Here is a 144,179-nt window from a genome sequence, read left to right on the forward strand (position 1 = left end):
ATTTTAATTTTAACCCTAGGCAACATAGTCCCCACAGAAGTTTGATTGTGTTTAGCAGAACAATTTCATCAATATTTTAGTTTTATAACTTTAACTCTATGGCAACATTGGCCCACCAAAAAATTGCTTTTAGCTCACTGGATGATTTCTAAAGTATATTTCACGGAACATTTTATTTTGAGGAGAATAATTTTTATTTCATTTCAAACTTTAATTTGTTGAAGAAGGGAGGAATCGAACAAAGCTTTTTCTAAACTAGTTCAATAATTTAAAGAAATGGTGGATCCGAGACCGAGCTGTAGAATTGGAATTTGGAATCAATTTGATTATTATGACAATTTTATTAGTTGTAGTATTAATTTTTATTTAATTTTGAAGATGAATATATTATTTTTTCCTAAGGAATCATAAAATCTATAGAATCCAAGATTGAAATCATATCTACGTGTAATAAAACATATCTGTTAACTCTTTCCTTACAACTAAGAATATAATAAGTTAATTAAAGCTCGGATATGATACTCTATGAATTGTGATATATGATTCGATATGGTTTATAACGCCCAAGAATATAATAACTAATTCAAAACTCACTTAAAATAATTTAAAGTAGAGATTGTGAAATATTTAAAAAAAAAACATCAATTATAATAAATATCATTTGAAGTGGTTAAAATTAAAAAAAAAAAATTAATTAAATGATAAATTTATTTTAATAGGTGGTTAATTATTAAAAAAAAATATATATAAGTTAAATATATATACATTTAAAAAATATGTAATAAGTTTCGTTTTTGTTTTTAAATAAAAATTGAGAATATGTATTTATATTGAAATCATTGAACAAAATACTCAATTGAGTACATCATACAAAAATATATTAGTAGTGGTGGCGTGCATAATCTAGTGAAACTATATATCTTCAAACATTTCCAAAAGTTAAGACACAAATTTCCCAAACAAGTTATACAACATTTCATATTGTTCCATTTATACATACACCAATATTGGTCCACCGAAAAACAAAACTTGGTGCACATGTCGAAATACTAAATCACCTCCCTATTGTCATTTTCACTATCACAACCTCATTATCATTGATCCTCTTTAATAGAATCTCCCCCAGTTGTGATATGATATAATCCAGATCATCTTCTATGCATTGATTTCTGGTCTGAAGGTGCTGCATATTCTCCAATATATCAAATAATTCTTGATGCATGGTTCTCATGTTTTGTAGATAAATCTCATAAGGTAATTTTTTGTCATGTTGTTACATGTTCAAGGAATGTCTCAGCCTCAATCGACCATTTGCAGTCCTTGTTGACCTTTTGTGTTAGTCATCCCCTTATTAGTTGTACCTCATGACGTCATCCATTCACATCACCTCTTGGTGTGTTTCATGTCGACTGATAGGGGATACTTCAAGGCCCTCCTTTGATGGATCTTCTCTTGTCGACTTCAACTCATTATCCAAGGGTTTGGTCTAGGAACTAGTAGCACCTTGGTGCTTACAGACATTAGCGGGGGGCTTCCTTGCAGTCGACAATAATCTTACCTCAGTAGCTCCTAATTGGTTGAATCCATGAGTGTTCAATGTTAACACATTTATTCCAATTTTGTGGGTTGTTTTGGGTAGCCTGGGGTCCATTTTCATTATTGGTGGGTCCCTTCGCTTCTGTTTATAATATAATACCCTAATGCTTAGCAATCAGATGATTTCTACCATCCTCAAATTCAGCTTATTTTTTCACATGCTATAGATTTGTACCATCAAGGTTGAGTAAAAGACCTCGACATAGGGATATCTCACTCTTATATGGCACCCTTCCCAAGTTATGTTGGAGATATCTATCATTTTATGTACTTTGATAGCTACTCTAGAGGACCTCTCTTCTATATGTTTGTAGCCCTGCTGATGTATACTACAACATAGATCCACATTATATGTGTTGGTGGCTATGATATTTTGATTTATTGCTTGGATCTACTATGTATGTATTATGGCCATGTACTAGCATTTCATGTCATGGATCCATAGAGTATGGTTGGTGGCCATGTTCAATTTATGTATATGCCAAACATGGGTATGCCCACCTTAGGGAAGATCACCTTATGGTTGAGAGTTGGGTATCAATATTGCTCTAATCTGATCCTTTGGTATTGACTCCTTCCTCACATTTTGTCACATATTTTTGTATCGTATTCTGGCTATTAGTTTCTCTTCTAGCCTCATGCATTAGGGAGCATCTGTTATAACCCATTTCTCCCCCTTCATGTCATCAAGAGAAACCCTAGTCCTACCTTTTGACGTGTCATCCTGAGTGCATCCTTATCCCTTCTTAACTTTTAATTTTTAGTATCCCATCACTCTTGTAGGTTTGTCATCTTGTCAGCCATTGCTCCCTTGCAGTGCGATAACCTAACACCTGGGTACCCTACTTGCCTTTGGCATGGGAGTGATGAAGGTGATTTTTCTAGAATAGGTCAATCTTGAGGAGATTAGTTCCACCCACTTGTTCATGAGTTGGTTGAGGGTAAATTATTTCAAATATTTCCTAACTTCTCATGCCCCTAGGTGTCAAGATAAATTCTCTTGAGTTCAAGAAAAAACCTATATATAGATCCCCTCTCAAGAGGGAGAGATAATATAGACATTATTGCTCATATATGTTAGTGAGTTTCTACCAAAAATTCTTTGCATGTTAGGTGAGCCTAGTTTTGTAGTGATTCAAAGGAAGGGTCATGCCAAGGATAGAGGAGTGCATCTATATGCCAAGGTATAATGTATTTCTTCCATTCTAATTAATAAAAGAATTAATGAATTCTCCCCCATACGTTTTATGTCTTTTTAGATATATCTAGATTTGATTATTGTTTGTATATGTTGACCTGCCTTCCGTGGAGGAAAAAAATATATATATATTTTGTTTGATTGTGCTTATGTGTATGGAATTGGAAATTAGAGCTAGGAGTAGGATCTTTGGGTTGAAGAAGGATCTCCAAAGTTGTCTACAATATTCAAAATTCACCAACCTGCAAGGTATTATATATGGATCTTCTATCTCATTTGATAAGATGAATAGTATGTACTTGCTTTGAATCTTGAGAGTTCATGTAAACTTTTCCATACACTATCTAATAGATCCAAGGGAAATATCCATGGAGAAATAGCTCCTTGCCTTTTGAGGTAACACCCATGCACTATATCATTTTGACAAAATGCACATTTTAAACTTCCAATTTATTTAATTCAATCCATATAACTTATTTGTTTCTTTTAAATTAGAATCCATTAAATTTGACATGGCTAAAAATGTTGAAAAATGCATCAAGAAATTCTCAATTTGATTTTTGCCTTGATTAAATTGAGAAAATTCGAATTTCCACATTAGAAGACAACTTGGATGATATTAACTTGAGTGACATGGCTTGTGTCACCCAATTTACTCAGTAAATTCGAGTTGGAGGAGTTATATTTCAGTTTAGCATGTGTGATTGCTAATTTGTAGCAATCAAGGTAAGTTATCTAAGGTTTTTTTAGTTAAACTAGTTCCAACTATTGGAAGAACTAGTGGAGGGTCAATTTGTGCAGTAGAACTTCAGTCAAAATCAGTGATCATCCAGTTAACTGATCAATCAACCCAAAGTATCTAGTGCATGGAAAGAATTCGAGTTACCTAGTTGAGATGGAGATTCCAAGGTAGTGTAACATCAGTTGTATACTAGTTCAGAGTGTACAGGTGTTACATGCAGTCAGAGGAAGGACCTAGAGGAATTACACAATTCAATTGAGGGAATTTCCTTAAAAATAGGGGCTAATTCCTCCAGTAATAGTGCAAGGAAATATGAGCTCAAGCCAAGGCAGAAATTGACTAATTCTGGGTCAGAGGCCTTTCGTGAGCAGAGATATAGGTTGTGCACATGCAGGGTAAGATCAGTTGAGCAAAGCAATTGTATTACATCTCTATTCTTATGATTAGTGCAAGAGGCATTTGGTTTTTTTATCATATTTCATTCCCCAGATAAAAATACATATTGCATGTCTGAATTTTTTGTTCTAGATTGTGAAATAATGTCCACAGAATACTAGAGTAGGTTTGTATCTTGTGATTTTGGTTAAAAATTCATGAGTCATTGCAGATATACAACATAATTTCTACATGGTATTAGATCTGGATTCACAGTAGAGTAGAATTCAAAGTTCTCTCTTAGAGGCTTGAATTTGGAGATCGGTGTTGCAGGTTTTCTTCAGAACTGAGAAGATGGCTTTCAATGGACTAAGGCTAGAGTATGCCTTGGGAGGCACCTCCAATTTTGTTTCATGGAAGGACCGCATGGAGGTAGTATTGGATGACAATGGGTTGCTGGAATACATCAAGTCAGTTGTTGCACAACCACCTAAATTTGATGGCCACAACCGTTCTCAGTGGAAGAAAGAAGTGGCCAAAGCGAGGAGAATCATATTGGATGGATTATGAGATCATATTGTCTCAAATATCCATATGGAAAAGAAATTTCGTTCACAATGTGGAAAGCACTGTCATATTTTTCAAGAATAATAGTGACCATAGGAAGTTGGCACTCAATGATAAACTTCTAAGTATCAAGATACAGAAGAATGACACAATTCTATAGTATCTGAATAGGTTCACACAATGTCGTGATGAACTTGGCGGGGTCGGTATTAATGTCCTTGAAGAATACTTGGTAAGCCTATCCCTTTTGGGAGGGAGAAATTACTAAATTGGGAGCATTTATGGTCTGATTTGGTACAGGAGGAAATAAGGTGGAATACTAGATATGTGACTTCATCCAAGGGTGAGGATGAAGAGAAATTTGCATTGGATGGAAAGGAAAATAAGGGAAAAGGGAAGAAATCCCAATCCAAACCAAAATATAGTCAAGGGGGCAAGAAGAAAAATTTATCAAAAAATAGTTTTTGATAAAAATGGGTATATGTTCGCCTCAGGGAAGATGACCTTGTGATTGAGAGTTGGGTATTAATATGAATCCAATTTGATCCTTTGGTATTGACTCTTTCCTAACATTTTAACACATAGTTTTGCATTTCATTTCAGTCATTTGTTCCTCTTCTGAAGTCATGCATTAGGGAGCATCTGTTATAACCCATTTCTCACACTTCATGTCATGTATAGAAACCCTAGTCCTACCTTTTGACGTGGCATCCTAAGTGCATCCTTATCCCTTCCTGACTTTTCACTTTTAGTATTCCATCACTCCCACAGGTTTTTCATCTTGACACCCATTGCTCCCTTTTAATGTAATAACCTAACACCTGGGTACCCTACTTGCCTTTGGCATGGGAGTGATGAAGGTGATTTTTCTAGAAGAGGTCAATCCTGAGGAGATTAGTTCCACACACTTGTTCATGAGTTGGTTGAGGGTAAATTATTTTGAACATTTCCTAACTTCTCATGGCCCTAGGTGTCAAGATACATTCTCTTGAGTTCAAGAAAAAACTTATATACAAAGACCCTCTCAAGAGGGAGAGGTAAATAGAGATATTTGCTCATATATGCTAGTGAGTTTCTACCAAAAATTCCTTTGCATGTGAGTTGAGCCTAGTCTTATAGTGATTGAAGGGAAGTGTCATGCGAAGGATAGAGGAGGAGTGCATCTATATGCCAAGGTATAATGTATTTCTTCCATTCTAATTAATAAAAGCATTTATGAATTCTCCCCATATGTTTTATGTCTTTTTAGATGTATCTAGATTTGATTATTTTTTATACATGTTGACTTGCCTTCTGTGGAGGAAAGAAATTTGATTTGTTTGGTTGCACTTGTGTGTATGGGATTGGAAATTAGAGCTAGGAGTGGGATCTTTGAGTTGAAGAAGGATATCTAATATTGTCTGCAATATCTACAAACTTCACCAACCTACAAGGGATTAGATTTGCATCTTCTATCTCATCTGATAATATGAATAAATGAATAGTATGTACTTGCTTTGAATCTTGAGAGTTCATGTACACTTTTCCATACACTATCTACTAGATCCGAGGGAAATATCCATGGAGCAATAGTTCCTTACCTTCTAAAGTAACACCCAAGCAGTTTATCATTTTGACAAAATGTGCATTTTAAACTTCCAATTTATTTAATTCAATCCATATAACTTATTTGTTTCTTTTAAATAAAAAACCATTAAATTTGACATGGCTAAAAATGTTGAAAAATGCAGCAAGAAATTCTCAATTTTATTTTTGCCTTGATTAAATTGAGAAAATTTGAATTTCCACATCAATAGATAACTTGGATGATGTTAACTTCACTGACATGGCTTTTTTCACCCATTTTACTTAGTAAATTCAAGTTGGATAAGTTAGAGTTCAATTTAGCATATGTGATTGCTAATTTGTAGCAGTCAAGGTGAGTTATGTAAGGTTGTTTTCAGTTAAACTAGTTCCAACTGTTGGAAGAACTAGTAGAGGGTCAAGTTGTGCAGTGGGACTTTAGTCAAACTCAGTGATCATCCAGTTAACTGATCAATCAACCCAAAATAAAAAAATTCATGTAGAGAATTCGAGTTATCCAGTCGAGATGGAGATTCCAAGGCAGTGTAACATCATTTGTAGACTTGTTTTGAGTGTACAGGTGTTGCATGCGGTCAGAGGAAGGACCTAGAGGAAATGAACAATTCAATTGAGCGAATTTCCTTAAAAATAGGGTATAATTCCTCCAGGAACAACACAAGGAAATAGGAGCTCAAGCCAAGGCATAAATTGATTAAGTCAGGGTCAGAGGCCTTCAATGAGTAGAGAGATAGGTTGTGCACTTGTAGGGTGAGCTCAGTTGAGAGAAGCAATTGTATTACATCTCTATTCTTCTTATTAATGCAAGAGGCATTGGGGTTTTTTATCAGATTGCTTTCCACAGATAAAAATAATTGTTACATGTCTGTGACTTCTTATTGCATGTCTGAAATTTTTGTTCTAAATTATGAAATAATGTCTGCAGAATAGTAGAGTAGGTTTGTGTCTTGTGATTTTGGTTAAAAATTCATGAGTCATTGTAAATATACAACATAATTTCTACATGGTATTAGAGCCAGATTCACAGCAGAGCGGAATTCAAAGTTGTTTCTCAAGGGCTTGAATTTCGATATCAATGTTGCAGGTTTTCTTCAAAACTGAGAAGATGGCTTTCAATGGACTAAGGCTAGAGTATGCCCTGGAAGGCACCTCCAATTTTATGATGGAAGGACTGCATGGAGGCAATATTGGATGACAAGGGGTTGCTAGAATACATCAAGTTAGTTGTTGCACAACCACTTGAATTTGATGCCCAAAACCGTTCTCAGTGGAAGAAATATGTGGCCAAAGTGAGGAGAATCATATTGGAGGGATTAGAAGATCATATTGTCTCAAATGTCCACGGAAAGGAAACTTCGTTTGGCAACATGGAAAGTACTGTCAGATTTTTTCAATAATAATAGTGACCATAGGAAGTTGGGCTCAATGATAAACTTTGAAGTATTAAGCTGCAAAAAAATGACACAATTCCACAGTATCTGAGTAGGTTCACATAGTGTCAGGATGAACCTGGCAACGTCGGTGTTAATGTCCTGGAAGAAGACTTGGTAAGACTAGCCCTTTTGGGCCTTCGTAAGAGCTGGCACAATTATCCAGATTAAGTGAATGGGAGGGAGAAACTACTAAATTGGGAGCGTTTATGGTCTAATTTGTCACAGGAGGAAATAAGGTGGAATACCAGAGATGTGACTTCATCTAAGGGGGAGGATGAACAAAAATTTACATTGGATGGAAAGTAAAAGAAGCGAAAGGGGAAGAAATCCCAATCCAAACCAGAATCTAGTCAAGGGGGCAAGAAGAAAGATTTATTAAAAAATAAATTCTTCCATTGTCGTGAATTCGTGAAGTATGCCATGAAATGTCCACACAAGAAGGAAAGAAGGGAGACCTTAGGAGGAGTAGCAGGTGAAGCCTTGACTTCACAATTTGAGCTTGAATTTACCCTCATTACATGCATGGAAAACACAATGATGGGGATCATGTGTTACTTGGATTAAGGTGCCTTGTTCCACATGACGGGGAATAGAAACTTTTTCAGTGACCTAGAAGAAAATGACTTGCAGATGCACATCGAGACGAGGGATGATAGAAGGTACATCAAGGCTAAGGTTGGTAAAGTCACCTTTAAGAGGGAGTCGAGCTCCCCTCTCAAGCTCAAGCATGTCATGTTTGTTTGAGGCCTAAAGAAAAATCTCATCTTTGTTGCAGTTTTCGAAGACTGTGGATATGATGTGATCTTCAACAAAGGAAAGGAATTCCTGAGACACATAGCCATGAGACATGTGAAGAAGATCGGGGTTGGGGTGAAAAAATTATACAAGCTAGATGTGGCATTGAGCATGAAGGCAAAGAAGGTGTAGAGCCATGATGTCATTGAACTTTGGCATAGAAGATTTGGACATTTGCATCATGACGCTTTGAAGATCATGCAACAGATAACCATAGGGCTCCCCAAAGGACAACTTGAGCAGCATGATGTATGCAAAGGATGTACTTTGGGGAAATACACAAAATCCACTTTACATGATCAGGACAACAAGGCCCATGCAGTCTTATAAAGGATCAACTATGATGTCTGTGGACCTTTCTCAACAACCTCCACTGCCAGGCACAGGTATTTTGTCATTTTCATTAGTGACTATTCACTGAAGTGTTGGATCTTTTTCATGCGGAAGAATGAGGAGACTTTCTCCAAGTTTGTAGAGTTCAAAGAACTAGTGGAGAAAGAAGAAAGCAGGAAAGTGAAGGCTCTCAGGAGTGATAATGGAGGTAAGTACACGTTGAATGAGTTTAAAAATTTCTATGCAAAAATAAGGCATTCGATGAGAGTTGACAACACCCCACAACCCAAAGCAAAATGGGGTGACTAAGAGAAAGAACCACAACATTGTGGTAGTAACCAAGGCGATGTTGCATGATCGGGGCCTATCTATGCACTTGTTGGTTGAAGCATGCAACACAATGGTCTATTTGCAGAACCGAAGTCCGGATCATATTTTGGGCATGATTACATCAGAGGAGGCTTTCTTGGCGAGGAAGCTTGATGTGTCACACTTCAGGATCTTTGGAGCCTTTGTCTACTGCCATGTCCCCAAAGATCCTGTGAAGAAGCTAGAGTCGAAAACAGAGGTGTGGATATTTGTGTATTACATTGAAACTCCCCGCAACTATCGTGTGTACTTGCCATCCCTCACAATGAAAGTTGTGCGAAGGGATGTGAAATTGGATGAAGAGAGGGCCATGAGGTGCTCTCTTGAGAGGCAGCTTTAGATCCCACAAGCAGAGGAGTTTCCAGCTCCAAAGGAGGAACCTCAAGTTGTTGTGGAGAAACGACAAATTGAGGAGTAGAGAGTGGAGACATCCACTCAAGGAGAACCATTTAGAAAAGGTAGAAAAATGACCTGGGAAGTTGAGAGACTTGTGCAGGATGTGACGAAGAATGTGGGTGCTTCTTCAAATCAGCGTAGGCAGAGAAGGTCACTAGATCGGTACATTGACTACATGGCTCTGATGACGGAGCTTGTAGAGTCTGAGCCATCCTATTTCGAGGAAGCAGTAGAGAAACCTGTATGGGTTGATCCAATAGTGGAGGAGTACGAATCCATTGCAAAGGATAGTGTTTGGGAAGTGGTCCCAAGACTAGTAGACAATTCAGTTGTGGGCTCGTAATGGATCTTCAAGGTAAAGCATGCAGCATACGGAAGCATAAAAAAGTACAAGGCCAAATTTGTGGCCAAGGGGTACCCCCAGGTTGAAGGGATTGACTATGAGGACACCTTTGCTCATGTAGTGAAGTACTCATCCATCAGATCAATTATTTCTTTGGTTGCACAGATGGGGTGGAAGATCTACCAGATGGACGTGAAAACAACATTCCTCAATGGAGTTATTGAAGAGGAGGTGTGTGTTGAGAAACCATAAGGATTTGAGACTTTTTATCAAGAGTCTCATGTGTGTAGACTCAAGTGAGTGTTGTATTCTCTCAAGCAAGCACCCCATGCTTGGTACACTAAGATCGATAACTATCTCACTAGTTTGGGATTCACCAAAAGTGAAGCGGATGAAAACCTCTATCATATTTTGGTAGAAGGTAAATTGTTTATTATTGTTTTACATGTTGATGATTTGATTTTAACTGGTGGTGAACAACTGACCATATGTTTCAAGGAGGAACTTGTAAGAGAGTTTGAGATGAAGGCCATGCGTCTCACGCACTACTTCCTCAGATTGGAATTGTGGCAAGGAGATGGGGAACCATTTGTCTCTTAGGGAAAGTATGCCAACGAGATACTTCAATGGTTCCGCATGGACATATGCAAACCCATGGAGAATCCTCTAGCAACCAACTGGAGGAAAGAGGATGCTACTTCAGGTGTGGAAGTGGATGAAACTATTTACCAAAAGTTGGTGGGTTCACTCATGTACCTTGTGAACACACAACCATATATGTGCTATTCAGTCAACCAGTTGAGCCAAGCCATGATTTACTTGACCAAATTATTTTGGAGGGCATCTAAGCATGTTATACAGTACCTTAGAGGCACTAACCAGTTTGGAATATGGTACAAACGGACATAGGGAGTGAAGTTGCATGGCTTCACAGATGTAGACTAGGCGGAAAGTCCAGCAAACCAAAAGAGTAAATCAGGTGGAATATTCAGTGTTGGGTCTGCAAGATTTTCTTGGTACAACAAGAAGAAAATATTAGTGGCACTCAACTCGGCAGAAGCATAATACATGGCTTCCATTCAAACAACTTATGAGGCTATTTGGATGGGAAGGATAATTTTTGGATTGTTTAGTCAGACCATGGATTCAACTGTGATCTACTGTGATAATCATAGTTCCATAAAACTCTTTGAGAATCCTGTCTTTCAATATCGATCCAAGCATATAGATATCTAGTATCACCATCTACAGGACTGTGTGTAGAGGCAGATAATGTTGTTGCAGTACATTCCGACAGAGGAATAAGATGCTAACATTTTAAAAAAGGCCTTGTCAAGAGGGAAGTTTGAGTTCCATAGGTGCAGGATAAGGGTGGTTGATAATCCCTTTCTTGCTGAGAGGGAGTGCTGAAAAATGCATCAAGAAATTCTCAATTTGATTTTTGCCTTGATTAAATTGAGAAAATTTGAATTTCCACATTAGCAGACAACTTGGATGATGTTAACTTGAGTGACATGGCTTGTGTCACCCAGTTTACTCAGTAAATTCTAGTTGCACAAGTTATAGTTCAATTCAGCGTGTGTGATTGCTAATTTGTTGCAATCAAGGTCAGTTATCTAAGGTTTTTTTTGTTTTTTTCTTTTTTCAGTTAAACTAGTTCCCATTGTTGGAAGAACTAGTGGAGGGTAAAGTTGTGCAATGGGACTTCAGTCAAACTCAGTGATCATCTAGTTAACTGATCAATCAACATAAATTAGCTAGTGCATGTAGAGAATTTGAGTTACCTAGTGGAGATGGAGATTTTAATGTAGTGTAACATCTGTTGTAGACTATTTCCGAGTGTACAGGTGTTGCATGCAGTGAGAGGAAGGACCTAGAGGAATTACACAATTCAATTGAGGGAATTTCCTTAAAAATAAAGGTTAATTCCTCCAATAATATCGGGAGGAAATATGAGCTCAAGCCAAGGCAGAAATTGACTAAGCCTCAGCCAAAGGCCTTCAGTGAGTAGAGAGATAGGTTGTGCACTTGCACAGTGAGCTCAGTTGAGCAAAGAAATTATATTGCATCTATATTATTTTAGTGCAAGAGGCATTGGGGTTTTTTAGCATATTGCTTTCCCGAGATAAAAATACTTCTTGCATGCGTGTGATTTTTTATTGCATGTCCGAATTTTTTTTTGTTCTAAATTGTCAAATAATGTCTTCAAAATAGTAGTATAGGTTTATGTCTTTTGATTTTGGTTAAAACTTCATGAGGAGTTTCAAATATACAACATAATTTCTACAAAAAAATTAATAATGCTACTTTATCTCCAAAATTAATTTTATTACTAATTTATCTACAAAATCAATTTTACTAACACATTACAATTTTCAAAATATTATTACAAACATATTGTTCAACACATTGAGTACATAACTTGTTATTATCTTATCTCACATATCTACACCCATATTAATCATAGCAACTCCCTCTTTCACAAACTACAACTCCTTATTAGCAAATCACTCTAACACAAATAGATCCTCTAAGTAACACTTACTTTTTCATATTAATCAATTGCTTTATTACTCAATATGAAATCTATCACCCTAAAAACTTTTGCGTACCATAACACCTCTTCCACAATGGCTCTCACATTAAGCTCTAATACTAAAACAAAATCTAGAACTACATAACTAATTGTCGATTTCATACCTTGAACTATATATATATATATATATATATAACTTCAGCTTTTAACTGATAATTTTAATAATAACAATAACTAATTTTCAAAAAATATAACTAAATATTCCACTAAAGGCTTCTTAACCCACATGTTCCACACCTTGCACTAATTGGCACTTTCTACTATGTTGCTGTGGGTGCTTCTTTTTCTGCTTTTTTGACCTTTTATTTTACTTATTTCCGAAGATGTAGAGCTTTCAGCCACCCAAGGCTTCTTACTAGTTGAACAATACGCAATTACGTCCTCATCTTCCAATGTTACTTTAGATTTATCAATACAAATCGCAATTGAAAAAACAAGATATATAGTTAAATCTTGCACTGGACGCTTCCTTCCAATTAAAGAATCAAGAAATGCAACCCCGTCTTGCACTGTTACCTTAGTTTTATCAAGGTGACTACCAGTTGAAGAATCGAGATAAACAAATGAATTTTCCATGGGTGCCTTCGCTTTATCAACGCGAATGACAGTTGAAGAATCGGGATAGACAACAGAATCTTTCACCGGTACACGTGAATATCGGTTGGAGAATTAAGATATACAACCAAATTTTCCAATGGTATCTTTGTTTCGTCAACGTGAATACGAGATGAAGAATCAAGATATATAGCCAAATATTCCACTTGTACCTTAGTTTTATCAAAACAAACACCAATACTTGTTTTATATCTATTAAAAGTGAAGTTTCCAACTAGGAATAACGCCAGATCTCGCGAGTTATTAAGCATATCTCAATGGCCATAGGCGAGAAGAGAAGCAAAACAAACACCATCCACAGCTGCTGCTGGCCCATTTCTCCCTAATGCATTTTTGTTAACCGTAAATCCTATATTGAAGTATATTGCAAATTCTTCACAATCGTTAGAAAATATATCATAGTTTCCAACCCATTTTGATGTGGGTACATTGCATGGTGAATGATTGTGTATGGGGATTTGATTGTTGAAGCATGCATGTCTTATGAAATTGAGCGATAAATACAGTTTTATTAACATTATACTTAAATTAACACAGATGAGTTCCCTTAAGAAATCAATCTAAACAAGAACATATCACTCCACTATTTCGATTTCAGAATCCATAGTTGTTATGAGAAACAAAAAAGCTAAAACAATACAGAGAGATGGCCAAATTGTCTCAATGAGAGACTTTTATTAATTCAAGCTCATACACAGAGTATATAATTAGCTTATCACTAGATAACCACAACTTCGAAGATAATGATGCCTACACAATTCCAATTCACTCTTGCATTATAAAATGACACATTCTAGAACATGACATTAAAAATATAGCAATTTAGAATCTTAATTTCTGTAATTATCTTTAACACCCCCCCTAATTAGTAAGTGAATTATTTACTGCACCTAACTTGTCTCTACATAATGTAAACTTATATTTTCCTAGAGGATCAGTAAAGATGTCTAGCACATTATTATTTGTATTACAATATATCAAATGAGTGTCCTTTGACTGAAGTTTTTCTAGTACAAAATGATGATGTGTTCCAATGTGTGTTGATATAACATGATAGATTGGGTTGTTTATGAGTTTCAAAGAGCTGTGATTATCACATTTGATGATTATTGGTCCTTCCTATTTTTCTCCCATGTATTCAATAAACCTTCTTAGTTGAATTCTTCATATGTTGTGTTGCATAAGGCCTTGTACTCAACTGTGTTGTAGCCACTACAACAACACCCAAAATTTTCACCTGTATATCATAATTTCGGCCCCCCTGTACTTTTGAAGGTCTTAATGGTTACCCATGTTGATCCTAATGGTCAAGATCCTTTAATAATAAAGCCACCACCGAAGCTACAATTGTTGTATAAGCACACTATCTAAGCTTTCCCATCTTGCTTCATCGTCAACACTAGGGTTTAGGGCATTTGCATTCATTCATTTTTCTTTAGATCTTGTAGAATTGTTCTTCCATGCCTACTTATTTATGTAGAGAGTACATTGTTTTGGTGTTTATGTGTGCTTTTGTATGTCCCAGGGTATGGACAAGACTACAACTAAATCAAAAGATGCAATTCATAGAAAGAATCATATATCAATATGTCAAGGTTTATAAGATGCAACATAAGCCATCTGTAGTTCAATGCTGGAATACCATAATAGGTGTTGACCATGCTTCATCCACACTTGAGTCCACATGCAATATTGAATTTGGAACCCCCTATACTAGGCTCTATCTACCATCCTTTACCAATGGCCTCTTAGAGTTTCACTCCCTATTTACTTATTTAGGGTTTCCTTAGAACTTAGAAAATTTTACCCTAAAATCTGAAAGATCTAAATTCTTCTCCTAGTCACTGCTCTTAGTCTCTATCAAGTCACAGATCCACAAAAAGTAAAATTAAACCATTGTTTAACTTGTGATTTACTTAGATCCCTTAGACGCATAGTCACAAAATCACGACTGGAAAATAGAGTAACCTCTATGACCTGGTCTCTTTTGTAACCTTGTGACCTCTCTCCTTTTTGTGACTTGCGACCTTCTCTCTCCCCGCAACCTAATTGTCAGACCCCTAGTCACTAAGTCGCAATCATGGGTGCAGAAACCAACAACTCCTACAACCTTTCTATTTATGAAACCTGGCATCTACCTCTTGTTGTGATTTGCGACTGACCATTCCTTAGTCGCATAGTCACAAGATTGCATCTGAGAAGGTCAACGACCTATGTGACCTACTCACCCGTGTGACCTTGCAACTTGTTTTTCTCGATGACCTCGTAATTTGTCTTCTCTTCTGACTTATCCTCTCTATGCAACTTGTGACCCAATTTCACCTTGCGATTCCACTTAAGCCACAATTTCTACCTACGACTTGACCTTCCAAATGAAAGTTGTGACTAGTCACTAGATCTGCGACTTGTGACTAGCCACTGATTTTGTGATTTGCGACCTCCCTATCCTTGTGTTTTCCAATTACGACTTGTTCCTGTGTCTCTCCATATCTCTGCCTCTTCAGCTTCCACAACCCTTTGTATTCCCTAAAACCAAACCTTATATCCATATTTCCCCTTTGTATTCTACACCTAAACTCTATCCTTCTTCATTCTTTGCATATCTCTCTTATGCCCTCACTCTCCTTTGAGATGGCATCTATGCATGTTGATGAGATTCAACATGATCCTATTAATCATCTTTCTGAATTTGTCCCTGATTATCCTCATATTATGCTCCCTCCTTCATTTGTTGACCATGATTATGAAGCAACAATCCTTCCCACGAAGCATGATACAAGAATGAGTTTGTTGTTGGTAAATCAAAATCTTGGATGATTTCGTTTAAAGTGATGCTTCTTCCAATGATTCCTTACAATCTCCTTCATTCACAACCCCAACACAAAGGTTTGTACTATATGATCGCGAGTTGTAGCAAGCGTGTTGATTCATTTCTTTCTCAAGTTGACCTCAATGTCTAGGGTTTAAGTTCTGAACTAAATCTAGATGAAGCTGAGGCCTCTTCACTTGAACCTTTTCATCCATTGTACCCACATTTGTTCCATGAATATGATACATAAACTCTTTCTCCAAAATATTTGAATCTTTCTGGGTTCGATTAAAATCATCTACCTGAGGGTGATATTTTACAATCAAAGGATGTGCATATTGAATCCCTCACTCATGATCTATTCAATCAACAATGTGTACTAGTTGAAGAACAAGACCTCACTTCTCAGAAAATTCAATATTGTCCCTTAATTAATTCATCATCATTCTTAACCTTTGAAGACTCTCATGTACCAGATGCCCAATCTCACCAAATCGGTGGCTTTGACAACTGCTATCGTATAAAAAATGTATTCTTTGACATTTCTGATGATTATTTTGCATGTTCACTTGTTGACCTCAGTAAGCCACTAATATTTGATGATGAACAGTTTGACGGTTAAAGGAATCGTCTAAAAGTTGAGGCACTTTAGTTTCCGTTGATAGTTATGTCAAGTTCTCACGATCCTGGTAAGATCCCTGAACTAGGTCAAATTAGGGATTCGTATTTCCCTGAGGTCTGTTAAAGACCTCATCCACCCCGAGCACATGAAAGGTGTTTATGTTATCCCTTTCTCCTATGGGACCCCCTATGTGGGTGAAACGAGGCACTAAATTAATCAAAGGATTCTTGAGCATGCCACTGACATCAAACATGGGAGAACTCAGTCTTCAACCCTGGTTGAACACACGGAGAATACTAAGCATCATATATATATTGAAGAGGCCCATGTTATTACTAAGATTGCTCATTTTCATCACCGAAAATTTAGGGAGGCCATTGAAATTGACAAGAGGTCAAGCAATCTCAACATAGATGATGGGTTAGAAGATTAGCAGTTGTTGGATCCCTACCCTTTCCCCCTAGTCCTCCTGTGATGACCCCGGAAAATGTAAATATTGGAATTTTAATGTAGTAAGAGATAGAGTTGAAAGACTGTTTTTAAAAAACTCTAATCATATTATTTTATTGTGAATTAAATATATATTGAAAAGAAATATATACTTCTTGAAATGATGGCAACCTCGGAAAGGAAGATTTGAAGAAGAAATCAGTTATGAAAACTGCATGAAACTACCCTCCCTAACTGGAAAGGCCTCCAGGGGAAAAAGGGGGGTAGAGACAAAAATTTTGTGCTGTAGGGACAGACAGAAGGAAAAAAGAAAAAAAGAAAAGCTGGTTAAGTCTGGTAAGGACCAGATAGCCAGGCACAAGGTGCATGTATCTTGTTGAGGGTTGTAGGCCTGTAAGATAGCTCGGGGGGAGATTCCAGTCTTGGCGATGGATCTCATGGTTGGGAGGACAAGAGCAAACATGGATTGCAGGTGAACTTTTGAGGCATATATACAAATCTGGCGAACCAGGTACATAACAGTATTTGAAGGAAATTAGTTCAACAGTGATTGTAGACAATACTGTTAGCTAAAATCACAGTAGTTGGCATTGAAGACCCATTACATTATAAAAATCCCACTTCGTTATTATGTTGCTGTAATATATTTGATTCAGGAAAATATTACTGATTTAATGCTAGATAACTGTTAAAGGGAAAACCTGATATGCTAATGGTAGCTTCAACAAAAAAAATAAAAATAAAACAATGAGTCGGGATCAGAAGTACTGTGTAGGTTATCCGAACAGTTAGTGCATTAATAGAATGATTAAGTTGTCTTTAATTGCTTGAGTTTATCCATTATTAAAAAGAAGGAATGTAAAAGGCCTCGAGCTATTTTAGACTGCCAGCCAGGGTTATCAGAACTGTAATATGAAAACCCGCTGGACAAATCATCTAAACGTACAGTGTGAACATAGTTTAGAGTTTAGAAACTATATGAGTCTGTGGTAGCAAGAAAGTTTGCTTAAAACTGTGAAACAATTACATGTAACCAAATGATACCGAAAGAGGTAAATATTACGAAACAGGTTGCTTAAACTGTGAAACAATTACATGTAACCAAAAGATACTGAAGAAGTAAATATTACGAGAATGATTAACTTAAGAAAAGATTCAAGAGGAATACGAACCAAATCTAGATTCCGTAGTATTCCATTCAAAGGACAACAAAATGCAACCGCAGAAACTACTCTAACCGTGGCCGTGGACACGACAGCGGAAGTATCTACATGTATGTACATACATTCAAACCAAGTAAACACATATACTCAGTAACGATCTTAACATTTCCATTATAAATTAAGCTCGTTAACAGTAAATACCCATATGCTGGTAAGAACAGAGTTCCGTAACAGTTAAAAGGAGCATTTAAACAAAAACGAGCAGCAAGGAAATAACAACTTTCCTACCCTTCTTGAGGACAATAGCAAAATGTTGTAGCTTGAAAACCGAAGATTACATACCATCCACAGGACAAAATTAAACAGCTAACCGATTCAGAATGGCAAGCCAATAATATCGGGCTGAGCATACTGAAACACAAGCGGCATGCTATTAAAACTATCCGAGGAAAAACCAGAATTGAACCGACAATTACAGAGCAAGTTTTTATTAAAACGATGAAACTGGAAGTGCAAATGAAATATATTCATCAAAATATAAATAAAACACCCTTTGAACAGAGGGGTCCAAATTCAGTGGCCAGTTCAACAGTGGCCCTTATCATTTACACATAAACAGTTGCATCTGGATGACTAAACATAGAAAAGCAAGTTTGCCTTCAAATAACTCAATCGTTGTAAAAGATTAAGGCTTATCCCGTGCAAGGGAACCAACTGTTCCTCATAACCCAACAGGGTAAGCCGGGAACACAAAACCTGGGAATACGCGAACACATGCAAATCATGAGGATCCTATTATGGAAATCCTCGCTTGGATTATAGAAAGTAGGAAGCCAGTAAACATAAGAGAAAGAGAAGAAGACAAGCATGTATGAATCATAGCCGACTCAGGCATATCAAGGGAAAACCCCAGACATCGCACCACGACCTTACGACCGATTTGCATACCTGGCACGCGGCGGAGAAGGTCGAAACGCTGAAGACCCGTCAATCCGCAAGCAGAGAGGTTGCATCGCTATAATCCTTACCTTCATACAACAAATAACAAGAGACAAACTATTAACAGATGCATGCAAAAATAGCAGTGAAACTCATGAGAAATGCATGCAGAACTAGTGGCGAAACCCGTAAGAAGGAAATAACATATAGCGAAAACTGTATCTAACTTCTAAAAAAAAAATGATACATTACCTGCACGGTAACTCCGAGAATTAAGCATAAATTTTTTGAGTTGTTGATGAAGCCCTGGAGGAGGCGAGAAATGGAAACGCGTCCAAAGAGCAAAGAGACAAGCGGAATCCGAAGGCCATTCCAGAACCAAATGAGCCGCGAGAGAAACTCCAAAGGTTTATGAAGAGCTCTCAAACCCTTAGACGGATCTTCGCCGTAGGAAAAGAGCGGGAACCCAAGGCGTGAAGGCCGAGGGTACGAAGAACGACGAGTCACATGGCCAAGTAGGTGAGCCAGGTCACCTGTGCTGGGCATTGAACAGCTGCCATGAAATCTTAAATGCCACCAACAACTCATCGCCGTAAAAGTTACCAGTCGTAACAATGCATACATTCCGATTGCCGAATAAATGCACATGTAAACCATGCAAATGAGCTGAACTGTGAACCGATTAACTACATAGTTTGTCAGGAAATAAAATATGTCCAAATTGTATCATTTCTGAACGGCTATACGTAATGATAAACTATGTGCAACAGTAGTTATGTTAAAGGGGTTTATGTAAGGGTATCATAATTTGCCATAAAAAAAAAAATTCTTTTATGTATTGTGGAAGGGTCGTGACAAATTGGTATCAGAGCCAAGTTACAATACTATGGCCTCTGGAACAGCATGTTTAAAAATGTACAGATAACCATCTCGTATGTCTGTAAGATGGAGAACTAATTAAACTAACTCCTTTTCTTGTTCCATTTCTAGGGGTGAGACACAGGGAAATAACAACTAATAGGCAATAGACAGAAAACAGTGAATATGCAGAGAGCTGGCAGCGCTTCGCATAGATCGATGGCAGGTCAGGAACCTGCAGTAAATCCTCGGGACAACCCAGAGCTGTGGGTACAGCTTGGCGAGGAGACACGTAGCACAAACCTTGCAATACTAGAGACTGTTCAGGAAATGAAGAATGAGATGGCATGATTACGAGAAGATAATGCATGACTGACGGTGGAACAAGAAAGAATTCTGAAGAGTTTGTCGGATAGGCAGAACCCACCACTAGCTAATCCCAGTGCGGAACAGCAGAGGATGACAGAAGAATGAAACTATCAAACTGAACATGAAAACTCAAAGGAAAAGGAGGACCATTCTGATAATGTACTCGAACAGCAGACTTCAAAACGTCGGAGAGTCGAGCTACAGGGAGAATTTCGAAAAATTAAACCCCCACATTTTGATGGGGAACAGGAAGAAGCGGCTGAAGCATGGTTAATTAACATGAACAAATATTTTCAGTTGTATGAATATGACCACAACCTGAAGGCACGATTCGCCATCTTCCAGTTACAAGGTAAAGCAACCCTCTGGTGGGAGGAAGTTAAGATCGTCAAGGTTGTAAGTGAACGGACCATAACATGGGAAAAGTTTCAGAAATACTTCAAAGAAAGATATCTGACCGAGCGCTTCTACGATGAAAAAGCAAAGGAATTCCATGATTTACGGTTGGGATAGCAGACTATGGACGCATTTATCAACCGTTTTACCTCCCTACTTCGCTATGTGCCCTATATTAAGGAAGAGAAAGCCAAGGTGCAAAGATTTTTTAGCAGCTTACCTCTATATATAAGAGAAAGGATCGAGTTTGACAATCCTAGGACGATGGATGAAGCTATCCGCAAGGCTAGAATCTGTTACCAGCAGAATAAACAGAAAGGAGATGCTCCAAATAAAAGATGGAATGAAAGAAGAGGTAACAAAACAGTTGGGAATAGTAAAGGAAGTCGCAGCAATGGAAGTAGGGGAGCTGGCAAAGGGCAGAACAACAGAACTATATCAAGAGGGTCACTCAGGGCTAGGCCAACCAGTGAGTCTAGAGTGAGTGAACAGCCTGTTAGGCCAGAGGGCGAAGGAATGGCCAGACCTCCAGTTCAATGCTGGGGCTGTGGAGGACCACACTACATCAAAAATTGCCCACAACGAAAGGGTAATGATCAAATATCTCAGATTCATAAAGCATCGATTGTTGGGGATGTGGGACGTAGCGTACTAAGGATTAACGCAGCCCCAGATGATCGTCAGGTGGAATACCAGCCGATTATGGTGGAATTTGAAGGTAAAATTTTGAATCTTTCTATAGCTGTTCTCATTGACCCAGGAGCTACTTTAAGTTATATTAGCCCAAAGATAGTAGAACAGTGTAAGTTACAATCTGAAAAATTCAAGAATCCATGGCTGGTACAGCTAGCTACGGGGGCAAAGAGACGGGTCTTAGCAAAAATTAATAATTGCTCTTTAACCGTAGCAGGACAGCCAGTAGTAGCAGATCTGAATGTACTTCCTTTGGGCTCATATGACGTTCTGATTGGGATGGATTGGCTGGAAAAACATTGGTCGCTAGTAAACTGCAAAACGAAAACCATTTACTACAAAGATGACTTTGGAGAGAAACAGGAAATGCAAGGGATCAAGCGCCCTGTGCAGATCCGGCCGATCACGGCATCCCAACTAGCTAAATGTATCAAGAAAAAATGTCAAACTTATGCCATTCAGGTAGGCTATGCAAATCTAAAGGATAAAAAAGCCACGCTGGAAAACATTCCCGTAATACAAGAATTTGCGGATGTTTTTCCAGAGGAGATACCCGGGCTGCCACCTAAAAGAGATATAGACTTTACCATCGAATTGACACTGGGGGCAGCACCAGTGTCGCGGGCACCTTATAGAATGAGCGTACCTAAATTAACAGAATTAAAAATGCAATTGCAAGAGCTGCTAGAAAAGAATTATATTCGCCCCAGTGTATCACCGTGGGGAGCCCCAGTGTTATTTGTCAAGAAAAAAGATGGAACTCTTCGAATGTGTATAGACTATCGTCAGCTGAACAAGCTCACGATCAAAAATAAATATCCTTTACCTCGGATTGATGAACTTTTCGATCAAGTGAAGGGGGTAACAGTGTTCTCTAAGATCGATCTGCAATCCGGTTATCACCAGATTAGGATTAAGGAGGAGGATATCGCTAAAACAACTTTCAGAACACGGTATGGGCACTACGAGTTTGTAGTGCTACCTTTTGGCTTGACCAATGCACCCGCCACCTTTATGTGTTTGATGAACAGTGTGTTTCATAGGTTCTTGGATAAATTTGTGCTGATATTCTGATATATTCTCGTTCTAAGGAGGAGCACAAGGAGCATCTCAAGTTAGTGCTACAAACTCTCCGAGAACACTAGTTGTATGCTAAGTTCAACAAGTGTGATTTCTTCAAGGAGGAAATACAGTACTTAGGCCATATAATCACAAAAGAGGGGATTGCAGTGGACCCTGAAAAGATAAGGACTATAATGGAATGGCCCGTACCAAAGGATGTGGCAGATATCAGGTCCTTTATGGGGCTAGCTGGTTATTATAGAAGATTTGTGGAAGGTTTTTCAAGGGTAGCATACCCTATCAACTCCTTACAGAAAAAAGGAAGGGTATTCAAATGGACCTCAGAGTGTCAGCGGAGCTTTGAGCAACTTAAACATTTACTCACCACCGCACCCATCTTGAGTATAGCTGATCCTAATAAGGATTACGTGGTATGTACTGATGCAAGTAAGGAGGGTGTGGGTGGTGTGTTGATGCAGGAAGGAAGAGTGATCGCGTACGAATAAAGAAAGCTAAAGGAGCATGAGCAGAAATATTCTGCCTACGATTTAGAATTGGCAGTTGTCATACACGCACTAAAGATGTGGCGGCATTATCTCATGGGGAGAAAATTTCTGTTGCTAGCAAATCACCACAGTTTGAAAAATTATTTCAGCCAACCTACCTTAAATACGAGGCAAGCCCATTGGGCGGATTTTCTAAGTGGATTTGATTTTGAAATTAAGCACTTGAAAGGGAAGGAGAACCGTGTAGCCGACGCATTAATTCGGAAGGTGCAATGCTTGTATGAAATTTCGTTCAGTAAATGGAAGAATTCCTTGTTTGAAATGATAAAAACAACAGCAGATCAAGATGCTGAATACCAGCAAATAAAACAGCAGGTACAACAACTTTCTAGCGGGAAAAATCAACAGGGATATGAATTAGATGATGCTGGAATGTTGTATTATAATAAGAGGCCGTATGTACCTAATAAGGATAGTCTTTAAATCTGATTTTGGATGAGTTTCACATCAGCCACTATGCAGGACATCCGGGGTAGCAAAAAATGATCACCACACTTAGAAGAGAATATTATTGGCCAGGAATGAAAAAGAATGTAGCTGAATACTTAGCACGGTGTTTGGAGTGTCAACAGATTAAAGCGGAGCATTTGCATCCAGCAGGGCTATTACAACCTTTACCCATTCCGGAGTGGAAATGGGAAACTATTTCTATGGATTTTATAACTGGTTTGCCTCGGACAAAGAAGAACAATGACTCCATTATGGTAGTGGTAGATAAACTGAGTAAGGCAACACACTTTATACCTGTGCAGTCCACTTATAGGGTTGTGCAAATTGCTCATATTTTTATGCAGAATGTGTTCAAACTGCATGGACTTCCGAAGATAATAATATCTTATCATGATGTAAAATTCACGTCAACTTTTTGGAGAGCATTGTTTACCGAACTGGGAACACAGCTGAATTTCAGCACAGCCTATCATCCCCAGACCGACGGTCAAACAGAACGAGTGAACCAAGTAGTGGAGGACATGTTAAGAGCATGTGTAATGCAGAAACCAACCCAATGGGAGGAATATTTACATTTGGTTGAATTCACATATAATAACGGATATCACACGTCAACAAAAATGAGCCCCTTTGAGGTCTTGTATGGGCGGAAATGCCGCACACCCTCAAGCTGGGGTGGACCTGAGGATAAATTAAGATTGGGGCCAGAAATGCTCAAAGAAATGGAGGACATGGTAAAAAGGGTGCATACTAATTTAAAGGTTGCTCAAGACAGACAAAAAGGCTTTGCAGATCGGAAAAGAACGTTCAAAGAATATCAGGTCGGTGACCATGTTTATGTGAGGATCCAAGCCAGAAGGAGTACCCTGCAATGGAGTGGTTGTGCCAAACTTGCTCCTCGTTATTTTGGACCTTTTCAGGTCTTGGCAAGAGTGGGGCCGGTAGCTTACCAACTCGCCCTGCCAAGTCATATTAGGATCCACAATGTCTTCCACGTTTCTATACTAAAATAATACGTTTACGATCCTAAACATGTGATCAAATGGTAGGATGTATGGGTAAGAACTAATTTGGTTGATCTAATTAAACTTTTTTATTCCAGAAGGAAGTGACTAGAATTGTTGTTGATTGCAGGTCGAACCGGAAGGCGAGGTTCTGGTCGAGCCACTAAACATCCTCGACCGGAGAGAAGTGCAGCTGCGGAAGCGAGATATTACCCAAGTTAAAGTGCAGTGGCAGCACTACGGGCCTGATGAGGCCACTTGGGAAGATGAAGAGCTCATTAAAAAGGCTTACCCAGAATTGTTTATGGAAATCAGACATCGGGACAATGTCCAATCTCAGGAGGGGGAGATGTGATGACCCCGGAAAATATAAATATTGGAATTTTACTGTAGTAAGAGATAGAGTTGAAAGACTGTTTTTAAAAAACTCTAATCATATTATTTTATTGTGAATTAAATATATATTGAAAAGAAATATATACTTCTTGAAATGCTGGCAACCTCGGAAAGGAAGATTTGAAGAAGAAATCAGTTATGAAAACTGCATGAAACTACCCTTCCTAACTGGAAAGGCCTCCAGGGGAAAAAGGGGGGTAGAGACAAAAATTCTGTGTTGTAGGGACAGACAGAAGGAAAAAAGAAAAAAAGAAAAGCTGGTTAAGTCTGGTAAGGACCAGATAGCCAGGCACAAGGTGCATGTATCCTGTTGAGGGTTGTAGGCCTACAAGATAGCTCGGGGGGAGATTCCAGTCTTGGCGATGGATCTCATGGTTGGGAGGACAAGAGAAAATATGCATTGCAGGTGAACTTCTGAAGCATATATACAAATCTGGTGAACCAGGTACGTAACAGTATTTGAAGGAAATTAGTTCAACAGTGATTGTAGACAATACTGTTAGCTAAAATCACAGTAGTTGGCAGTGAAGACCCATTACATTATAAAAATCCCACTTCGATATTATGTTGCTGTAATATATTTGATTCAGGCAAATATTACTGATTTAATGCTAGATAACTGTTAAAGGGAAAACCTGATATGCTAATGGTAGATTCAACAAAAAAAATAAAAATAAAACAATGAGTCGGGATCAGAAGTACTGTGTAGGTTATCCGAACAGTTAGTGCATTAATAGATTGATTAAGTTATCTTTAATTACTTGAGTTTATCCATTATTAAAAAGAAGGAATGTAGAAGGCCTCGAGCTATTAGAGACTGCCAGCCAGGGTTATCAGAACTGTAATACGAAAACCCGCTGGACAAGTCATCTTCACGTACAGTGTGAACATAGTTTAGAGTTTATAAACTATATGAGTCTGTGGTAGCAAGAAAGTTTGCTTAAAACTGTGAAACAATTACATGTAACCAAATGATACCGAAAGAGGTAAATATTACGAAACAGGTTGCTTAAACTGTGAAACAATTACATGTAACCAAAAGGTACTGAGAAGTAAATATTATGGGAATGATTAACTTAAAAAAGATTCAAGAGGAATACGAACCAAATCTAGATTCCGTAGTATTCCATTCAAAGGACAACAAAATGCAACCGCAGAAACTACTCTAATCGTGGCCGTGGACACGACAGCGGAAGTATCTACATGTATGTACATACATTCAAACCAATTAAACACATATACTTAGTAACGATCTTAACATTTCCATTATAAATTAAGCTCGTTAACAGTAAATACCCATATGCTGGTAAGAACAGAGTTCCGTAACAGTTAAAAGGAGCATTTAAACAAAAACGAGCAACAAGGAAATAACAACATTCCTACGCTTCTTGAGGACAATAGCAAAATGTTGTAGCTTGAAAACCGAAGATTACATACCATCCACAGGACTAAATTAAACAGCTAACCGATTCAGAATGGCAAGCCAATAATATCGGGCTAAGCATACTGAAGCACAAGCGGCATGCTATTAAAACTATCCGAGGAAAAACCAGAAACGAACCAACAATTACAGAGCAAGTTTTTATTAAAACGATGAAACTGGAAGTGCAAATGAAATATATTCATCGAAATATAAATAAAACACCCCTTGAACAGAGGGGTCCAAATTCAGCGGCCAGTTCAACAGTGGCCCTTATCATTTACACATAAACAGTTGCATCTGGATGACTAAACATAGAAAAACAAGTTTGCCTTCAAATAACTCATTCGCTGTAAAAGATTAAGGCTTATCCCGTGCAAGGGAACCGACTGTTCCTCATAACCCAATAGGGTAAACCAGGAACACAAAACCTGGGAATACGCGAACACATGCAAATCATAAGGATCCTATTGTGGAAATCCTTGCTTGGATTATAGAAAGCAGGAAGCCAGTAAACATAAGAGAAAGAGAAGAATACAAGCATGTATGAATCACAGCCGACTCAGGCATATCAAGGGAAAACCCCAGACATCGCACCAGGACATTACGGCCGATTTTCATACCTGGCACGCGGTGGAGAAGGTCGAGACGCTGAAGACCCGTCAATTCGCAAGCAGAGAGGTTGCATCACTATAATCCTTACCTTCATACAACAAATAACAAGAGACAAACTGTTAACAGATGCATGCAAAACTAGCAGTGAAACTTGTGAGAAACGCATGAAGAACTAGTAGCGAAACCCGTAAGAAGGAAATAACATATAGCGAAAGCTGTATCTAATTTCTAAAAAAAAATGATACATTACCTGCACGGTAACTCCGGGAATTAAGCATAAATTTTTTGAGCTGTTGATGAAGCCCTGGAGGAGGTGAGAAATGGAAACGCGTCCAAAGAGCAAAGAGACAAGCGGAATCCGAAGGCCATTCCAGAACCAAATGAGCCACAAGAGAAACTCCAAAGGTTTATGAAGAGCTCTCAAACCCTTAGACGGATCTTTGCCCTCAGATCTGAGTCATTAGATCTCCGCCGTAGGAAAGGAGTGGGAACCCAAGGCGTGAAGGCCGAGGGTACGAAGAATGGCGAGTTACATGGCCAAGCAGGTGAGCCAGGCCACCTATGCTGGGCATTAAACAGATGCCATGAAATCTTAAATGCCACCAACAACTCATCGCCGGAAAAGTTACCGGTCGTAACAATGCATACATTCCGATTGCTGAATAAATACACATGTAAACCATGCAAACGAGCCGAACTGTGAACCAATTAACTATATAGTTTGTTAGGAAATAAAATATGTCCCAATTGTATCATTTCCGAACGGCTATACATAATGATAAACTATGTGCAACAGTAGTTATGTTAAAGGGGTTTATGTAAGGGTATCATAATTTACCATAAAAAAAAAATTACTTTTATGTATTGTGGAAGGGTCGTGACAAATTGGTATCAGAGCCAGGTTACAATACTGTGGCCTCTGGAACAACATGTTTAAAAATGTACAAATAACCATCTCGTATGTCTCTAAGATGGAGAACTAATTAAACTAACTCCTTTTCTTGTTCCATTTCTAGGGGTGAGACACAGGGAAATAACAGCTAATAGGCAATAGACAGAAAATAGTGAATATGCAGAGAGCTGGAAGCGCTTCGCATAGATCGATGGCAGGTCAGGAACCTGCAGTAAATCCTCGGGACAACCCAGAGCTATGGGTACAGCTTGGCGAGGAGACACGTAGCACAAACCTTGCAATACTAGAGACTGTTCAGGAACTGAAGAATGAGATGGCACGATTACGAGAGGATAATGCACGACTGACGGTGGAACAAGAAAGAATTTTGAAGAGTTTGTCGGATAGGCAGAACCCACCACTAGCTAATCCCAGTGCGGAACAACAGAGGATGACAGAAGAATGAAACTATCAAACTGAACCTGAAAACTCAGAAGAAAAGCAGGACCATTCTGATAATGTACTCGAACAGCAGACTTCAAAATGTCAGAGAGTGGAGCTACAGGGAGAATTTCGAAAAATTAAACCCCCACATTTTGATGGGGAACAGGAAGAAGCGGCTGAAGCATGGTTAATTAACATGAACAAATATTTTCAGTTGTATGAATATGACCACAACCTGAAGGCACGATTGGCCATCTTCCAGTTACAAGGTAAAGCAACCCTGTGGTGGGAGGAAGTTAAGATCGTCAAGGGAGTAAGCGAATGGACCATAATATGGGAAAAGTTTCAGAAATACTTCAAAGAAATATATCTGACCGAGCGCTTCTACGATGAAAAATCAAGGGAATTCCACGATTTGCGGTTGGGACAGCAGACTATGGACGAGTTTATCAACCGTTTTACCTCCCTGCTTCGCTATGTGCCCTATATTAAGGAAGAGAAAGCCAAGGTGCAATGATTTGTTAGCAGTTTACCTCTATATATAAGAGAAAGGATCGAGTTTGACAATCCTAGGACGATGGATGAAGCTATCTGCAAGGCTAGAATCTGTTACCAGCAGAATAAACAGAAAGGAGATGCTCCAAATAAAAGATGGAATGAAAGAAGAGGTAACAAAACAGTTGGGAATAGTAAAGGAAGTCGCAGCAATGGAAGTAGGGGAGTTGGCAAAGGGCAGAACAACAGAACTATATCAAGAGGGTTACTCAGGGCTAGGCCAACCAGTGAGTCTAGAGTGAGTGAACAGCATGCTAGGCCAGAGGGCAAAGGAATGGCCAGACCTCCAGTTCAATGCTGGGGCTGTGGAGGACCACACTACGTCAAAAACTGCCCGCAGCGAAAGGGTACTGATCAAATATCTCATATTCATGAAGCATCGACCGTTGGGGATGTGGGACGTAGCATACCAAGGATTAACGCAGCCCTGGATGATCGTCAGGCGGAATACCAGCCGACTATGGTGGAATTTGAAGGTAAAATTTCGAATCTTTCTATAGCTGTTCTCATTGACCCAGGAGCTACTTTAAGTTATATTAGCCCAAAGATAGTAGAACAATGTAAGTTACAATCTGAAAAATTCAAGAATCCATGGCTGTTACGGCTAGCTACGGGGGCCAAGAGATGGGTCTTGGCAAAAATTAATAATTTCTCTTTAACCGTAGCAGGACAGCCAGTAGTAGTTGATCTGAATGTACTTCCTTTGGGCTCATATGACGTTCTGATTGGGATGGATTGGCTGGAAAAAACATTGGTCACTAGTAAACTGCAAAACGAAAACCATTTACTACAAAGATGACTTTGGAGAGAAACAGGAAATGCAAGGGATTAAGCGCCCCGTGCAGATCTGGCCGATCACGGCATCCCAACTAGCTAAATGTATCAAGAAAAAATGTCAAATTTATGCCATTCAGGTAGGCTATGCAAATCCAAAGGATAAAACAGCCACGCTGGAAAACATTCCCGTAATACAAGAATTTGCGGATTTTTTTCCAGAGGAGATACCCGGGCTGCCACCTAAAAGAGATATAGACTTTAACATCGAATTGACACTGGGGGCAGCACTAGTGTCGCGGGCACCTTATAGAATGAGCGTACCTGAATTAACAGAATTAAAAATGCAACTGCAAGAGCTGCTAGAAAAGAATTATATTCGCCCCAGTGTATCACCGTGGGGAGCCCCAGTGTTATTTGTCAAGAAAAAAGATGGAACTCTTCGAATGTGTATAGACTATCGTCAACTGAACAAGCTCACGATCAAAAATAAATATCCTTTACCTCGGATTGATGAACTTTTCGATCAAGTGAAGGGGGCAACAGTGTTCTCTAAGATCGATCTGCGATCCGGTTATCACCAGATTAGGATTAAGGAGGAGGATATCGCTAAAACAGCTTTCAGAACACGGTATGGGCACTACGAGTTTGTAGTGCTACCTTTTGGCTTGACCAATGCACCCGCCACCTTTATGTGTTTGATGAACAGTGTGTTTCATAGGTTCTTGGATAAATTTGTGCTAATATTTATCGATGATATTCTGATATATTCTCGTTCTAAGGAGGAGCACGAGGAGCATCTCAGGTTAGTGCTACAAACTCTCTGAGAACACCAGTTGTATGCTAAGTTCAGCAAGTGTGATTCATATAATTACAAAAGAGGGGATTGCAGTGGACCCTGAAAAGATAAGGACTATAATGGAATGGCCCGTACCAAAGGATGTGGCAGATATCAGGTCCTTTATGGTGCTAGCTGGTTATTATAGAAGATTCGTGGAAGGTTTTTCAAGGGTAGCATACCCTATCACCTCCTTACAGAAAAAAGGAAGGGTATTCAAATGGACCTCAGAGTGTCATCGGAGCTTTGAGAAACTTAAACATTTACTCACCACCGCACCCATCTTGAGTATAGCTGATCCTAATAAGGATTATGTGGTATGTACTGATGCAAATAAGGAGGGTGTGGGTGGTGTGTTGATGCAGGAAGGAAGAGTGATCGCGTACGAATCAAGAAAGCTAAAGGAGCATGAGCAGAAATATTCTGCCTATGATTTAGAATTGGCAGTTGTCATAAATGCACTAAAGATGTTGCGACATTATCTCATGGGGAGAAAATTTCTGTTGCTAACAGATCGCCACAGTTTGACAAATTATTTCAGCCAACCTACCTTAAATACGAGGCAAGCCCGCTGGGTGGATTTTCTAAGTGGATTTGATTTTGAAATTAAGCACTTGAAAGGGAAGGAGAACCGTGTAGCCGACGCATTAAGTCGGAAGGTGAAATGCTTGTATGAAATTTCGTTCAGTAAATGGAAGAATTCCTTGTTTGAAATGATAAAAACAGCAGCAGATCAAGATGCTGAATACCAGCAAATAAAACAACAGGTACAACAACTTTCTAGCGGGAAAAATCAGCAGGGATATGAATTAGATGATGCTGGAATGTTGTATTATAATAAGAGGCTGTATGTACCTAATAAGGATAGTCTTAAAAATCTAATTTTGGATGAGTTTCACATCAGCCACTATGCAGGACATCCGGGGTACCAAAAAATGATCACCGCACTTAGAAAAGAATATTATTGGCCAGGAATGAAAAAGAATGTAGCTGAATACTTAGCACGATGTTTGGAGTGTCAACAGATTAAAGCAGAGCATTTGCATCCAGCAGGGCTATTACAACGTTTACCCATTCCGGAGTGGAAATGGGAAACTATTTCTATGGATTTTATAACTGGTTTGCCTCGGACAAAGAAGAACAATGACTCCATTATGGTAGTGGTAGATAAACTGAGTAAGGCAACTCAATTTATACCTGTGCAGTCCACTTATAGGGCTGTGCAAATTGCTCATGTTTTTATGCAGAATGTGTTCAAACTGCATGGACTTCCAAAGATAATAATATCTTATCGTGATGTAAAATTCACGTCAACTTTTTGGAGAGCAATGTTTACCGAACTGGGAACACAGCTGAATTTCATCACAGCCTATCATCCCCAGACCGACGGTCAAACAAAACGAGTGAACCAAGTAGTGGAGGACATGTTAAGAGCATGTGTAATGCAGAAACCAACCCAATGGGAGGAATATTTACATTTGGTTGAATTCACATATAATAACGGATATCACACGTCAACACAAATGAGCCCTTTAAGGTCTTGTATGGGCGGAAATGTCGCACACCCTCAAGCTGGGGTGGACCTGAGGATAAATTAAGATTGGGGCCAGAAATGCTCAAAGAAATGGAGGACATGGTAAAAAGGGTGCATACTAATTTAAGGGCTGCTCAGGAAAGACAAAAAGGCTTTGCAGATCAGGAAAGAAGGTTCAAAGAATATCAGGTCGGTGACCATGTTTACGTGAGGATCCAAGCCAGAAGGAGTAACCTGCAATGGAGCGGTTGTGCCAAACTTGCTCCTCGTTATTTTGGACCTTTTCAGGTCTTGGAAAGAGTGGGGCCGGTAGCTTACCAACTCACCCTGCTAAGTCATATTAGGATCCACAATGTCTTCCACGTTTCTATACTAAAAAAATACGTTTACGATCCTAAACATGTGATCAAATGGCAGGATGTACGGGTAAGAACTAATCTGGTTGATCTAATTAAACTTTTTTATTCCAGAAAGGAAGTGACTGGAATTGTTGTTGATTGCAGGTCGAACCGGAAGGCGAGGTTCTGGTCGAGCCACTGAACATCCTCGACCGGAGAGAAGTGCAGCTGCGGAAGCGAGCTATTACCCAAGTTAAAGTGTAGTGGCAGCACTATGGGCCTGATGAGGCCACTTGGGAAGATGAAGAGCTCATTAAAAAGGCTTACCCGGAATTGTTTATGGAAATCAGACATCGGGACGATGTCCAATCTCAGGAGGGGGAGATGTGATGACCCCGGAAAATGTAAATATTGGAATTTTACTGTAGTAAGAGATAGAGTTGAAAGACTGTTTTTAAAAAACTCTAATCATATTATTTTATTGTGAATTAAATATATATTGAAAAGAAATATATACTTCTTGAAATGCTGGAAACCTCGGAAAGGAAGATTTGAAGAAGAAATCAGTTATAAAAACTGCATGAAACTACCCTCCCTAACTGGAAAGGCCTCCAGGGGAAAAAGGGGGGTAGAGACAAAAATTTTGTGCTGTAGGGACAGACAGAAGGAAAAAAGAAAAAAAGAAAAGTTGGTTAAGTCTGGTAAGGACCAGATAGCCAGGCACAAGGTGCATGTATCTTGTTGAGGGTTGTAGGCCTGCAAGATAGCTCGGGGGGAGATTCCAGTCTTGGCGATGGATCTCATGGTTGGGAGGAAAAGAGCAAACATGGATTGCAGGTGAACTTCTGAAGCATATATACAAATCTGGCGAACTAGGTACGTAACAGTATTTGAAGGAAATTAGTTCAACAGTGATTGTAGACAATATTGTTAGCTAAAATCACAGTAGTTCGCAGTGAACACCCATTACATTATAAAAATACCACTTCGATATTATGTTGTTGTTATATATTTGATTCAGGCAAATATTACTAATTTAATGCTAGACAACTGTTAAAGGGAAAACCTGATATGCTAATGGTAGCTTCAACAAAAAAAAAAAAAACAATGAGTCAGGATCAGAAGTACCGTGTAGGTTATCCGAACAGTTAGTGCATTAATAGAATGATTAAGTTATCTTTAATTACTTGAGTTTATCCATTATTAAAAAGAAGGAATGTAAAAGGCCTCGAGCTATTATAGACTGCCAGCCAGGGTTATCAGAACTGTAATATGAAAACCCGCTGGACAAATCATCTACACGTACAGTGTGAACATAGTTTAGAGTTTAGAAACTATATGAGTCTGTGGTAGCAAGAAAGTTTGCTTAAAACTGTGAAACAGTTACATGTAACCAAATGATACCGAAAGAGGTAAATATTACGAAACAGGTTGCTTAAATTGTGAAACAATTACATGTAACCAAAAGATACTGAAGAAGTCAATATTATGGGAATGATTAACTTAAGAAAAGATTCAAGAGGAATACGAACAAAATCTAGATTCCGTAGTATTCCATTCAAAGGACAACAAAATGCAACCACAGAAACTACTCTAACCGTGGCCGTGGACACAACAGCGGAAGTATCTACATGTATGTACATACATTCAAACCAAGTAAACACATATACTCAGTAACGATCTTAACATTTCCATTATAAATTAAGCTCGTTAACAGTAAATACCCATATGCTGGTAAGAATAGAGTTCCGTAACAGTTAAAAGGAGCATTTAAACAAAAACGAGCAGCAAGGAAATAACAACTTTCCTACCCTTCTTGAGGACAATAGCAAAATGCTGTAGCTTGAAAACCGGAGATTACATACCATCCACAGGACAAAATTAAACAGCTAACCGATTCAGAATGGTAAGCCAATAATATCGGGCTGAGCATACTGAAACACAAGCGGCATGCTATTAAAACTATCCGAGGAAAAACCAGAAATGAACCGACAATTACAGAGCAAGTTTTTATTAAAACGATGAAACTGGAAGTGCAAATGAAATATATTCATCGAAATATAAATAAAACACCCCTTGAACATAGGGGTGCAAATTCAGCGGCCAGTTCAACAGTGGCCCTTATCATTTACACATAAACAGTTGCATCTGGATGACTAAACATAGAAAAACAAGTTTGCCTTCAAATAACTCAATCGCTGTAAAAGATTAAGGCTTATCCCGCGCAAGGGAACCGATTGTTCGTCATAACCCAACAGGGTAAGTCGGGAACACAAAACCTGGGAATATGCGAACACATGCAAAATCATGAGGATCCTATTCTGGAAATCCTCACTTGGATTATAGAAAGCAGGAAGCCAGTAAACATAAGAAAAAGAGAAGAAGACAAGCATGTATGAATCACAGCCGACTCAGGCATATCAAGGGAAAATCCCAGACATCGCACCAGGACCTTACGACCGATTTGCATACCTGGCACGCGGCGGAGAAGGTCGAAACGCTGAAGACCCGTCAGTCCGCAAGCAGAGAGGTTGCATCGCTATAATCCTTACCTTCATACAACAAATAACAAAAGACAAACTGTTAACAGATGCATGCAAAACTAGCAATGAAACTCGTGAGAAACACATGTAGAACTAGTAGCGAAACCCGTAAGAAGGAAATAACATATAGCGAAAACTGTATCTAACTTCTAAAAAAAAATGATACATTGCCTGCACGGTAACTCCGGGAATTAAGCATAAATTTTTTGAGCTGTTGATGAAGCCCTCGAGGAGGCGAGAAATGGAAACGTGTCCAAAGAGCAAGAGACAAGCAGAATTCGAAGGCCATTCCAAAACCAAATGAGCCGCGAGAGAAACTACAAAGGTTTATGAAGAGCTCTCAAACCCTTAGACGGATCTCCGCCGTAGTAAAGGAGCGGGAACCCAAGGCGTGAAGGCCGAGGGTACGAAGAACGGCGAGTCACATGGCGAAGCAGGTGAGCCAGGCCACCTGTGCTGGGCATTAAATAGCTGCCATGAAATCTTAAATGCCACCAACAACTCATCGCCGGAAACGTTATCGGTCGTAACAATGCATACATTCCGATTTTCGAATAAATGCACATGTAAACCATGCAAACGAGCCGAACTGTGAACCACTTAACTATATAGTTTGTCAGGAAATAAAATATGTCCAAATTGTATCATTTCCGAACAACTATACGTAATGATAAACTATGTGCAACAATAGTTATGTTAAAGGGGTTTATGTAAGGGTATCATAATTTACCATAAAAAAAAATTACTTTTATGTATTGTGGAAGGGTCGTGACACCTCCCCTCGCCTCCCCTTCCGCTTCCCCCTTGGTTGGTTCCATTGAGGTCTTTTTTCTTTTTGTTTTTTCTCCTGTGTCCTCTAGTTTGTTACTTCCCCCATTTTACCTTTGCTAGTGTTTTCAATTTTTCTCATTAAATTTAATTAATTATTATTATTGATATTTTACTCTTAATAATTGATGGTTACTAAAGTCTCCCTCTTTTCCTTTTATTAGATTTAGTTTCCTGTAGTCTTACCTTTACCTAAGTTATATTTTTTGTGATTCTTATAAAACTTGAATATAGTCTTATTAACTAATTTAATTTATGCCATTGATCTTCATAAGATTTACCTATATTTTATTACCTACGTAGTTACATATACAGTTAAAGTAAATAAATAAATACACTTATGATCGTGCTAACTAATTAACTAACTATTGGTTAGCCTTATAATAATCCTTTAATAATACATATCTTAAGGTAGTTTTAAAGTATTAAAGAAGATATAAAAATATTTAAGTCTGAGGTTGGATGTTTAGGTTCTTTAAAACATTTAGTTTATTATAAACAAATTTGTTGGTTAAAAATAAAAATAATTATTAATTATTTTAACAAATTAAATAAAAAATTTAATTAATAAATTAAATAATTTTGACTTCTTTCCACTCAAATGTAGTTGTTGCCCGGTCCTTTGCAATTGTTTTCTTGGAAAAAAATTGTTTCCTTATCATGTTTTAAAGTTTAATATCCAAGTCATCGAAGGAACCCCATATCCCATGATCTAAGTTCATCAAATGTGAAGTATTTGGTAGTTGTCTAGCACTAATTTTTTTTCTTATTCTGCGAATAGAATTTACAAACAACCAGATTGCAATACGATTTCTTGCTGAGATTGTTGCCAACGTGTGGGTTTTGAATGCACACTTTTATGATCCACCGCTTCCATTAATTAAGGTAGATTCTAAGTTAGTTTTGTTGTTGGTTTCAACTACTTCTCTATAAACTGGAGAAATAATATCACTTAGTTGATTTTACAGTCGAAACTGCTACCTTTTGAAATCGATACTCCAACTTCTAGCAAGTCCATAAACATGGTGTCTTCTAAATGGTGATGAGCATGGTTAGCCCCTTAGAGCAGATCCTTCTCATGTTGCTTCGTGCTTGGTCAGAAAAGAAACACATAATGAGAACGCAGAATGAATTCTAACGTGGAGCTATGCCATGCTGGAGAACATAACTAGATCTCTGAGTATGTATGGAAGGGAAATGGGAGTGTATCCACTCTCCCGAAGAATGAGGGTTACGAGCTACCAGTTGATCCTATTATTGTCTCTAATTTGGGAAGGACACTAGGTTGTTCCTATTCCTACCAGGTTGAATTAAATGAAAATGCCTAAATGCAATTAACCCTAAATGAAAATGACCCTAAATGAAAAATGCTTCCTAAACAATCCTTCTATCATCACCACCACCATTGTCCTTATAAGAGGAGTGCATATTTGCAAGAGGAGTTCAAGAAAGTAAACCTGCCTACATTTGATGGAGAGATGAAGAAGTGAGAAGATGCAGAGGCATGGTTGCTTGGGATGAAGAAATTATTCAAATTGAATAATTATTCAAAGAAAATGAAAGCTAGAATAGCTCCCTTCAGTCTCATAGCGAAAGAAAATCTTCGGTGGTAAGATGTGAAGAATGTGAGAGGAATTCGAGAAGAATATTTGATTTGGGATGTGTTCAAGAGACTCTTCAAGAAGAAGTACCTATCTGAAAGATATTACGATGACGGAGATAAGGAATTTTATGGGCTACAAATGGGTTCTATAATAGATGATGAGTATACTAGAAGGTTCTTGGAGTTGTTGAGGTATGTTCCTTACCTCAGGGATGAGAAATCAAAGATTCAAAGGTTCATGAGTGGGTTTCTAGCAACATATAGAGACAAGATTGAATTTGATGAGCCTCGGTCGTTAGAGGAAGCCATCAGGAAACTTAAGTATTGTGATGAGAAATCAAAGAGTAAAGGATAGCCTAAGTGTCATTTGAAAGGGAATGAGAAAGTTAAAGGAAAGTGGCCACTGAAGTGGGGAATACCTCATGATGCAGGTGAGAAATAAAGTGTTTCTCCTTACAAGGAGTTCAATGTAGCTGAGAAGGGACATGGGTCTCATCCTAGAGAGAAGAAGAATATAGGTTATGGTAGGGGATCATTGGAGTGTTGGATTTGTGGAAAATATCATCACAAGAAGGATTTTCCATTGTACTAGGGTGGTAGGCCTAAGCTCTATAGTTATTGGGAGGCACAGACCATTGGGGACGTTGGTCATAACATTCCTCAAATTTATGCAGTTGTGGACAATAAGCAGGAAGATCACCAAGCATCCATTATTGATATGGAAGGTAATATTTTTGATCAAGTTTTTTCTATTTTTATTGATCCTAGATCTACTTATAGTTATGTTAATCCTGACCTGATGGATAAGTGTGGTTTGAGAAAAAAAGGGCATGCTAAGTATTCGTTGGTGCAATTGGATACATGTATTAAGAAAATCATTCATCTTTTCATAAGAGCTTATGCATTTGAGCTGAATGGTATGCCTACATCAGCACATCTAAGTGTGCATCCACTGGGATCATATAGTATGCTTTTGGGTATGGATTGGTTGTACCTCCACATAACCAAAATAGATTGTTACCGCAAGGCTATTGAGTGCCTAAATGATAATGGGGAAAAGAGAATCTTGTCGGGAAAGAAGAAGCCTACATCGATGAGGATGGTCACATCTATGTAAGAAAAGTGCGGTTGTAGGAAGGGTGTGTACTGATTGAAGTTCATATTTCTAGTGACAAGGATAAGGATGATGAGGATGTGGAATTCCTCGAGAGGTACCCTATCGTTATCCAACCAAATCACAAAATATAAAAAGAGATAGATCAAAGACTTCAAAAATAGCCTCTTTGAGGGGGAAAACTCCTTTACATTACACAAATGAACAATCCTTCCATGATACAAATCAAAAGGCCTCCTTTCTATATATAGGAGTCTAAGGGGTCACAATATCGTCAAAGCCTACATAACAATAATATTGTAAGGGCACAATAATAACAATAGTGGGCTTCTAAGGGGCACAATAATACAATAAGGGGGTTTCACAAATAACAATAAGAGGCTACACTAGTAATATAGGGACCTAACGTGGCACTCTCCTTCAGAAGTGTTGTCCTCAATGCTTGATTAGTTATCGATGCTTCTGTATAAAATTCTCATCCTCTCATGTTGAATCTTCAGTAGGTAAGTTCTACCATTTGATGAGATACTATGAAATTAATCGATTTCATAGCTGTTTGGTTGTTGTTTCCATGACTTCTTTAGGTTACAATATGATTTTTCCTTTCTCTTCAAGTTCCGAAAATATTGCTTGAGTTGGGAGCTTGTCACCTATAACCTTCTTTAAGCATGAAACATGGACAACCAGGTGCACTCAGGAAGATGCAGGAAGCTCTAATTTGTATCCTATAGTACCAATCTTTTGCAACACCTTGTAAGGACCATAGTACTTTGGTGATAATTTATTCTTAGGTCCCTATACTAGTAGTGCAGCCCTTTATTATTATTAGTGCAACCTCCTTATTGTATTATTGTGCCCCATCGAAGCCCACTATTGTTATTATTGTGCCCTTACAATTATATTGTTATGTAACTCTAATTATATTGTGACCCTTTAGACTCCTATATATAAAAAGGAGGTATTTTTATTTGTATCATGGAAGAATTGTTCATTTGTGTAATGTAAAGGAGGTTTCCCCCTCAAAGAGGTTATTTTTGAAGCTGTTAATCTATATCTTCTTCTATTTTGTGAATTGGTTGCATAACATTTGATATTAGAGCTTTGGATTCTAGGGTTTCACTGCTTCAAACATGTCATCGTGGAATTTTCGCTATAACTTTTCTTCCACGAAACTTCAGAATCTAAAATTAAAACACAGTTGAGCCGAAATTGTGATAAACTTTGTGTCCTAATTTTAGATCTTATTTCCCTATACTTTTGGAGATACGAGCTAGGAAAGTTAGTGTTTTTGTAGGCTCTGGAAGTCCATCTCAAATAGGTGGCCTTTGGAAAATCGCCATAGCTTTCTCTCTGAGCATCGTATTCAAATTTCGTAAAAAGTAATAGAAATAGGACATGTTTTAGTTTGTTGGTTAACATTTTTAGGGCCGAATGTCGAAACAATGACACGTGGAACTTCATACAAGTTTGCTCTACTGAACTAGTCTATAATCAGGTCATCGTGGGATATTGGGCATAACTCTTTGTTGGAGAATGTAGTATACCTAGGGGGGATATTATGGGGTATGGGGTAAAAAGGGAGGTACCTAAGGGAATAAGGTAATAAGGTGATGGGCTATAGTTAATAAATAAAGTGATTAACCCACATCATGTAAGGGACCACTAATAGTTAGGAATAATGTGATAAGCCCATTGTATTAGATATACGGTATTGAGAGACCCATGGTAATGACTCAGCGTATTGTATGTATGAAGCCTATATAGAGGCTAGAGACTCCCCATTGAGAGGTATGACGAAGTATTTTATTGGCAAGCATATGGCTTGTGGAGTGTTCTCCTAAGGAAGGAGAACACTCCAGAAGCCATATGTGGTCAATACAATAATCCTTCATACCTCTCAATGGGGATTCTATAGCCTCTATATAGGCTTCATACATACAATACCCTGGGTCATTACGATGGGTCTCTCAATACCATATATCTAATACAATGAGCTTATCACATTATTCCTAACTACTAGTGGCCCTTTACATGATGTGGGTTAACCACTTTATTTATTAATTATGGCCCATAACCTTATTACCTTATTCCCTTGGGTAGCTCCCTTTTTACCCCATGCCCCATAATATCCCCCTAGGTATACTACACTTGGCCTCCAAAATTGCACAATTCAGCCTTCCAGCCTGGCCCCAACTGTGCACTGTGCAATCTCTAAGTTCAAGCTCAAACCCTGATCTCTTGAACTAAACAACTGTGCAATCACCAGGCCTAATTCCCCCCTATAACTATGCAATTAGATGAAATAGTGTAAATTCCTCTGTTGGCTCACTGACTCCCAAAGTTGCATAATTTCTCTCTCCTACCCAGTCAGTGTTGCACATTGCATAGTCTCAAGGCTCAAGCCTCAACCCTAAGCTCTTAAACTATGCAATTAAACAATCACATGGGCTCCTCTATCCTCCAGAACAATACAATGGGAAAATTTAGTGCTCAAGCCCTCAACGTAGCTCCCTGAGCTCCCTAACTGTGCAATATTTTTGCTCAGTCTAAGCCTGGACTACATATTGCGTACTCTCAAGGCTCAAGCTTGGCCCTTGATTGCCTGAGTTGTGAAATTGTGCTGTCATTGAGCCTCTCCAATGGCCTACCACTTGGTTCCAACTTAGTCAGTGGATCATCATGCAACATCTTAGACTAGGGGTTTATCAGAGTAATGTCGTCTTGTCATGAGTGTTGCAGATGCAAGAATTTTATCATGGTATGGAAAGATGATGAAGAAGGAGATGGAGAAGGAGGACATGCTATAAGACATCGAAGAAGCTGAGGAGATAAGATGATCATCAGACAAGAAGACAAAGGAACGTTGGACTATAACAAAAATACCAAATATGGGGACCGCACAAAGACTCCATTTGATTTACAACCTTTTGGAGGGTAGATATGAAGAAAAAAGCATATCTGCCATGAATATGAAGTATTGGATACATCCCTTATTGAAGACAGAAAGAAAGAAGCAATAAGAAGGACAACCTAGCGATGCCACATCATCATGCAGACCATGTCATTAGTGTCATGTCATGTCCTGTTGCGAGTCATCATATGTTACATCGTTTTTGTGGATTATGTAATTATCTATTCAAAATGTATTGTAAAGTGGAAGTCCAAAGGACAAATACAAAATATGAAGAGTCATGAAAAGTAAAAAAAATTTAGGAAGTCAAACAGTCACGAGGGCAGTCAAAGAATCACAAGGAGGTAAAGAATCACCCCATTGGTTATATATACACCCTCATTGTATGAGCAAAGGACTTTTCACCTTGGCTTCTCTCATAAGGCATTAGAGAGATACAGTTAGTACTTTTAGGGAGCAAGTCATGGCTCTAACGCTCCACTATTTAAGCTAGTTGTGTTCATTGTATAAATGTGTCATGGAGCTTTTACTTAATAAATGAAGCTCGATGGCCAACACGTTCTTCATGCATGAATTATGAATGTTTATAAGACTGTTTTGTGAATGTTTGATTGATGTTTGTTTTTCACCTATACTAAAGTAGTTGAACTATTTCAGTTATTTTAGTGCTCATCGTATTGAAGATGTGATGTACTAGTTGCGATGACTGTCGCATCTTTTTGGACTATTCTGCTAGATGTTAGACAAATCTTTTTGCTTGTATTGGTTGCATGACCATCACATCTTTGTGGACTACTCTGTTGAATGTTAGACACATATTTTTTATTTGCATGTCTCTATAAGGCTGGTACTACTACCTCGCTCTTAGGGGCTCACCTCTTTTTCCCTCCATAGTAGAAGAACCTTGACACACCTACAATTGAACACTCACAAGGCATACTCACTTGCTTCTTAAATTCACATATGTGATCCTCTCTCTTGCTAACAACTAAATCCAAGGAAAATCTATAAGAATATATGATGATCAAGCCGATACTCTGGATGAGGCTCCTATTCCAAATGGTGTGAGATCTAATTGGGACTTCACTTCAGGGAGACCCCCTTAGTTGACGGATTTCCAACATTGTCAATAGAACTGAAGCATGATTATGAGAAGTATCCAGGATGATAAATCATTCCTCAACATTGCACAGTGGAGGAATTGGAGAGCTAGGCGAAGAACCCATCTCTAGCCTAGCTAGTTAAACTTCCACATCAAGCATGAAGTCTCTGAGCTCATCTAACCTATATTAGCAGCCCAAGGTGCAATGGGAGCTATGTCATTTGAATCGAGAGTGATATGAATTTCATGAAAAATTTATTCCTCCACAAGACAAATTTCCTCATGTATGTTGGGGGGTGTGCCACGGGTGTGCTGGCATGGAAGCTACTGGCTAAAGATTTTGTTCTAAGGTGTGCGTTGGACCTCCCTAGAGCTTCATGATTACCATTTCCATGCTGAAAATGATCTCTCCAATGCCTCATGGTTGTCAAATCCCTCAACATGTCACATGGAATGGGGTTGGGATGATAGGGGAGCTACATGAGGTGACCATGAAGGAAAGATATTATAATAATTTTCTAGTCAGGCTACACTAGCATCAAACTCAGGACCATACCTTTCCCTCTGAAAAAGCTGACAATGAAGGGGAGGAACTCAAAACCCAAGCAACCAAGCAAGAGTCTAGATGCATGGTGGGAGAAGATAGGAGTAGAAGTGAAGGAGGAAGAAAAGCTCAAGCCACAAGTCAGTGATGAAGGACTTGTTGGAGAGTTCACAAATGCCATGGATGCGTATACCACAGCCTTACTAAGGAGACTAGGCCTCCCTCCTCGGAGGTGAGGCCACATAAATGTGCATCAAGTAGATGACATGCACATGGGATCACAAAGGGAAAGCGAATTAACCATAAGCTCATTTAAATCACCATATAACACCCCAACGAGAGTAGAAATACATCTAACAATAGTTCTTATTATTATTTTTAAATATATAACTATAAAATAACTATACTTACTTTTTTATTATTAATATTTTATTAATCAAAACCCTTTAAATTTTGTAATTCTTTTTATTTACCTATAATATTAATATTTTATTAATCAAAACACTTTAAATTTTGTAATTCTCTTTTATTTACCTATAAATTAATCAAAAACATTTTAAATAGATATTTGTTTTATAAACCTAAATAAATATTATTTTAAGTTTCAAAATTTTGAAAAACCATATACATTTACTTTAACAAAGAATCAATCCAATACATTTAAAAACAAACCAATAAATATGTTAAACGATAATCTTAAAATCATTCATATATATATATACAAACCAATACATATGTTAAACGATAATCTTAAAATCATTCATATATATATATATATATATAATTGATAGCGCATATTAAGAACAAAGGAAGTATATAGTTAAACCGTATACATTAATTAATCCAACACATTAAAAGCAAACTATATTTGAAACCTTACATGAATTGATCAACACTTCTAAGGGCACATATATTTAGACTGCCCTCCATGACTTTGGAGATATTACTTCCACTATTTATAACGCATTCCACTCACATGTTAACAATCTAGTCCTCTGAAATCATATGCACACATTTCGATCTGAGCATGACACAAATCCATCTAGCATCCACAACTAAGTTTCAATCCATTACACACAATTAGGTCACAGAGTATCTAATACCACCATTTATGACCTGAAACTTCTGACACACAAACCAATCTAGAACCCACTACATGACCAAATAAGACGTTCAATTTGTTTAAATTCCAACACAATTTATCCTTCTATTTGAAGACTGTTACCACTCGAAAAATTTACTTTCATGGAGGATGGGTCAACTATAAACCATCATGTTACTTACGAATTGGGCGTAGCACTATTGAGAGATTCTGTGCCGTTAATGGAGCTCTTGTCCTTGCTTGTTGCTTGAGCCACTGGAGGCTTACTACCAATTGAAGAATCAAGACATACAGCCAAATCCTCCACTGATAGCTTAATTTTATCAACGCGAACACCAATATCTCCTTTATATCTCCGTATAGCAAAATTTACAACCGTCCCGAAGGCCAAGCCTACTGGATCAACAGCAAATATAACTCCATACGCGTACTTTGAAGTTAAACAATAACGAGCAGCACCCATTACAGCACGCAGTACTGCTACTTGTCCACTTCCCGAGTCATGACTTTCAACAATGAATCCTGTCTTGCAGTATATTGCGAAGTCCTCACAATTCATAGATATTACATCATAGTTTGCAAACCCATTTAGAAGGAGGTACTAGAATCACTGTTTCTGGGAGATCTGATTGTGCAAGTGTGCACGTTCCTCCGCGGGCTTGTGCGAAAAAGACAGTTTTACTAACACCATACTCAAATCGATGCACAGCTCCTCCCTCAAGAAAGCAATCCAAACAAGAACGTGTTACTCCATTATTTCCATTTTGTAAGCCGCAGTTGCCGGTTGGATTAGTACAACTCAGATGTTGTTTTGGTATTGAACTATAGACGAATGAATTAATTAAACTGGCCCCGACTCCCAGTTCTTGGTCTGACCCTCTTGTAAAATGGACCACGTGATTATCCCCGACATAAATCCGTGTGGAGAAACCCAGAAAGCATAATATGTGAGATAAGTTAAATTGGAGAAATCATACAAAATGCATATACATTGATTGCTAAATAGATCAACAAAGCATGGTTACCAAATAAAATTCAAAATGCTCTACATCCAATACTCTATATATATATATAAAATAATTTATAAACAAACTTTGAGAATAATGATAATTAATTCTGTGTAGATAATAATGATCAGGAAGTGATTAATTGATATTTTTTAACATTTTATTTCTATTATAGAAAATGAGGAGTTAAGTATTTTTAGATCATTATAATTTTGATGACTTAATAAGTCAAGAAGGTTAGATGTAGTCTGGTAAAGGTATAGGAATTGATAAGAGCGGATATGAGTCAGAGCCCCACAATTCGAGAAAGTGTTTTTCATCTTCAACCTTCTTAGTATGGATAAGGTGAGAGACTCTTTCCTCCCAAAGTATTTTCGAAATTGACCAACTTCAAGTTTCACATTGAAGCTGATGAAAATTAGTTCTTATCTTTTCAATGTTTATTTTTAGCACTAGTTAAGATAGAAAAATAATTCTAGTAAACTTATAAACTTAAATATATTACAAACTCAAACGTATTTTTTTTCAAAATATTTTAATTAATAACCATTATATTTTAAAGAAAATTGATTGCGCACATAGACACTCTATAATCTAATGTGGGGAAATGAATCAGTGTGGGGAAATGTTGTCACATTACATTTTAAAAATAGTAAAACAATATTTTAAATTAACAAATTAAAAATAGGAATAACAAAGGAAATTAATGTTTGTAATAATTACAATACTTTAATTTTATAACTTTATATTGAGATATAAAATAACTGAATGTAAAAAAATAATTACTTTTTAGTATGAAGAAAAAAATGTAATTTCTTTGCTCCTTAACAAGGAGATGATAAGAAATAATATTTTTGATAATACATTATTCGTAATTCATTCTAATTTCACTTTATATGTGATATTTAAAACAAAAATATATTAATAACAAAAAATATTTTTGTGTCAACCATATCCATATTAAATAACATAATTTTTATCTATTTTCTATAGAGAAAATCAATGTAGTTTAAATTCAATTTTCTCATATATTTTCACTTTTAATAACTAGAGAGATGTGTAATTTATTTCTTTTTTTATATAGAGTTGATATATAAGAGTTTAAAAATATTAATAAGAAAGAAAAATTTAACATGCATTATTCCATTAATTGTTGCTTTCTAATTCAATATATGAGGGAGATTTGTAATTCCTTCCATCCTTAATATAGATTTGATATTTAATATTTTAGAAAATATTTATGATAAAAATAATTAGATGTCTGCATTTATGGAAGAAATATGAGGGGTATGTTTTAACATTTTAATGCCGATAATGTGCATTATAAATAAAATGTTTCAATGTGAATTACATATATATCATATCAGCCTAGATTCATCTTCACTCAGGATATAATAAGTATTTTAAAGATCAAATCTTTTTTCACTCTAAAAAAAATTTATCTCTCAAAAAATTTGATCTCTCCACCAAAATTAAAATAGATATAAACTGGTTCTATTTCATTTAAATTTTAACTTTTATAATAATCTTATAAACTTAAACATGTTATTTTTCAAAATTGCAAAAAATATTATTTAATGGCCATTATATTTAAAATTTTGAAGAAAATTAATTCCACTTCATCTGAAATTTAAATTTTCTTTGCTACTACGTGTCTCAAATTTTTTTTTATAAACTTAAACATGTTAATTTTCAAAATTGCAAAAAATATTATTTAACGGCCATTATATTTAAAATTTTGAAGAAAATTAATTCCACTTCATCTGAAATTTAAATTTTCTTTGCTACTACGTGTCTCAGAATTTCTTTTGTTGAATAGAAGAAAGTGTTCCAACATATGAACGTACCATTCCAAATTTCTCACCGTTTGTGGAAGAAGCCCAAAAATAAATAATTAAGATTTGTTGCTAAACTAGTTCTTCATTTTTTAAAACTGCAAACTTGTAATTTTGTAGCATACTTTAATATCAAATTCACAGTTTTTTTTAGCAACTCCATATATTTGAACATGCAATTTACTGTTATCTATAGCTCTTTTAAATATAGCGAATCTGCATCAAAGTTGAAAGCTCACCTGGTGATAAGGTCAGTCGGATACCTAAACAGAAATGGAAAATAGATTTCCAGTGGAAGTAAGATTCATGTCGAAAGCGAACATAAAGATTATGAGAAGCAAACCATAACCCAAATGTTCTAAGGAAAAAATACTTTAACACGAAAGAAATGCAGTTTGGTTGTCTCTTTCAAAATAGATAAAATCTGATATTTCAAATTATATTTTCTATTTATATTAAGTAAGGTTATATATAAATATATTTAGTGTTGTTTCAACATAAGTAGACTATCTTGGACATATAATTATTTAGTTGAGAGAATATCTCAACAACACCCTAATCTAGGAACATTTAGATATAACAACCCTAAAGAATAGGAACATACTCCTTTACATAGGAAGTCACAACTGAGACATTACATTTTCCAACACTCCCCCTTAATGACTACTTGTCTCGATTTCAATTTGCAAAATCTAGTTGTGGTCAAACATAACAAAAGAATATGTTGATGTCCATATAAAGAAGCAACCATCTTCTAGAATGCTTGGGTATCAACCACTGCAATCACCCATCTACTAAGATACCCTTCGCATACATGGTTCTATCAGCCATTATAACTGCATATATGTACATGTACATGGAAATCTCCCTCCATCATCATCATCATCATCAGCATACATGGTTCTATCAACCATTATAACTACATACATGTACATGTACATGCAAATCTCCCTCCATCATCATCATCATGGTTCTATCAACCATTATAACTACATACATGTACATGTACATGCAAATCTCCCTCCATCATCATCATCATGGGTTTTATGAGATTACCCATAACCATGCTCTAGGTTTTATCATATTAACCTCAACCATGCCAACAAGGGCTCTCAGCAAGCAAAGCTCAAATAAGCCACCAAGTCTCAACTCTGCCACCAAGGCACTCAATTTAGTCACTAAGGCTCAACTCTGCCACCAAGGCACTCAATTTAGCCATCAAGGCTCACCCTCAACCATGCCAAGGATTTGATCATCTAACCCTAAACCATGCCTACAAGAATCCCTGTCCACTTCACTCTCACATGTGGTTTCTGGCTTACCACAAACCAACACTGCACAGTGGTTTTCAGTTGATCACAAACTTGCAATTACAAAGTGGTTTTAAGATTACCACGAACTTTATGGGGATACACATGCCTTACAAGACTTACAACACAACTCCAACTTTTGAAGTGACCAGGGACATATATTACAAAAACCACTACAAAACATCATAGACTTATTTACTAATAAATGTATATGATACTTAATACCTCATGAGCCTATTCCACAAACTCACACTAATTCACACAAACTTAATTATCCATCATCCTCTAATCTTTGATGCTGCTATCTTGAATTTCAGGACAATAATTGGCCAAACTAAATTTCACTCGATTCTTTAAACCAAATTTACATTAATGAAATGACAGTTTTAATCACTTGAATCACTAAAAACAACGATGACACTGACAATTTCTGCAACTGTGCATTCCTCACACGGGACATTACATATCTTTTCTTGTGGTGACCTGCATCAAGTGATGTATCTGAATTCTCAACACTCGTTGAAATATATGGGCTATACTCAATACTACGGATTGGACTCCATATCCCTGGCTGTACATGTTCCTGTACCTCCAAGCACATGGTACGAGGCAACGCTTCCACCGCAGAAAGTAATATGTGTTTGTTTCCAAGGTCCAGGCTGATAAAATCACTTAAGGGCGTGGTGATATACATTCTCAATGGATTGAGAGCGAAATGACCCAACGAGAGTGGACTAACGCTCAGCTGATTTCTCACACTCGACGACTCTTTCTCTCTCGGCAGCTACAAGCAGGTCTTTGTAAACCCTGACGAAAAATCAATCAACCACAACCTCCTTTAATATTGTGTCTCCAAGTTCACCACCAACGGCCCAAGTCAGTTAAGACTGCCATCAGAGCCAGGTCCACACAGTTTAGGGCCGTAATTGAGATTTCCGGGGAAATTGTATTGAACAAAGACATCAGTCAGATGGGGTAATATCGACTCCCGCAGCTCAACGCACAAGCAACACTATGCGCGCCACAATCGGCTCTCCATCGTCGGCCGATTTAATTCTCAAAACCAGTCACATGCTCCCCTCCATCGCTATGAAGCCCCATTTTCTCCAACTTCTCCTTGGCGAGCTTTGGCGCATCGGGGCTACTCTTGACGAAGGGCGGGTAGATCACATAAAGAAGAAGCAGAGCCACGATCAGAGACACCAGGCTGGATACCTGACCCTAGCAACGAGCTCCCGAAGAGAGCCACGAACTGGTAGGCAACGCGATTGTTGAGCCCCCGTTTTTATGAAGCCATGGTATTGGATCCCTAAAGTCCGAGAAGACTGCCGCGAAGGTCAGGTTTTTTGTGAGCACCACGACACCGCAATAGTTCACTGCTCAGGGCTTTACACTCGCCAACAGATCTCCACACCAGGGCTATGGTCTAACTCTCAGGTATAATAAGCCAACATGGCAGATACCTGTTGCAGAATGTTTTCTCTACACGCAGATCATTCTGGATTTGATCTGTGGATCGATTTCTTTAGCTAAAACGCATCTGATGGTCTCTCCCAACAACGATAAATCATTCAACAAACTCAAGTAAAATGCACACTACAAATATATTCTCTATTCCCAGCACTCCTATGAGGGAGGCGGATGCCATGCCCGTACGGGCCCTGATACAAAGAAAAAATTTGATACTTCAAACTCTATCTTCTATTTAAATAAGGTTACTTATAATATATTTAGTGTTGTTTCAAGATATAGGTAGATTATTTTAGACACACAATCATTTAGTTGAGAGAATATTTCAACCACACACCAATTTACGAACATCTAGATATAACAATCTTTAACAATAAGAACAAACTCCTTTGCATTGAAAGTCACAACTGAAACAAGTAGGAATTACATTTTCCAACATCCCTATACGCAAAATTGTTAAACAAAAATAAAAATACCTCATACATGAATGGAAAATTAGATGAGAGTACCAAAATCTTTCTTCAACACGATTAAACGATAATGATAATTGTTTAGAAAGCCAATTTAACATATGATTTTTCTTAATGATTAAATATAGTTTGAATAAACGATATTGATAATTGTTTAGAAAGCCAATTTAACATGTGATTTTTCTTAATAATGAAATATAGTTTGAATAGTTAATGGGATGAATGTTATCCTCCCGCTTAAATTTTTCCTGTAAATTGTTTAAAGCTGTTTGTTGTGAAGTCCAGTCTGAATAGGTGCAGGCCGCTATCCTCCTCTTAAATTTTTGTGGCATGTTTGTTGCTAGTAGACTAATTAATTCTCCTCGTTTAGTCTAATTTAGCTTTACCTGACAAAAAACTATTGCATGTGGATATGAAATCTGAGATAGACATTAACCGGCCCGCTCATGAATATTTGAAACCCCAAAAGCATACAACCAAGAAAAAGTGACTTCATGAGTTATAATGGATGGCCATGTCTCAAAGAAAGCACCTTTTTGTGGACAGTAAATAAAGCGATAAATGTGGAAGACTCTTCTTCAATTTCTTAATCCCCTTTTCACACCATGGATCCACATCCCAAAAAATGTCATATTGTGTGAGATGATGTATGTTTTGCCATGTAGTAAAAATTCTTCATACAAAACACTTAATATCCGATACAAAACATTAAATTTTAGTATGGAAAGAAAATAAATTGCACGGAGTGTAAGAGAAATTGTGTTAAGGAATGTATATACAAAATTGACAGGATGAAGTTCATATAAGTTAATATATATGAACTTATGAATTTTGAAGGTTTTAACTTACAAGAAGATAAAATTTAGAAATTTCATCGTTATATTTAGCTCAAAAGTATATCATATAAAGATAGATTCCCCATATATATATATATATATATATATAATTATTTATATAAAAAAATAATTAATATTTTTAATTACTTATAAATAAATTTACATAAATTTAATGGATATATTTTAATTTACTTTTTTTAATTATTTTGTCATTTTTTCTTTATGCAAATGTTCTTTTTTTCCTTTTTATTTTTTATTTATTTGTTTATGCTTGAATGTTCATTATCCTTGTGAATCCAAATGGAAACACAGATAAGGAATTCATCTTTCACAAACCACTTTTCCTAAGCAGGAAGTTTATCCCCATAGCCAACTCAGTGAGTGGTAATGATTCCATGACATTGTTGATGACCAACAATATATCATGTAGAAGCAATGAATGAAAATTAGGCACATTGCACACTAGCTAGAAGATAGAGAACTCTTCTTCACATTAAGAGGGTTCATAAAGCTTTTGCTAGGATACATTAACGAATAGATTAATACAAAGTTGTGAAGAAAACTCAAGCTTGAAAACATTTTTTCATAACTTTTGCAAAAATATGTAGAGACTATACTGAAGTGAATGGAACTAGTGAGGATTGTTCCCTGAAAATGCTACTTCTAAAGGTACAACAATACTTCATCAATTATATAGAATTGAGATACATTGTGATGGTGATATTTCAGTCCCTTCATGTGTTTTTTATTTTTCTAGAGTGCTACTTAAAATTGCAATGAGTTTGGGTAATTAGGTGAAAAAGGAAGTGGCATATTGTTGGTTGTTGTGCTATTGTTCAAAGTTAGGAGAAAGCAAGAAAATTGGAAACTAAAAGGAGGCTATGGTTAGTACCCATAAAAAACTTTAAAAAGGTCCTGCAAGAGTGCTACAACCAAAAAGCAATGCAATAGTACTACAACCAAAGATTAGAAGAGATTAAATTCACAGAAGGATTGATTGGTCTTAAATACAACTAAAAGTAACATAGTTACTGTTTCCAAGAAGATTAAAAAATAAATTCAATTAGAAAAAGACTTCACTACTGCTAATGTGACTATGTAATGAGAGGGTATCTAAGAGACTTCTTACTAGTCTCTTTACTCAAGTCACCCAATATTTCAAGGCATCTTTCATACTAGATATCCTTGATCTCTTTTTTAGTTGCTAAGCCTAATGCTTTTCTTAGATGTGCTTGCTATCTTCCTTTAGCTCCTACATGTTGTGATTAACTACTTTCCGCTTTATATAGTTTAATGTGCATGAAAAAGACGTGCACCACTAAGACTTATTGATAGGTCACTAATCCTAGTACAACTCCAGATCTTTTTTTCATTTTAATTCATTATTAGCGTTTTAGTGATGCTTATACATGCCGAAAACTCCAGGTCTTACACAAAGGCATCATTGAAAAAACTAGATGGCACTATATTAGGCGTTATTGTTACATGCAATGGAATAATGCAACCACTTTGAACATTGAAAGGATAAAGGATCCAAGCTTCTATGAAGTAATAACACCCACTCATTAAATTAGCATCCTTATGTAGTACACCATATAAAACATGTTTAAAGTTATGAATGATTGAATTACAATCTACTTGTCAAAATTTCAAATCATTTACTTTAAATAATAGTCAACATTGCTTTCAATTAAAAGTTAGGGAAAAAGAACATATTTTAACATTTTATCTCATTTATGTTGATTATCAATATATGTTTGAAACAATGTTAATACTGAGAGAGGGGAGCATGGGGGGTTCGGGAGGGGGCTGGGGGGTTGAATCAATATTATGGCTAACTTAAATTTTTGTTCTAATTTATACTTCTATTCAAACTTGGCAACCATCATGAGTAATCAACAACATATCATCTGAAGCAACATAAATCAACACATGAACATAAACACCATTAGCAACGTACACATGAGACACAGAGGTTTAACGTGGAAACCCTTCTAGGAGAAAAACCACCAAAGCTTGTTTGTTATTTGATGTAAAAATAAGCTCCTATTCTATTACATCAAATTGTTTGTGAGCCACCACTCATAAGCACCAACTCCCTTTGATTGCTTACTAACACCCACTAGTAGGAAGCACTAAGTCCATTTTTTTGTAGACACCTGATCAACTTACCAGAAGCATCAAATGAAGCATCAACTTCACGTTGCAAGCACCAACATGTAGCTCATTGGATTTATGCAAGCACCAACTTATAGAAGGCCCCAATCCCCAAGCTTTTTTCATATATCCATTGAGATGAAGCACCAACTCCCTATATGTAGGCTCCAATCAACACTCAATATGGAAATCAATACACTGTAAATGTAGCCATTGCCTCTTTTCAACTCTCTGTTGTCCCTTGTAGCCTTAACATTACACAACCCACACAACACTTTGCTCTTTGCTCATTTTGCTTATTCAACCGCAACATACATTTAGGTCTTCGGCCTTAAACAATTTTGTAGCATACTCAACACTTTGTTCTATGCTCTTAGACCTTTTCCTCAAGCACTCTCAGCCTCTCTCTTCAGTGTAGGTACTCGCAACCTATCTCTACAACCCTGGCACTCTTAGACTCTCTCTTCAACATATGCACTCTTGACCTCTCCACACATCTCACTCAATAATGTTTCCTTCCCCCAATCACATTATTATAATCCTTGGTTTTGTTCCATTGCAACATAAGAAACAATGTTATCTTTCTCAGCCATCACTTTGCCATCCACGCTACCTATGAGAGTACTCCAACATCGCTTCATGTACTTCATAATATAGGATTTCCTATTCAAACTTATAACTAAAGCATGGCTTGTTGTCTTGTTGTATTGTCCTATTACGCAAGCACTACACCTTCATTAACTCACAAAATGGGCACACAATGTTCTTCCATGTCAACAATCAATTCTTCTACGCCTAACAATCTTTTCAAATTAATTCTCCATGGCATGCAAAGAAGCTCAGAGGTCTCTTGTTTCCTTTAAAGACAAGCTCCATTGATTATTCCGCACAATCGTGGTCCTTGCTACCTTGACATAGTGTTTCTTGACAATTGCAACTACCAACAGTTTCCAAAGGTTTAGATATCGACCCGTTTAAGCTTCAATATCCATACATAGTGAATGGTCAGTTTGGTGTAACAACTAAATATGGAGGAACCTACCAAGTGAGCTACCGTCTCATTCAAACTCCACAGATGCATGAATATGGTGCAATGCCACATTTGGCACCCCTGCCCGAAATCGAGGACTTCTCCCAAAGCTTTAAACCCATCCATCCAAGTGTCCAAGAACTTTATTAAAGGCCTAAAGCCTTTTTAATTCGATCGCCGCAAAACATATTACCTTTGCTTCCCATTTTGAAATTATATTACACACTTTTTCAATTATGCCAAAATTATTTTAGCTCCTTATTTGTTAATGCCTAACCTATTTATCCATCAAAGGAACAAGTGTTGTGACCTCCAGCTATGCCTCTAGGTGATAAACTTCTTCCCTAGTTTGTGAGGACTTAATTCCTTTTATAAACTTATCTACGCCCTTGTTCTTTCACTGCATGTATCCTCGTGTTGGCACTTAGACCATAGCTCTCAAACTCGATGTTATCATTTGTGCCTCCCTTGTAAACTTTCAAGCTCCTCTAAGAAGGCTTAGCTCTCTCATGGGGTCCGAACGACACATGCACCAGCCAATCAAAAACTTGCAAGGATGAGTTGTCTCGTTGGGGTCCTCCTACAATACCATGGGCCAATAACATTGCTTCCAAGTTGATCTATCTTTGACATCGCACACATCATCCTGTTGCCTAGTCAGCTCGACACTCTCTCTATGTGTTTCTACAAAACCTTCTGGGCTCTAACTAGCAGGATGACGTCATGTTGACATCACATTTGACCAATAATGTGCTGCCACCTATCCCGCTATAAGAGAGGAGAAAGAGAGGGTCCCCAGACCTTGGTTTGGCGAGCAAAACCTCTATAAAAATTTGTTAATGGTTTGACCTTGAGGAGCGCCAGTATTGCAACAAGGATGTTGCAATTCCTTGGCTACTAGCTTTACTTATCAACCCCGGGTTTGTACAAAGTTGGAGGTGATAGTGCTGTATGCACAAGTAAAAGTGATGGTTATGCCTGTTATCATTGTTCACCTAGCGAGAGACCGTTGGGGTTCCAAGCCAGACTTTTATAGAGTCAGAATAAGCTTGATTCTTTGATGCAAGAAGGGAAAATCTACTCTAAGAGAGTTACTCTACTGCAGTAATGGAAAAAAAACCAACATGTAATGCTAAACCACACTATACCCTAATTGACCATTTAACAAGCTATGCTAAGAAGAATTGCTAAATCAACACTAAACAAATGCTACTATCTAAATTGTAGAAGTAAAAAGCATCAAACAATACTAATGTGCAAGAAAAGAAACTAAACTAAATCTATTTTCACATTTTTCTTTTTTTTTTTAGGCAAAATCAAGTATGCAAACTAATTGTTCTTATGGTTGTGACAGGTGGATGGAAGGTGTTTGAGGATGGCTAGAAGGTTTACGAATTGGTTGGATGGTATGGAGGGGTCCTAGGAGGCTTTTTGTGACTTCCTAGAGGTTTCCCATCAATTCAGCCTCAAAACAGGCCGTTTCAGGAAAACTGACAGGATGTACTAGAAACCTACAGGATGATCATGTAGGAATTACAGGAAACCTGCAGGATATAGCCGAGAGCTAATTGTGAGGTCTTGGAGGTGTTGGGAAGCTTGAGAAAGGTGTGTGATGGGTGGGATGGAGTGTTAGAAGGTCTAGGAGCACTCAGGAGTCAATATCCAAGATAAGAGATGGCTAGATTCACTCAATGTATCTAGGGGAATTTCAATGAAAAATGATGAAAAACTAGTGAGGGTGATGGTGAAACAAGGGATGGCTAAGGTGGATGAAGTGGAAGGTGGTTGTTGGTGATGAAGTCTTGGTCTCCTTCTGAGGTACCTTCTCTGCTTAAAACATGTGTGTCTTCCAACAACTATGTAACAAGATATATTTTCATAAACTAGAAAAACATGAATCAATTGCCTATATTATACATGAAGAAAGTTACCAAAGGGAATGAAATCATGAGTGATATCTTATTGCAAAAATGGAGATGGAAAAAGATGATAATAAAATCTTCCTTGCAACATGAACCAAACACTGAATCAAATACAACAAACTTATAACAAATAAAATACATAAATAATATAAATATAATGTAAATGATAATAATGAGAAATAATAATTAGTTAAGTAGTCATTAGGTTAAAGAGGCGTGTCTAAATGAGACATGACTCTTCATGAAGAGACACTTGCGTGATATATAAGCAAGCCTCTCGTTCTCATTTGTTAATCATTATCATTCTTATTCATTTTTATTTAATATAATATTTGTATCCTCATGGATATCTTTACATTCCAAGTCTTTTGGAGTAATTAATTTGTAGAAGGAACTTTGTTTGCTTCATTTGGTATCAGAGCAGTTCGGTCCTCTAGGTTGCTTAACAGGTGCACATAGCTCGTTCTCCTATCCAGGTCCTTGGCTATCGAAATTTGTCAACCTTTTTGCCGTACAATTGAAGCATTTTGCTCAGAATTTGGGAATTTCTCCTTTTCTCCGTTTTTCTAGGCCTTTGGCCATATTAAAAAAAAAAATTAACCAAAAAAATATATATAAGTAAATAAATTAAAAGAAGTAGAAGAAAAAAAAAAGAAAAAGAAAAAACAAAAAGGATACAAAATCTCATACCAAGTATATTTAAAACTTTTTACGTGGAGAAGCCCGTGGTTTTAAAAACAACCCATGGTAATTGCCCATGGTATTTTAAAAAGTTAAAGGAAAAAGAAAAGAAAAACAAAAATAAAAAAGAATACGTTTTACTTTTTACATGGAGAACATTTTAACGGGGATTTTAAAAACAACACATCATAATAGCCCATGGTATTTTAAAAGTTAAAGAAAAACAAGGATACAAAAGCTCTTACGTGAAACGTAAATATTACTTTTTTCAGGAGGTTTTCAAAACAACCCATGGTAGTAGCCCATGGTATTTTAAAAGTAAAAGATATTTTGATAACATTGGAGAAAAAAGGTGTAATCTAAATAATTCTAATCGTTCAAATCTAAAGATTGTGAATGTACCAAGAGTCACATTTCATCCAAATTTTCTGAGAAAAAAAAAGTATTATTATAATTATAAAAAAGGATACTATATAAGCCTTATATAGTTACATATAAAAGGAAAAGTGGGTCTCAAAAAAGTATATTTAAATTTTATATAATTATAATTTTATAATATATATAAATTAAAATTATATAATATATATAATTTATAATTATATATATAAAAAAATTATTATTATATAAAAAAATTTATTAAAAGAGTGAACAAAAAGAAGAAGAAGAAGAGGAGAATATTTGAAAAATATATATAGAAGAAATAAGTGATATTTTATAATAAAAATAGCTCCAGTTGACATATTGTTTACGTAAAAACATCAAGGAAAAAAATGGAGACTAGTAATGAAAGGTTTCCTGAAGCCCGTAGTATATGTGTTTGCACATATTTTAACATCAAAGGATCACTCGCAAGAAGAGACATCACAATCTCTATCAGTCCTACTGAAATAAGTAATTATGTTAGTCCTAAATGTGCTAATCAATTGGTGATTCCTGAATCAAATATAGTTGAAACAAATATTTTTGGCAAACAACACAATATAAGCAATTTACACCTAAATATTGGAGATTATACTTTTACCTCACAATTCACCATGAAAACCTTATCTTTTAACGATAGTGACATTGTTTTGGGATCACCATGGATGAAAACTCTAGGTTCCTTTATTCTAAATACTAAGAATTTTTTTTTAACATTTTCTTACAGGAAGAAGAAAATAACGCTCCAAGATGTTACATTGAAACCTAATTTAGTAACGCCAGAAGATATATTGGATATTTCAAAAGTAATTTCTCAATAAGGTAAAAAAGTATTACAAAATATGTAAAATGAAATTGACAAAATCACTATTGACAAAAATGAAGAAGTTTCATGACTTAGAAACCATAGTGAAAAATTGCTGACGCAAATTAAGATACTTAAGAAGGATAAGAAGTCATTAGAAAACAAGGTACAACAACTTATCGAGAAAGAAGCATCAAATGTAGGAATTCAAGTTGATGACAAAACAACAAATACCAATCGAGTGAATATGACAACTCAAGAAGACAAGTCAGTTAAAGAAACGACACACTTAGATGTTGCAGTTTAGACAATGAACATCCCAAGTAAATGTTCCATAGCAAATTCAACAACATCTTCGCCAGAAAAAAATATAAAAATTGGCACATGCCCAGTAAGAAGAAATCAAACCAAAAAAGTTCCATATCGACATCCAAATCATGAGAACAGATGAATCAACCATGCCACATATTTGAACCAGTCAGAACCAAGACAACAAATTAATGGTTCAAAGAATAATGACGTAACATCAATTCCATCTTATGCTGACAAGTGGTTACAAAATTTTAGTGATCAAAATGCTATACAGAAGATTAATCTGGGATGGTCTGATCCCTTCTCAGTGTGACAATTCTGTTTTTCACTAAGAAGATCATATCAGCTTGTATCGACGAAGATGACTATTCCAAGACAGAAAGACATTTGAAGCCAAAAAAGAGATTAAGCCTTTTGTCATCAACAAGCTTTGAGGACAAAGCTTTTTGAGGAAGGAGGCAATGTAATAAATAAAATATATAAATAATATAAATGTAATGTAAATGATAATAATCATAAATAATAATTAGTTAAGTAGTCATTAGGTTGAAGAGGCGTGTCTAAATGAGACATGACTCTTCATGAAAAGACACTTGCGTGATATATAAGCAAGCCTCTCGTTCTCATTTGTAAATCATTATCATTCTTATTCATTTTTATTTAATATAATATCTGTATCCTCATGGATATCTTGACATTCCAAGTCTTTTGGAGTAATTAATTTGTAAAAGGAACTTTGTTCACTTCAAAACTCCAAAGCTCATACAAGAACTAGAAATCTATGTTTTTGGGGCTGTTGAAGGGTCTCTTCCTCAAGTAATGGTCCCAGAGGGAGGAAGTAAGGTCAAGACACCTGCTGAAAACTTTGTGGTGATCCTTTTTCTCCTTGCTAACCTGCTACTTGAAAGAAGGCACAAATGGAAGAAAACTATCACACAACCAATCTAATATACATTGTTGTAATGGAAATTCATCTACTAAGCAAATGAACAAATAAGCTATGAATCTACACTAGCATACATGTACAATAAAGAGGAGTCTTGGTTGCTAGGGTTGGGCCCTAACCCAAGAGCTTCAGCCCTCTAAATTAACTCAGTGCTGGCTCAAAACAAACCTCATTCTTATTACCAAAACAATAGATTACATCAAAAAAACTATCGCAAGTCTTGCAGCTCGAAAATAGAGTAGAGTTTTACAATAAAAATCTGAATCCTACTAAGGTCCTAGGCCTCTCTACTTATACATCTGAGGTCTCCAATGACTTCCTTAAAATTAGGGAGGCTTAGCTCCCAATCTCGACATAAACTGGTTCTTTGACTTTTACTTGCTCGGCTTCCTTCTAGTCCTCGTGATTTGGTTGTTTTCACTCCGAGCTGATCGAGGAATATTTGAATGGAGGGGTAGTAAATGAGGAGCATTTACCTCCTATAATCCCTCTCCCTTATCCCATTCAATTTTTGACCTTGGTCTTTGCCAAAACTCCTTGTTTTTCTCCTTTAATCTTGCATTAAATGCACATTATACCACAAAGCAAAATATCCAACTCTAACTCATATCAAAAAAAAAATATAATCAAAAGTATGCATTTAGTTATGAGAATAGTTGGTTTGACTAAACTAGGAGGTGAATTAATGCCCATATAATTACCCAATGATGAGGCTCATCTTCACCCCCTACTAATAGTGTTGCTGATCGTCTGAGCAACTTAGTCAATATCCATATCATTCATGGCTCTGGCAGCCTCTCTGACATCCCATGCCTCTGTTGTGGTCTCGTCTTCTTGTTCATAGAAGTATGCTTTCTTTTCTACCTCTTCCCACTGCCTCTTTTCTTCTTCTTCTTTTCTCCCTTCTAACATCCCCAAGGGTAGTGGTGGGCTGAGTTTTAGGCCTATCCAATTGACCTTCAACCTTTGCATAGATTGCTTATACATAGGTGTCATGTTGAGTTCCTCTATCAATCTTTGAGGGGAGTGATATTCTCTTATCTTTAAGCTATATGGAAATGTGTTCCATCTCCTTAGGCAAGCATGTATACTATCATCTCCTAGCAGCCTAAACATGTCCTCAAAATGTGAAATTGCTTGCTCTTGGGTAGCAAGATATTTAGGTGCCAACTGAGGATCATTTGCAATCAAATTATGGGTACTGATGAGGGCCATGGCATTTGATTGTTCAGCTCTAATCAAAAGAGGTTCAATTTTCTCTCTTGCCAATATCCTTTTCATCTCTGCAGCTCTTGACTCCTCATGGTTCATCCATGATGCCAAATCCATTAATTGTAGATCTCTTAGTTTGGCATTGGGGTCCCAAACATTCATGTCTATGAGGGCCATGTTGTGCAAATAAAATTCAGCCATTTTGGCCCTATCCTCTAGTGTACTTTGATCACAAAGGTCAATAAACTGCCTGTAGTCCCAAAATGGCATGGTTCCCCTCTGTGCTAGTGTATTAATCTGAAATTGCATCCATTTTTCTTTGAGGTAGAGAGCATAGGATTTAGTTGGCATCCTACATTGGATTGCCTCCAAGGGGAGGCTGGCCATACATGCTAATTGGTTCCCTCTTTCTTGCAGTTGTACCCTCAGCCATGCATTTTCTGTCTGTAGTTGATTTCTCATTATGGCTTCTATGTCCCTTAAGCCACTTAGCTCTCTACTCATTTCTTTGAGTTTCTCCTCCATGTGCCCAATGTCTTCCACCCCCTTTGATTTGGTGATCTGCATCCATCGGTGAGTTCTGGCCCTCTCCTTCTCAAGCTCGAAGAACAGTGGGATGGTAAATTTTTGAGGTATGACCTGCCTCCTTCAATAAACTGGTAATAAGAGTCCAGGTTAGGTTGGGGGTTGGGTTATTTTGTCTCTGGGTTTTCCTCTTTAGCTTCTTGCTGCTCCCCTACCTTTCTTTCCAATTTCTATGCCTCCTATAGATTCAACAGAGTTTCCTGTAGGACTGTTTTTTCCTCCTGTAGATTTTGCTATGGATCTTGTAGGGTTTCCTTACCCTTTGAGGAAGTTGATCTAGTAGTAGGCCTCCTTACATAGGTGATAAGGGACTTAGGGGAAGGCATTTTGTCTTTTTCTGTAGAGGAATCTTCAATCTCAATAGGAATTTTGGTTGATGTTTTTGGCTTCCCTTGTCTTATTCTTGTGCTCTTTCTTGTCCTAAAATATAGTGGGGTCTGCCTCCACCTTTCTGTTTTTTGCTTGATTGGGGTATTGAGAGCAGTGAGGGCAGTTGTTTCCTCTCTCTCAGTGACCTCTGGAGACACCCTAGGTGACTCCTCCTTATGTTCTATCCCCTCTATTCTATTTCCTTCTTCCTCTCTATCTTTCGTGTCTTCTTCTTCTTGTAGATCTTCATCATCTCTATTAGTTTCCTCCTCTATTTCTTCATCATCCTCCTTCTCTTCTCCCTCTTCTTCTTCATCTTCATCATGTTCCTCTGTGTTGGTTCCTTCTTCATCCATCTCATCCTTATCTTGCTCTGTATCTTCCTCTTCATGTTTTACTTCCTTTTCACTGACAGTAGGACTAACATCATAAGTGATAGCTTTGATGTGATCCTTTGCTGGCATGTCTCTAAAAACTGACCATGTTATAGGGGTTCTGAGGTTTTGGAGGGCATCTTCAATGAGGATCCTAATCAACTCATGGTGAGATAATTGTTGGGAATTCCCCTCCTTCACTTTGATGCTTGAGTCTATGAGTGATTGAAGTAAGAAATATGGTATGTTGAGCCTTTGATGAGGGGTTGTTTCTACTCCAAATCTTAATTCTTCAAGGATCATGAAATGATAGCCATAGAAAACCTATAGCTACCCTTACATGAAATGTATTTGATTAGTTGGTAGCCTATCTCACTCCATGGATATGGCAGACTTTCCATCCTTCATTTTTGTCCTCAGTGGGTTCCTCACCTTCTAAAAGGAATTTTCTTTTGGCAACCTGGCTATCTCCTTTGTCTTCTTTTCTCCACGGGATTCCTAGGGGAAGTCTGGTGATCCTGCTGATGAGATCAGGGGTGAGATCTATAGTGAGGCCCCTTATTACAATAGTGGCATGGATTCTGGTGTGTGGGGTGAGGGGGAGAGCAAATTCTTGAGCCACCTCATCATCATGCCCTCTGAATTTTTCGAAAAACCCCATCTAATTACGTCTTGTGAAGATTTCAAGCACTTAAGGGTGTTGTTGGTTTCTCACAATGTTTGTGGGCTCTCTCCTATTAAACCCTCCTGTCATCTTGCTGGTGAAGCTTGATGAGAAAATGAGAGGGTTGAAACAATTTTTCAAATGTAGGAGCAAAACAAAGATGACTATGTATTTAATTCCCTTCACACAATTGCTAAATTCACTCAAATTTAGAGTATCCTTGGTTCATTTACATGCAAAGGGGAATGTAATTTTAGAGCCTACTGTCAGCTGGATAAATCGTTCTTGCGGACAAGACCAATCTCCCTAGTATCAACTGATATCTAGCAACAAGCAGAACAAGCAAATCTACCTTTCTCTAAATATTGCGATTTATAAATAGAAACCAAGAGGTGTTTTAGACCCTACCTTAAGTCCAACTCTAGTTTGTGGCAGCAACGCTTCGACCGTCCGAAAGAGTTTCCTTTAAAGAACCTGCAAACACAAACAAGCACACATCAAATAACACCTGCATAGCCAATATAATAAATCATATTTATCATGATGATCAAGGAATTCATGAAACAAACCATAGAAGACAGCTTATTGAGAAAAATGAACTTGATTGTATTAACTTTAAACAAAGAAGAACTTTACAACCTTGGTGGCTTGATGCTGTACAAGCTCCTCACAGGGTCCAGCAAGAATCTCCTCTAATTTGACAAGCTTCACTTTCTTCCCAAAGAAATCAAAAGGTATGTAATCTCTCCTCTCAAGCTCAATTAGGAAGTCTAAATTCCAACAGCATTTACCCTCAAAAATATTCAACTTTCAACCTCCCTAGCAACCAGCCCAATGCCTCATTTTATAGTGCAGAGGAAGGAAGTTACTAGGTCCACCTTCAAAGGGATAGAGTCCTCCTTTGAAGGGATAAGCTCCTCTAATCAAGGGGTTAGCTCCTCTAGTTATGGGATGCATGAACCACCTAGGAGCGAACTAACCACATCAATATTCCTACTAGAAGCATCCAGAATTAACCCAAAGTGAGTTTTTAATAATAAACTTGCGCCTTTTCGACTTTTACAGAGGTCTGCACTCATTCCTTTAAAGACAGAGTGGGCAGGTCAGCAGGGAACATGACCAAGGAGTGCGAGACCACAGGTAATGCTAAGAGAAAGTGCGGAACCAGAGTTTTAGAGATTTTCAAGGACTTTCTCTCATTTTTAAGGCTTGACATGAAGAGCTGAGGTTTGAGACTTGCAAAGGAGGACAGTATGAGTGGTGATAGACTCACACTGACTGCAGAAAGCCATGGTGACAATATTTTGTGTAACACCTAACTCTTTAGACTAGTTGCAGTGGCCAACTCCCGCAATATCCCTTCTAAACTCTTCTTCACCAATCCTGTAGATAGTCTCTGTGTATCCTGTAGGCAATCTCTATATCCTGTAAGAATTCTTGTGCATGTTACTGTAGGAATTCCTGTGCAGTGAACGATGGATCTTTTCTTCCCATGGGTGGCTTGGGTTATGATAGCGACTTGAGTGAGGGATTTTCGAGGAGCTGAAATGCATGAATGCATGGGAACGATGTTTTATTTCCTCTTATGGTGATTTGGGGTGAGGCGGTGTGCTGGCAGTAAGGGTATGTTTCCATTTTTGGACCGTTGGTCCCCACTACCACCTCATCATTTCCCACTCCCCGTAATAAGCTCCCACCTCGTAGATTTGTAGTTTAACCACCTTTTATCCTGCTCCTTCTTTGTATTTGAGTTGACTGCAACTACGTGTGAGAGGACACCAGGTTGTGCATGTGATGACTAAACGAAGGTGGCCAAGTTAACTAGCCACCTTTTCAATTATAAACCAACTATCTTGTAACCCTTACAATTTTTGACTACATGATGCATATGAGAGAGCGAGCGGGATACTTACATGTGGTTTCAATGCTATGCTGCAATTGTCGAAGACCAGAGGTGTTGCTATGTATTTTTGCAGCATGCCATTCTTCTTCCTCCTCTTGTTGTCTGCTAATGGTTTCTCTGTTTTTGTAGGTATCTGTGGTTGAAGATCTGATGCTACTGCTTTGGAGCTCTTTGATCACCCTACTGAAGACGTTTTGCTGGTGTGATTGGCATTCTATGGGATAGGCTGCTACAGGATTTTCTACAAGATGTCCTGTAGTTGCTTCTCCCTCAGAATTATTTAATCATATTTCTTGTTGAGGTTGTGAGGATGATAGCATGGATGGAAAGGAGTGGGAGTGTGGAGAGCAAAGGAAACTCAGGTGATGGTCTTTACTACTCTCTGTTTTCCCTTCTTTTTCTTTGAAGATTGAAGAAAAAACTGTTGAAACTAAACCTTTTTTTTTTTTTGAATGGTGAGTGCAGGGATGATGATGGTGGACGATGTGAGGTGCTAGATCATGATTAGGGTGAATTTTAGGGACCTAACAAGTCCATCATATGCCTTCGGATTGCTTCCTATAAGATTTTTGGGTCACTGTAATTCCTACAGGATCATCCAGTAGGTTTTTAGGGGATCATGTAGGAATACAGGGGATCCTGTAGAAAACACAGTCTTTGCATAAATCGAAGAAATGGAGTGGGAAAATGACAAAAATGATGGAGGGATGCATGGAAAGGAGTGAAAAAATGAACATGTGAGTGGTAGGGGTCTCCTTGGGATCCTCTTTTGCTCCTTAACTATCCCTCTCGCCCACTTGCAAATGGAAATTTTATAATAAAAACGTTTTTTTTTTTTTTTGAAAAACAACTAGGTTGCCTCAGAGAGTTTTTCACCCTAGCTATTTGCCTTGGGTGCCTCAAGAAAGGATTTCACCTAGGGATATTCTTATTCTCTTTTTATTTTTTTTGTTTTCCCTCCTTTTTTTTTGGGCTGCCTCAAGAGGTTTTCAACCCAAAGATGGGACTCAGGTGCCTCATGGAGGTTTCCATCTGAGTCCTTATTCTTTTCCTTTTTTCCTTAGTGATTTCATGAGGGAGGAGCTGGAACTTGCTCACTATCATCACTGTTTTATTGATATCATCAACGAACTCTTGTTTTGATAAAGGTCTCTTGTACATTTTCAATCGGTGTCCATTAACAAGAAAATGAATGGCTTCTTCATCAATGGTTTTGATTTGCACTGAATCATTATCATGGCATCTTTCCACAACATAAGTTCCAAGCCATCTTGTCCTTAACTTGCCCTTGAAGTCTTTATACCTAGAATCATATAACAATGCCTAATTGCCTTCCTGAAATTGCTTCTCCTTAATATTTTTATCATGCCAGATCTTAACTACCTTTGTATGTAGGAGGGCCTGCATTCTGAATTCATCCAAACCATTCAATTGGAACAATCTCTCTTTCTGTTCACTGCTAAGATCCAAATCTAGTTGGTCCGCCATCATTAATGTGTTATATTCAAATTCATTAGACAACAAGGCCTTTTTCCCATAGACCAGCTCATAGGGTGTGAATCCAGTGGTGGTCTTCCATGTGGTATTATAGGCCCAAGTGGCCTCAACTAGCCTTTCTGCCCAATCCTTCCTGCTATTGCTCACCACCTTAGTTAAGATGCCCTCCAGTGCTCTGTTGGTCACATCCACTTGCCCATTAGCTTGTGGATGATAGGGAGTGGAGGTCATATGCTTGATCTTGTGATGGTTGAGCAAGTCTCCGATCATGTTGGCAGTGAACTGGTTGCCTTGGTCTGTGACTAGCTCTCTAAGGTACCCAAATTTGTAGAATACATTCTCCCTTAGGAACTCTGCCACCTTCTCTTCTATTGTTGCCTTAATTGCCTTGGTTTCAGCCCACTTAGTCAAATAATCACTGCACACAATAATGTATTGTTTTTGCTTTGAAGGAGGGTCAATAGGCCCAATGAAGTCCATGCCTCACTTCTCAAATGGCTCGAAAGTTACTTGAGGCTATAGAGGCATTTCATCTCTTGGAGTAGGCCTTCCCATCCTCTGGCACCGATCACACTAACTAGTGTATTTTTTCACATCTTAATGAAGAGTGGGCCAATAATAGCCTACTTGTAACACTTTGAATGTTGTCCTCTTTGCTGCAAAGTGACCTCCACAAGGCCCATCATGACAGGTCAGAAGGATGTCAAAGACTTCCTCTTCCTTGACACACCTTCTCAAGATTTGATCTGGGCCAAGTTTGAATAGATTGCCCCCAATCCAAGTGAAGGGGGCGCTTTTCCTGACTATCTTGCTCTTTTCTTTGGAGAACAAGTTTGGTGGGAGCTGAGCTGCTACCAAATAGTATGCTATATCAGCAAACCATGGAGAGAGAACTGAAATGGCAAATAAGTGCTCATCTGGTAACTGGTCATCCACCATTTCTTCTTCACCTATATGCAAATTTACCCTAGATAAAGAGTCTGCAACAACGTTTTCCTTACCAGGCTTATCAACAATGGTTAGATCAAACTGTTTTAATAAAAGTAACCATCTTATAATTCGAGAATTCACATCTGGTTTGTTCATTAAATATTTGATTGCAGCATGGTCAGTATGCAGAAATGTTTGATAGCCTGTAATGTAATGTCTGAATTTGTTTAATGAATGCACAACAGCCAGGAGTTCCTTTTCGATCACTGTATAATTTAGTTTAGCCTTTGATAAGTTCTTACTGATAAAATAGATAGCATAAGGAAGTTTTTTATCTATCTAACTTAGGACTGCTCCTATGGCTTTGTGTGAGGCATCAACATGAATATGAAAGGGGAGGGCCCATTTTGGGCCTCAGAGAATTGGTGTAGTGGTTAACTTATCCTTTAGGATGTTTAAGGCCTCCTGACAACTTTTTGACCATATAAACTCAGAATATTTGGCCGACAAACCAAATAAAGGAGAGGCCAACTTGTTGAAGTCCTTTATGAACCTTCGGTAGTATCTAGCTAACCCTAGGAAACTTCTGAAATCTCTCTGTTTTTTAGTAGATGGGACCCTTTGGATGATGGATATTATGTTTGGGTCCACCTGCAGTCCTTGTTGAGATATTGAATGAACTAGCACGATCCCTGCAGTCATTAAGAATTCACAATTTTTAGGACTAAGAGACAGGTTCATTTCAATGCACATGTGTAGTACTTTGACTAGGTTAGACAAGGCTTCCTGAAAATCACAGCCATATGGTGTAAAATCATCCATATAAATCTCCACCGCATCATGGACTAATTTGACGAAAATACTCAAGACTGCTCTCTGGAAAGTGGCAGGAGCATTGCATAGGCCAAACCGAAGGACCCTATAGGCAAAAGTACCCCAAGGATAGGTGAATTTGGTCTTGTCTTGGTCTTCTGGGCAGATTTGGATTTGGTTGTACCCACTGAATCCATCTAGGAAAGAGAAAAACCTATACACTGCCAGGCCATCTAGAACTTGGTCAATGAAGGGTAGAGGAAAATGATCCTTCTTTGTGGCTTTGTTCAACTCTCTATAATCAACACAAATCCCCCACTTACCATTTTTCTTTGGAACTAACACCAAAGGGGAGACCCACTCACTATAGGACATAGGGTAAATGAATCTTGCATCTAGCAGTTTTTGCAGTTCTTCTTTGACTATATCTTTAAGAGATGGATTCATCCTCCTTTGTGGTTGTCAGACCAGCTTGCAACCTTCTTTGATGTATATGTGGTGAGTACACACTGAGGGGTGTACTCCCTTCATTTCCTTGTAACTCCAAGTGAAGGCTTCGAGATTTTCCTTTAACATGTTGCATAGCTTCTCCTCTTCGAGAGCAGAAAGAGATGGATTGATTTTCAAGGTTCTCTGTGGGCCAAATTGTATGGTTTTTACACGAAGTGGGTTAGAATCACCCAAACATAAGTCAATTGGATGATTGTTCTGGGTTTTATTTACTGCTTCTTCTAAAGGTAATGAATCGAGAGTTGGACTTTGGAGCAGCTGATCAATAAAGTCATCCTCATCTTGTTGTCCTCCTCCCATGGTTGCTTCCAAAGCATAAAGTTGGGCAGAATAAACTTCATGCTCTAGAGAAGGTTGAGCAGGAGGGTATAGGACTAACTGCTTGGACATATGCCCATTCTTAATGGTCATAATCCCAGCTCTGCAGCTAATGTAAACATCGGCTGTGGCCAACCATGACCTCCCAAGCATGAGAGGATAACCAATAAGCTTAGCCTTAGGCTGGAGAACTAGGAAATCTGCAAGGTACTCCCAGAGTCAATGGAGACCATCACATCCTCCACAATACCCTCAAGGGTTACTGTGGAACGGTCTACAAGTTGTAGGACTGTTGTGGTCTTCCTCAATGACCCTTGGAGGTTGAGCTTGAGCATGGTGTCCTTGGTCATCACATTAATGGCAGCCCCAAGATCGATCAGAGTGTGTGGGACAATGGTGCCATTGATGTGCACATCTACTACAAGGCTTCCAGGTTCCAAATATTTTGGATATATTACCTGCCCCAGCATTAAGTCGAACAGCTGCCCAATGACATTAATGTTAGGGGCATCCCTTTTTCGCCTCTCTTGATGCTCGAAGCATTTCTCCTTAATCAACTTATTGTAAATGGGAAAATCTTTTATTGCCTGGAGAAGGGGGATCTTTACACATAGATGTTTCAATTCTCCCAGAAGTTTAGTCTCTTCTGGGGTAGGCTGGAGTGGTTGGGCTAATTTCTTAGGAAAGGTTGGATTTACTTTAAGGTTTCTTTTCTCTCTTTCTTCCTCAACCTCCCTAGGTGGAGGGGGAGGTTGGTTATCCGGGAGAACACTCCTAGATATCAGGTTAATCTTTTGGATTTCCACAGCATAAGCTGGATATGATGTCTCTCCACTATATACTTGTTGAGCCTGTCTATTGTTCGGGTTCGGATTTGGCTGGGCAGGCATCTGGGGTTTCTTGGGTGGAGCAGAGTGTAGGAGCTATGGTTGGGCAGGTGGTGGAGGCAATAGAGCTGGAGCATTGTTGTATTAGGGCCTCCACCCTAGAGTGGTGTATTCCATTGAGGTTGTGGCAAAGCATAAGGTTGAAATGACTGGTTGGCTGGCTGGGAATGATACTGAGATGCATAGGACCAAGGAGGGGGTGTAGAACAAGAAGGTATAGATGTGGTTTGGTTGGGGTTGTAATATGCATGGGATGACCCTTGCATGCCCTGCTGGTATGGTCTAGGCCTAGGAGGTCTCCTTTGATTAATGTAGCAAAGCTGCTCAGTGACCCCTTCAGCTCCTTCATATATAGCTTTGAGTCTGGGTAAAGAAGGGAACTTGTCTGTGGAGTGGTTTTCTTCACGGACCGAGCAAATTTCAATATAGTTCAATGGAAATTCATTCCTAAGATACCTCCTAGTGCATCTAGGACAAAATATGGCCAAGGCTCTCTCTGCTTCTTCTTGCTTCCTTTTAATGCTTACGGTGTCCATTTGAAAGGCAAGGGTTTGCAGCATCTCACTTTTGAAATCTTCCAGCATGTTTCCAATTTCACCCTTGATGGATGAGTTGGAAGATGATGTACTGGCCATAGGTTGACTACCCCCACCCTTTTTCTTGGCCACCCTAGAATGGTTTCTAAAGACAGCCTTGATATCCTCATAGGGTAATTGGTATATGTCTCCTCCTGCTAATAAATGTAAGGTATCCAGAAGATCTTCTCTTACTCCTCGAAGCAAGACCAACTTTAGTGATTCAGGGTCAAGTGTGCACCTGGCCCTTTTGTAACTGAGCTGGAATCTTTCTTCGTATTCTTCTAAGGATTCATCATGGCCTATGGTCATCCTAAAAATTTCTTCTTTATTATCCTTTGACCAACAATAGTCCCGATATTTGTTGTTAAAGGCCTGTCACATCTGAGCCCAAGTTGTGATGCTATCTCTAGGTAAACCCATGAACCAGCGCAATGCTACATCCTTGAGGGTAGATGGAAATAGTTTTAACTTTTTCTCATCATATTTATAGTCATAGGTTCGACATATAACAACAAACTCAAACAGGAAAGTGTCAGGGTCCTCTGTGTTCAGGCCATGGAAATGAGGTAGAGCAGAGGGGCTTATATTTTTCATCTTAGTGTCCCCATTGGTTTCCCTGATGGGGAAGGCACCCTCAACTCTCTCTCTATTCCCTCTGTCATTTCGGTTTTCAGCCATTGGTTTAGTAGGAATGGGTTCCTCTTCTTCTTCTTCCCCTGCAGGTTCTTCAAATATGTCAGGTTACTCACTTAAGGGTTCCTTTAGTTCACAGCCACCAAAGAAGAGAGAAGGTTGGCTATTGGATGCAGTGGGGGTACTTGGCAAAAATTTCCCTAAGTTGTCCCTATTCCTACGAGGCATGAAAGGAAATATTTTTGGGTTGGTTTTGTATTATTTTTTTTAAACTTGGAAAGTACTTGCAGAATTGAAATTGTTGATTGAATGAAAATTATTGACAGAATGAAAAAGCTACTTGCTGAATTCAAATCCTACTTGTAAAATGGAAAGGAAAGTAGATAATGCAAAATGAAAGAAAGGAAACAACTAGATTACTTTTGCAGAAGTAAACTAATGGCAGAATATTAAAGACAAGAAATAGAAGAAACGAAAGCAGTAACCATATTCTACATAGACACCTCCCCAAAAACGATGCCAAAAAGTGATGAGTGCCTATATTGCAGCAAGGATGCTTCAACTCCTGGGCTACCAGCTTTACCTATCAACCTAGGGTTTGTACAAACTTGGAGGTGACAGTGTTGTATGCACAAGTAAAAGTGATGGTTCTTCCTTTTGTCACTATTCAGCTAGCGAGAGACCATTGTGGTTCCAAGCCAGACTTCTATAGAGTCAGAAGAAGCTTGACTCTTTGATAGAATAAGGGCAAATCTACTCTAAGAGAGTTACTCTACTGCAGTAATGGAAAAAAAAACCAACATGTAATGCTACACCACGCCATACCCTAATTAACCATTTAAGAAGCTATGCTAAGAAGAATTGCTAAATAAACACTAAAAAAATGCTACTATCTAAGTTGCAGAAGTAAAAAGCATCAAACAGCACTAATGTGCAAGCAAAGAAACTAAACTGAATATGTTTTCATTTTTTTGGTTTTCTTCTTTTTTGGCAAAATCGAGTATGCAAACTAATCGTTCTTGTGGATGTGACAGGTGGATGGAAGGTGTTTGAGGATGGCTAGAAGGTTTTTGAAGTGGTTGGATGGTGTGGAGGGGTCCTAAGAGGCTTTTTGTGACTTCTTAGAGGTTTCCCATCAATTCAGCCTCAAAACAGGCCATTTCAGGAAAACCTACAGGATGTACTAGAAACCTACAAGATGATCCTATAGGAATTACAGGAAACCTAAAGGATACAACCGAGATCTAATTGTGAGGTGTTGGAGGTGTTGGGAAGCTTGGGAAAGGTGTGTGATGGGTGGAATGGTGTGTTAGAAGGTCTAGGAGCACTCGGGAGTCAACATCCAAGATAAGAGATGGCTAGATTCACTCAATGTATCTAGGGGAATTTCAATGAAAAATGATGAAAAACTAGTGAGAGTGATGGTGAAACAAGGGATGGCTAAGGTGGATGAAGTGGAAGGTGGCTGGTGATGAAGTCTTGGTCTCCTATTGAAGTACCTGCTCTGCTTAAAACATGTGTGTCTTCCAAGAACTATGCAACAAGATACATTTTCATAAACTAGAAAAGCATGAAACAATTGCCTATATTATGCATGGAGAAAGTTGTTGAAAAGAATGAAAGCATGAGTGATATATTATTGCATAAATGGAGATGGAAAAAGATGAAAATGAAATATTCCTTGCAACATGAACCAAATATTGAATCAAAGACAACAAACTCCAAAGCTCATACAAGAATTAGAAATCTATGTTTTTTGGGCTGCTGAAGGGTCCCTTCCTCAAATCATGGTCCTAGAGGAAGGAAGTGAGGCCAAGACACCTACTGACAACCTTGTGGTGATTCATTTTCTCCTTGCTAACCTGCTACTTGAAAGAAGGCACAAATGGAAGAAAACTATCACACAACCATTCTAATCTACACTGCTGTAATGGAAATGCATCTACTAAGAAAATGAACAATTAAGCTATGAATCTACACTAGCATACATGTACAATAAATAGGAGCCTTGGATGCTAGGGTTAGTCCCTAAAATAATAGCTTCAACCCTCTGAGTTAACTTAGTGCTGGCTCAAAACAAACCTCATTCTTATTACCAAAACAATAGATTACATCAAAAAAACTGTCACAGGTATTGCAGCTCGAAAATAGAGTAGAGTTTTAAAACAAAAATCTGAATCCTAATGAGGTCCTAGGCCTCTCTACTTATACATCTGAAGTCTCCAACGACTTCCTTAAAATTAGGGAGGCTCAGCTCCCAAACTCGAGATAAACTGGTGCTTTGTCTTTCACATGCTTGGCTGCCTTCTAGTCCTCATGATTTGGCTGTTTGCACTCCGAGTTAATGGAGGAATATTTGAATGGAGGGGTAGTAAATGAGGAGGATTTACCTCCTATAATCCATCTACCTTGTCCCATTCAATTTTTGACCTTGGTCTTTGCCAAAATTCCTTTCTTTTCTCCTTTAATCCCGCATTAAATGCACATTAGACCACAAAGCAAAATATCCAACTCTAACTCATCTCATAAACAAAATATAATCAAAAGTATGTCGTAAGTTATGAGAATAGTTGGTTTGACTAAGCTAGGAGCTGAATTAAGGCCCATATAATTACCCAATGATGAGGCTCATCAGACCTCTTCTCCACTTGCCACATTTCCCAGTGCTTGGAAAACCATCGTTGGTCAATACCATCTATTGCCACCCATCTTGACAGCCCTTGCTAGATGTTTGTGGTTTTGAGAGGGGGGTTTCAAGATGAGCCTCTGTCATTGATCTCCATATCGATGGTATGAGCATATCGCCATCTTGACACTCCTCTGCCCATTAACTCTTCTTCTTGTTGACCCGTCAGGACCTTCTCTGATGTGTGTGGTGCCTGATTTTTCTTCAAACTTGCATGGTATTTAAACTCTTCTTTTTTTGTCCCAGTTCTTTGTCCTTTTCCCTTCATAAACCTTCTAGCACACTCCCATTGGGCCTGCATGTAGGGAGGGCTCCACCATCATCCAATCAAAACATTCCCCACTATTTTCAAGTCTACGTCCACTTGACGCTTCCATCCCAATGATCACCTTTGTGACCATTTCAAATATTCTAAGACCTGTCCATTAGGCTTAGATGTATATTAGCCTCCATCATCGACCAAACAAAGCATTCCCTACTGTAACACTATCAGATCGCATTCACCCGGTCCTTGGTTAGCAGATCCGTTAAAAAGCTCCATCATATTTGGAAAAGATGCTAAAATAACATGCCACTAAAGGGTCCTTTAGCTACTTTTGGCACTGCAATTTTGACTTTCGAGATGATTACTTTGACCATCGATAAAATTCGATCTAGGACCCTATTTTCAGACTTCAATATGCCATTATAAAGCTCTTTCCAAGCATAATCCAACTATGCTACAACCGAGGACATCTGAGATGATCCTCTTTATTCATAAATTCCATCAAAGCATGGACATCCCAACCATCATAGTCATCATATCATGGCTTGTCCAATAAACCTGCTACTATGATGATTCTCTACAAGAGACTACAACAACCATGGGATGTCCCCTGAGCTTGACACACCATGCACTTAAATGCTAGCCCCAATTACCATCACAGCTAGGCTAGTGGACATCAATGTCAATGTCTGATGCCACCATGATCAATGCTAATCAGGTTGACTAGGCTAGTGGACATAAATGCCAATGCCTACTGTCACCTACCTCAATGCTAATTTGGTTGTCATCAATGTCAACACACTTGCAACCACTAGTGATCTAGACAATGCCAAATATCCAACAATCTTTCCCTTTGGAATTTATGGCAACACCTCAGCACTTCTCCACATTGATGGTCAATCCTCATGTTGCTTCCACACTTCTCCTTGCATGATCCACTAATGGCTTTCTCTCCTTTACATGGGCCATCACAGCTTACTATTTTTCTCTCCTCTGCATGGGCCATCAAAACTTACTCTCCCCCTTTGACATCAATGGCAAAGGGTTACAAGATACTTCTTCTCCTCCTTACAATGATTGACTGAAGGTCAAGTTATTAATGTGAATTCCACTTTGCTAACTTCTCTTCTCAAGGGATGATGTCTCTAATGAGGCCTATGAAATGTGTCATCCAAGATCAACTACACTCATCCTGGGTAGAGGCACCTGCAAAACTAAACACTAGAAAAACAAGTCCTTATTCCTTTCTTGTAGCTAATCTTGCTTTATAAACTCGACATATGTGATATGTTCCCCTTGAACATATATTGGATTTTCTATAAATTCCCATACAACTCTCGTCACCTTATGGCTATTGAATGAGTACTCTTTCTAGCAATGCATCTTTTGTATCAATTAAAAGAAATTTACCAATTAAAAGTTCTCATGGTGTTGTTCTTGAATGCAAATACCAGCCATTAGTGATGCATTGAGCTTGTTTTTCACTGTTTTTGTTGTTGTTTCTTCATAGATTGTGCTCACTTCTCCTGAGCATATTAATAGTCACTACTCCTCTCCTTGAGATCATATTGCTACACATATGGACTGTTACTTAAGTAATGCCAATTGCACCACGAAATTGATGCAAATCGTATATTGTACCAAGAAAACTCTTATGTTCTCCTCTCAAAAAGAAATGTCCATTTACAAAAAAAGGTTTCTCTACCTGAACCCAAGACTACCAATTGACATAGCAAACCAATTGACAACTCAGGGACATGAAAGCCTGTACCAATTATGTTTCCTGAACACAAGACGGCTAGGCATAATCAAACTCGGAATCTTAAATGAAATAAGGGTATTTCACCCAAGATGCAAACCTTTCATTTCCTCTACAATCTTTCTTCCTATGGTTGAAAATTGTTTCCTGCTACTGCTTACTAAAGAAACTTCCCCTGAGCTAGTGCTCTTCGATCTCCTGCTTATACTTCCTTGCTTCTGCTTGGGGACTAATCTGTGGAATTGACTTAACTATGGGCCTCTTGTCATTCCACACTTATGTTGCAACTCATATTCTTCTCACAGCTTAAAGTGTTTTGAACTCTCCATAAAACCAAACTAATTGCATTATGTTGTCTCTTGCAATGTTTATACATTTAAAATAAATAAAATCATTATTGTAATAAGCAAGGGGACTTGGTCATACCTCCAATTCTCAGATGCATCACTCTGTATAAGATTAACTATTCTTGCATCTGAATTATTTGACCTCACTTGAAGCCATTCTCTTCTTTTAATCAAGAGAAATAGAGGATCTACTCCCCTTGAGTAGACTTTCCTCCTCCTTATTCCGACGCTTCAATGGTCAAGTCCCGACAAGAGAATTATCTTTTAGTTTCTTTTTCAACCTACATTGGTTTTCATTTAGGTTATGCTGATTGGAAGGGCACTCATCCCTTCTTTCCTCTTTCTTTTTCCATATCTTCTTTCTAGCTTTTTTCCTTATAGAAGGGTTTTCTATGAGGGTAAGAGGATATTTCTTCTTACTTTTCTTTTGATTTATTTCTCCTCTTTTCAACTTGATCCTTTGACACGTATCATTGAAGATGTACTCGTTATCCTTTGACCCATCCTCTAATTTCATTCTCAATGACAGAGTTGCTCCATTTGCATGTACCGAGAAGAATCCTTGTTCTTCTCCTATCTGTAGCTCGCTATCTTGTGCCCAATATTGCCACAATTGTAGCATTCTGCATGTCTTAGGAACGAGGCAAAAGGATTATTGTGTCTGGCAACATTCTTTTCAAACCCACTATTGTTGTCACCATGCTTATTTCTAGTCATCATATGCCTTCTTGGATCACTGCTCCCCAACACATTTTATTTTCCTGCAAACCTTGTACAATATATGGATTTATGCCCAAAATTGTTGCAAGAAAAACAATAACCATAAAAGAGATTTTGAGGACTGAAGATACCTTTACTTTGAGTGCTTTGTCCTTGAGGGGTAAAGGACCTTTGATGGTTCTTCATGAGACTCCCATGGTTGTCTGGATTGTTTCCTTGCATTCTTCTTTGTTGTTTTGTAGCTCTCTTCTACTACTCTACTTGATGTTGTTGCTTAACATTATGTTGTTGTATTTTCTTCTCTTATTGTTGTTGCTTTCCAACAACTTATTTTCCCTTTTATTGTTGGGACCTTCAGCTTCCTTTGTTCTATTGGAGCTTGATTCTTCTTTGCGGCCCAAACCAGCCTTGATGAGAGGGGATCTCTACTTAGAAAACATTTTATCCAAGGCCTTCCTACTGTTTTCAAGCTTCTGATATCGAGACAATTCTTTATTTTCCCTTTCTATGTCATATCTCAATGAGACTACTTTAGCTTGTAATATCTCACATAAGGCTTAATTTTAATGAAAATTATTGGTAAACATTTCATTCAGTCTACTAACCTCTCCTTGTTGATAATTTAGATCAACAATTATTTTCTCAACTTCTGATTCTCAAGCGCACATTCATGCAGCTGACCATTTTGCCTGGGGTTGGATTTTGATAGCTCCTTGATCTATTTTAGGGAAGAGATGATATTCTTCCTAAAGTAGATCCTTTCATTGAAATATTTTTCTTAATTATCAGAGGTGCTAGCATAGCCACCACAAAGATCTAAATTCCTCTTTTGTCCATGGAATCTTCCACAGGTCTGAGAAGTATTCCATATTCATCACTACCGGGGTACTCCTATCCTCTTCATGGGATATACTCTCTTCTTCTTTTGAGGATCCCTCATTTGCTATTTCTACTAGGTAGCTCTATCTAGATCACTTCTAGATGCATTTTTATCCTCAAAACCTTCACATGGAACATCTATAAGATAAGTGACCTATATTTTTACGTTTACCATAGGGAAAAAACATACCTCATGAGAAGCATTACCTTTCTTCTAATTCATCACCATCATCAACATGAGAGTGATAAGTAGTATTTTTTGCATTAAGAGGTAGATCCCCAATCTCCTTAACATCTCTTTTATGGGATGCTTTCTTCGTCTTCTTCCTTCTCCTCTTCTATTTATCATTTCCAGCACCATCATCTGCATGTTGTGGTTCACTACTTGAGCAATAAGGTTCTTCGACCTTCTTTTGAGCCACATTGCTATCTCTTCCACATAGACAATGTGACATGTCCAACATTTCCTTTGTTGTCTCACTTTATCGACATCTGACTTTGACAACCCTTTCATGATTATCCCCTTGTTTTTTTCACTAAACTTATTCTTCTCTCCATATTCTTTAGACAACCAAACATCTTCATTGATGACCATTAAATAGGATCCCATTCTAATTCTCCAGAGATCATAGTGTGATCCATTTAAAAATGGAACTCCCTCTGATGATAGCCAAACATGATTAGCCATTGTTTCCTTTTGATCTACCTTCAAGAAGTTATGTTGTTCTTAAAGGAACCAAGCTTTGATACCAATTGTTTGAAACAATGTTAAAACTGAGAGGGGGTGTGAACTAGTATTAAGGCTAACTTAAAATTTTATGGTAATTTATACTTCCCAATAACAACCAAATATGGAGGAACTTCGCAAGTGATCTTCCAACTCGTTCAAACTTCATGAATGCATGAATATGGTGCAATGCCAGATTTGGTACCCCTGCTAGAAATGGGGGACTTCTCCCAAAGCTGTCAACCCACCCATCCAAGTGCCCAAACACTTTATTAAAGGCCCAAAGCCATTTTAATTCCACCACTACAAAACATAACCTCTGCGACCCCTTTTTAAATTATATTACACACTTTTTCAATTCTTCCAAAATGCTTTTAGCTCCTTTTCTAGTGCCTAGCTTGCTTTTCCATCACAGGACCATGTGCTATGACCTCCAGCTAGGCCTATAGGTGCTAAACTTCTTCCCTAGCCTGCGAGGGCTTAATTCCTTTTATAAACTTCTTTCTTCCCTTGATCTTGCACTACATGTATCCTCATGCTAATGCTTAGCCCATAGCTCTCAAACTTGACATTATCTTTTGTGCCTCCCTTGTAAGCATTCAAGCTCTTCTAGGCAGGTTTAGCTGTCCCGTGGGGTATGCCCAAAGTATGCACATCCAATAAAAAAACCTGCAGGGTTGAGTTATCCCAATGGGGTCCTCTCGTAACACCATGGGCCAATAACATTGGTCCTAGGCTTAGTTATCTCTAACAGTGCCCACGTCATCTCGACAACTAGTCAACTTCACACTCCCTCTGTGTGTTGCTACAAAACCTTTCAAGCTATGACCAATAGGATGACATCATTTTGATGTGACCTTTGATCAGTAATGTGCTGCCACCTATCCCATTCTCAGAGGGGAGAGAGAAAGGGTCCCCAAACCCTAGTTTTGTGAGCAAAACCTTATAGCAATTTCTTAAGGGTCTAGCCTCTTCTCCACTTACCATGTTTCCAAGTGCTTAGAAAACCACTGTCTGTTAATATCTCTGGTTTCCACTCATCTTGACACCCCTTGCTAGTGTTTGTGGTATTGAGAGAGGGGTGTCAGGAAGAACCACCGTCATTTATATCCAGATTGGTATTATGGGCATATTTCCATCTCGACACTCCTCCACCCCTTAACTGTTCCGCCTGTTGACCCATCAGGACCTTCTCTAATGTCGATGGTGCTTAATCTACCTCTGAATTTGCACGTTATTTGAACTCATCTTGCGTCATCCCAATTCTTCATCCTTTCCCTTGCATAAACCTTCTGAGGCACTCTCGTCGGGCCTACGTGTAGGGAGGGCTCCATCGTCATCCAATCAAAATGTTCCCCGCTGCTGCTAGGTGCACATTCGCCTGACACTTCCATCCCAATGCCCACCTTCACAGCCCTTCAAAAACTTTCAAGACCTATCCTTTGGGCTTAGCTGTAGAGTGGGCTCCACATTGGCCAAACAAAACACTCCCCACTACAATGTTGTCAGACCACGTCTGCTCGGTTCTCTGTTAGCTATTGCGCTAAAGTGCTCCACTGTATTTGGGAAAGTTGCCAAACTAACATGCCACTAAAGGGTCCTTTAGCTACTTTTGGCACTGCAACTTTGACTTTGGAGGTCATGACTTTAACTGTCGATAAATTACGATCTAGGAGGTCATTTGCAGACTTCAATATAGCGTTGTAAGGTTTTTTCTGAGTACAATTCAATTGTGCCACATCTAGGGGCATCTGAGTTGATCTTTTAATCTAGAAATGCCTTCAAAGCATGGACCTCCCAACCATCATAGTCGTCATATCATGACTTCTTCAATAAGCCTCCTATTATGGTGACTCTCTACAAGAGACAACAACCATGGGACTCCCCTTGAGCTTGATACACCATGCATATTAATGCTAGCCCCAGTTGCCATCATAGCTAGCTAGTGGACATCAATGCCAACATCTTCTTCCACCAACCTCAATGCTAATCTAGTTGACTAGGCTAGTGGACATCAATGCCAACGTCTGTAATTACCTACCTCAATGCTAATCTCGTTGACATCAATGCCAATACACTTGCAGCCACTGGCCATCTAAACAATGCCAATGGTTGAACAATATATTGAAAAACGTTTTTAATTAAAAATGTATGTTGTATGCTACATTTGATCCCATTTAGTTATACTTCCACTCTTTACTTACATTAGATGTATTCTTTTAATCCTATTAGCATACTTTTCTAATCATTTTAAGAATTAACATATATTAAGATAACTAATATACACAACTATTAAAGCACCTGGCATTCGATTAACATACCAAAATAGTTGAAAAAAACATAAAATGCAACAAAAGACTATTGCAACCAAAGATCACGGGGGCTTAAATTCACAGGTTTGATTGGCCGCAAATACCCCTGTAGTTTAAGGTGCGGCCTTTGGGGGGCCAATAAACACCAGCCAACGACCTAATTTTTATGCCGTAGTCTTTAACGCGACTTTTTGAAAGCCTTTCCGGCGATTTTTTCCGGTGAAAATCCGGCAGTGATTTATGGAAATCCAGTTTGATAACTAATTTTGCACAATGATGTCCCATGGGTTTTTCAGGGTGCTGAATCCGAATATGCAGTTAAAAACCATTTTAACTGCAAAAATCATGATTTCAGCTCAATTTCTTCCGCCGGATTCCGTCACCGGAATCTCATAAGTCGCATTATAGACAACTTCAATTTTTATCTAGGATAACAGTACGATGCATGAGGAGGTCATACCGCTTATAAGGAGCATTATTTGCTTAATGAGGGACGAAATTGCAAAACAGTACGACCAAAACGATGGAAATCATTAAACAGCAAAAGCAATTAAAGCTTAAGCTTGCGGGAGATAGAAATATATCCGTGTTTTAAGAAAACTGATTGAGCAATTTCAAATTTATTTACAATAACTCTGAAATAGGAGCCACTAATTTTTCATTTTCCAAATCATCCAACCATGGAGGAAAGGAAAGAGCACATTAATGAAGAAAAACACTTGTGTAATGTACTGCAATGTGCATTTACCATTAAAACACTGAAATATGAAGACAAATTTTCACACTATAACAATACCTATCTTTATAACTAGTGCTCGTAAAAATATTCAGAGCGGCAATTAAATATTAAGAACAATCACCAAAATGCAAACCGTTAATTTTAATAGTTCGCAAATGCAAGTTCACAGTAAAATACTTTTAATAGTTAGCAAATGCAAGTTGACAGCAAAGTACGCAACAGGCAGAGGAAAATCAATGTACATGGAAACATTATTTAGCCTATAAATCCAAAGGTATTGGATTCAGCCTGGCTGTTTTGTTATGCGTCTATCTATAGGTCATATGTTTTGTGATTAATCTCTAACCTCATCCACGAAGTATCGGTAGCATGTTGCATTCCTCTTCTTTTTCGGTCAAAGAATCCCTCTTACAGGAACAATATATAAAAAAACAACATAGAGAAGATTGGCTTAACCAAGAGATAGCCTGAATGTCAAGCCTCTTAATTTTGTACTTCTTCAAATAAATTTATTTTTATTCTTGATATTTACAAAAATTTATTATAAGTCAATTGTTAAATCACAATGAAGATAATTATTACTAATTGTTATTGACAAATACAAATTGATTTATCACTTTTATTCAAGGAATACTAGGCTACCTAGTATTACTCCTTATAGTATGTAAAAATAGGGACTTTCATTCCTATTAGAAACTTATAGATCTTGAGACATTAACATATTTCTTTATGAAAAAATAATTTATTTATTTTATTTTATTTTATAATAACCTTTGTTATATTTATATAAAAATAAAAAAATAAAATGATTAATAACATATAGCAACCTAACTAGCTTCCAACAAACATATTTTGGAATATAATAAATAACAGTGAATTCAAAAAAATTAGCCTCTATCCATTCTATTCTAAATTATTTTTGAAATTTACGATCCAGATAAAGATGAGAAAGATGACAAATTAACCCATACTCACTCTATTCTAAATTATTTTTGAAATTTGCGATCCAGATAAAAATGAGAAAGATGACAAATTAACCCATACTCACTCTATTCTAAATTATTTTTGAAATTTACAATCCAGATAAACTATTCTTGAAATTTACAACACTACACGTAATAACCCTTCACACCAACAAGCGGATCTCTTTCATATTGTGCGGATCTAATTCGAATCATTTTGGGAAGCAAACCATAACCCAAACATTTCAAGGAAACAAAGAACTTAACAGCATAGGAGAGGCAACCTTCTAGCCTCTTCGAAAACCTAGGTTCCCGGTACCCAAAAATCCAAACGGGTCACAATTATACCCATGAGATCTTCATAAAACCCTACTTAAAGAAAACCTCATTGCCATTAAAACTAGGAAAATTCGGAAAACAATTTGGGTATCACACCCTACATATCCATACAAATGTCACAGAACCAAGTCAGAACAAATGCATTACAACGCAAAAGAATCTGATACCTTCTCAGAAACTATATTGAATGTAAAGGTTATGCTTAATGCGAGGAAATGTACCGTGGTGAGCATATGTGTAACCTGCCCTCCATGAGTAAACATGGTCCCCAGCTCTGAGATCGCTTCTGTCTACCTTGTTGAAGAGAAAGCCCATTCTGATTAATTGAACTGAATCACGATGGCGCAATGCAGAGTAGCCTGCCTCGGAGTCCCGCTATCGAAATAGAATGCGCTGCGTTTTCCGATTTGCAGTAAAATGTAGGAAACTCTAGGTTTAAGCATAATTCATATCGGTACCATGCGTGGACAGCGACGCCATGCGTAGACGGGACGAACCACCTGCTTGCCCCACGCGTCTTGGAACCGCGGATACATGATGATGGAATGGACACTTGTGTTCGGAATTGGCCGAGCACTTTCGTTAGTCAAACTTCTGCCCGGCCTCGAGAAAATAATATGCTCTGCTCCGCACCAACATCATTACGCGTACATTCCGTACAATTTAGACGTGATTGTTGACAGTCTTTGGAAACTTCGTCTCGTCGGTGAGAGGAGCTCACCACATCAAAATCTTTAGCGAAGACAAATAAACTTGGTGATTGTTAATGAAGTCGAGTTTGAATGGTTAACGTGCAGGTTGCTATCCCCCACATACTATTAGAAACAATAGAAGAGAGAGAGTGATTACATATAAATTATCACAGGTACAAATGATCATTACAATTCACACATTAAAAACAAGACGGATTCCTTGTGACTCTTAATAATAACTACACACAACATAAAAACATTACTTCCAACACTTAAAAACATTACTTCCAACACTTATATTTTTGTTGCTTTTCCAACACTTATATTTTGTTGCTTTTAAAGTAATTTGTATTTGTTCCTTATAAGCTGATTCACCTAGCAAATAGCGATTGAATGTGATGTGAAATCTTAATAAGTAATTTATGTTTACTCCTTATAAGCTAAATCGCCTTGCAAAAAGCGATTGCATGTGATGTGAAATCTTAACCAGATACGATTTCACATGGATATGATATCTCATCATGACACTAATTCACACATGTTGGCCATCTAAATGGCCTTATAGATTTTAGTAAGAACCAAAATGAATTCAATTAGTTATCATGCATGGGCATGTGGAGTTGCTAAAAGAAAATACACATTTTACTCTCGATGGGAGATAGGCAACTCTTCTCCCAATGGCCCTCGTGGGAGATAGGGAACGCTTCTTCACATTAGGAGGGTTCATAAAGTGTTAGCTAAAATATATGGTCTACTTGATGAATACAATGCTTCGAAGGAAACTCAAGTTTGAAAGTATTATTTATTTGTAGCTTAAAGCTTTGAAGGAAACTTAAGTTTGAAAGTATTTATTTGTAGCTTTGCAAAATTGAATAGGGATTATAACAAAGTGGATGGGGTTTTTGAATTTACTTTAGAAGGTACAATGATACATGATCACTAATTTGTAATGGAGATGCATTGTGATGATGATATTTGAGATCTTTATTTTGCTAGAGTGTTTTTTAGAATTGCAAATGGATTTGGGTAACTTTGTGAGTAAAAGAAGTGGTTTGTTGTTGGGTGTTGAGTTATTGTTAAGAGGTGGGTAAAGAAAAGAAAAGTGGAAATTCAAAGTGGGCTATTGGTTGTTACTTATAACAAACATCAAAAGAGGAGTGAAATATAATGGTGTGAAGTATTTTATTGTAAGAATGTTGCATTATGTGAATGGCTTTAGTCTTTTGCTCGCTTTTGGTATATGTTGTGTGACTCCCATGGTACCTGTTAGAATTCCAGGAAACTCTCCTAGGTTGTAGCTTGGAGATGCCTGGAAACATATAAATCTTCAATATCGTTCTTTGAACTATTGGAATGGATTGGGGTTTGGATCAAGTCAGATGACTGTTTCAACTCTATTTTCACTCAAAACATGCATGAACACCCTCAGCTTGATAAGGCTTTCAACCACTAATATTCAATAGTTTATAGATTCAATGAATAGATAGAGAATCCTGACTATACCAGCAGATACATACATAAACACATATGAATGGCTAGCTACAGAAAGAATATGAAGCTTACAAATCTAATTTATCAATGCAGAGATAAGATGACAGTTATCTGGCATTCGACAGAGAAGAAAACATGAATAACCCATTCAAGTGCAAACTTAGAATAGAGGAAAAGATGGTGATTGAGCATATAACAGCAAAATAAGCTTGTATTACTGGAATGAAGATGAGACGCTAGGAGGAATAGAGTATCCACGGTCTCCGAAAGTTGAACCTCTAATACCTCGAACTTTCAGCCATTTATAGGCTTTCCACATTGCTCTCAAACTCTCTGAGGCTCGACATGTCTTAATCTATCCCCTATGTCTTCTAAAAAACACAGTAACCAAATTCTGGTAATTTCGTCGCGTTGTCAGGTAGCTCGCTCGTGCCAGTGATACTCCATGATCACTTTTGTTGGTTTGGCTGCATCGTGCTGTGGTTTTTTTCCCTTTTTCAACTTTTTGTCTCTCAGCCTCTGTCCACTCGAATCCCTCTTCTAGCGTTAAATAATCATTTCATAATGTTTTAAAGGGAGGTGGCCACCTATTTTGCAATAGATGAGTGCATATGGCGTCTGAAATCCCTGAAACGACCGCTTTCTATTAACACAGAGAAATGCATTCAAACTTGTGAACATCCGACAAAAACACAGTTCACCCGGACTTCAAATGTCCTCAAATCCAGTCTATTCTCCTATCGGGTCCACCTGTGAGTCGCTATCGCATCTCGCAAATGGCCTGTCCCTTTGTATTTTAGAAATACATTAAAACACTAAAAATCCCGTAAGATGCCCTTGGGCGGATTTGAAATGACATACAATAGCCTTACAGAACCCTTTCAGGTCCGGTTTATCGCATCAATGCTTTATCCATTATATTTCATTTGATAAACGAAATACGCAAATACAAAGGAAATTGTTGTTTCCTGGAACTCAAATCATATCGAGTATGGTTTATAATGTTATCGGGTCCGGCTAATCGCATCACACATATATATAGGTATAAGCCTCGCTCCATTGTGTTTCTCTGATTGTGATATCGTGATCCGATTGATCACAATGGCATATCAAGATAACCCTGGGCCATTTGGTGAGCACTCTATTGTTGTTTGCTGATTGCGATTCACCGATCAGATTTGGACCGTTGATCGGCCAGATCTAACGACTGCTGTGCCAAGTTGCTGTAAGCCTCCGTCAAGCCTTATTTCACTGTTTTTCTTGTGTTTTTCGCCTTCCGATAGTGTTTTTACGCCTGTTTGAAGGTTCCCCTTATGTGACAGTTTTGACCTTTTGAATGATTTTAAGAAGATTTCGAAGACTTAGAGAGTGTTTTGGATCTGTTTGGATCAGCACCTTAGGGCTAACACTGGCTCCTTCTGGGGATGAAAGCATCCCTATGAGGTTTCAAGAACTGCAGACTACTGCCTTTCCAGTAACAACCCAAATAAAATTATCTCCTAGTGTTCCATTGGGCATGGAGTTTATTTGCATAGAAAACAAAAACTGAAAAAACCTATTACAATATTAAGGCCTTAAACCCTCATATGAAGTAAAGTTTCAAAAACCGCCCATTGACTGGACCATCAAAAACACCTTCCCCCTCCAAATTGTGCAGAATAAAGTATTGTTCATCTGAACTTGAGCAATGAAAAATGGTTCCGTCCATAAGGCATCAAATTTACCATGGTTCCCCTTCTTTTCCTTCAATGCATCCTATTTGAGAACCCAGTCACCAACCTGAAAACTGTCCATTTTTGCCTTCGTATCAAAGGTTTCTTTGATTTTCTTCTGATGAATTCTTGACTTCTCAACCAATTGTTCACTGATCTACTGTAATTCAACCAAGTTACTCATTCTCCTCACCATGTCGTTCTCTTCATCCTATTCTTCTTGCAAGAATTTGGCCACAGGGAGAATCAGCTAGATAGGAAAAATAGCATCAGCACCATAAACCAGCTTAAATGGAGAATTTCCTATGGACTTCTTGTTGGTAACTCTGTCAGCCCGTAGTGAAAGCTTCAACTTGGAATTCCAGTTCTTTTTGTTTTCCTCTAACAATTTTTTGATTATCCTTACAAGACTCTTGTTAGATGATTCTGCGAGGCCATTGCCTTGAGGATAATATGAGGTAGAATGCACCAATTGAATGCCTATGGATTCACACATGTCCACCAATTCTTCTGCCCTAAAAGCTACTGCATTATTAATGACTAGTTTGGTTGCGCAACCAAATCTAGTGAAAATATTCTCATTCAATAACTTTATGATAACCTGATGATTAGCATTTCTAGTGGGTATGGCCTCAATCCATTTGGTGAAATAATCAGTGGCTACCAAGATCCATTTTTGATGGCCACTGGAATGTAGATTGATCTCACCTATGAAGCCCAAGCCCCACTGCTGGAAGGGACCATTAACATGTACTGGCTTCAAGGGCAGAGATTTTAGCTGTTGTCTTCCTGCAAACCTTTGACATTTGTCACAAGATTTCACAAAAGAAAACACATCAGAGAACAGAGTAGGCCAATAATACCCAACTCTCAGGATCTTGTGGGCTGTGGTTTTCTAATATTGATGCCCTCCAAAGATGTTAGAATGGAACTGGTGTATGACTTCCACAGATTGTCCTTTGTTTAGACATCTCAAGAGAATCCCTGATGGGTCTTTCCAATAAAGTAGGTTTTTATTAATGCAGAATTTGGCTGATCTGAGCTTAATGGCCCGGGCTTGACTTGAGCTAAGCACTGGAGGGACTTCTAACTTCTGAAACAAATGAACTACACTGGAATACCGTTCACAGGGGGCTAGATTTTTAGCCAAAGATTGATTCTGCTCTTGCTCTTCTGCTGCTTCCTCTGTCCGCTCACCACTAGAATTTGAACACATGCAATTTATGTCTAACAAACTCCAATTTTCCTCAGCCATAAGCTTAGCCAATCCCTGGCCTTTGACAAGCTTGGTGGGCTTCACCTCTATGTTAAACTCTATGAATTTTTCAATCCATTTAGCTCTCTTTCCATCAATATCTAGCTAAGCTAGGATATCTTTTACTGAGGCTAAAGGTACATACGCAACCACTTTGGAATGTAGAATATAAGTTCTGAATGCCTTTAAAGATTTTATGATAGCATGAGCTTGTTTTTCAATAAGGTCATACCTTAGTTTAGCATCCCTCAGAGTTTTGTTGAAAAAGGCCATAGGGTGTTCTATGCCTTCATCTTTTTTCTGCAATAGAACTGCTGCAAGTGTATCATAAGAGGCAAAAGAGAAAATATAAAACTCCCTGGTATAATCTAGGCTGATTAGAGTGGGAGCTTCCATGATAGCTTGTTTGATGTCTTCAAAAGAACTTCTTGCACCATCTGTCCATTTTATTTCTGATCCTTTCTTCAGCATGGAAGTGATGTGCTTCACTAGCTCTGCAAAGTTCGGAATAAACCTCCTGACAAAGTTATTCTTTCCCAGGAATGATTGAATGTCCATTTTGACCTTGGGATGGATAATGCATGAATTACTTGAACTCTCGTTGGATCGATCTTCACACCTTGAGTAGAAACAATATGTCCCAGAAGTTTGCTTTCTTTTAGAGTAAACTGCGACTTCTTTGGGTTCACAGAAATTCCAAACCCTCTGCATTTTAGAAACACCTTCTTCAAATGCTGCAAATGGTCCTTATGACTGCTAGAAAAAACCATTATGTCATCAAGGTAAATAAGGACAAATTTGTCCTTCTCTCCCACAAAGGCTATGTCCATGGCCCTCTGAAAGGTAGCCCCAGCGTTCATCAGTCCAAAAGGCATATTGAAGTACATGAAAGTGCCCCAAGGAGTAGTGAAGGTGCTCTTTTCCTGATCTTCTAGATGTACAACAATTTGATTGTGACCTGAAAATCCATCTGAGAAAGACATGACTCTAGCCCCTAAAACTTTTTGCAGTAAGTGTTCCATCTTAGGCAGGGGGTAGTTGTCTTTTTTAGAGCATTTGTTCAGATTCTTTAAGTCAACACAAAGCCTGATTTCTCCATTCTTCTTTCTTACTACCACAAGGTTAGTTATCCACTTTGAATACCTTAGGGGAACTATGATCTTGGCATCCAATAACTTCTTGATTTCCATTTCAATCAAAGGCAATAAGAGAGGGCTGATAGGTCTTAATTTTTGATTAAAAGGGATGGTGTTCTTCTCCAGTGGAATCTTATGCTAGATGATGTTGATGTCATATGTCTTAAGATCAGTGTACTCCCAAGAAAAAATATCAGCAAATTGTTTTATCAGGGTGCAATACTCACAACTTTGGGCAGAAGACAAGTGAGTGGACAGATTTATGTACTTTGGATGGGTTGGACTCCCTATATTATGTCTATGAAATACAGACTCATTTTCCTTTTTGGTAGGCTTATAAGGTACATCATTATGATCAAACAACTTCTCTAGGGGCACCAATCCTTTGGGTATATGTTTACTAGGCAGCTGAACAATGTTATCCTGACCAATCTCGTCCTTTAGCTTGGACTGGTTGCATTCTTCAATGGTTTCGTTTTTTTGGTCAATGTGCATTTCAGAAAATTCACCAATGACTTGTAAAAACCTATTAATTTCATCATTATCTTCAAAAACTTTCCAGTATTTGACATTGTCAGGCAGAGATGGTCTATATTTCACCTGAACTTCATAAGTCAATTTAGGAGGCAAAGGAGGAATGAACGTGCTAGTAGACACAACAAGGGAATCGGCAAGCTGGTTCTTCATTCTAGGGATGTAAGAAATGATGAAACTATTAAAAGAACCCGTGAGCTTCCATACCTCATCTCTGTATGCTTTTAGCCTTGGATGCTTTGCTTGGAAAGTTTTGTTCACCTGCTGAATGATAAGGTCTGCATCTCCAAACACCTTTAGACCTTTGATGCCCATTTCTTTAGCAGCGTTTAAGCCCAATATCAAGGCTTCGTAGTCTGCTATGTTATTTGTGACCTGAAAAGTTAACTTGAAAGATAAACGAATGCATTCTCATGTGGGGGACACAAGGACTACACCTACTCCTACAGCTTCTTTAGAGCAAGCTCCATCAAAGAACATGTCCCAAATTTGTGGGCCTTCTTCCTTTGTGATCTAGCAAACCGGTTTCTTAAGCTAAATGGAGGCCAACTGGGATTCTTCAAGCTAAAGAATACAGGCTCCAAAATCAGTGTCGACAACATAGATGGGATGATTAGTGGGATTCCTTTCATCACTGATGATATAAGCCAACTGAGCTTCTCTGTATAATCTCCTACTCTCGCCTCCAAAAACTGGGACAATAGCATAGCATAGATCATTTTGCAATGTTCCACCTAATCTCTTGATCCAACCTCTAGAAAGCAACATGCCAAACTTGGGGGTACATCTGCTACCACAATATCTATCATCATGCTCTTCATAGGCAGCTAAGACAAGGTGATGGCTAGGTCTTTTATTAATCCCAAACATTTCACTTTTCTAGAGTCAAAAGAAGACAGGTCATGATAAGGCTTGGTAATGTCAAGACCCAACTCATCCATGATAGCCTTAGGCATTAGATTATGGCTGGCTCCTGTGTCCAAAAGACAGTTTTGAAGGATTTTGTCATGAATAGTCAAAGAGACATAGAATGATGGTGAGCTCTTATCACAATTTTCAATCATTGGGCTAAGAACAATAGTTGGTTTGTCGTCTTGCAAATTTACGTAGTCAGTGGAGGCTTGGATGGCTTTAGGCTCAAGGGCCTCAACGATAGATCTCTTGAAGGACTCATTCTTCACTAGTTCAATCAGAGGTATATGTATGCTTAGCTTCTGAATTTCTGATTCAAAACTGAAAGGAGAAGGAGACTTGTCGAGGCCTCTTACCTCGTGAGCTAGAGCTTTGGGGATGATGGGATCAACTGCCAGTTGTTTATGCTTTTTAGCTTGTTGTATTACAGGGACAACAACTCTCTGAATAGGAGTTTCCTTGGCATTATTCATCTTCGACCTTAGATCATATCTGTGTTGATCATCAATTTTCAGAACAACTCCACCATCCCACTCTTGGCTGATCTGGTCATTGAAAAATGACTTTTCATAGGCAGCTGAGGTAGAAAAGGAGGCACTGGCTTTGTCTTCCAGACAATGGATTTCATCATCTTGTTCAAATTGCTCTTCTTCCATGACTACATTCTGGAAGTGGGTCTTCACCCTCTGGTCTTCTTTGGCATCTTTGCTTCTTTGCAGAATCTGCAACTACTCATTCGCTCTTCTATATGGATTTGGATTTCTAGGAGCAAAGGTATTAGGAACTCTTCCTTTCCCAGGGTGCTGCTTAACCTTTAATTTGGAGATTTTAGAGGCTAATGACTCTATCATCTTAGTAATTTTATCTATCTTGGGATCTGAAGATGATGAAGATTCGCCCCTCTGTCTCCTTCTATCAACATTCCCCTTGAGCTTTTCTTCGGCAATGATGTTCAATTCTACTTCCAAGGCTGCATCCTGCATATCAGCCAAGGTAGCACATCGTCTCTCCCTCAACAGTAGACAGAAGTCAGAATCAAAGGCACTGTCATAGGTGAGTTTAGCAGAGGTAATGGTGGGTTTTACTTCAGCTAGTATCTTGTTGTACATGTGGTTAAACCTCTTATTAAAATCAGACAACAACTCACCATTTTCCCTCTTTAAGTTCCCAAACTCGGAGTGGTAGTAGAGTGGATCCTTCTTATCCCCCCAATGCTTTAGTAATGCATCATCTAAAGCCTCAATATTTGCTATAGACCTTGGGGTCAGTTCTCTGAACCATTTTCTAGCCTCTCCATCTAGACTTTGGACAAAGACTCTCATCCATACATCATCTTCACTAATGTCCAGGTTATTAGCATAGCTATAGAATGATTCAAGATGTTCCTCAGCTGTTACACCTTCAGTCCCAGTGAACTTAGGCCTATACATCTGATATTCTCTAGTAGGCATGGCATTCAAAGGAGTGGGCAGTACTAGAGGTCCACACCTAGCAGCTATGATTCTTTCCATTTTGGTAGGTGCTTGTGGTCCTACCATAACTGTGGTGGCTATAAGGGTACTGGAAGTCTAAATGACAGAGGGTTGAGGAGTGACTGGTAAGACTAAAGGAGTATGATGGATAGGAGGAGAGGCTTCCTTTGGGCTTACAACGAAAGAAGAGACTAAAGAATAAGGAGCTCTATGAATCTCTGAGATTTTTTCTTCACTATTAGTATTAGATGCTATACTCTCAACATGTATTTGTTCTATTACAGAATTTTCTTGAAGAGATATAGAATATTGTTTAGAACTACCTGAACCTGATGCTCCTTTCTACAATGCCTTTCTCTCTTTGATGATTGTTTCAGGGTCAGGTACTGGGTCAGCTAGTGGCTTCTAAATATTTCTCCTAGTATGCCTCACAAACTGAGCCAACACTATAGAGTGGAGTCGCCAAGAGGTTCGTCCTCCAATAGAGTCGCCAGATAGATGATTACAACCAAAAAAGTGTCCAGACTTTGTCTATCATCAAAGTTGGATCTGTGTTGTCCCCTAGGGAAGTTGAGCTTCAATCTCCTCTCCTTGGCAGCGGTGCCCATTATGTTAACACTCCAGGAAACTCTCCTAGGTTATAGCTCGGAGATGCTTGGAAACATATAAATCTTCAATATGGTTCTTTGAACTATTGGAATGGATTGGGGTTTGGATCAAGTCAGATGATTGTTTCAACTCTATTTGCACTCAAAACATCCATGAACACCATCAGCTTGACAAGCCTTTCAACCACTAACGCTCAATAGTTTATAGATTCAATGAGTAGATAGAGAATCCTGACTGTACCAACAGATACATACATAAACACATATGAATGGCTAACTACAAAAAGAAAATGAAGCTTACAAATCTAATTTATCAATGCAGAGATAAGATGACAGTTATCTGGCATTCGACAGAGTAGAAAACATGAATAACCCATTCAAGTGTAAGCTTAGAACAGAGGAAAAGATGGCGATTGAACATATAACAGTAAAAGAAGCTTTTATTATTGGAACGAAGATGAGACGCTGGGAGGAATAGAGTATCCATGGTCTCCGAATGTTGAACCTCTAATACCTCGAACTTTCAGCCATTTATAGGCTTTTTACAATGCTCTCGAACCCTCTGAGGCTTGAGATGTCTTAATCTATCCCCTCTATCTTCTAACAAACACGATAACCAAATTCTGGTAATTTCTCCGCACTGTCAGGTAGCTCGCTCGTGCCAGTGATGCTCCATGATCACTTCTGTTGGTTTGGCTGCATCGTGCTATGGCTTTTCCCTTTTTCGTCTTTCTATCTCCCGGCCTTTGTCTGCTCGCATCCCTCTTCTAGCATTAAATAATCATTAAATAATGCCTTAAGGGGTGGTGGCCACCTATTCTCCAATGGATGAGTGCATCGGGCCTTTGAAATCCCTGAAACGGCTACTTTCTGTTAACACAGAGAAATGCATTCAAACTTGTGAAAATCCGCCAAAAACACAGTTCCCCCGGACTTCAAATGTCCTCAAATTTGGATTATTCTCCTATCAGGTCCACCTGTGAGTCAATATCGCATGTCGTAAATGGCCTGTCCCTTTGTATTTTAGAAATACATTAAAACACTAAAACTCTCGTAAAAATGGCCTTGGGCGGATTTGAAATGACATACAATAGCCTTACGGAACCCTTTCGGGTCCGGTTTATCACATCAGCGCTTTATTCGTTGTATTTCGTTTGATAAACGAAATATGAAAATACAAAGGAAATTATCGTTTCCTCAAACTCAAATCGTATAGAATATGGTTTATAATGTTATCGGGTCTGGCTAATCGCATCACACATATATATAGCTATAAGCCCCACTCCATTGTGTTTCTCCGATTGTGATATCGCGATGTGATTGATCGCAATTGCATATCGTGATAACCTCGGGCCATTTGGTGAGTGATCTATTGTTGTTTGATGATTGCAATTCGTCGATCAAATCTGGGCCGTTGATCGGCCAGATCTGACGGCTGCTGTGCCAAGTTGTTGTAAACCTCCACCAAGCCTTATTTCACTATTTCCTTATGTTTTTTGCCTCTCGATAGTGTTTTTCCGCCTGTTTGAAGGTTCCCCTTATGCGACGGTTTTGATCTTTTGAATGATTTTAAGAAGATTTCAAAGACTTAGAGAGTGTTTTGGATTTGTTTGGATCAGCACCTCAGGGCTAACAGTACCAATCAATGATTAATTACATTAGTTTTTCCATGTTTGGGATGAAATGTAGTAGAGTACTAAAGTTTACATTCCAAATGTTTCCACAACACTTTCCAAATTTGGCTAAGGAAATATGCATCACTATTAGATGTGATGGTACATGATGATCTAATGAATATTCAAACATGACGAAATAATTGTTTTGCAATTTATTAAATTTTCATATGTTTGGTGTTGCAAAGGAATAATGCCAATTTGGAGAAGCAAGATATGATTACAAAAACACATTAATGTTTTTGAAATGTCACTAGAGGAATCACCTTCTAAGGATGGGAAGTAATTGTAACCATTCATGTAACCCAAGCATATCGTGTGTACGTTAGCTATGGTCTATCATCATAAGCCTTGATGTGTTCATAATATTATGTAAAACTCGAAAGAAAATTAAATTTTAAATTAGAAGAAGGAAAAATAAAAGAAAGGAAATCAACAAAACTACCTAAAATTAGGATCCCTGAAAATAGCCCATACTCATGTAGATAACATATTTACCATTTAATACCCACCATAATTTAAACATGTGTTTGCATAAAGTATCGAATAGGAACAAGATGTAAATAAATATACTTACCAAGAGTTATTTCGTACTATTATTTACATGATCTTCAACACTTTAACAAATCTGAGTAAAAATATAAATGTGCAAACTTACTAGAATTTAATTGACAAAGAGACGTGATTTAATTTAAGAGACATGTCTCTTCGGTATCTTGGGTATAAAATACACTTAAACTTTTTCATTTTATATACATATGTATCATTCACATATCTCTCTCTCTCACATTGTGATATCTACTTTATTTTCATGGTTCTTAATTGATTTTTTGAAGCGTGATTGTTGGATGAAGATAAAAGAACTATAATATATATTCACAAGTGCTTACCATAGTTCATAACTAAATTAATTGTATTCAAAATCAACATGGTATCAGAGCTTTGGTAAAAGAAAGAGCACATAGATCACTCCTTGAAAAACCATTGCGATCACTTTGAAGAAAACCTAGATCTATATTCAAGTTGCATCCTTGGCCTCCACTATGAAATAAAAGAACAAGTTAAAGGGGGGAACTAACTTTAAGGTTTGGAAGACAAGAATTGACTTAATTGTTGCAAAAGAAGATATTTTGGAAATTATGTAAGGCAGAGTGACTGAACCTATAGATGAATTTGGGAAGCAAAAGTACAAGAAAGATGACATCAACACCATGAGGATTACTATGGACTCCATCAAGGATCATCTTATTCCCTAGATCTGAAATCATGACACTTAAAAGATGATGTATGATGCCCTAAATAAGTTATATATTTTCAAAATTATTATCCAAGTCATGAGCTTGAGAAATGAGCTTCATGATATAAGAATGACAAAGAACGATACATTGGCTTCATACTTTGTCAGGGTTTTTTAACTAAGAGATCAACTACAAGCTATTGGTGAAATTGTCTCTGATAAAGAGCTTGTGACTTCAGTACTTGATGGACTACCACATTCATGGGATTCATTTGTAGCAGGTATAAGTAGCCTAAAGGAAGCTCCAATATTGGAAGAATTATTGGTAGCTTGTGCTCAAGAAGAATTCAGACTTTTATGCAGAGAAAGAAAGCCAAAAGAAGAATAAGATTCTCAAGCCTATGCAACTCGTTCCACGAAATTTGGAGGAAGAAAGAAGTCTAATTGTTAGAAGAAGAAAAAGGGTTTTGATGGCAGAACCGATCCTTAAAGGAAGAAATATATATCTCAAATTCAGTTCTTTCGTTGCAACAAATTTGGTCACTTCAAAGCCCAATGTCATCAAAGGTTCATTGATAGGAAGAAGAGAGGAAATCAACATGCTACCATGGAAAATTAATAGTGGAGCTTTAAGACATATGATAGGGGAGCCTGATCATCTTACAAGTTTGATGGAAAGAATATTAGCACAAAAGGTAGAACGTGGAGACAACAACAATTATGTAGTCAAAGGAATTGGGACAACATCCGTTGAGCTAGAAATAGGTGAAAATAATCACTTGAGCAACATACTCTATGTTCTAAGTTTGAAAAATAATTTGGTTCCAATTTCATGTTTAGAATATAGAGGATATAGTGTGGCCTTCATTGATGGGAAAGTCCTTATGTGGGACAATGGCTCTAGTATAAGCTCTGCTAGGGTTGTTTGGGTTCATGAAGGAAGGTTGTATAGACTCTTGGGGAAATCTTCCAAATCTTTAATACATAATGATATTAACCATAGTGAGAAATAACATAGAAGATACACATATCTTCATTATAGAGTCTTGCCATCTTTGAAGCAGATTATTTCAAGTGCATCGAGTTTGTAGATAGATCATAAAGGTGTGTGTAAGGGATGTGCACTTAGAAAGAAATTTAAGAAACCCTTTCCAAGTAGTGAAAATAGGTTCAAAGAAATTTTGGATCTAGTCCAACCTGATGTGTGTGGTCCCATGCTGATGAAATCTCTAGGAGGCACTCTATACTATATATCCTTTATGATGACTTCTCTTGCAATACATGGATCTATCTGATGAAGTCAAAAGAAGAAGTTTTTAGAATGTTCTAAGAATTCAAAGATGAAGTGGAGAAATAGGCAAGGAAGAGAATCAAGATCCCAAGATCATACAATCGAGGAGAATACACCTACAAGGAAATTATTACCTTATGTAAAGAAGTTGGAATTAAGAGGGAGTTGATATTTTGCTATAACTTTCAACAAAATGGAGTAGTCAAAAGAAATAGAAAATCTATTGAAATGTCCATAAACGAAATGATACATGATCCAGATGTACCAATGTTCTTATGAGGAGTAGTTGTCAAGACAATTGTTTACATCCTGAATATAAGTGCCCATAGGCTTCTGGAAGATAATAACCTCTAAGAAGAATTCATAGGTTAGAAATCGTAGGTTGATCATATGAGAACCTTTCGTTGTCCAGTGTTCATACATATGAGAATATTTAGTTGTCCACTTTTCATACATGTACCCAAAGATAAGAGAAATAAGTTAGAGCCTTCTGATAAGAATGGAATATTTGTTGGGTACAGTTAATCATTAAAATCCTATGGGGTTTATGGTCAAGGGAAACAACAGGTGGAAGTAAGTAGAGATGTGAATTTTGATGAAGATGCAAATTATTGGAAAACTAGAGAAGAACACTTGGACACTAAATGAAGAGAAGAAGCACATGGCTCCTAAATAAGAGGTTAAAGGTCCTCCCTCATCCTTAGTTCATCCTAAATATCATGAAGATATGCTAGAAGGACCATGTGAACCGTTAGATCCCGTGTTTGTTCCCAAAAATACAAAAGAACTAGCTTGTCTCAAATCCACTTTGCAAGAATCATGTAGAAGGACATGTGACTCCATAAGACCTTCAGGGAATCTAAGAAACATAAGAGGTATTATGATTATGTAGCTTTAATGACTAAGTTGATTGACTCTGAACCTTCCAACTTCAAGGAAGCGGCTACTTCACAAGTGTGGAAGGATGTAATGATGGAGGAATACCAATCTATCATGAAGAACAATGTTTGGGAAATTTTTCCAAGACCTGAAGGAAATTATGTGGTCACCTCAAAGTGGATTTACAATATCAACCATGCAACATATGCTAGCATTTAAAAATACAAGGCAAGATTCCTGGCTAGAGGATTCTACTAGAAAGAGGGAGAAGAGTATAATGAAGACTTTGCACCAGGTACACCATGATTTAGATCTCTTATCTCTCTTGATTCATTTATGGTACGGAAGCTACATCAAATGGATGTGAATACCACTTTCCTCACTAGTGTGATTGAGGAAGACATGTATCTGGAGCAACCCCAAGGTTTTGAGGTTCATGAGAGAGAATCTCATGTGTGTAGATTAAAGAAGGCATTGTATGGACTCAAACAAGCTTTGAGAACTTTGTATTATAGAATTGATGGATATCTGATGAGACTTGGTTTCTCTGACAGTGTCATTGATCCAAATATTTATATCAAGGTTGTAAAAGGTGAGTCAGTGATAGTTCTACTATATGTTGATGATTTGTTCTTGATCAGTGTAAAGCATCTTATTCCTCAGTGTAAAAGGGACTTGGCCTCTAAATTTGACATGAAGGTTATTGGCTTGATGCATTATGATTTGGGGCTATAAGTATGGTAGAATCTTGGTGAAATCCTTTTTGGACAGGGATAATATGTCGTCAATATCCTTTAGAAGTTTGGCATGATGGAGTGCAATTGTATGGAAACTCCTATGGTGATGAACTTGAGAAAGATGACACATTTTGAGTGTAGCCTAGTGGATCCATAAATATATCAGAAGTTGATTAGATCATTGATGTATTTGATAAATACTAGGCTATATATTTTATTTGTTTTAAACAACTTGATCCAGTTCTAGATGGAACTGGGACATGAACATTGGATTGCAACAAAACATATATTGAGATATTTGTGTGGTATTGTTGACTATTTTTGAGATATTCTTCGAATGGTGATATAAAACTACATGGATATATGGAATATAACTATGAAGGGAGTGTAGATGACAATAAGAGTACATCTCATGTATGTTTCAATTTGGGTTCAGATATGATATCCTAGATGAGAAGGAAGAAGACCTCTATCACACCCAGTACTGCAGAAGCATATTATATTGCAAGTTGTTTGGCATGTTGTGAGAGAGTATGGATTATGAAGATACTCTCTAGATTGTTCGACCACATGTTGGAGCCAACTGTGTTGTTCTATGATAATAAAAGTTGTGTGAATATGACAGACAATCTATTGTTTCATGGTAAGACAAAACATATTGAGATCAAGTACCACTACATTCATGATATGGTATAAAAGGGAGTGGTGAGTGTGGAAGTGTTTTTGTGGCTATGGTGTACAAAAAGAAACCTCCTTAGCAGTTTATTGTTCCCTGTAAAGGATCACAGGAAGAATTGGTGTTGTTAGTGGACAAACTTAAATAAACACAACATTGTAAATAGTGGAAACAATGCATACATAAACATCAACTAAACAAATAGGTAAATACACAAACAATGCTCAATGGAGAAAACAAGTCAATAAAATAATGGAAAAAGCTCCCTTTATTGACTGCTGGTAGTAGAGGTTGAATACAATAAATGAATCTTAAACACTCGAAGAGAATTCTTTGAGATGTGACACTCAAAAATCCTCAACAATGGGGTTTATTTTCCTCAATCTCTTTGCAAGTTTCTCCTCTCTCTAAAAGAAGTATGAAGAATCTCCAAACGTGGATTCCTCTTTTCACACTAGAATGATGGATTTCTTAGAAGAAATATGGCCAACATGCTAGTGATATTCGCTTCTTTGGCTTCAACAATGGAATGGTGGTTTTCTCTGATAGAAATTTGGCCAGCAGAACAATGTCTCATATTTTGTCTCTCCCGTGGCTTATATATATAGAATTTTTGAATCCATGTTCCCCTTCTTGGTTCATGCAAGATAATGACACATGAGTAGGACAAGATGATTCCATTGAGGGTTGCATATATTCAGAGTGTTACACCAGAAAATCCCTCTTGCGGACAAGAGCAATCTCCCTATATCATAAATGGAAACTAGAAACAATTATGACAATTTAACTGGCTCTTTCCCTAAGTTGAACTTGTTTGAATTATAAGTAGTATAGCTAATGCATGAGCCTCTTACCTATTTCACGAAATTCCTGATGAATATACCTTGTTGTGACTTGATGTAGTTCTTCAATGCTTGATAAGACCTGCAAACATAGACCATAAAAGGATCAAAAGCACATATGATATAATCATCCAAACAACTTAGCCTAATGATCAATGAAATTAGGGATTGAATTTTCCTTAATAAATATTATAAACAATTGTAAACCATTCATCATTCACATAAGACAATATCAATGGGAGAAAGTGTTCATTTGTATTAATCAGAAAATAAGAGGAGCCTTACAACCTTCACCTTGATGCCATGAGGTCCCTCCCAAATGCCTTCAATCTCCTCCTTAGATGACAATATTTCCAATCTCAAACCAACAACATAAGTTTGTCTTCTCTCAATTTTGACCTCCTCAATCCCTCTACCCTCTAGTCATTTTATAGTCTAAGAGGAGGAAGTTTCAGATCCATGAGAGGAGGATGAGACTCCTTTATTCAGGGATTAGGTTACCATGAGAAAAGGGATGGAGATGCATCTTCTGAGGGTTATAGTTCGAATAGTCGTCACCTGGAAGATTTCAGTTGGTAAATATTTGGCCAACTATGTTTCTAGAATGTCATTTTTTTTTTTACTTTCTAGAATTCACCAGTGCAAGTTTATAATGGCAGGAAAAGCACAACTCTGCGTTGTTCTTAGATTCAATTTTAGTGCATGCGCAGAAAAATCTAGAGAAAATGGTGCAAGTGGAACTTAACAAGGTGTGACAGCTATTTGACTCAAATTTCTCATGTACTTCAACATATTTTGGGTTTTTTGACTTATGAGGGAGTTGGTTCAAACATGTTCATGGATGGTCAAAATATCCATAAAATGATCAAGTGTCATGGCGACAAATTGACATGTAACAAATTTCCCCCTAAAGTGCAAAGTTTTTAAAAACAAGTTTAAAGATTGAAGCGCTTTATCATTCCAAGGGTGGGATTAGAGGCAACGGTTGGAAACCTGCAAGGAGAATTGAAGAAACATAATGCAAATATATATCAAAAAATCATCTTTGAGGTAGGCATTCCCATACCCAGATTAAAGAGAACTCAATGAATAAGCATGGAAAAAATAAGATCATATAGATAATAGACACATCATGGACATAGCCACTTGTCTACATAATCACAAATATAAAATTCCTCGCAACCTGGATTGATGAAACTAGATCCAGGGTCTTGATCTCCATCTCTCGATTCATAGTATGATTCTAACCATGCGATTGAATGTATCGAAGTCGAACATGGTAGAAACCACTTGATTACCGGTCAATAATGTGAACCGTTAATAAACGCAAGAGAAACTACCAATAATAACAATGGCTCTCAAGGTACTCCTAGTACAATCTATGAAGTGTGAATAAGTGATCTAAAGTCGAACACTCAAAATCATTCGATCAAAGGCCAATGATGAGAACCTGTCATCGAAAGCAAGAAACCTACCATTAAGGCATGTAGGCTTCAAGGCATTGAAGGTTTCTAAATCAACTTCCTAGATAATGAGCTGAAGTCGATAGGAAGCGATCCGTTGTAGGAAAGCCTACGACACAAAACATGATATCAAATTTTTGAAAATAGTTTGCAAGGACTGACTCAAGGATGGCCGATGCAAATGAAGGCATATAATTTGCAAAGGGTTTTGAACTGAGGTTGAACTTATCTTGAACACATAATGACACGACAATGACTTGGCAACATTTGACTTAACGATAATACCCAAAACCATGAAGACTTTCAATGAGGTTTGATTAACTGTAAGGCAAATGGATTTCCCAACCTAGACATGAATGTGATGGAGTGTCATGTTCAAGAGTGACATGCTACCTTTTAAAACTGAAAATGTAAAATGGACACCTTCCCCAATTTTTCCCCACCATTACTGGCAAGTACCTCTTTATTTTTTACAAGCTTGAGGAGGATAACATATGTTTGGATTGTAAGCACATCCTTTGGATGAGTCCATCGAGATATCTTTAACGAAACCTAAGAAGGAGTGGTTTGGTCTCGTCATGTTTAACGAGTCCTATACTGTTTAATTTTTTCGAGTCCAGTAAAGGGGTAAATCGATGTCGTTTTCTTTTAAGAGTTTTGAAAAAGATACAAAAGGACACTTATTTAGTTCTTTTACCATAAAATTTTAACGAGCCCAGAGAAAGTAAAGCTTGATGTTTTTCATTTTTAGAGTCTTTTTCGTGAGTTTAGTCTCTCAGTCCCGAAAAAGGATAAAATAATACAAGAGAGAACTCTATTGACCATATCTGGTCAATGTATACCTTTTTCGTAAACAATCCTGGCTCAGTCTATAAAAGGGGTAAACTTATACTGAGTGGACGGTTGTTCATTTGCATTTATGAGTTCGAAAAAAAAAGTACTCGGAAATTTTTTCGTTTTGAAAGAGTATGAAAAGGGCTTAAAAAGAGGACTACATGATTTTCACTTTTTCGTAATTTTTTAAGAGCATGAAAAGTGATAAAAGTCTGCTAAAATGTCAACAATGATTCATCTTGACTTTGTAAATGATCCTACCAATTTAAACTCAATAACTCATCATAACTGCTAAAAAGGGACATTTTCCCTCCCTAAAAGGTTCAAAACATTAAAAAATAATATTTTTTAAGATTCGAAAACTTATAATAGCGGGAAAAAGTAATTTATTTCTACCATTTTCATTTTCACTAGTTCAGAGCAAAGAGAGGAGTTTTTACCATCAAACTTCCAGGACTGATTTTGAGCCAACCAGTGTACAAAATCGCGCATCGTTTCTTCCAGGTGGAAGATCTCTCGATAAATTAGTATTTTTATCTATTTAGTTTTTCATTTGAAGCTTTCATTTTATTTTTTGGGAAAAAATCTTATTCAAAAATGCGCCCTTAGCCCTGCATGGGTTTTTTTTTCAATTAGGTCCACACAAGCTGATAAAATTTTCCATACGGAAAATCATGGCCTGCGTGAAATTTTGTGGGAAAAATCTGCGTAGTTGTGCCTCGTCCATAAAAGGGCCGGTGCGCAGGCATTGGGGGCTAAGTTTTAAACAATCTTTTACCCATAAAAAATGTGAAGTGAGTTTTAAAAATTTTTCTAACTACTTTAAAATGTTCATTTCGGGCCATCCGATTTCTCAAAAATGGAGTGGAGGGAAAGAGGACATGAAGCCAATGATTTGGCAGCTTTAGCGGATCCGGCCACCTTGCAAGCTTTGAAGACTTGTGGCCTCCTGAAATACTATTTTATCCCTGGGATGAAAGCTCAGGTAGATCTAATGACATGGTTGGTAAGGACCTGGAATGTCTAGGAATAATGTTTTGTGATTGCTAATTATCGCCTTATGATTGACATTGACGATATCTATTTCCTAACTGGGTTGTGTCATCGGGGAGTTGATATTTCACTTTTTGGATCAAGAGCAGGGGAAGATACTATCGATGGATACCTATGGTGCTTTTGCAGGGGTGCATCACCCAAGGATGGACAAATTGACATTCATTCCATCGAACTTTTACCCTTGAGGACCATTTCTTTTACTATTTGCAAACTGTGTGGAAGTGCTGCCCTTCATCTAGCCACATGGGCACAGATGCAGACAACCGTGGAATGCTGGGAATCCACAGTATACAACTAGTGCGAGGCAATGGTGGTGAATATGAAGGGCCAATTGACTAGGTGCAAGAATGGAAAACTGAAGAATTTTGGTTATGGTGTCATTCTTGTTTATTTTTCCCTACAGAGGGTTCCTATTCTTCGTCCACAATAGATTCTGGCAGAGAAGAGGGGTTCGAGGGATCCACGCATGATGAGGTGGGTTGCATTAATGGCACGCCATGGAGGTGATGGTCCCGTAGTGAGGTATACGACAGAGTTCTTTTAATGGTTGCACCAATAGATTGTTCCAATCAAGGACTTTCCATATGCCGAGATGGATTACAGAGGTGATCCTGATATCCCACTTCCAGTCGGAACTCAGTGGGGTGATCTAGGTAATAATTTCTCATTTTGACATATTTTTAAATTTTTATGTGTTTTTTGCCTTCATAGGTTAATTATCTGAAATGCTTGTGCAGATGTGGGTCCAACCTAACCAACCAGGCTGAGAGGATATGATAGACGAGGTGAGAAGCCTATAGTAGCTGTGATAGTGAACCCAAGTGGCAAAGGACATCCTAACAGAGTTGGAGCATAACCTTGAGAGGTTGACTTCCAACATCCTAGAGACTGGGACTGATGATATTCCACATGCCTATCAGAGGCATGTAGTTGGGATTCCAAGGCCTCTTAGATGTTTGTTGTGCTGAGTTTCTCGTGCTATCATGTCTTATCATGAGCATCATCATGCCTAGTTGTTCTAGTTTCTAGGACCCTTTTTTACTTTTTGGTGTCAGCATATTCCGAAAATAAAAGGCCACGAGGCCTTGTGTCGTCGCATGACATATTTTTTATGTTATAAAATAATATATTATAGAGAAATGGAACACATAAATCTAAACATAGAAAACAGATAAAACAAGAGAGACATAGATATACGTGGTTCACCTAATTTGGGCTACATCCACGGAGAAACAACCAGTCCTTCCTTTTATATTATCCAACAAACTGAAGAGATACAACCTACAGTCGATCTGTTGTAATTCCCTCTTCCCTCTCACACAATCTCCTCTCTCTTTCTCACTAAGAATATAGATCTACATAGATGCAATACAATTCCCTCATATATAGAGAGGGGTTGCCTTCTAGGGAAAAAAGCCATAAATTAAACATAAGTTCTACCATCATATCTCCGCCTAATGAATGGCCTAGATTGACTATGAAATTACAACATTTTACAAGGCAATTTCACACCTATTTTTAGCTTCGAGGGCGTTACCCCCGATCCCTGGCTAGGGGGTGTGCTCCAAATAATCATTGTCGCCCCCTTGGACCCGCCTAGCGGCACACATTTATGGGCGGCATTGCTACCACATTACGAACTGGGGTCTAATGTGGTGATACCTCTGAATAAAGAAGATAATCAGGCTCCACACCCAACATTGTAGACACACCCAAACTCTATTTTAATGAAAAACCTACTACTTTTTACCTATGTTTATCTCAATCAATGTATGAATTAATATAGTTTTTAATTTACATATGTAGCAAATGTCTATTTAACACATGATTCACCAATGCATCTGTTAATGTGTTTAAATATCTCGGAATCTGTTGATATTCGATGTAATCAAATTTCATTTCCAAGAGACGGACTCATAAAAATACTCTTAACATAGCTCGACTCCTTACTGTATAGATACCATTTAAATGTAATACCATGAGATGTGGATCTAACCTAATGATCAAACATCGGATACCAAATGTGATGATATCAGCTAATAGCTCAATGACTGCACTATATTCCGTTATGTTGTTCGTTGTTTGACGGAAACATATTCCATGAATAGAGACTAGCTCATCATTGGGTGAATAAATAACCCACGTTGCGGAAGATAAATTTTGAGTACTACGACTAGCGCCATTAGCAAAGCCAATGTAAGTATGAGAGGACATGGAAATCTACAAATCAAGTGTAAAAACGAGATAAGCATGAGAAGTAGTAGAAAATGTGAAAACATTAACTATCACACATACCTCAAAAAATGGTAAATAATGTACAAATCTTCACCAAACTTTTATGCAAAATATTTATTTAGGTAAAGACCATTTCTAGGCTTTCCCAAAGGAACACCATCGTAATCAACCAGCTCATAGGCACCTTTAGCTAATACACATTTTATGATGTAAGGCCCATGCCACATGGGCTCAAATTTCCATGCACTTCACTTGTCACGAGCTTGGTCATAAACCAAGACTAGGTCACCTTATGAATATATACGAGGATTAAATTTTTGATCATATTGGACTTTGACATGTTTCTAGCGAGCTTCACTAGCCAATACAACATTACGACGATTTTCATTTAAATGAGCTTAATGTGCAAAGCGTTCTCCGTCTACAGAGATAGAAGGTAATAATTCGATATCTAGCTTGAGGATGGGATTTCACATTCAATAGGTAATATGACTACAAAACCATAAACAAGTTGGAAAGGAGTAAAACTGGTTGATGTTTTTACAGTAGTACGGTAAGCCCACAGTGCTGAAAAGAGCATAGAATGCCAGTTTCCTTTATGCGTACCAACTATCCATTTAATCATATTGGTTAAAACTTTATTGACAGCTTCGACATGACCATTAGCTTGTTGATAATACGGAGTAGAGCTATCATGGCGAAGGCTGAGTTGTGCGGATAGTTCAACCATCATAATGTTATAAAAATGACTACCATTGTCTGTAACAAAAGCTTGTGGGATACTGAACTGAGCAATTACATGATTGAAAATGAAAATGGCTACTGTTTCGTCATCGTCAAGTAAAGTAATTGACAGCAAGGATAATGTATCCATGCCCCCTAACTGAGTGAGGGTTACACATGATGAAGTCGATGCCCCATTTGGCAAAAGGACCGGCAATAGTGATAGGGTTAAGAGGTGTTGGAGGTGCTCGCATTTTGTGATCCTAGAATTGGAAATTATGGCATTTGTGGACTGTAGTAATGTAGTCTTTAAACATTGATGACCAAAAATAAGCAACACGTAATATATTTTGGGTAGTAGCATACCTAGACATGTGACCACCACATGCTGCAAAGTGGCAATCATTTAAAGCCTTTTCGGCTTCTTGAAAAGTTAAATAACATCCAAATACAGAAGGAACCATGATGGTAAAGAGTGTCACCAACAATATTGTATTGTTGGGATTGGTATCGAATTCGCCAATGATCAATTTTGGATAACTCAGGCCTAAATTTTTTTGTTTGGAGATATACAATGATGTCTCCATACCACGGATCTAACGTACTAATAAGAAAGAGAGACTTCTTAACAAAAGAATCTTCTGCCACAGTTTCTATATCATTATGGGGAAAGTCACACAACAGTTCAGCGAAAATCAAGGATTTCTTTGATTTGGATTTTTCAAACTCCAAATCAAACTCTTGTAAAATAACTATCCACTTTTAGTATTTTCCCCCTAGCAATTTTTTCATGAGAATGTACACCATAGGGTTACAATCTGAAATGAAAGCTGTTTTTCGAAGAAGTATATAGTGATGGAATCATTGAACATCTTGCACAACTGCCAAGGCTAGCTCCTCCACATGTGCATATTTAATCTCATTTTTAGTGAGACTCCTACTCAAATAGTAAATCACATGTTCATTGCTAAAATCATCCTCTTGGACTAACACCATGCCAATGGTGGCATCGAATGTAGTTAAGCGCAGAAGGTAGTCTCGATTATAATCAGGTGGATGTAGTAACGACACATTGGTTAGTGCATGTTTTAATTCATGAAAATTTTTATCAGCAAGCTCATCCTAGAAAAATGGAATACACTTTTTCAACAGTCGAGTAAAACCCTGGGTTAGTTCAACTTAATTGTAGATGAATCTATGCAAAATGTTTGCCTTCCATTGCAAACTTTGGAGTTGAGTAAGGCGGGAAGGAGTAGGAAAATTCAAAATTGCCTCCACGTTGAGGGGATTGACATGAATGCCTTCCTTTGAAACAATGAAACCTAGAAGTTGCCTTGATTGTACACAAAAAACACATTTGTGCAGATTCAAGCAAATATTGTAATGCCTACACCTAATGAAAATTGCTTTTAAGTGCAATGGGTGATCCTTCTGTTTCATAGAATGAGTCGGTAGGTCATCTAAATAAGGTTGAACAATATGCTTGATATTGTGGAAAGCATAAGATGTTGCTTGCTGAAAAGTTGCGCCAACATTTTTTAGGCCAAATGGGAGCTTGTGATAAGCAAAAGTTCCCCATGGGCATATAAACATAGTTTTATATTGATCGGAAGGGAGTATGTTTATCTAATTGTAGCTAGAAAATCCATCTATAAATGAAAAAATTTCTTTTTCGGCATAGTCATCGACAATTTGGTTGATATACGGAGTTGGATAATTGTCCTTGGGACGAGCTTTATTGATATCTCAGTAATCAACACATACTCGAATAGTTCCTTGCTTTCTATTAACGAGTACAATATTTGATACCCAATCAGTTAAACGAACGGGGTAAATGAAACCTGCTTTCAGAAATTTTTCAACTTTAGTTTTCACGGGGGCAGCGTTTCATGAATGTATAGGACATAATCATTTTCTAATGGGCTTAACATCCAGATAAGTTTTTATTTCATGTACAACAATGCTAGGGTCAATTCCTAGCATCTCTTCATAGGATGAGGCAAAAAATGTCACGAAATTCTTGAAATAGGGTTTTGTATGTTGAAATCTCTTCTAATGAACAAGAAGCTCCTATACGAATATTTTCAGTTATTCCGGGTTTCACTAAGATATCTATAGGTATCGTTGTTGATATGCTTCCTAAACTCTGTTCAGAATTGGAATAAAAGGTAGATATTGGACATTGAGAGTCACTAAGGGTCTCAGATGAAAACATAGATGAAAAAATATTCTCAATTTTGTCAAAGGATGGCAAGAAATTTGAATGATGATGAGTATCATCCCATGGAATTTCGTCCAAAGTCATGGCTTCCATAATCCCTTCATTAGTTAAACAATCAGTGTTAAAAGGATCGGGCATAGAGATTGGTTCTAAGTATTCAATTGATCATTATCAAATGTTGATGAGTTGGAAAAACACTGAATTACCTCATAGGCTAACTCAAAAGGGCCACAAAGCATTTCATCGCCATACAAAATCATTATCGATTCTGAAGGTACTTTCCAGGGATCTCCTAATTTGAAAGTACTTGATGTAATCATGTTAATCTGGGCATCATTATGAGGTAAATTGGGTAGAGGAAACACGAAAGTTCCCATCAAAGATGAGTCTTTGAGCAGGCCAACACTAAATTCCTCATACGGAGTGGTTTATTTTCCAACAAATGGGATACTACTGGTGGAATTAGGGTCTGAGGTATAGTATGATAATTGATCTACTTTCACAATTCTTCCTTTGTGAAGAAACATAATCATCCTTAAAAATGACGAGACTACTTCTGCCATGGTATAAGTCCATCTTTGACCAACCAAAGGTTATATTCAAGTTGAGCATCAACAACCTCAACATCTATTGCAATTGTTTTTCCCTCTTATTTGATTGGTAAATCATTTAAAAGTCCATATGAATGGAAACCTCTTGCATCGAAGGCCTTTAATGTCATGGGAGATTGATTGATTGTTGGAGAACCCAAGGATTTCCAACATGCAATGGAAATAATGCATGTCGATGCTCCTTCGTCAATCACTGTTCAAAAAACTCGTTGAGTTTTGACGTGAACTGGTATCTGAAAAGCCAGCTGGTGTGAGAGATGTGGTACATGGTTTTCGAGATCGAAAACAATCAAATGGGAGTCTTGAGGATCCACAGACAATCAAATGGGAGTCTTGAGGATCCACCGCTCCTATAGCTGATAATAATAATTTCCTTTGTGTTGGACAAGTCTGCAGCACTTCAAGGGCAGACATGGACGAAGTTGACATAGCCAGATCTTCAATGATATTATATTTTTTGGCGGCCCTCGCATGAGGATCAAAATATGACTTACGAAGCATACCCTTAGGAGACGAACAAATTATCATATTTGGGTTGGTTTTTCAATATGTAACAGTTCAGAAGAAGGAGGAGTAGATATGGAAGTTTGAATAGGTGAACTGGATTCATCTCCATCCTCAACATGACTCTTTGATGTGTAATCTTTGGATCTCATTGCTACCATAAATATGGAAGACATCATCATGATATCTTCCGATGCAGATGAGGAGGACTGGTCATGAGAAAACATTTTACTGTCTTGTGGAGGAAACATATCCTTCAAAACAGTAGATGTGGTTGAACTTTTGATGAATTTGGAAACTTTGGCCAGATGAGGGCACTCCTTCGTGTAATGATCTTCCTCACAAATTAAGAAAGGATATCAAGGTTTCCTCTTTTCATCAGAAGGTTCATTCTTGTTTGATTTCTCCTTTGAACGGTTGTCTTGTTTAGGGTTTCCTTTTGACTTTTTCTTATTTCTGGATTGTTTACCCTTGTCAGTATATGACTCTACTAAGTTAATTTCCAAAGTAATTTTGAGAGAAGGATCTTCGTCAGGTGAATTAGATAGAGCCAAAACCTAAAATTTCTTAGAATTTTTCTTTTTGTTCTTATATTTTTGGCTCACATAACCAATCATGCCATCTGCGGCATGTGATTCTGGAAGAGATGGATTATTTGGGGTCGATCGGGGTAAATTTGGTATCATTTCATACAAAGTACCAGACTGAGTCTAAACAAGATCAAGGTATTGAGCACAAGCAATTATCTTCTCTTCAGTTACAACACCCCCTTTGGCCACATCTTCAGTTATTACTGGTAAAAGAGATTTTATGAACCATTAGGCCAAAAGCTAGTCTAGAATGTAAACTTTAACTAAGCGACATCTTCGTCTCCATTCGTGAATGTGATATTAGATATGGGTTAATGTTAATTGCTTTAAATAAGTTAAAAGTTTAGTTCCATTATCATACCAAATGGGCAACTGAAAATGGTTCAAAAAGATTGTAGCAAGGGCATTAAATGTGTTGAAGGAAGTGCACAATAATTCTACATACCATTTGGCTGCCAAACCAGTTAAGGCTCGTTGAAAAAGTTGTAATCTAATAGAATTGTCATTTAATGAGTTGGACGTGCACCAAAGATGATAGGTCATAACATGGTGGATGGATCTTCACCCGACTTACCTATGAACTTAAGAATATCACTAGGAAACTTAGTAGGAATAGCCAACCAAATTGGTAAATAAAGAAGTGGATCATTAGTTAACCGAGAAAGGTCGGGCAAATCCGAAGTCGGAATGAAGGGCAACAGATGATTAAGGTCCTACGATGGATATTAATAACTTTGAGGGACGAGTCTTGTACTGGGAGGAGGATATCTAGGATATCATGGGATAGCCTGAGCAGTTGGAATGTACATACCTCCTAGGTATCCAGGATGAGCCATATTGTATTGCGGTTGAATAGGTTGTTGAAATGCATGACTTGGGTATGGTTGATTCTGAAATGGGAGACTCTGACCCATTTGAAAAAGTGGTAATGTTGTCTTAGAATCAAGTTCAATGAATCAGGTTCCCAAAGATGAACCTCATGTTGAATGTTATCCTTTAAAGTACCTATGAAGACATCAATCCTTTTATTCTTTGGAATATCATTTACCCTTATATTCAATTTTTGAAAGTCCTCAATGTGCTCTGCCATTGAAAACTTTTGTTTGAGATTTATCAATTGGCTAAAGAAGGTGTTTCCGTTTGTATCCTCATAATGTGTTATCATTTCCTCTGTGAAAATTGACCACGTAACAAGTTTTTTATGAGAACAAAGCCCTTTATACCATAAAAATTGATCTGGTTCTAAATATGAAGATGCAATACATACCTTTTGTAACAGTGGTACACCATGTAGATCAAAATATTTCTCCATTTGTCGTATCCAATTTACCGGATCCTTGCCATCAAACTTCCTCACATCGCCTTTTCTTGATTTTAGGAGCTCGATATTGAAATGACTATAACTCTGTAATTTCGGTGCTTCCATTTCTAAAATTGTGATCTGCAGTAGCCCTCTATGCCCTCCTTCCAATGCCACTTGTCTGATCAAATTTAGATTCTCCAAAAAAGAGTTATGCACAATCTCCCAAGATGACCTCATTATATACCTTTTCATAAGAGCGAACTTGTATGAAGTGCCACGTGTCACTATTGTGACCTTAGTATCCGAAAAATATATACAGGAAACTATAGTCCGTCCTCTTTCTATAACTTCTTACGAAATTTCAATCTAGTGCTCAAAAAAAAAGTTATGACGATTTCCCCAGGTCGCCTGTTTGGAATGTAATTTGGGAGGCTACAAAAAGGCCAACTTCCTCAGATCATATCTCCGCAAATATAGCATGAACAACTCTGAAATTTAGACCCGAGGTTTAAAAAGATTTCAACCCAAATGGGTTTTTGTTTTAGCATCTGAAATGTCGCAGAAATTTTTTTATAGTGCAAACTCCATGATAACGTGTTTGGAGCAGCGAAACCCTAGAATCCAAAACTCTGATACCAAATGCTATGAAACTAGCTCACAAAAAGATAGAAAAGATAGTTAAACGCCTTAGAATTCAGTCTCTTCGAGGGGGAAACCTCTTTTACATTACACAAATGAACAATTCTTGGATGATACAAATGACAAGACATCCTTTCTATATATAAGAGTCTAAGGGGTCATAACATAATTAGAGCCGACATAACAATAATAATGTAAGGGCACAATAATAACAATAGTGGGTTTCTATGGGGCACAATAGTAACAATATGGGGACTACATGGGTACAGCAATATAATAAGGGGGTTGTACTAATAACAATAAGGGGTTACACTAATAGTATAGGGGCCTAATAGTTGGTGTTAATCGAAATGTTATAAAAACTAAAAATAATTGGTTGTAGTTAGATCCTTTCCATAAATCTCATGGTCAAATAAATTATCCCTTATTCTTGATGGGCCCGTTTTCTGTGTATTTATTGAAATAAATTCATATATCCCTAACTCGCTTGGATTTGTGGAGAAAGTAAGTCATAGAGGATAAATTCAAGAAGTGGTTGGATAGAGGGAACTTAAAGTGACTTTCAATGGTTCCATATCTCATAATATGGAGATCTAGTGTGCTAGGAATGCTTACCTTTCTAGAAATCAACATATGTTAACATTTTAGTTTGCACCATATACAATTGATGCACATATACACAAGTTGCATATAAACGGAAATATGCGCATATAAAGAAGTTGCAAATATACAAAAGATACAGATATACAAAATATATGTGCATATATACAAGATACACATATACACATATATGCATATATGCACAACTTCTGTATATGTGTATCTTCTATATATGCATAGATTTCGTATATGCACATGTTTTATGTATATGCACAATTTTCGTATACGCTTCTTATGTATATGTGTATATTTTCTGTATATGTGCATATCAAGAAGTTGCACATATACAATAGGTGCACATCTATAGAAGTTTCACATATATGGAAGATGTGCATCTAGAAAGTTTCACATATACGAAAGATATGCATATATACAAAATATATGTGTATACATGGAAGCTACGCATATACGGAAACTATGCATGTACAGAAGATATGTGCATATACAGAAGATATGCATATAATGAAGATACACATATACACATATATGCACAAATTTTGGATATGCACACATCTTCTGTATATGCATATATTCCGTATATGCGCATATCTTCCGTATATCCGCAACTTCTATATAGAATTTATGTGACTTTCGTATATGCAAATATTTCTTTTATGCTAGATCACACATATAAGACTACCTAATTTTTCTATCTTTGGTATGAACTAGATCTCACTAGTTCCATCAAACATTGACAGTAGACCTAGCTAACCCAACTATTGAACTATAGGACTAATTCCAATGGAAGAATGAGTAATTTGTACCTCTGCATTATGGATCACATAATGTATATCCCCATGGAAAATATATATAGCACGAAGATAGACAGAGAAGTAGATTTGTTTTTTATAATCACACAAATGATGAAGAATGGGTATGGGATCGGGAGAATACAGACATGGGCCACATCTAGAAATAAATGCAAGAAGAGACCTCCCCTTAGAACTATCTAGAGTTACATGCGTCATCCATGTGCATATGCTCTCACATCTCTCATTTTAATAATTGAAATAAAAATTATGATTTTTTAATTAAAAATAAATAGTATAAATAATAAATAAAATTAAATATGGACATGGGATATACACGCAAAACTTTTCATCCCTCCCATGTGCTTCTCTAGAACACCATTTTAAATTGTTTGGCGAAGATTTAAATCACAACTTCCAAAATTTGAGGTTTATTTTCTTCATGGTTTTCTATGAGTGATGATCAAATCAACTATATGCTAAACCTTCTGAGTGTAGTGTGAATGGCAGAGTGAAGGGATGCTAGACTATACAATGAACCTGGTGAAGGGTATTTAAACTTTTTTGACTAGCGACTCGCCTAAAATATCTTAACATGCACACACACTTAACTCAGTGAACTCACACTTTAAATATTGACTGCACTTAACTCTTTATCCATCACTCAACTTGACTCAACACTGAGTTAACTAACTCTCTAATTTTAGCTAACTCCTCATGCGGGAGTAATTACAATTTCTAACGCTCCCCCTTAATTATGACTATATGACGCAACATGACTCAACATTACTTAACTATGCCTGATAGGCTTACAATAAAAATTTATTCAATTAACACTATAACATGTCTGTTGGTCTATGTCTCAGCTAAGCTTACAATGGCTCAAGAATTTCAATATTTTGCATTTTCTTTTTATCTTCTTCCAAATTTTAAATCGTCGAAATTGCTTCATTCTCTGTTGCGGGTGTTCGTTATAGGCTGCATATTTCTTTACTTGTTGTTGCTGTAAGTTTTCTTTGACTTTTCTTGAATTTTTCCGAAACACAACCTCATCTTGTCTACTACACCTTCCTCTTCAAATATTCATTCAACCATGGACTACTGCCACAACATTGCATCTTCAAACTGTCTTCTTTGCTTTGCTTCTTGCACTTCATATTCATGACTCTCTTTCTGCCATATTTCTTGATAGCATAATCTTATCTCTTCTTGATTCGATTGTTGAAAAATGGTTTCAATGCATTCATATTTATCTTTCTTATCATTCTTTTCACTTTCATCATCAGGTACTGTTGCTTTTTTCATGTAATCTACACACTCAAGATCAATATTCACCATTTCATTCAATTCTTTTATTCCATCTATTGCTTTAAGACTCGCATCAATTTTTTCTATTGGTTTCTAAATCCATTCTTCAATGAGCTTCAAATCTGCATCAAATTTATTAACAACTTTGTTTTCAACCTTTTCGTCCATGCTATTCTAAACACCTGCATATTCAAAAACAATGTTAGAAACATCTTTATTAAGCTCTTCAGTAAGAGCTTCCTTCTCTGCCTCTTCCTTCTCTCCCTTCCTTTCAACTGCATGGAGGTTGTCTTCCATTGTTATGTTGTAACTGGATATTCTCTAAACTTTATCCTGTTGTGTTTTTGAGACCGAAATCTGCATAGAGATGTCTGATGTCGTATCATTGGAATCCAACTGAAAAGGAAATTGAAGGCTGGTTGAATAGGAGAATTCACGAGTTCGCAGTGTAGGAGAACAGGAACCTGCGATTATCAAGAGAAGAGTGGTTAGACTGCTACCTATACATGAAGATCCACGAAATCTTCTTCGCGTATTTCCCTACTGAGCTCTTATACATCCTCATGGTGGTTGATAGTAGTGAAATGATGAAATCCTTGAGATTTTGTATATTAGACAATGCTCTATTTTGGAGAGATCATGAAGGTATTATTCTTAATTGCTTACTAAAAGATGAATCTGACAAAGTTTTGCAAGAGTTTCATGTAGGGGACTATGGAGGACACCTTTACTAGAATACCACTGTGTAGAGCATTGGAAAGGTATGTTTTAACGAATAACTTAGTGGTGTTTCAAGCAATAGTTGTAACCTTTTCTTTGTTATAAAATAAGGAGAATGTAAAGAGAATGAGCACGAATGACCCAATCACTAATAGTTATCTTCTCTATGCAGGAAAAGACAAAAGTAGGAAGGCGCGGTGCAAAACAAGAGTTCCATGAGGAGATAACGGCTGTCCCTCCAAAACCAAATAAAATCCAGACCAGGGCGAGTAAATCAAGGCAGATCAATCCGGGACGAGATGAAGGACTGTCAGTTCGGAAGGCTAGGCAGAGAAAAGAGAGGAGTTAACAGTTTAACAGATCCCTCAGGATCTTTGATCCTGAGGGAGTGTTACTTTCAATTATTTTGTTGTTTAGTTAACTCCGCCATTACTTGTATAAAAAGGGGCAGCATCGAAGACTTCAGGGACTTTTTGATTATCTTGTATCTTTACTTTCTGTTTACAGACTTCACAGTTGGTTAAACTCAGACTATCGAGTCTCTTTGAGACTTAGTTTTGCTATACTATCATTGATGCGTTAATATAATATATTTGGTGCTACTTTCTCCCTGCATCTGAAGTAAGTTACGGCGGTGTGCCATTGGAAGCTAAGGGCCCGGCTCCAACGGACACTGGCTGATTGTATCATTACAGTTTGGCTTTGTGTGGTTTGCTTATTGTTCTTAATAATCTGATATACTTACGTGCTGTTCCATACTCGTTCATCAGTAGTTTTCCTTTTGTAAATCTTTGTAACAAGTTTACATCATATTTCCAGAATTGATCACATAACATTGTTTTGAGTTGTTCACTTCTGTTACAGAATTTATAAGTGGAATGTTTTAGCTACATATGGTTGGAGTGACGATCATAAGAAGATGGAATTAACGTTGTGTGTGGAATACTGGTGATCATTTCAGATTATGTGTACATATGATTGACGCTTCCTGTTTATGGTGGTTTGCTGTTCCATTTGATTAAGCTGTCTACTTGTACAAAAGATTGCTCTTTCTTTGTATGTAAGTTGATGCCAAGAATTGAGAGTGTTGAACTCGTGAGATTTAGTTTCTTTACTGCCGTTCCTTTTACTGCTGTTCCATTTCTGAATTGACGTTCCATTCTGCTTTCTTGCTGTTCCTTTTTACTTGCATTCATTGGTTTGGTGTGGGAGGAGGATCAAGGTTGTCGTGAGGCACAGCAGACGCTATTATGCTCCCAGATCCATGATCCATACTCTAATTCCTTTTCCTTCATCAGTTTCTAGAGGGATGGGTTACTATTTCCGTACCCTTGACTGATAAAGTTGCCGCGTGTGATTTCTTTATGCAAAAGTAATTTAGCCATAGCTTAGCATCCGTTTACTCTTGTATTTCTTAGACCTATACTACTAAGCATTACTCTGACAAATAGCCTCAAATTGAGATACCCTTTACAATAACAAAATGCTCCCGGATTGACTTGTAATGTGAGATAACTAGAGGTGAAAAAGACCCTTGTTACAGCTCTACATTTTGGCGCCGTTGCCGGGGAAAGGGTATAGCCATTTGTCTTTTAAACAGGGTAGTGTACGAATCTGCTAGGGGAGAGTTGGATTTTAAAAACGGAAGGTAAGAACCTGCGTACGGAGCATGTAAAAGCCCTGCTCCACCGTCCGCTTTCCTAGCAGAATTGATTGGTTAAATAGGATTTAGCAGTTTAATTGGAGTGCATGACTAAGCAGAAAAAGCCAGAGAAAGATCAAAAGCCTCCACCCAAAGCCAAGGGGCCGGTGACCCTTGGACGAACGACCTTCATAGACGAAATCTATAAGAAAGCCGAATCTCAGCCATCAGTAGGTTATAGGAAAATCAATTCTAAACAACCTACTAGTTCCCTTCAGGCCTCGGGATCACCATCTGAAGCCTTTGCTGAAGTGCACAGTCAAACAGAGGAGCAGGACTTTCAAGAAATTGAAAATTTGACTCTTGGACTATTGCACGAAGGGAATCTTAGTAACCTTTGCGAAGGAGGAGGAGAAACAGGGGAAATCGGGGAACCTAGATCTCCTATTGAACCAAACCAGCCTTTAAATAGCCCGGATAAAGGAAGCGCTGCAAAAATCCTCGTTGAAGGAATTCATTCACCTCAGACAGTTGGGACCATCATTATCCCTGATAAAGGGAGTGTTGTCAAAACAATCCCTGTTAAGACTACCCCTTCTCAACCAAGGAACACTCTCTTGGAAATTCCTGAAGATTACTGGCATATATTCGATCCCATGGCGCAGAATCAGCCAAACACCCAGACCTCCACATTGCAATATCCTATAGTAGATTCTGCAGCAAATGCGCCCATGAAAGCTATCCCTCTCCAGCATATCCCCACATTTCATGGCCTTACATCAGAAGATCCGGATGCATTCTTGTTCGAATTTGATGTATTATGTAGAGGATACGATTACACCACCGATCCTCAGAAATTAAAATTGTTCCCCTCCACATTAAAAGGGGCTGCTTTAAGATGGTTTATGGGCTTAGGTGGTGGGGTTATTAACAATTGGGATCAAATGAAAGAAGCCTTTTTAAAGAAATATCAGGATTACTGTAGGTCAAGAGAACTAAAAGATGAAATCTTTCAAATGTCAGCCAGACCAAACGAAACTCTAGAAGAATATGTGGAACGTTTCCAATATAACTTGCAAAGATCTCCCTATGCATCGTTACCTCTGCCTGATAACGTGTTGAAAACCGCATTAATTAGAGGTATGAAAGAACAATGGATTGAAACGTTGAATATTATGGGGAAAGGAGACATTTATCAGGAAAATTTTGTTGATATCATTGATCTGTGTATCAGGAGCTCAAGAGGCAGCACGAGGATAAAACTAGCAGAATATGATCGCTTTACCAGAGATAACAGAACATCAACAGAGGGAGTAACACGTGTGGAACTTGGAAATTTGCTAGAAAATTTTAAAACTGATATCCTGGGGACATTAACTACACAGCTTGATATTGTGCAGGCTAAACAGAAGCAAGCAGAGGCGGAACAGAATCTAGCGGTTTTCTGCCCTCGATGCAGGAAGAAACATAGCCACAAGGAATGCCCGCTGGATACAGTCCAAATATGTGCTATCTGTACCAAGGAACACCTGACTAAAAACTGCCCCTCACTTCCTGGTTTGAAGGCAGTATACAAAGAAGTAGAAGAGGAGCTAGAATCAGCATATTTTATTAACCAGCGTCGTCAATGGCAGCCTAGGCAATCTGGTATGTTTTCAGACCCCTCCTCTTCTTTTCAACCCCCGCAGTTCAATGCTCAGCAACAGAATATGTGGCAAAACCAGTCTCAGCCCCCGTTTTCGAATTGGTCACCTCAAATGTTTCCTACTCCGAATCCTTGGATGACCCAATTTGGTTGGCCAAACTTCCCTTATCCCCCACCATATTGGCAGAATAATTCATATCCTCCGCAGTGGACCCCTTCTACTTCGCAAGGTTCACCCTGGCAGACAAGCTGGCCAAAATCGACATATCAGCCAGCAAGATCAATTCCACTCCCTCAACCAACTCTGCAACAAAATCCCCAGACTAATCTGAGACCGCAGCTCCCAGCCCAACCCAACCCGAATCCAAATAATAGACCAGTTCAATCTCTTCAAATTATAGAATCCTCAGAGATTGAATCTGATCTACGGGAGTGCAATGATCTTCAGTTAAGATCTGGGCGAATAATAGAAACTTAGGGACATAGAACAACTCACATTGAAGATCAGTTACCTATAGAACAGCCGTCACAACAAGAAGATGTAAATAAAGACCAGGCTCATCAGCAAGTAATTACATCTCCTCCACCTTTCCCAGAACGATTGGCCATTCCACGACCAACACAATATCCAGATTTTGATATTCTGGGAGAACTACAAAACTTGTATATAAGAATTCCATTCCTTCAAGCTATACAAGATATCCCCATATATGCAAAAACCATAAAAGACCTGTGTAGCAGAAAATCAAAAAGAAATGTAACCTCTAACCCAAGAGTCCAGGTAGTCGGCACCTTATCCGACCTCCTATCAGGAAAAGAAACACCAGTTAAATACGAGGACCCTGGAAACCCAATTGTCACTGTTCAAATCTATGGGCAGACCTTGACCAACGTCTTAATTGATCTAGGGGCTGCAATTAACATCCTGACAACATCGACTTGCCAGAAGCTCGGAATTACATCGGTAGAACCTACTTCCACTTTGTTAGAACTAGCTGACCGATCAGTAATTAGACCAGAAGGAACCTTGTATGATGTCATGGTTTCAGTGGATTCCTGGGAATACCCGACCGATTTCCTGATAATTAATCCGAAAACCCGACTAGATGGACATCCGCTAATTCTAGGTAGACCGTGGCTCGCTACTGCTGACGCCTACATTGGTTGCCGGCAGGGAAACATGACCATAACCAGAGGGCCAGATATCAAAAATTTAATCTTATACCCTCCAGCGCAGCCAAGCATCACGATGATGAGAACCAACCTGCGCCCTGCCTCATATATCACTGACAATATTAGACCCCCATTAACAGTCCAGGAAGCGCTAGATTTCAAAGATCAAACGGAAGACGATGCCATCAATAAATTCATTAATCAAACAGAATCCACATCGTATACACAATGTTTTATGATAAAAGAGGCATTTGATAATGAATTAGAGGAGGATCCTCTGAAAGACGAACATGACCAAATTATACCTGTGACTTCTGTCGCTAATAGCAAAGTAGTGCAAATTGAACCGGGGAAAACTTTAAATATTAACGCTAATCTGACACCAGATCAAGAGACAAAACTCATCCAGCTGTTACGAAAGTATCGGGAGGCATTTGCATGGGACTATCCCGATATGAAAGGGATTGATCCCCAGCTATGCACACATCATATTTATATCAAAAAAGATGCAAGACCTGTTCGTCAACCGCAAAGAAGACTCAACCCCCATTTAAAAGATGTTGTAAAAGTTGAGCTTCAGAAACTTTTAGATGTTGATTTTATTTATCCTATTTCTGACAGCAAATGGGTCTCTCCACTTGTGGTAGTACCTAAAAAGAACGGGAAATGGAGGATCTGTGTGGATTATAGAGAATTAAACAAAGCCACACAAAAAGATCACTTCCCTCTTCCATTCATAGATCAGGTACTGGACACCTTAGCAGGCAAGAAATTCTTTTCTTTCTTGGATGGCTTCAGCGGATACAATCAGATTCAGATTGCCCCTGAAGACCAGGATAAGACTACCTTTACTTGTCCCTAGGGAACGTTCGCTTATCGAGTCTTACCTTTTGGTTTATGTAATGCTCCAGCCACATTCCAAAGGGCTGTTCTTAGCATCTTTGCAGATTTAATTAATGACGGATTGGAAGTCTACATGGATGACTTCACACCATATGGAGATGACTTTGATCCAGCTCTAGATACTCTCGAAAAAGTCCTACAGCGCTGCATCGCTACCAGACTTTGATTGAGTCACGAAAAGTGTTACATGATGATGACCGAAGGACTCATTCTGGGACACTATATTTCAGCAGCTGGTATTCAGGTAGACCCGGCTAAAATTCAAATACTTTTGCTTATTCCGACCCCCACTAATCAAACAGAGGCACGCAGTTTTCTTGGTTTTTCTGGTATTATAGTCGATTCATACAATATTATTCACATATTGCCGCACCTTTACATGCATTAACTGGAAATGTTGACTTCTTATGGACAGAGAAATGTGATCGAGCCTTCAAAGAATTAAAGAAGCTGGTATCTACAGCTCCAGTTCTCCGAGGACCTAATTGGAATTTACCATTCCAAATTTCAACTGACGCCTCAGACACAGCAATCGGTGCAGTTCTGGGCCAAGAAGAGGATAAAAGACCATATGCCATCTATTACATCAGCAAAAATTTGGCTCCGGCTGAATTAAATTACACTGTCACCGAAAAAGAATTTTTAGCTGTGATACACGCTGTTAATAAATTTAGACACTATATTACAGGCTATCCCGTTATTTTGTATACAGACCATTCTGCTATTAAGTATTTAGCAAATAAGCCTATTACAAATGGAAGAATAACCAGGTGGTTGATCATGTTGCAGGAGTTTGATATTACAATCAGAGATCGACCGGGGAAGGAGAACCCTGTAGCTGATTTCCTCTCACGAATACCAAAATCAGTTGAAGCAGCAGCAGTCGAGGACCAATTTCCAGACGAACACTTATTTGCTGTCGCTGTTCAGACTCCCTGGTACGCTGATGTTGCTAACTATCTTGTAGTAGGTAAGCTTCCAAAACATTTAACCCCTAATGAACGGAAGCAGATTGTTCAGAAAAGCAATCGATTTTCGTGGGTTGGGGGCTATTTGTTTCACACAGGAGCAGATATGGAAATCAGAAGATGTATTCGAGAGGACGAAATCTTTGATATCTTGAAAGCCTGCCATGACGGGCCATGTGGAGGACATTTTGCTGAACGAAGAACAACACATAAAGTATTACAAACGGGATATTACTGGCCTACAATTTTCAAGGATGCGAAAAAAATTGTCCAGGACTGTGATAGCTATCAGCGTACAGGACGACCTGGTCCAGCCGACGAAATGCCTTTGCGGCCTCAATTAGTGATCGAACCTTTCGAACCCTGGGCTCTGGACTTCATCGGACCCATCAGCCCGCCATCAAACCAAAGAGCCTACATTTTGGTGGCAACTGAATATGTTACCAAATGGGTTGAAGCGGAGGCATTGCCTAGAGCTACAGAAGATTTGGTAATACAGTTCTTGTTCCATTTGTTTGTACGTTATGGTCTTCCGAGGGAAGTAATTACAGACAGAGGACCACAATTTGTGGGGCATAAATTAGCTGCAACACTCAATAACTATCGTGTCCAGCATAAAATTACTACCCCATACCATCCTCAGGCAAATGGGCAAGTGGAGAGCAGCAATAAGGTAATAGAGTCTATTTTGACAAAAACCGTTGCCTCACATCGGCGTGATTGGGCCGCCCGACTACCCAAGGCACTGTGGGCTTATCGAACCACATGGAGAAGCACCACCGGCTATTCACCATATCACTTAGTGTTTGGAAAGCAGCCCATTTTTCCTATAGAATTCGAGATCCAAACGCTGCAAACGGCCAAAGAAGTCGGATTGGATTTAAGTGAAGCACAGAAAAATCGATTACAGCAAATTAATGAATTAGATGAAATAAGGCTCTCTGCATTACAGAATACAGCACTCATTCAACAGCAGCAAGCCAAATGGCATGATGCGCTTATCAAAAACAAGATATTTCATGAAGGAGACTAGGCTCTGTTATATGATTCTAGATTTCAAGATTTCCCGGGGAAGCTTCAGACTCGTTGGTTGGGACCATATGAGATTCAAAAAGTCCATGACAATGGGACCCTTACTCTGATCACAATCGATGGGTCTGGATATACATTTAAGGTGAACGGCCACCGAGTTCGTCTGTATCGCAAACCGCTCACTCGGGAATCTTTTTGTCAGCAACTACGCCAAGATAATAACATTGAGATTATGGGCGAGGAAGCAAAAACTTCCTCACCTATAGATCAGTAAGAAATTCATCTTTTATTACCACATCTTGTATATAAGATTGTAAATTTTGTATATATGTTTTTAGTATTTGTGCGTGCTATTCCTTTTCAAAAGGAACAGCACTTGACTGTTTTTGCACTTGAGTGTTTTTGCTGTTCCTTTTCAAAAGGAACAGCACTTGTGTGTTTTTGCTGTTCCTTTTCAAAAGGAATAGCACTTTTGGGTTTTTGCTGTTCCTTTTCAAAAGGAACAGCACTTGTGGGTTTTTGCTGTTCCTTTTCAAAAGGAACAACACTTGTGGGTTTTTGCTGTTCCTTTTCAAAAGGAACAACACTTGTGTGTTTTTGCTGTTCCTTTTCAAAAGGAACAACACTTGAGTGTTTTTGCTGTTCCTTTTCAAAAGGAACAGCACTTGTGTGTTTTTGCTGTTCCTTTTCAAAAGGAACAACACTTGTGTGTTTTTGCTGTTCCTTTTCAAAAGGAACAACACTTGAGTGTTTTTGCTGTTCCTTTTCAAAAGGAACAGCACTTGTGTGTTTTGCTGTTCCTTTTCAAAAGGAACAACACTTGAGTGTTTTTGCTGTTCCTTTTCAAAAGGAACAGCACTTGTGTGTTTTGCTGTTCCTTTTCAAAAGGAACAACACTTGTGTGTTTTTGCTGTTCCTTTTTAAAAGGAACAACACTTGAGTGTTTTTGCTGTTCCTTTTCAAAAGGAACAGCACTTGTGTGTTTTTGCTGTTCCTTTTCAAAAGGAACAACACTTGTGTGTTTTGCTGTTCCTTTTCAAAAGGAACAGCACTTGTGTGTTTTTGCTGTTCCTTTTCAAAAGGAACAACACTTGTGTGTTTTGCTGTTCCTTTTCAAAAGGAACAGCACTTTTGGGTTTTTGCTGTTCCTTTTCAAAAGGAACAGCACTTGTGTGTTTTTGCTATTCCTTTTCAAAAGGAACAACACTTGAGTATTTTTGGCTGTTCCTTTTTCAAAGGAAACAGCATTTGTGTGCTTTTGCTGCCCTTTTTTTAAGGCAATGCATCAGATGAACTCCTCCTCACCCTCCCTTTCAAAAAGGAGTAGTATGCTCTTGTCCCTTTCATATAAAGGATGTGTTGTCCATCCTCTTTCCAAGGCCATAACTAGCAGCTATACATTTATGCAATGAATATAAAAGTCAGGATATATCGAGATCAACATATCATAAATTGCTATCTTTAACAGCCCTAGTATTGATGCAACAACAAAGGAAGGATCCACACACTCATCATTTTTGCTGTCATGGTCTCACCTCCTTTGCCTTGTTGGAAAATTTCATCATGTTGAGTTCCTACAATTTTCTCTATTATTACTTGGAAATAAGAACAGAAGATTTATATCTTCCTATTGGGATGACAAGACTTCTTCCGCCATTCCCACTCTTAAGGAGGGCTGAACCACCCTTATGTGTAATTATACAAGAGCAAAGTCTGTTTCAAAAAAAAAAAAAAAAAAAAAAAAGGCAAAAGCAAAATAAAAAGAAATTATTTGTCAAATGCAGGATAGGGGGTTTCATTAAAGAACCAGCCTACTATGATCATAAGATTGGAAGCGAAGTGGCATTCCCATCATGGCCACCACACCAGGGATATGGTCCAACGGGTTCACTACATAAACAAACCTTGGAACAGGGGGTCTCATTACGAGCCGGCCTGCCCACGTTTCGCGCCTCTCTGGTGAATGGCATCATGGTTATCTGGTTACCAAGCCAGCATGATGGCCTGCATTTTGACAAGAATTTCTCTTCAAAAATACACAAAGGACCATGGTTCCAGGGTGAAATAAACAACTCTGCCAAGGTTATGAACACCTGTCGGCAGCAGAGCTCTGTTAATGGTATCGGAGTCGTAATATATACACCAATTTGGATCATATCAAATACTTCTTTCTATCTTCGTAATAATTATATCTTACACTTTGATGGATACGCCGCATGAATATCTATCACCACCAATCATGGCAAAGGTATTGACTATGACTACCTCAGACCTTATATGAGTGCCAGACGTCCTATCCTCCTGTTTTGCATCACATCACGCAAGCTTATGCAAAACGCGATCTATCTTTTGCCTCGATCTCGGTATTTCTTTGTCTAATCTGAAACATGGAAAAACTCTATATGCTGTTCCTTTATGACTTGGTGACGGGATGGCGGCTCCTCCTCCATTTGACGGCTAGGACAACCTATCATATTACGAGGGGGGAGGTGACCTCATTACTCCGCCGGCCACGTGTTAGCACATCATTCGGAAATGATATGGTACGAAGGTACGGTATGGGTTAACGGCATGACAATGCTATTTTTGCAAAAAGTTGTTATTTACAATCAATTTTCATGCATGCTCTGTGTTTTTTTCTTGCTGCGATTACGTTCTTTGCGACAGGTAATTGCCGTTCCATCTAGGATCCCGAAACAGAACCATGGGAGGCAAGGCTATCAGAAGCGAGCCTAGTGAGCTAGTAGTCTTTGAAGCTGCTCGGGAGATCCTAGAAAGGGCGGGGTGGATAACTTATTTTAGCCGCCTGCGTGAATCAAATGAAACTATGGCCATGGAATTCCTGCAGAATTTGCAGGAAGAACACTTCGTAGTGGGTGGGAAGCAGATAATGGTCACGAAGGAAATAATCGCGGAAGTAACAGTATTACCAGCCTCAAGACCAATATGGACGATAAAGAAAGAGAGGTTGCAAAAGATCATAGAAATTTTCCAAGACGAAGGACAGAATCTAACAGTGAAGGGAAAAGGAGTGCTGCCGGCAACGTTAGGAGAACCCTGGAGCGAATTGGCAAAGGTGGTGCGGAGCTACATCACCTGCGAGGGGCGAAAAGATGCGGTAAGACCGCGTCACCTTAAGCTCTTGGCTGTGTTAAAAGGAAAATGTTCTGTGAATCTCCCTGCATTGTTAAATTCATTACTGCATGATGCCTCTCGGAGCCTGAAAAAGGCACACCATGAAGACGTAGTGGTTAGCCACCATGGGTTGATCCGCCTGATAGTGAGCTACAGTCTCACTCAGCAGCAGAGTAGCTGGGGGGAGCTTATTACAGCAATTGGAGGGGGAGTGGCATCACCATCCCCAAAGGCTAAGCATCCCGCTAGTACCTCTGAAGTACCCAAGGAGCCTAGAGAATCACCAAAACCCAAGCATCCGTCGGATACACCCGAGCAACCCAAGAAATGCACGGAGTCAGTAAAATGAAAACGTTCCTCTAGAGCATCTGGACATGCAGAAAAACATAAGGAACTGGCCACAGAAGAGCGTGCTGCCTCGAAACGTAGGCATTCCTCTGGCACGCCAGAACAATCTGAAAAGCGCAGAAAGGTGGTGGTGGAAGAACAGGTGGCCAGCACACCCGAACAACCCGAGAGGCCTAGGAAGTCAGCTCGGTTGGCAAGAATAAAAGGCAGGCTGGAGAAAATCTAGCTAAGCATTGACCAGCCGATCGAAATAACAGATGAGCCACCAGTGCCAGAACAGGAACCCTTGAGGGAAAATGTGGAACAAATTGAGAACGAAGCAGAAGCCGAGGAAGGAAATGAACATTCTGACTCTGAGGCCAAGGCCGACTATTCGGAGGCAGCCACTGAGAAGCCAATTCAGGAGGAGGAGATGGAACAATTGGGGGATAGCCCTCCACAGGTCCCCGTGGAGGAAGAAGAGCTGGCCACCATCTTGGCCAGCCTGGGAGATTATGCTTCACCTTCCAATCCAGCAGACCCTCCCGAAGGACCCTCTGGGGAAGAGACGCATGAAGAATTGCATGAAGAAATGGCAGGAGGAGAAAAACTCCCTGTTGTTGACAAAGAAAATGTAAATACCAACCGGGAACAATCCGTTCCCAAGACACCAGAAGAAAACCCACCTGCTGATGACGTGGAGAATGAAAATGCTTGTCAGGAACAGTTCGTTCCCAGAATGCCAGAAGAAACCCTCGATGAAAGAGGAGCAGAACTGAGGGCCACTCATGCGCCCACTGCCGAGGCAAGAGAAATTAAGAAATTGAGAAAGAAATAGCAGAGACTGCTGAATATTATAGCCCAGCTTCGGCAGAAAATTCGAAGTTTGAAAGCCAGTCTGAGAATAAGAAGGAGCATAAGGAGAAAAAGAAGGACAAATGCAGCAGGGTCCTATCAGATCAGAAGGCAAGGGGCTTATAGGCGTCTCGTAGGTCAATACTCTGCTGATAGACCTACGACTGTTCCAACCAGCACTGAGGAACAAAATGTTGTTCCATCTGATATGGAACATCAGAATGCCGTTCCTATTGACGCTGAGGAACAGACTGCTGTTCCAAATAGCCCATTGGGACCAACTGTTGTTCCAATCAAAACCGAGCCGCAAGACGACATTCCATTTACAGAGGGGCCATCGTACCCCTTTATTCATGTTAAGAAAGAAAGGGAAAACAAAGCAGTCCAAACTGAGGCACCACCTTTAGGGATAATTCGGGATACGAATTCCAGGCAGCGAAATGTGAAGGTCCAGGTAAAACTCCCCGCCTCTGAGAAATCATGGAAAAAGGATCCAAAAACCAAGGCCTTGCACCACGAGATGAAGCAAGCCCGACAGGAGGCTGACTAGCTAAGGGAACAAATGATCCCTCGGGAAAAATACGAGGAGTTGCAGTAGGAAGCTGAGCAGTTAAAGGAACAAATGATCCCTCGGGAAAAACATGAAGAACTGCAGCAGCAACTGCGGAACATGAGTCAATCAGAGAGTCAGGCCTTTGAAGGATGGCAGAAGGAACAGGAAAAGGTTGCCAAGGTAACACGTCGACTAGATGCTGTTATTAAACAATTGGACACTGTATGTTCGCTGTATAATGATGTTTTGACTTGCAGGGCCCCTGCAAAGAATTATGCTTTATTTCTCCTTGAAAGATACTTAAGATTGAAAATAAAAGCTGTCAGGGAAGGTGCCCCTATTCAGATTAATACTGTTAATGATTTTATTGATTGTTGCAAACATTATGGGGTTAAGGTCCAACGGTTACTATGTGAATTCTATTTGCACAATATGGTGCTTGAGCAGGAAACTGATTTAAACCCTGGCCCTTTCGTGGGAGATATACAGCTACAAGCCTTTGTTTCATTTGGGGTCAATCAGTTAAAGTGGCTCAGGGCTTACAATGCCTTTCAGAGGTAGGAGAATAGCCTAGATCTATGGGTCAGGGCCGAGCCTAGAGACCCAGTTCACCTATGGCAATCACACAAAAGCCTTATGAGAACCCCGGGCGTCATAGAACTGCTAGGACCCATGCATGAGGATTTGATCCGAAATAGCTTGGAATACTTTATGGCTATTAAGGATTCTGCCCTGGATGCTGCCAAATTCCGCTATTGGATTTCTACCCCAAGCATCCAGCTCAGGGATCCATTCAAATACGAGAATTTTGAGCTGGCTGCTGAACGGTTGAGACTTTATGGCCAACGCATTCTGCAAGCTGGGCCGTCTTGGTTAGGATACCGGTTCCGTAGCCCAATTATTTGGCACCCTACACCTGGGTACCAGGCCTTGTATAATATGCCTGTAGATCAATTGAATCAATTCTTTGATAATCTGGTTGCTCACCATGGTTGCAGACCTCCTCACGAGGTGCCCTCTCCCGCCTATTCTCTTACCGCTCTCCATGTTAATTATAACGTTTTCATGAGGCCATGAAACAGAGTAAGCCGGGGGCTGTGTAGAGCATTGGAAAGATATGTTTTAACGAATAACTTAGTGGTGTTTCAAGCAATAGTTGTAACCTTTTCTTTGTTATAAAATAAGGAGAATGTAATGAGAATGAGCACGAATGACCCAATCACTAATAGTTATCTTCTCTATGCAGGAAAAGACAAAAGTAGGAAGGCGCGGTGCAAAACGAGAGTTCCATGAGGAGATAACGGCTGTCCCTCCAAAACCAAATAAAATCCAGACCAGGGCGAGTAAATCAAGGCAGATCAATCCGGAACGAGATGAAGGACTGTCAGTTCGGAAGGCTAGGCAGAGAAAAGAGAGGAGTTAATAGTTTAACAGATCCCTCAGGATCTTTGATCCTGAGGGATCGTTAGTTTCAATTATTTTGTTGTTTAGTTAACTCCGCCATTACTTGTATAAAAAGGGGCAGCATCGAAGACTTCAGGGACTTTTTGATTATCTTGTATCTTTACTTTCTGTTTACAGACTTCACAGTTGGTTAAACTCAGACTATCGAGTCTCTTTGAGACTTAGTTTTGTTGTACTATCATTGATGCGTTAATATAATATATTTGGTGCTACTTTCTCCCTGCATCTGAAGTAAGTTACGGCGGTGTGCCATTGGAAGCTAAGGGCCCGGCTCCAACGGACACTGGCTGATTGTATCATTACAGTTTGGCTTTGTGTGGTTTGTTTATTGTTCTTAATAATCTGATATACTTACATGCTGTTCCATACTCGTTCATCAATAGTTTTCCTTTTGTAAATCTTTGTAACAAGTTTACATCATATTTCCAGAATTGATCACATAACATTGTTCTGAGTTGTTCACTTCTGTTACAGAATTTATAAGTGGAATGTTTTAGCTACATATGGTTGGAGTGACGTTCATAAGAAGATGGAATTAACGTTGTGTGTGGACTACTGGTGATCATTTCAGATTATGTGTACATATGATTGACGCTTCCTGTTTATGGTGGTTTGCTGTTCCATTTGATTAAGCTGTCTACTTGTACAAAAGATTGCTCTTTCTTTGTATGTAAGTTGATGCCAAGAATTGAGAGTGTTGAACTCGCGAGATTTAGTTTCTTTACTTCCGTTCCTTTTACTGCTGTTCCATTTCTGAATTGCCGTTCCATTCTGCTTTCTTGCTGTTCCTTTTTACTTGCATTCATTGGTTTGGTGTGGGAGGAGGATCAAGGCTGTCGTGAGACACAACAGACACTATTATGCTCCCAGATCCATGATCCATACTCTAATTCCTTTTCCTTCATCAGTTTCTAGAGGGATGGGTTACTATTTCCGTACCCTTGACTGATAAAGTTGCCGCGTGTGATTTCTTTATGCAAAAGTAATTTAGCCATAGCTTAACATCTGTTTACTCTTGTATTTCTTAGACCTATACTACTAAGCATTACTCTGACAAATAGCCTCAAATTGAGATACCCTTTACAATAACAAAACGCTCCCGGATTGACTTGTAATGTGAGATAACTAGAGGTGAAAAAGACTCTTGTATTTTTTGAGACCGAAATCTGCACAGAGATGTCTGATGTCATATCATTGGAATCCAACTGAAAAGGAAATTGAAGGCTTGTTGAATAGGAGAATTCACGAGTTCGCAGTGTAGGAGAACAGGAACCTGCGATTATCAAGAGAAGAGTGGTTAGACTGCTACCTATACATGAAGATCCACGAAATCTTCTTCGCGTATTTCCCTACTGAGCTCTTATACATCCTCATGGTGGTTGATAGTAGTGAAATGATGAAATCCTTGAGATTTTGTATATTAGACAATGCTCTATTTTGGAGAGATCATGAAGGTATTATTCTTAATTTCTTACTAAAAGATGAATCTGACAAAGTTTTGCAAGAGTTTCATGTAGGGGACTATGGAGGACACCTTTACTAGAATACCACTGCAGATAAAATCCTTAGAGTTGGTTTTTACTGGCCTACCTTGTTTGCTAATGTAAGAAAATATGTGATCTCCTGTCACAATTGTCAAATTTTTGAGGGGAAGAAAAATATTTTACCTTTACCCCTCAAGCCAATCTCTGCTGAAGTACCTTTTCAACAATGGGGTTTAGACTTCATTGCCAAAATTCACCCACCCTCCTCTGCCCAACACAAATGGATACTCATAGCCACAGACTACTTCACAAAATGTATAGAGGCCATAACTTCAAGGCAAACTACAGATATTGTTATCATAACCTTCCTTGAAACCAATATTCTATCAAGATTTGGATGTCCAACTAAGCTCATTACTGATAATGTAGCAACCTTTAAATCCAAAAGAATGATAGATTTCTACAATAAATATCATATCACCCTGGGTCATTCTACAACCTATTACCCTCAAGGAAATGCACTGGCAGAATCCTCAAACAAAAGCCTGGTAAACATCATGAAGAAGTTACTAGAGGAAAATAAGAAAAATTGGAATAAAAAGCTAGTCCATGCCTTATGGGTAGACATATTGACTACTAAGAAATCAATTGTTACTTCTCCCTATCAACTAGTTTATGGGATGGAAGTTGTCTTTCCATCCTCTTAAGGAGTACCAGTAATGAAGATACTTCAAGAATTGCAGGTTGAACCAAATAGTATCCAAATAAGAATCAATCAAACTATTCATCTTCAAAAAACTAGAGAAGAGGTCTACATTAGGTCTCAAGTTGTACAGGAAAGCGTTAAAAATATTTTTGATAAGAGAACCAAGGCTGAAGATTTCTACCTTGGTGACAAGATGCTCAAGTGGGATTCAAGGAGGGAAGACAAAGGTAAACATGGGAAATTTGATTTCCTATCGAAAGGTCCCTATATCATTTATGCTTACAGAGGAAATAATTCTTTCTTATTGAGATAAATTGATGGTATAGATGCATAAGGTGGGCTAGTGAATGGTCGGATGCTAAAACACTACTTTGAACCTAGTTACCAATTTTCATTTCCGATTTGTACATATTCTATTTTTAAAAGTCTAGTTTGGATTGGATGGTGATTTTTGAAGTTGAAGCTCGAAGAGAAGGCCCTAAGCTTTGAAAGATTTACTGCCATAAGTATCAAGAATGCAGATGCATAGGGGAGCACTTTGCAAGGTGACATCAACAACAATTCAAAGGCCACTGACCTTGAAAGTTCTTGACATTTCACTAGAAAATGCCATCCCCAAGTGGAGACACTATTAGGTTCCTATACCAACACTACTACACCAAGGGCACTTTTGAGACATTTTTTTGAGACAAAAAAAAAAAATCTTTTGTCTCAAAAAAAAATCTTTTGACTCAAAAAATCATTTTTTTATTTTAGTTATTTTATATTAAAAATTAATATTAATTGATTTGTCTTAAATATAAACTTTAAGACAAAAATAGGTTGAGACAAAAATATTTTAAGACAAAACGTTATATTTAAGACAAAAATAGTTTAAGACAAAAATATTTTAAGACAAAAGTAGTTTGAGACAAATAAATTTTAAGACAAAACTTTATATTTAAGACAAAAATAATTTAAGACGAAAATATTTTGAGACAAAACTTTATATTTAAGACAAAAGTAGTTTGAGACAAAAATTTAAAGACAAAACTTTATATTTAAGACAAAAATAGTTTAAGACAAAATTATTTTAAGACAAAAACAGTTTAAGACAAAATCATTTTAAGACAAAAACAATTTAAGACAAAATTATTTTAAGACAAAACTTTATATTTAAAACAAAAGCATTTTGAGACAAAAATATTTTAAGACAAAACTTTATATTTAATACAATGACCAGTTTTATATTTAGTATTTATAAGAACTATTGTTGGTTTGAAAAAGTATTAAGAATGAATATATAGATATGAGAATGTGAATATTAAAAAAACTATTAAGAATGAATATATGGAGATGAGAATGTGAATATTAAAATACACTAGAAATAAAGAAAAAAATGATTTAAAAGAAGAAATATGAAGAAAAAATCATTAGGCGTATATTAGTAGGTAACATATTTGTAATGATAATGAAGCTTGAAAAGAAAGAGGTATTCCTGTTGCTTAAGAGATGCATTTCTAACATTTAAGGCCATAAAGAAAAGTGTAATGATCATGATGTTAAGGGAGTAATTTAAGCTTTCAAAATTTTGTTTATGTAACCTTTGAAGTTAGCCATGGGGCCTCTTCCTAGTAGTGTTGGAGGATTGGATGTAAGAGGCAAGCAACTTGGTGTATGTTAATCTCTAAGAAGGTAGTTAAGTATACTTGTTACTCATAAGTTATGAGTGTCTCGAGAGAGCTAAGTGAATCTTTGAAGAAATAAAATAATATCTCTGATATCACAATAAGGTGGAGCATTTGAATACAAAAATACCAACATTTAGATATGGCATATGCATTTTTCTCCAGGAAGGTGGCGATATATCTCAATGTAAGTTAGGTAGGATCAAACTCTAAGAATAAGAATCATAGATAATCCCCTACCCAATCATGAATCATGAAGCTCATCTCATGGAACATCAGAGGGCTCAACAGCCCGGGGAAGGGACGATTAATAAGGAACATGCTACAACAGGAAAAGCCTCAAATTCTCTTCTTGCAGGAGACCAAGTGTAATTCCACAACGTTGGATCAGATCCTTGCCAAAGCATGGCCAGGAAGCAAAGAAGTGGCGGTGGAAGCCATGGGAGCCTCAGGAGGGCTAGCCATCGTTTGGGATGATAGAGCTATAACACTTACCAACATACATGCTAGTAAGCACTTTATTCAGGCCAAGTTTCATTTAACAGGGACAAATGTTCATGGACACTTAACTAATGTCTACTTGCCCTAGGAGGCAACAAACAAAGTAGACACATTGAACACCCTAACTCAGATCAACTTAGAAAGATCCCACCCACTTTGGATCATAGGAGGGGACTTCAACATGATTACAAGATTGGAGGAAAAAAGAGGAGGATGGATCAAGCTGGACTGTGAAAGCACGCACTTCAAAAACTACATTCATAACAACAGGCTTATAGATATGGAATTCAATAATGGCGTTTATACTTGGAACAACAAGCATGCAGATGCCCACCAAATTGCATCTCGATTAGACAGATTCCTAATCTCTGATAACGCAATACATCTTGGCGGGGATCTCTTGGCCTCTATATTTCCACTCTCTGGCTCGGACCATTGGCCTATTAGGCTTCACTAGAAAAGACCGGGAAACAATGTTCGCAGGCCCTTTCGCTTTGAAGCCTTTTGGCTGAATCACCCCGATTTTCATAACCCGATAACAGAGACATGGAGAAATTTCACACCACCAGAAGGCGCAAAGATGTACAAGCTCCAACAAAATCTAAAACATATCAAGGAAAAAATAAAACAGTGGAATCACTTTACCTTCGGTAATACCTTTCAGGCGCAAAACAATCTTGAACAAGAAATGCAAAAATTACAGCAGAGAATCATAGCTTAAGGCAGATCCGAAACCATAGCAGAACAGGAACGTCAGCTACAAATGCAGATCTCAGAAAGAGCAAGACAGGTAGAGATTCTTTGGAGACAAAAATCGAGGATCCGATGGCTTAAAGAGGGCGAACGCAATACAAAGTTCTTCCACCATACCACTATCCAACGGAGAATGCACAACAACATTACTCTCCTCCAAAATCGACAAGGGGAACATCTAGAGAAGCATGAAGATATAGAACAGGAACTCCTCACCCACTTTCAGAGGGTGCATCAGGAAACAGAGACTGATCGGCTGCCAGCTATAGAGAAGATCATCAAGATTATTCCTAAGATCGTAACTGAGGAACACAATCAAATACTCCTCAGGCCTATTTCTTTACGGGAAGTGGAGACAACTATGCGACAGCTCAAAGTTGGGAAAGCACCCGGACCAGACGGCTTCACTTCGGACTTCTTTCACAACTTCTGGGATCTAATCAAGGAGGAAGTCTGGCAAGTAGTCGAGGAGTCCAGAGTTAACAGATGGATGCTTCCATCCTTGAATGCCACCTTCATTGCCCTCATCCCTAAGGAGGAGAACAACCAGACTCCAGACAAATTCCGACCTATTGCACTATGCAATGTATTGTATAAAATTGTCTCCAAAGTGATCGCCACACGCCTCAAGCCCCTGCTTCCTCTTCTTATGTCACCGGAGCAATCAAGTTAAGTGGAAGGAAGGCAGATCACAGATGACATAATTCTCACTCATGAAATCATTCACTCCCTAAAGCAAACCAAAAAGGCAGGTATGCTCCTAAAATCGACCTCTCAAAAGCTTTCGATACTTTAAGCTGGAAATATATTCAAAAAATACTGCTAGCCTTTGGCTTTACCCCCCCTTGGGTAAGATGGATTATGAGTCTCATCACTTCTACCTTTTTCTCAATTCTTGTCAACGGGACCCCCTCCACCCCCTTCCACCCGTCCAGAGGTATCTGACAAGGGGACCCTCTCTCACCCTTTCTATTTGTTATTATGGCGGAAGGTCTTGGACGTTACATCAAAGGTGCCCTTCAAAAGCAGCAATTACGTGGCCTTTCTTTCCAAAATACCCCTGCTTTCACCCACCAGCAATTTGTGGATGACAATATGTTATTTGGTCATCCTTCGGTCCAGGAAGCCCGTAAGATGAAATCAATTTTATTTGACTTTTCGGATGCCTCTGGTGCCTGCATTAACAAATCAAAATCTCAAGTCTTCTTCTTTCACACACCTCCCATCACTCAAGCCTCCATAGCCAGAATTTTGGGCTTCTCGATTGCATCTCTGCCCTCCAAATACCTGGGAGCTCCAATGACAGCCTCTGCCTTAAAGCACTCATCCTAGAAAATTCTCCTAGAAAAACTGGAAGCCCGTATCTCTTCATGGACCTTCAGAGCTCTCAATATGGCGAGTTTCCTAGTTCTAATCAAGGCAGTGCTACAATCTTTGCCGCTCTACCTCTTCACGGTCCTGGCAGCACCCAAATGGGTTCTTAAAGCAATCAAAAATCTTCAACGAGATTTTTTATGGGGGAATACGAAACAAAAAAGAAAATGGGCTCTGGTAAAGTGGGAAATAGTTTGTCACCTAAAATCCTCTGGAGGCACTGGATTACGGGATCCTCAGCACAACAACGAGGTCATGGGAGCGCGCATCTAGTGGAGATGGCTCTCGAACCCATATACTCCTTGGGAAATCCTCTGGACAGCTAAGTATGCTCATAATAGACCAGTGGATGATTTAATTCGGCTCAAAGAAGTTGGCACAAGCTCTCTAATTTGGAATGCATATCAGATAAGAAAGACATCATCAGATGGGGTTATGAAACGAGAGGTACCTTCACTTCCCGGGAAGCATATCATCTAATACTAAGGGACCATACTGTCAAGGATAGCCTCTGGCACAAAGTTTGGGAACCACCAATTTGGCCAAAAATCTCGACCTTTCTCTGGTTGTTGTGCCAAAATAGAATCGTTACTTGGAATAATCTAAGGAAATGGATTTTTCACAGACCTTCCATCTGCCGAAATTGTAAACAGGCAGAAGAAACTAAGTAACATCTCCTAAACTCATGTCTGTTAGCAACCTGACTTTGGGAGAAGGTTAGCTTCAGATGTCAAAGAGATGGACGAAATAAGGAGGATTCAACCAGCACTATTCGTTCAGAATGAAAATACGCCAACGAATAACAACACAAATGAAGAACCACAAGTGACGTCAAACACCTGCAAGCCGATAGCAGTTGACAGACCCAAAATCGAGCTCCCAAGTCAGCGCATCAACACTCAGATCCAGTTTATGAGGTATCATGCTTTGATAGGAAAGTTCATAGGCCTTTGGCCAACGGAGAAATCTTTGCACGACTAGATCGCAACCAAATGAAAGCCAAAAGGGCATATAACACTGCAGTTAGGGCCTAAGGGCTTCTTTACTGCCATTTTCAATTATCTGGAGGACATAAACAGGGTATTGGATGGAGGAACATATTTCTTCAACGTAGCAACGCTATACCTAAGAGGATGGATCGAACGCTTTAACCCGGACAAATAAGATCTGAGCTGGGCATTGGTGTGGTTGCGCCTTTATTCTCTCCCTCTGGAGTATTGGGACGAAGACTCTTTGCGAGACATTGGGAATGGTTTAGGCGAATTCATTAAAGTGGCAGAGGAGACAAAGTTGAAGCGATACACCTCCTATGCGTGGATCTATGTATACATGCACCTTATCAAAGCTCTCCCGGACGCGGTAAGCCTCTACCATGATGATTATGAATGGTTACAAACAATAGATTACGAGCATGTACCATTCCGCTGTCGAAAATGCCACGCCCTGGGCCATTTATTCCGAGACTGTCCCTCCAATATGAAATCCACGACCACCCCTTCAATGGACAAATCTGACCCGGATGGGTTCACAAAAGTTCCCAATCGCAAAAAGACCCATAAAAAGCCCTCTACCTCAGTCAAACAACCTGTCACCATCACCTCCTTGCCTTCAACAAGCAACAACTTTCAAATCCTGCTCCAGTCGAAGGTTCATATTTTGGATAATCAGAAACAACCTCAAGCCATTCCTAAGACTTCCACCCATTCTGCTCCATCAAGCTCAAAGAAAGCCCTCACTTGTAAGCAACCCGCGGACAACAAAACGCCCTCTCCCAGTAACATACAGAAAAGGACTGCTCAAGGTATGGAGGTAGATAGCACTCAGATGTAGCTCACAATTGTAGATGATTCAGAGGCAGAGCAGGAAATAGTACAGCACATGGAAGAGGAACCGGAGAGCTTCGACATCGGAGATCTAGATATACTGGGACTTGAACAGGCTTGTAAGAAAAAGGAATATGACAAAATTCCTGAGCCACAGTTAGAGAAATTAGAAGTAATTCTCTCAAGAACACAGAAGTAAAGATCATTAGGCATCCAAACTGGTAGTCAGTGGGATGGAAGAAATATATTCAAAGACAACAAGAAACGAGGATGGAAAACTGATCTTCCAAGAACCATCCGCATAGGGGAGATGCTGGTGGAATCTGGAAGATACTCCAAGCTCACCAAATACTATAATCCCCTTCCCAATCGTGAATCATGAAGCTCATCTCATGGAACATCAGAGGGCTCAACAGCCCGGGGAAGGGACGATTAATAAAGAACATGCTACAACAGGAAAAGCCTCAAATTCTCTTCTTGCAGGAGACCAAGTGTAATTCCACAACGTTGGATCAGATCCTTGCCAAAGCATGGCCAGGAAGCAAAGAAGTGGTGGTGGAATCCATGGGAGCCTCAGGAGGGCTAGCCATCGTTTGGGATGATAGAGCTATAACACTTACCAACATACATGCCAGTAAGCACTTTATTCAGGCCAAGTTTCATTTAACAGGGACAAATGTTCATGGACACTTAACTAATGTCTACTTCCCCCAAGAGGCAACAAACAAAGTAGACACACTGAACACCCTAACTCAGATCAACTCAGAAAGATCCCACCCACTTTGGATCACAGGAGGGGACTTCAACATGATTACAAGATTGGAGGAAAAAAGAGGAGGACGGATCAAGCTAGACTGTGAAAGCACGCACTTCAAAAACTACATTCATAACAGCATGCTTATAGATATGGAATTCAACAATGGAGTTTATACTTGGAACAATAAGCATGAAGATGCCCACCAAATTGCATCTCGGTTAGACAGATTCCTGATCTCTGATAATGCAATACATCTTGGCAGGGATCTCTTGGCCTCTATATTGCCACTCTCTAGCTCGGACCATTGGCCTATTAGGCTTCACTGGCAAAGACTGGGAGACAATGTTAGCAGGCCCTTTCGCTTTGAAGGCTTTTGGCTGAATCACCCCAATTTTCATAACCTGATAACAGAGGCATGGAGAAATTTCACACCACCAGAGGGCGCAAAAGTGTACAAGCTCTAATGTCGACCTTTTGATCACGCGCGAGATTTTGAACCGGAGCTCTCGCGCCCCTACAACCTCGCGTCCTGCGGCCCTCCACAGGCCTCCCACCTGGCAACCCCTGTTGCTGGGCCTCCAGTCTTCCTCCTTGGCACCCCCGTAGTTGGGCTCTACCCTCCTCCTTTGGCCAGTGCTGCGACTGGCTCCCTTTTGGCCTTTCCATGGCTGGGATCAACCCCTCCCAGATGCAAGACAATGAAGACCAGGCTGAGATCTTCGCCTCTCTCATTTCTGAAAATGCTACCATCTGAAACAAACCCACAGCTTCAAAGTTCGTCAAGAAACTGGCTGACATCCCAGAAATCTCCCTTCCCCCTAGTCTCCCAAGGAAGGCAGAAATCTCTCTAGCAGAGAGAGGTCTGGTTGGACAATTTACTGGCCTGTGGCCCTCTAAATTCTAAATTCTTGAAGGGAACTCAAGACATTGGACTTAAGGATACACATGTCAGTGACTTCAGGTGGATTGGATACTCAGATTCAAACTTCGATGGAGATAAATAAATTGGGGTATCTACTTTAGGTTATATTATGAGTCTTGGATCAAGATTTGTCCCCTAGAGGTCACACAAACAATGAGTTCCACTTGGGGATGACATTTCACTAGAAAATGCCATCCCCAAGTGGAGACACTATTAGGTTCCTATACCAACACTACTACACCAAGGGCACTTTTGACACATTTTTTTGAGACAAAAAAAAAATCTTTTGTCTCAAAAAAAATCTTTTGACTCAAAAAATCATTTTTTTATTTTAGTTATTTTATATTAAAATAACTAACACCACTTCCTCTTCTTATGTCACCGGACCAATCAAGTTACGTAGAAGGAAGGCAGATCACAGATGACATAATTCTCACTCATGAAATCATTCACTCCCTAATGCAAACCAAAAAGGCAGGTATGCTCCTAAAATCGACCTCTCAAAAGCTTTCGATACTTTAAGCTGGAAATATATTCAAAAAATACTGCTAGCCTTTGGCTTTACCCCCCCTTGGGTAAGATGGATTATGAGTCTCATCACTTCTACCTTTTTCTCAATTCTTGTCAACGGGACCCCCTCCACCCCCTTCCACCCGTCCAGAGGTATCCGACAAGGAGACCCTCTCTCACCCTTTCTATTCGTTATTATGGCGGAAGGTCTTGGACGTTACATCAAAGGTGCCCTTCAAAAGCAGCAATTATGTGGCCTTTCTTTCCAAAATACCCCTGCTTTCACCCACCAGTAATTTGTGGATGACAATATGTTATTTGGTCATCCTTCGGTCCAGGAAGCCCGTAAGATGAAATCAATTATATTTGACTTTTCGGATGCCTCTAGTGCCTGCATTAACAAATCAAAATCTCAAGTCTTCTTCTTTCACACACCTCCCATCACTCAATCCTCCATAGCCAGAATTTTGGGCTTCTCGATTGCATCTCTGCCCTCCAAATACCTGGGATCTCCAATGACAGCCTCTGCCTTAAAGCACTCATCCTAGAAAATTCTCCTAGAAAAACTGGAAGCCCGTATCTCTTCATGGACCTTTAGAGCTCTCAATATGGCGAGTTGCCTAGTTCTAATCAAGGCAGTGCTACAATCTTTGCCGCTCTACCTCTTCACGGTCCTGGCAGCACCCAAATGGGTTCTTAAAGCAATCAAAAATCTTCAACGAGATTTTTTATGGGGGAATACGAAACAAAAAAGAAAATGGGCTCTGGTAAAGTGGGAAACAGTTTGTCACCTAAAATCCTCTGGAGGCACTGGATTACGGGATCCTCAGCACAACAATGAGGTCATGGGAGCGCGCATCTAGTGGAGATGGCTCTCGAACCCATATACTCCTTGGGAAATCCTCTGGACAGCTAAGTATGCTCATAATAGACCAGTGGATGATTTAATTCGGCTCAAAGAAGTTGGCACAAGCTCTCTAATTTGGAATGCTGCCAAACAACATAAAGATCTAATCCAACAACACAGTTTTTGGGAAATCAGGAATGGAGATAATGTGAGGTTTTGGGAGGACTCCTGGCAGCAAAGACCAAAATTGAAGGACCTACTCACGCCCCACCAGCTTCAGGATTGGGTAGAGCAATAGATGATAAAAGTAAATCAACTTTGGGAGGAAGTTCAGAACCAAGGTTATAGGCAATGGTTATGCTCGAACCTCATTCTTGGGCAAGCCACGCAATCCATCAAAGATAGCCTGGATACGGAACTCTCAAACAGGAAAATTCGCCAATCAGATAAGAAAGACATCATCAGATGGGGTTATGAAACGAGAGGTACCTTCACTTCCCGGGAAGCATATCATATAATACTAAGGGACCATACTGTCAAGGATAGCCTCTGGCACAAAGTTTGGGAACCACCAATTTGGCCAAAAATCTCGACCTTTCTCTGGTTGTTGTGCCAAAATAGAATCCTTACTTGGGATAATCTAAGGAAATGGATTTTTCACAGACCTTCCATCTGCCGAAATTGTAAACAGGCAGAAGAAACTAAGGAACATCTCCTAAACTCATGTCTGTTAGCAACCTGACTTTGGGAGAAGGTTAGCTTCAGATGTCAAAGAGATGGACGAAATAAGGAGGATTCAACCAGCACTATTCGTTCAGAATGAAAATACGCCAACGAATAACAACACAAATGAAGAACCACAAGTGACGTCAAACACCTACAAGCCGGTAGCAGTTGACAGACCCAAAATCGAGCTCCCAAGTCAGCGCATCAACACTCAGATCCAGTTTATGAGGTATCATGCTTTGATAGGAAAGTTCATAGGCCTTTGGCCAACGGAGAAATCTTTGCACGACTAGATCACAACCAAATGAAAGCCAAAAGGGCATATAACACTGCAGTTAGGGCCTAAGGGCTTCTTTACTGCCATTTTCAATTATCTGGAGGACATAAACAGGGTATTGGATGGAGGAACATATTTCTTCAACGTAGCAACGCTATACCTAAGAGGATGGATCAAACGCTTTAACTCGGACAAATAAGATCTGAGCTGGGCATTGGTGTGGTTGCGCCTTTATTCTCTCCCTCTGGAGTATTGGGACGAAGACTCTTTGCGAGACATTGGGAATGGTTTAGGCGAATTCATTAAAGTGGCAGAGGAGACAAAGTTGAAGCGATACACCTCCTATGCGTGGATCTGTGTATACATGCACCTTAGCAAAGCTCTCCCGGACGCGGTAAGCCTCTACCATGATGATTATGAATGGTTACAAACAATAGATTACGAGCATGTACCATTCCGCTGTCGAAAATGCCACGCCCTGGGCCATTTATTCCGAGACTGTCCCTCCAATATGAAATCCACGACCACCCCTTCAATGGACAAATCTGACCCGGATGGGTTCACAAAAGTTCCCAATCGCAAAAAGACCCATAAAAGGCCCTCTACCTCAATCAAACAACCTGTCACCATCACCTCCTTGCCTTCAACAAGCAACAACTTTGAAATCCTGCTCCAGTCGAAGGTTCATATTTTGGATAATCAGAAACAACCTCAAGCCATTCCTAAGACTTCCACCCATTCTGCTCCATCAAGCTCAAAGAAAGCCCTCACTTGTAAGCAACCCGCGGACAACAAAACGCCCTCTCCCAGTAACATACAGAAAAGGACTGCTCAAGGTATGGAGGTAGATAACACTCAGATGTAGCTCACAATTGTAGATGATTCAGAGGCAGAGCAGGAAATAGTACAACACATGGAAGAGGAACCGGAGAGCTTCGACATCGGAGATCTCGATATACTGGGACTTGAACAGGCTTGTAAGAAAAAGGAATATGACAAAATTCCTGAGCCACAGTTAGAGAAATTAGAAGTAATTCTCTCAAGAACACAGAAGTAAAGATCGTTAGGCATCCAAACTGGTAGTTAGTGGGATGGAAGAAATATATTCAAAGACAACAAGAAACGAGGATGGAAAACTGATCTTCTAAGAACCATCCACATAGGGGAGATGCTGGTGGAATCTGGAAGATACTCCAAGCTCACCAAATACTATAATCCCCTTCCCAATCGTGAATCATGAAGCTCATCTCATGGAACATCAGAGGGCTCAACAGCCCGGGGAAGGGACGATTAATAAAGAACATGCTACAACAGGAAAAGCCTCAAATTCTCTTCTTGCAGGAGACCAAGTGTAATTCCACAACGTTGGATCAGATCCTTGCCAAAGCGTGGCCAGGAAGCAAAGAAGTGGTGGTGGAATCCATGGGAGCCTCAGGAGGGCTAGCCATCGTTTGGGATGATAGAGCTATAACACTTACCAACATACATGCCAGTAAGCACTTTATTCAGGCCAAGTTTCATTTAACAGGGACAAATGTTCATGGACACTTAACTAATGTCTACTTCCCCCAAGAGGCAACAAACAAAGTAGACACACTGAACACCCTAACTCAGATCAACTCAGAAAGATCCCACCCACTTTGGATCACAGGAGGGGACTTCAACATGATTACAAGATTGGAGGAAAAAAGAGGAGGACGGATCAAGCTAGACTGTGAAAGCACGCACTTCAAAAACTACATTCATAACAGCATGCTTATAGATATGGAATTCAACAATGGAGTTTATGCTTGGAACAATAAGCGTGAAGATGCCCACCAAATTGCATCTCGGTTAGACATATTCCTGATCTCTGATAATGCAATACATCTTGGCAGGGATCTCTTGGCCTCTATATTGCCACTCTCTAGCTCGGACCATTGGCCTATTAGGCTTCACTGGCAAAGACTGGGAGACAATGTTAGCAGGCCCTTTGGCTTTGAAGCCTTTTGGCTGAATCACCCCAATTTTCATAACCTGATAACAGAGGCATGGAGAAATTTCACACCACCAGAGGGCGCAAAAGTGTACAAGCTCTAATGTCGACCTTTTGATCACGCGCGAGATTTTGAACCGGAGCTCTCGCGCCCCTACAACCTCGCCTCCTGTGGCCCTCCACAGGCCTCCCACCTGGCAACCCCTGTTGCTGGGCCTCCAGTCTTCCTCCTTGGCACCCCCGTAGTCGGGCTCTACCCTCCTCCTTCGGCCAGTGCTGCGACTGGCTCCCTTTTGGCCTTTCCATGGCTGGGATCGACCCCTCCCAGATGCAAGACAATGAAGACCAGGCTGAGATCTTCGCCTCTCTCATTTCTGAAAATGCTACCATCTGAAACAAACCCACAGCTTCAAAGTTCGTCAAGAAACTGGCTGACATCCCAGAAATCTCCCTTCCCCCTAGTCTCCCAAGGAAGGCAGCAATCTCTCTAGCAGAGAGAGGTCTGGTTGGACAATTTACTGGCCTGTGGCCCTCTAAATTCTAAATTCTTGAAGGGAACTCAAGACATTGGACTTAAGTATACACATGTCAGTGACTTCAGGTGGATTGGATACTCAGATTCAAACTTCGATGGAGATAAATAAATTGGGGTATCTACTTTAGGTTATATTATGAGTCTTGGATCAAGATTTGTCCCCTAGAGGTCACACAAACAATGAGTTCCACCAAATTCCACAAATGAGGCAGAATATGTGGCAGCAGGTGAAGCAACAAAGGAAATTTTGTTGCTGAAGAAAATTCTGGAAGATTAACAGGAGAAACAAGTGCATTCAACTCCGCTCATGATTGATGACACTTTTATAATAAAGTTGGCCAAGAACCCAAAGTTCCATGATCAAATGAGGCATATTAATACAAAATACCATCTGATTCGACATCATGTTGATGCCAAGACAATCCATCTATGCCATTGTTCCACAAATGAGAAAATTGTAGATATCTTCACCAAAGCACTTGGAAGAAAAAAGTTCAAAAGATTCAGAATGATGTTTGGACTTGCCAAAATCCCTTTAGATTAAGGGGGGTAATGTTGACACCTAATATTTGGGATTAAGTAATCCATGTAAAATAGAGTAAATAGAAAATAATGAGAATTGGAATATGAAGAGACACTAGGAGATGAAGCCCAAGAGTCTCTCCCTCCATGTAGATATCTATAATCAATCTCAATGCAAAATCATAATTCATTTTGAGTAGCTAGCTCCTGGCCTGCCATGACTTAAATCGAAATCACTTGACTTGGCTCAATTAACAT

The 144,179-nt window shown here is 38.5% G+C and overlaps 1 pseudogene; it reads right to left on the reverse strand.

The window, feature by feature from the left end:
• Positions 1-12,541: 12,541 nt before the first annotated feature.
• On the reverse strand, positions 12,542-82,487 carry LOC149265111 (protein LEAD-SENSITIVE 1-like; annotated as a pseudogene).
• Between the last annotated feature and the right edge of the window lie 61,692 nt (positions 82,488-144,179).

This window comes from Pinus tabuliformis, chromosome 6, assembly GCF_031772625.1.
Source record: "Pinus tabuliformis cultivar Carrire ecotype Pingquan chromosome 6, CPIR1, whole genome shotgun sequence".
Taxonomy (NCBI): domain Eukaryota; kingdom Viridiplantae; phylum Streptophyta; class Pinopsida; order Pinales; family Pinaceae; genus Pinus; species Pinus tabuliformis.